The sequence below is a fragment of the Oncorhynchus mykiss genome, chromosome 5, assembly GCF_057628025.1.
Source record: "Oncorhynchus mykiss isolate SJ-2025 chromosome 5, ASM5762802v1, whole genome shotgun sequence".
Classification (NCBI taxonomy): Eukaryota; Metazoa; Chordata; class Actinopteri; order Salmoniformes; family Salmonidae; genus Oncorhynchus; species Oncorhynchus mykiss.
In genome coordinates, this window is record NC_143026.1 from 32774143 (window position 1) to 32885600 (window position 111458).

Here is a 111458-nt window from a genome sequence, read left to right on the forward strand (position 1 = left end):
TGCATGCTGAAACATTGAGACGCCCATTAAATTAGTCCTACGAAACTGAGTCCATGATCCAGACACACCATGCAATTATTTTCAAAGGTATATCAGGCTCTTTGCTATGGTCAGCTCTGAGCCTAGGACAAAGAAAAATATTATATTTGAGTGCATTTCGTCTACCGATGCAAAACCTCCTATTGACCGTTTGCATAAACCCACCCAGCTTACAGAAATTGTAATAACTACAGTAAGGCTTGAGGTATTGTAAGACTGACTACTGTAATGGATGTGCATGTGAACCTATAGACAGACTCGGAAAATAACTGCACTAAGTTTGTTTGTTTGTCTTTGAACATAATGCCAGCACTTTAGAAATAATAAAATCAAAAAATATTTCAAAATGTAAGAGTGAAGGTTGGAGGACAGTCTTAAGTCTCTGGGAGCAACCTTTAAAGCCATGTTCTTAGAGCGCTGACAATCAGAACAGGGAAGACCCACCTGCACTATGGGAGATGTGTCATCAATAGCTGGGCTCCTGCTAATTCCTGCCTTGTTGCTTCCAGCTTTGCTATTGGTCCATGTGAGCTACCTACTCCAGAAAGGAGGCCTGTGGCAGTGCCAACTCTGGCCCTCGGGGTTGCCTAGGCAACTGCATGTTCTCTGTGCACCTCTCTCAGCTACTGTAGATTTGACTGAGAACCTGATTGATCTAGGACCTGCTGTGTTTTTTACTCCTAAATGTCACGGTCAGGATGTGGATAGTTTAAGTTGATTCTAGAGCAGCACTTTGGGGTAACTTAGCTTACTTGACTAATCTATGCCTTTATGACAACCCACAGGGCATACACTGCTTGAATCAACGTTGTTTCCACATCATTTCAATGAAATTGAATTGATGCTTGTCCCCAGTGGGAAGTGACTTTTGACATTTGTCGATGTCTGAGAGATTGAGTTCCATTAAGCTGGAACCTGGCAAAATGGGACAGGAGAATGGGGTTGGTTTTAATGGGGGTGGAACTATGTGACCGCTTTATATTTGAAAAGATAATGATTAAAATGTATATGCGCCTTCTGACTCAAGCATCAATAATATATACAAGAGAAACATAAGATGCTACTTTTGATGTTGCATAAAGAACAAACAAATCTCCATTCCAAATATGTTTTTTTCCTTCCACCGCCAGTTTTAGTTGAGGTTGACATTGTGTAGTTCACGAGTAAATTGATTTCTTTCAAATGCAATACTTTGAAGTCTGCCTTCTAATAAAACTCCTTACTTCAACATATATTCCAGTCTTCTTGTTTTATATTCCCTGTTTGTCGTTATTCTTCTTCTTTAAACTGGCCACTTCAACATGTACCAGTCCTTGTTGAACTGGTATCAACATGAATAGAGCAATTGGCATGGTAGTCCAATACAGTGTTCAGAAAACTCTGGAAACAAATAGAAAAGGTTTCTCAAAATGATTAGTAGTTACTCTAGGTCCCTCAAATTATAATCTTGACCTCGAAGCGGTTTCACTGCTTCTTTTATTATTCTTATTCCTTCCCTCTAATCAAGGTCTGATTTAGACCTGGGACACCAGGAAGGTGCAATTCATTATCAGGTAGAACAGAACCAGCAGTACTCCCCACCTCGATCATAGGGTAAGATAGGAATTCCCCTGCTCAGGTGTATCACTTTTAGTCACACGACAGTATGGAAAATAAAAAGCTATTGGGACAAAGCCAAGGCCAATGGGGGACATGATAGGTTCGATCACCCAAACCAAAAAATAAGATGATAAGATATTGGTAAAATTACAAGAAATTTGCTCTAAAACAGCAAAATTCCCCACTGGGCATACACTTTGTTGATTCAATGTTGTTATGACATTGAAACAACGTGGAATAAATAAAAAATGTAATAAAAATTGTCACATGCTTTGTAGACAACAGGTGTAGACTAACAGTGAAATGTTTACTTAGGTGTCCTTTTCCAATGCAGAGTTAAAGATAAGATACACATTATATATATATATATATATATATATATATATATATACAGTATATATATATATATATATATATATATATATAGGAATAAATACAAAGTGAATAGCAAATAAAAATAACAAGTAAAAATAGCATGGCTATACAGTGCCTTCAGAAAGTATTCACAACCCTTTCTCCACATTTTGTTGTGTTCCAGCCTGAATTTAAAATGGATTCAATTGAGATTTGTTGGTCACTGGCCTACACACAAAGTGTGCCAAAGTGGAATAGTTTTTTTTTTTTTAAACAAATTAATTAAAAATGAAAAGCTGGAATGCCTTGAGTCAATAAGTATTCAACCACTTTATTATGGAAAGCCTAAATAAGTTCAGGAGTAAAAGCATGAGATGAGCTCATCTCTGTACTACACACATACAGATAATTGTAAGGTCCCTTAGTTGAGCAGTGAATTTCAAACTCAGGTTCAACCACAACGTCTCACAAAGAAATGCAACTATTGATAGATGGATATTTTTTTTTAAAGCAGACATCGAATAACCCTCGACTGCGTCTATTGATGGTGTATCAATAGACTCAGTCACTACAAAGATACAGAAGTCCTGGCCTCCCGAGTGGCGCAGCAGTTTAAGGCACTGCATAGCCATGCTAGAAGCGTCACTACAGACACTGGTTCATTCCCAGGCTGTGTCACAACCGGCAGGGTAAATCAACAACATTGTAATTACTCCATAATACTAACCTAATTGATAGAGTGAAAATAAGGAACAGAATAAAAATATTCTAAAACATGCATCCTGTTTGCAACAAGGCCCTAAAGTAATATTACAAAAGACTTGGCAAAGCAATTCACTTTTTGTCCTAATACAAAGTGTTATGTTTTATTGGATTTGCCACAAACATATCTCCATATATTCAAGCATAGTGGTGGCTGCATCATGTTATGAGTATGCTTGTAATCGTTAAGGACTAGGGGAGTTTAAGTATAAAAAAGTAACGGAATGGAGCTAAGCACAGGCAGAACACTAGAGGAAAACTTGATTCAGTCTGCTTTCCACCAGACACTGGGAGATGAATTCACCTTTCAGCAAGACAATAACCTAAAACACAAGGCCATATCTACACTGACGCTGCTTACCAAGAAGACAGTTGTTTAAAAAAAATGGTGTAGTATTGTGTGTAGATGGGGGAGAAAAATATCAATTTAATTCATTTTGATTTCAGGTTGTAACACAACAATATGTGAAATAAGGGGTATGAATACTTTCTGAAGGTACTTTATATAGGGAGAGAAAAACATGGCTATATACAGGGAGTACTAGTACCGAGTCGATGTGCAGTGGTACGAGGTAATTAAGGCAACTATGAACTGTACATATACAGTAGGTAGGGGTAAAGTGACTAGGCAATATGATAGATAATAGACAGTAGCAGCAGCATATGTGGTGAAAGTGGCTCTGGGTGGCTGGAGTCTTTGATAAATGTTGGGCCTTCCTCTGACACCGCCTGGTATAGAGGTCCTGGATGGCACGGAGCTCAGCCCCAGTGATATACTGGGCCGTACGCACTACCCTCTATAGCGCCTTGCGGTCGGATGCCAAGCAGTTGCCATACCAAGCGGTGATGCAGCCAGTCATGGTGCAGTTGAATAACTTTGAGGATCTAAGGGCCCATGACAAATCTTTTCAGCCTTAAATAAAATAAAATGGTATTTCTCACATGCGCCAAATACAACACCTTACCGTGAAATGCTTACTTACAAGCCCTTAACCAACAATGCAAAAATTGTTTTATATTTACTAAATAAACTAAAGTTTTAAAAAAGTTACGCAATAAAATAACTATAGTGAGGCTATACACAGGGGGGACCGGTACCGAGTCAATGTGCGGGGGTACAGGTTATTCAAGGTAATATGTACATGTAGGTAGAGGTAAAGTGACTATGCATAGATAATAAACAGTGAGTAGCAGCAGCATAAAAAAAACGGGGGGGGGGGGGGGGGGGGGTCAATGCCCATAGTCCAGGTAGCCATTTGATTAGCTGTTCAGCAGTCTTATGGCTTGGGGGTAGGAGCTGTTAAGGAGCCTTTTGGACCTAGACTTGGCGCTCCGGTACCGCTTGCCGTGCGATAGCAGGGAAAACAGCCTATGAATAGTGTGGTTGGAGTCTTTGGCAATTTTTATTGCATTCCTCTGAGGGCCTGGATGGCAGGAAGCTTGGCCCCAGTGATGTACTGGGCTGTACGCACTACCCTCTGTAGCGCCTTGCGGTCGGATGCCGAGCAGTTGTCATCCAATTACAGCTCTCAATGGTGCAGCTGTAAAACTTTGAGGACCCATGACAAATCTTTTCAGTCTCCTGAAAATAGGTGTTGTCGTGCTTTCTTCACAAGTGCGTTAATTCATTCAGTTCATTGTGTGATTACTGTAGACTGGCATGACTTAGCTAGCTACAGTAGCCTACTGGGTCTCCAACCATTTTGATGATTCTGTTGTTAAATAAAATGTGTAACTATCAGGGCACAAGGCCAGACCCAGATGCAGAGACAGGAGGCAGATGGTTGGAGTCTTAGATGTTTATTGACACAAAAAGGGGTAGGCAAGAGAATGGTCGTGGACAGGCAAAAGGTCTAAACCAGTTCAGAGTCCAGGAGGTACAGAGTGGCAGGCAGGCTCGAGGTCAAGGCAGGCAGGCAGGTACAGAGTCCAGAAACAGGCAAGGGTAAAAACCGGGAGGACTAGCAAAAAGAGAATAGAAAAGGCAGGAGCACGGGAAAAACATGCTGGTTGACTTGGACATACAAGACGAACTGGCACAGAGAGACAGGAAACACATGGATAAATACACTGGGAAAAACAAACAACACCTGAAGGGGGTGGAGACAGTCACAAGGACAGGTGAAACAGATCAGGGTGTGACAGTACCCCCCTAGAGGCGCCACCTGGCGTCCTACCCGGGCGTATACTTGGCTGACCGGGGTGTCGACGGTGAAAATCAGCAATGAGGGCCGGGTCCAGGATGTCTTTAGCAGGGACCCAGCACCTCTCCTCCGGGCCTTAACCCTCCCAGTCAACCAGGTACTGGAAACCCCTGCCCCGTGGCCGAACACTCAGGAGGCGTCTCACCGTATACGCTGGCTGGCCATCGATGACCCAGTGGGGAGGGAGGGGCCTACAAACAGAAGACAAAGGACTGTGAGACACGGGCTTAATCCTAGACGCATGGAAGGTAGGGTGAATACAGAGGGTACGGGGCAACACAAGACGGACAGCTGTGGAACTAAGGACTCTAGAGATGGGAAAAGGACCAATGAAACAGGGGGACAGTTTGCGTGACTCCACCCGAAGGGGCAGGTCCCGAGTGAAAAGCCCCACCCTCTGCCCAATGCGGTAGCGGGGAGCTGGGGTCCGATGATGGTCCGCTTGTCGACGATACCTGGAGTTGGTCTTGAGAATTGCCGCCCGAGCTCTTCTCCAGGTACGTCGACAGCGGCGGACAAACATCTGGTCCGAGGGTACGCTGACCTCCTGCTCTTGTTCCGGGAAGAGTGGAGGTTGATACCCCAAAAAGCACTCAAAAGGAGAGAGTCCTGTGACCGAACAGGGAAGAGTGTTCCGGCCTTATTCCACCCAGGCCAGTTGTCGGCTCCAGGTAGTGGAGTTGGTTGAGACCAGGCATCTCAGGGTGGTTTCTAGGCCCTGGTTGGCTCGCTCCGACTGGCCGTTGGAGTGGGGATGAAATCCGGAATGCCTTCCAGAACTGAGGACCCCGGTTGGGACCATGTCCATGGATCAGGAAGATGTGCTGCACCATAAGCTGGGCCGTCTCCTTGGTAGAGGGTAGTTTGGGGAGAGGGATGAAGTGAGCGACCTTAGAGAATTGATCCACTACCGTCAGAATGACAGTGTTGTCATCAGACGGAGGGAGCCCAGTGTCAAAGTCCAGAGAAATATGAGACCAGGTAGTGGCTGAAGGAGGACAGAAGGAGCTTGCTGTGGAGTCTTGTTCTGAGCACACACTGTGCACGCGGTGACGAAAGCAGAGACATCAGGAACCATTGTGGTCCACCAGAAACGTTATCGGATGAAGGCTAGGTACGACGGGAACCTGGATGACAGGTCAGCCTTGAGGAATGAGCCCATTCCAGGACCCGGGACCGGACTGAGTTAGGAACAAATAACCGTTTAACCAATCCACTGAAGCAGCAAGGCGTGAGGTAGGAAGAATGGTTTCGGAGACAGAGGGTGTGGCAGAGGAACTGTATATGCTGGAGAGGGCATCCGTTCACATTTTTGGGACCTGGGTGGTAGGAAATGGTGAAGTTGAATCTGGTGAACAACAAAGCCCACCGGGCCTGCCTGGAGTTAAGGCGTTTGGCTGTACGGAGATATTCCAAAGTTTTATGGTCGGTCCAGACCACGAAGGGCTGTTCTGCTCCTTCTGGCCAATGCCTCCACTCCTCCAGTGCCAACTTGACAGCCAGGAGTTCTCTGTTGTCAACGACATAGTTCCTCAATGCCGGACTGAGACGATGAGACAGGAAGGCACAAGGATGGAGCTTCTGGTCCTGTGCATATCACTGGGACAGGATGGCCCCCACTCCAACATCAGAAGCATCAACCTCTACCACAAATTGACGGGATGGATCCGGATGGACAAAGATGGGTGCTGTGGTGAACCGATGTTTCAGGTCCACGAAGGCTTTATCAACCGCTGGAGACCATGTGAACGGAACTTTGGGAGAGGTGAGTGCTGAGAGGTGGGCCGCCAGACTGCTATCGTCCCGAATGAAACGGCGGTAGAAATTAGCGAACCCCAGGAAATGTTGCAACTGCACCCTGGACGTAGGCTGAGGCCACCCCACCACCGCTTTCACTTTTTCCTGATCCATTTGGACATTCCCATCCGCGATGACATATCCCATAAAGGAGATTTTTGAGCGGTGAAACTCACATTTCTCGTCCTTCACAAACAATTGGTTCTCCAGGAGACACTGAAGGACTTCTCTGACATGAAGAATGTGATATTGGGCAGACTGGGAAAAAAACTGGATGTTGTCCAGGTAAACGACCACGAAACAGTTTTGCATGTCCCGGAGCACATTGTTTACCAGAGCCTGAAAAACAGCGGGTGCGTTGGTGAGTCCAAACGGCATGACCTGGTACTCATAATGTCCACTGGCTGTATTAAAGGCTGTCTTCCACTCATCTCCTTTGCGTATCCGAACCAAGTGGTAGGCATTCCGAAGGTCCAGTTTGGAAAAAATGGTGGCTCCCTGGAGATGTTCGAAGGCAGAGGTGTGGTAGGGGATAACGATTCTTGATCTTTATATCATTAAGACCCCTGTAGTCAATGCACAGACGCTTCTCCACAAAGAAAAACCATGCACTGGCAGGAGATGCAGACGGACAGATGCCTCCAGTAGCCAGAGATTCCTCAACATACTCCTCCATGGCCTTGGTCTCTGGGCCGGATAGAGAATATAGACGACAACGAGGTGGTGTGGTGCCTGGGAGGAGATCAATGGCACAATCATAAGGACGGTGCGGAGGAAAAGAAGTAGGCCGTGCCTCCAGGAGGTCATGGCACTGCCTTTGCTCACGTCCTGAGGGGAACGTCTCAAGGACAGCTGTGTGCCGTTTTAAGGCAATGAGAATAACAAAACAGACTCCAAACCTGGATGGAGCTGTATAGTCTCACTATGGTTTCTTGATACCCAAATATGAACGGGCACAGTGCTATGGGTGACTCCTCCAATAGAACGGCCATCCAGTGCCCTTGCATTCATGGGGACAGAGAGAGGTTGAGTGGGAATACCCAATCCAGAAACCATGGTAGCATCCATAAAACGTTCATCAGCCCCAGAGTTAATGAGCACTCGGAAAGACTTAGATTGGTCTCCCCACAGCAAAAGCACAAACAAAGGTGTGTGGGTGATGGGAATGAAGGAATTCCCAGTCTGGCTAACCAGAGTACTTCTACCGACCAGATACAGGGGTTTCCTAATAGGGCAGTTAGCTATATAATGTCTGCCTCACCACAGTACAGACAACAGTTAGAACTCAACCTTCGTGAGCGTTCCCTAACCGATAACCGAGCTCTTCCCAGTTGCATTGGCTCAGGCGTATCCAACTCACCCGTCGATGATGATTCACGAGGGGACTCAGGTGGCGTCGGATCCTCTCAGAAAAACTGCCTTTGGAAACTTCTGGATTCCTTCGAAGGTGAGCCAGCCCTAGCGAATGAACGAGTGTGCCCGAGGCCAGACTTCTTCTCACTCTAGCGTTCTCTTAGACGTCCATCAATTCTAATGGTGAGAGCGATGAGGGAGTCGAGGTCCAGCGGTAATTCCCGAGCAGCTAGCTCATCTTTAACCACCTCAGATAGTCCGTGAAGAAAGGTATCGAAAGAGACTCCGGGTTCCAGGCACTCTTGGCGGCCAACATACAAAAATCAACCATGTAGTCTGCCACACTACGGGAGTTTTGACGTAATTCAAGAAGCTTACTGGCAACCTCCTTTCCGGATACCGGAGAATCGAATACCTTTTATCACCTCTGCCATGAATTCCTCCAGATGACAACAAAGGGTGGATTATTGCTCCCAAACAGCCATGGCCCAGGAGAGCGCCCTTCCCGACATTAGCGTAATAATATACGCTATCTTCAATCGGTTCGAAGGGAATGAAGATAGCTGTAACTCAAAAATAAGAGAGCACTGAGAAAGAAAACCCTGACAGGTACCAACATTCCCAGAATGTCTCCGGAGGAGGTAAGCAGGGTTCTTGGGAAACCGGTGTAGGCTGTACCAACTCACCACTAAAAGGAAGAAAATGTACCGGGAGATTGGGGATTCTCAGGGATGGCAGACAGCCTATGAGTTAACTCCTTAATTAGCTCCATGGTACCCTTAAACCCTTGGTCGTGGCGTTCCGTCAGGGAATTAAGCCCTTCCAACAGGTCCTGTAGTAGCTCCTCATGCCTGCCAATAGTGGCTCCCTGCAGGGAGACAACGTGGCGGAGCTGGTCCAAGTCTGCTGGGTCTGTCATGGCCAGTACGTACTATCAGGGCACAAGGCGAGACCCAGATGCAGACACAGGAGGCAGATGGTTGGAGTCTTAGATGTTTATTGATCCAAAAAGGGGTAGGCAAGAGAATGGTCGTGGATAGACAAAAGGTCAAAACCAGTTCAGAATCCAGGAGGTACAGAGTGGAAGGCAGGCTCGAGGTCAAGGCAGGCAGAATAGTCAGGCAGGTGGGTACAGAGTCCAGAAACAGGCAAGGGTCAAAACTGGGAGGACTAGCAAAAAGAGAATAGAAAAGGCAGGCGCACAGGAAAACCACATTGGTAGAAATACAAGACGAACTGGCACAGTGTCACGGTCGTCCTCCTCTTCGTCTGAAGAGGAGAGGCGAAAAGGATCAGAGGACCAATATGCGGCGTGGTAAGTGTCCATGGTAAATCTTTGATAACGAAAGACTGAACACTATACAAGAGAGTAACAAAAACAATAAACCAAATTTGACCGTGAAGCTACAAAATTAGACCTGTGCTGAAACAAGCCACTAACATAGACAATCACCCACCAACAAACAGTGCAACCCAGGCTACCTAAGTATGATTCTCAATCAGAGACAACTAATGACACCTGCCTCTGATTGAGAACCATACTAGGCCGAAAACATAGAAATGCCCCAAAACATAGAAAAACAAACTTAGACTGCCCACCCAACTCACGCCCTGACCATACTAAATAAATACAAAACAACGGAAATAGAGGTCAGAACGTGACAGTACCCCCCCCAAAGGTGCGGACTCCGGCCGCAAAACCTTGACCTATAGGGGAGGGTCTGGGTGGGCGTCTGTCCGCGGTGGCGGCTCTGGCGCGGGACGCGGACTCCACTTCCTCATTGTCTTAGTCCGCCTTATTGTCCGCCTCCGTGGCTTTCTCACCATGGCCCCCCTACTCAATGACCCCACTGGACAGAGGGGCTGCTTGGGACAGAGGGGCAGCTCGGGACAGAGGTGGGGCAGCTGCTCGGGACAGAGGGACAGCTCGGGACAGAGGTGGGGCAGCTGCTCGGGACAGAGGGACAGCTGCTCGGGACAGAGGTGCGGCAGCGGCGCCGGACAGGCGGGAGGCTCCGACAGAGGCGCCGGACAGGCGGGAGGCTCCGGCAGCGGCGCCGGACAGGCGGGAGGCTCCGGCAGCGGCGCCGGACAGGCGGGAGGCTCCGGCAGCGGCGCCGGACAGGCGGGAGGCTCCGGCAGCGGCGCCGGACAGGCGGGAGACTCCGGCAGCGGCGCCGGACAGGCGGGAGACTCCGGCAGCGGCGCCGGACAGGCGGGAGACTCCGGCAGCGGCGCCGGACAGGCGGGACCACCTGCAGGGAGGAGACAGAGAGACAGCCTGGTGCGTGGGGCTGCCACAGGAACCACCAGGCTGGGGAGACCTTCAGGAGGCTTGGGGTTAGGAGGAGGCACCTGAAGGACCGGGCTGTGGGGGAGCACTGGAGCTCTGGTGCGCAACCTTGGCACCACTTCCCCAGGCTGGATAACCACTCTAGCCCGGACCCTCCAGAGTGCAGGCACAGGTTGAACCGGGCTGTGGGTAAGCACGGGAGATCTAGTGCTCTCCCTTAGGCTCCATTCCCACATTCGCCCGGCACGAGCGGAGCGCAGGCAGAGGACGCACTGCACCCTCCCAGCGCCCCGGAGACACAGCACGCAGAGCCGGCGCAGGATACCCTGGACCAAAACTGCGTACCGGCGACCAGACCCGCTGAGCAGGCACCATACGCCCTGGCTCGATGCCCGCACTCGCATGACACTCTCGGGGGGCTGTCCTATAGCGCACCGGGCTATGGACACGTACTGGCGACACCGTGCGCTTAACCGCATAACACGGTGCCTGCCCAGTATCGCGCTGCTTATAATAAGCACGAGGGGTGAGCGCAGGTCTGCTACCTGGCTTAGCTCCACCCCTCGTGTGCCCCCCCCCCCAAAAAATTTGGGGCTGTCTCTCGTACCTGTCGCACTGCCGTGCTGCCTTCGCCAACCTCATTCTCCTGTAACCTTCCTTGCACTGCTCCATCGAATCCCAGGCGGGCTCCGGCACTCTCCCTGGGTCGATGGCCCATCTGTCTATCTCCTCCCAAGTTGTGTAGTCCTGTGAAGCCGGCCGCTGTTGTTGTTGCTGCCGCTGCTGCTGCTGCTGCTGTCGTCGCTGTTTTCTACCACGCCGCTTGGTCCTTGGTTGGTGGGTGATTCTGTCACGGTCGTCCTCCTCTTCGTCTGAAGAGGAGAGGCGAAAAGGATCAGAGGACCAATATGCGGCGTGGTAAGTGTCCATGGTAAATCTTTAATAACGAAAGACTGAACACTATACAAGAGAGTAACAAAAACAATAAACCAAATTTGACCGTGAAGCTACAAAATGAGACCTGTGCTGAAACAAGCCACTAACATAGACAATCACCCACCAACAAACAGTGCAACCCAGGCTACCTAAGTATGATTCTCAATCAGAGACAACTAATGACACCTGCCTCTGATTGAGAACCATACTAGGCCGAAAACATAGAAATGCCCCAAAACATAGAAAAACAAACCTAGACTGCCCACCCAACTCACGCCCTGACCATACTAAATAAATACAAAACAACGGAAATAGAGGTCAGAACGTGACACACAGAGACAGGAAACACAGGGATAAATACACTGGGGAAAACAAGCGACACCTGGAGGGAATGGAGACAATCACAAGGACAGGTAAAACAGATCAGGGTGTGACACTAACAGGATTTTATCTGTAACTTCCATCATTCTACCAATATTTGTGGATTGTTTTTCTGGCTCTTACAGACTCAAGGTTGGTTTGCTCCATCAGAAGCTCCTGTCTGATTTGGACCACAGATTATTTTTTATTCATTATACAAAATTATCAACAACTTACATCTCTACATCAAACAATATACTAAATACATAATATATAGAAATATATATTAAAACATTTTTTTTTAAATATGATCATTCCAGTGCAATTGTATTCACTCAGAAAAAAATCTCATTATAATGATTCCGGAATATGTTATTATTTTTGTTATTCACTCTGGATAAGTCTTTACAAAATTGTAAAATTCAATAAAAAATATTTGGTATGGAATTCTGTAATCATTGTTTATGTATAAAGTATTTGGCAACAACAATAAAAAAAAAACATGGGTAGTGTTCAGAAAGGTAAATAAGTATTCTGCAAGGTTTTTCCAAAAATCTATCACAGATTTACATTCATAGAACAAGTTAGTCAGATTTGAACAGAAAACGCAGATATCATCAATATCAACAAATTTGGACAAAGAATTACAAGGATATATCTTATGTAGAATCTTAAAGTGAACGTCCTTAAATTTGTTTGGTATACAATATTTGTAAGGGATCAAGAAAGCTTTTTTTCCAGACAATGTCAGGAATAAGCATGTTCCAGAAATGTTTTCCTCCAGGCGTAAATTGATTCTGTGAATGGAAAATGTGTCTTATGTATTTGCTACAAGATTTCTCAAGTACGCCCACGCCTTCCAAACTGAGTTCTGGATAAACTCTGTGATCATCACCAAAGCTAAGATGAGTTTTCATCCGTGTAGTTAGACCACTGGGAATGGCTTTGATCACAGAAATAAACTCTCTGAAAGGTATTGGAAACCCATTCAATGTTATAAATTGTTTATATGAAAGAATATTACCCCTGTTGTTGAAAAACATCAAGAACAAAGTTAATATTATTATCATGCCAGCTAGGGTAGAACAATGATGTATTCCTTACAGTTATGGTATTTCTGAATTATTCCACAAAATGTGGGGACAAATTGTGTCAGAAACACATTTTCCAGGACATTAAAGCTTGTTGGTGAAACCTAGCCAATTTAGCGGGTAATCTTTCGGGAATGTAATTATTTTTCAGTCAAAATTGAAGACCTCCCAATTTATTAAACATTGTTTGGAATGAAATAACAAATTGATTCAAACATCTTTTCAACCAATTGATCTTGAAAGTGGTATTTATGTGAACAAAATCCAACACTTCCAGACTTCCTTCAGATCTTTGATTTGAGAGGACTGACTTTTTTAGTTTGTGAGACTTATTTTTCCAGATGAAGTCAAGAAACGTCTTGTTGATCTCTTTACAGGTAGAGGGATTTACAAATAAAGATCACGAGGGGTATACAAAGCGAAGACAGTCCCTCTGCCTTGGACAGAAGCACTCTACCAAGTATAGAAATATCCCTTTGTAGCCAATTATTAAATATATTCTTGGGTTTGTTCGATTGACATTGGTAAATCGCGACCTGAGTGGAAATCATCCTCAATTACAGGGACATAATTCTGAATGTAGCTTTCATAACCATCTTCCTGAAATTGTGAGTTGTAAAACCTTCATAATTGACCAATGTTGATATTGTAATGGGATCCTTGCATAATACATCATTCATTTTGAGTGCCGTTAGATTTTCTTTTGTAGCTGAAACAAGTTATAGTTCATTTCTTGCTACATTGATTGCCAATATTTGACTGTTAACCACCTAACCCTCAAAGTTGCTTGGACAAGCGAGAAAACAGTCCCTCTCACAGCCACGCCATCTTGGCTTGAGATCCTTTCTTCTTCTTCTTCTTCTTCTTCTTCTGTGAGTTTTATGGCGGACTACAACCCCAAAAGGTGTATTGCCGCCACCAACATTACCAAAACAAACAAAACTCCCACTTCTTCCTTATTTTAATTCTCCATATCTCCCTTCTCAGGCTCTAGGACCCGAGAGGGTGGTATGGCTTGTTCCAATATTCCACGTAACTCCTATGCTGAGAAATCTTTCAGCCCCAGGAACCGCTCCGCCGCATCCACTATGGTTTCTATCTTCCTGGACCTTCTCTCCACCTTGGCAGAGCCATTAATTACCATAGCTATAAAAGGCAACAAAGTCCAAACCTTTAAAATGTCAGGATCCTGCTGATGAAAGGCAATCCCTGCAGCCTGCAGTGTAGGCCTATCCACCACCATGGACTCTTCTGGTGCACCATTCAAACTCCCAACCCAACCCAGCTGCTGCATATGAAATGCTCTGTACAACCCTGACTTTGGCCACCTCATTCTCCTTCACCCTTGTGGGGCATTTGAAAGACGTGGCTTCATGGTTCCCACCGCAATTGCAACATGTCACATTTTTATCACTTTTAAAACACATAATATGATATTTTCCACAACTTGGACATCTCGGCTTATCCCTTCTGCAAACGCTTGATACATGACCAAAAGCTTTACAATGATCACACTGCATTGGTCTTGGGATAAATGCTCTGACTGTGTAGTTAATATACCCTAACTGTACTTGAGTATTTTAGATTTTTTTATAACCTATATTTAACTAGGCAAGTCAGTTAAGAACAAATTCTTATTTACAATGACAGTCTAACCCAGCCAAACCCTAACCCAGACGACGCTGGGCCAATTGTGCCGCCCCCTATGGGACTCCCAATCACAGCTGGTTGTGATACAGCCTGGAATCAAACCAGGGTCTGTAGTGACGCCTCTAGCACTGAGATGCAATGACTTAGACCGCTGCGCCACTCGGGAGAGACTCCATATCAAAAAACAAAAGAACAGATAGATACTTCACTTGTTCACCATTCACCACACAATTCATCCGACATGCTTCAATCACTCCAGAAATATTTTTCATCTCTTCAAAATTGACTTCCCACGAGACGTCAGATATAACCCCCTTGAGGGGTAGCCTGACACACACGACACTTCAAACTTGTCAAATCGGTTAAGACACAATGCACGTTCCCTCTGATCCGCAGAAGCACAAAAAATCTAAACAAGCCCACATCTCGTGATCCTTACAGCCTTCACTTTACCCAGCAATCTCTCCACCAGTTTGAATAACTCAAATGGTTTATTTAAGATTGGTACTCTGCTCAGCTGCTCCTCATTAAGAAACAGTACTCAATACAAAGGATCATTCTCATCAATGTACACTCCTTTGCTTTGTTTTCCATTATTTTGGATAATACTCCAATTCTCCTTGATTCTACAGCCATTGTATTCCCGAATCCACTTCATCATCCGATTCCGCCATCTTTCCATCGGCTCTAGGGTTTATGATCGACAGTAATGTTATGCTGTCCCGCTCTTCTAGTCACCTTTCCCCAGTAATCTGACTGCCAAGGCCTTTTGAGATCATGTAATGTTGGATCATTGATTTACACTTCCAAATTTGAAATCATTGAAGTCACGTCACATGTGAGTCTTAGGCCGATTACTCTTGTCTGAATTGAACAAGCAAACCAATCGCTCTGGGATGAGTTATTCTGCCTTGCAGATTTTGTGCGTCACTTCCTTATTGTATTTCGCAAATTCGAGCGCGGTATGATTTCGTTTCATGTGGAAAGGAAAGGCTAGAACCAGCCCGTGTATATTTCGTAAAGTTCTGTTGTAGCTAAACTAATTATATCTGCTGTTAATTTCAAAATGAGTGAAGACCCTGACTCTCCTCCCGAAAGGGAAATGAAGGTAAGGCAAACTATTGTAGCTACGTAGCTAGCAAGTTAACAAGCTTGTAGCATTAGCTTGCTAGCTAGCCTGTCAACTAGCTAGTGTTTCTGCTAGTTAGTTAGATAGCGATCTGGGGATAACCTTCCAACTGAAGTAACGTTAAGTTATTGTCTGTTTCTTACTGCCCAATTCTCATAATGTTACTAGCTAGTAGTTATCCTATATTTTAGTCAAAGATGGCTAGCTAAGCCAGACTCAACTAGCTAACAACAAAGTCATGAACATGACACAACTAAACGATGTATGGATTAACAAGTGTTTAGCTAGCTAGCTGTATACATTTGGGTGTCTAACACTGACTTTCTTCAACAGTAACTAGCTATGTCAGATCATTAGCTACCTACAAGCTAACTAGTTAGTTACATCCATTTATGAATGCTATTGTGCTCTACCTAAATAATATTGTTTTTGCTATTAGTAGCATTTATTCTAGGAGGCATTCATTCAGCTGCTAGCTATCCCAACGTAATTTATTTCCAAATCCACCTCGTCCTGTCAACAATATTTTGTTGTTAACATAGTCAAAATGGGCTTTACGGATATTAACCCTTGTGTTGTTTAATGGGTAAAAAAAGAAGACCGCCACTATGTTTAACAGCAGAGAAAACCCCCGAAATGATATTTTTTCAACTTTTCCTAGAGTGACCCCAACATTTAGAAAAAGTGAAACATCGCCTTTGTTCATATTTCCATGAAGGCTGTACACCACCATGGTAGGGCTGGGCAATATGGCCAAAATATATCACGGTATTTATACAAATTTAAAAAAAGGTTGGTATGAAGGTATTTTTAGTTTTTGAATAATACAAGTTCTACATTTGCTTTATGGGTAGTGAGTGATCCTAGGGTGGCAACACATACAACACACACAGTGATTTCAATGTGTCTTGCTCCATTCTGATTGTTTTATACTGTTCAATTCAACTTCAACCAAAACAAATTTCAGCATTTCTGCATTTCCTGCACTATATTGCAGTGGTGAAAAAAGTACCGAATTGTCATACTTGAGTAAAAGTAAAGATATTTTAATAGAAAATTACCCAGTAAAAGTCTAAAAGTATTTGGTTTTAAATATACTTAACTATCAAAAGTAAATGTAATTGATAAAATGTACTTAAGTATCAGAAGTAAAAGTTTAAATAATTTCCTTATTTTACCCCCCTTTTTTCTCCCCAATTTTGTGGTATCCAATTGGTAGTAGTATTGTCTCATCGCTGCAACTCCCGTACAGACTAGGGAGAGGCGAAGGTCAAGAGCCATGCGTCCTCTGAAACACAACCTAGCCTCACTGCTTCTTGACACAATGCACATCCAACCCGGAAGCCAGCCGTACCAATGTGTAGGAGGAAACACTGTACACCTGACGACCTGGTCAGCGTGCACTGCGCCCGGCCCACCACAGGAGTCACGAGTGCGTGATGAGACAAGGATATCGCTGCCGGCCAAACCCTCCCTAACCTGGGCGATGCTGGACCAATTGTGCATTGCCCCATGGGCCTCCCGGTTGAGGCCGGCTGCGACAGAACCTGGGCTCAAACCCAGGATCTCTGGTGGCACAGCTAGCACTGCGATGCAGTGTCTTAGACCACTGTACCACCCGGGAGGCCGGCACCATTTTTTAAATTTATGGATAGCCAGGGGCACACTTCAGCACTCAGACATAATTTACAAACAAAGCATTTGTGTTTAGTGAGTCCTCCAGATCAGAGGCAGTAGATTACATGGGATGTTCTCTTGACAAGTGCGTGTATTGGACCATTTTCCTGTCCTGCTAAGCATTCAAAATGTAACGAGTACTTTTAGTTGTCAGTAAAAATGTATGGAGTAAAAGGTACAGTATTTTCTTTGGAATGTAGTGAAGTAAAGTACAGATACCAACAACAACAAATATTAAGTAGTACTTGAAAGTATTTTCACTTAAGCATTGTTTACTAATGGGGAATGCAGTCAGGCCATCAAGGTGCTTCTGATGACAGTCCCCCCAGTACTCTCTTTGCTGAAGAAATTAGTAATTGAGAAAGTGTGAAATTCAGTGCCCAACAAGTCTTAGATCAGATTTTTTTTAGATGTCCAGGAGGAACAAGAGAAGAATGATTTAGATGTGCAGGTGGTATCTGAAGAAGAAGATGGGGAAGAATACAACCCAGAGTGCAATGCATCATCTTCAGAAATCCCCCAAGCTGAAAGAGAGATGTTTCTGTCAAAGAAAAATAAAATAACATGGTCCTTGTCACCATATGACAACCAGGGCAGGATGGCAGCACAACATGGCATGGTCCTTGTCACCATATGACAACCAGGGCAGGATGGCAGCATGGCATGGCATGGCATAAGGATGACTACAGGGCTCACAAGACATGCAGTTGCCCATGCCCAGGACATCACCTCTACATGTTCATCACACAAGCCATCAAAAAAAATCATCCTGGAGATGACAAATTTGGAGGGTTTCCGTAAATATGGAGACAATTGGTAAAGGATGAATGAGATTGGCCTGCATCCCTACATAGGGCTGCTAGTCTTAGTGGGTGTGTATAGGTCCCAAGGTGAGGCTACATGTAGTCTCTGGAATGCAGAGAGTGGAAAGGTGAATGTGCCACGATGCCACTGAAAGTCTTTCACACTTTCTCAAGAGTGCTGCGATTTGATAACCGTGAGTCAAGACCTGCAAGACATGTGAGAGACAAACTGGCGGCGAAAAGAGAGGTCTGGGAGAAGTGGGTGGAGCGTCTGCCATACCTCTACAACCTTGAACATGAAGAAACAGCGGATGAGCAACTGGTTCCATTGAGGTACATTTTTATTTTCATATCTGTAATGTAAGTAATTTTCACAGTTAATTTGATTATATATTGCTGTAATATCATTGATTTATGTGATTGTTTTCTGTGACACTGATACTAAATACTGATAGTAATCTCTTTTGTCAAAAGGTCACTGTCCTTTCCGGCAGTATATGCCCAGCAAGCAAGCAAGCAAAGTATCACATCAAGATGTGGGTGGTCTGTGACACACAATCCATCTACGCTTGGAAGATGCAAGTCTACACAAAGAAGCTGACCAGTGGAGGCCTGGAGAAGAACCAGGGGATGCGGGCTGTGCTTAATGTGACAGATGGACAGAAGGGGCACAATATCACATGACAATTTCTTCAACTCTTATGAACTCAGCCAGCAGCTCCTGAAGAGGAAGATCACCATGGTTGGCACAGTTAAAAAGAACAAGCCTGAGCTCCACCCTACACTCCTCTCAACAAGGGGGAGAGAGGCCATCTCATCAAAGTTTGCCTTCACCCCACCACCACTCTAGTTTCTTACCTCCCAAAGAGGAACAAGAATGTGGTCCTCCTGAGCACACTGCACAAAATGGCTGAGATCAGTGATCGTGAGGACAGGAAGCCAGCCATCATCCTAGACTACAACCACAACCAAGGAGGCGTGGACAACATGGACAAGGTGATTGAACTTACAGCTGCAGCAGGATAACTGCCCGTCGGCCCCTGGTCATCTTCCATAACATAATTAATGTGTCCTCATACAATGCCTTCATGATATGGAGCAAGATCAACCCTACCTGAATGCCTGATAAGCGGAACAAGAGGAGGGTGTTCCTGGAGCAGCTGGGAAAGGCACTTGTAACCCCACACATTCACTGAAGGGAGCACCTCCTCCCCACAGCAGCCTCTGCAGCGCTTGTGAAAGCTCTTCAGGGGGCTGAATCTTGTCCTGATCCACCTGAGGCTGGGGCGGGCAAGAGGAGGAGATGCCAATTCTGCCCCCCAAAGGAGGACTGTAAAACAAATACTATGTGCTGCACATGTGAGAAATACATCTGCAAAGTCCATGCACACACACTTGCTTAATGTCCTACATGTGCTAATTAGTTGATAGATGCAAAACAGAAATGTGAAGAACATAAATCTATCTTATTTATTGTTGTTTATGCACTTTTTGGCTGGGGGCAATGGTTAAAAAATGGGAGAAGACTAGTATTTTGTAGTTGAATTCGTCATTGTACAGTATATAAGAATGTATTACCATTTTGCCAAAAAAGTTCAAGACTATTATTGTTTCCCTTCAATAAAATGCATTCAAAACTACTTTCTGCACATGTCTGTTACTTTCTTAGGCCATACTAGTGCTATCTCTTGTTAAAATTGTAGGTTTACACCTATGCAGTACCTTTAGCAATAACAATTATGATCCTCTACTTTAGTAAAGAAAATAATTATGACAGATGTATTGTAATAAAATCAAGTGGTGTCCACTGATTTGAAATAAATTCTTTCTGCATTGTGAAGAGGGAAAACCCAGATATTCACAACGTTTGAATTGTTTCTTCATGCAAAATAGATTTGGGGTTTAAAATTCAGTTAAAATGCTTTATTTTAGGGGTTTAGTGAAGGCGGGTCATTTTTTTTTTACCCTTAGGACAAGGGGAGAATACAGAATGTTAAGATTAGACAAGGGTTAAATGAGTAGCATACATGAGACTAAATTCAGTGCCATCACAGTCATGAAGTATTCTATTATTTTATGCAGGATTTTCAGTTCCGGCAAATGAAGAAAACCCGTGTCTTTGATTCACCTGATGACCTGCCGAAGGATAGATCAAGTCTGCTCGCCATCTCCAACAAATTTGGACTGACATTTGTCGGACTAGACAGAAAGATCAAGGTGTACCTCACAGGGGACATCCTAGCTTCAGACAAAGTTGATGGAAACTCCAATGAAATAGGTAAGATTTTCTGTACATAGGTCATTCTGTCTCGTACAGTTTTCCTAAGCAATGACAGTTATGACGTGCCTTGGCCAATGTAACTTGACTTGACTTTTTTCTCTCAATCTTACTCTTTCTCAGTTGAGGGGATAGCAGCCTTAGCTGATGTTCATGTGGAGTTGCCTGTGCACAACCTGGGACTCAGCAGTGATGAGCTCACCCTGTCAGTCAGTGGCATGTCAGAAGCATCAGGCCTGTCACTGGCCTTCTATGACGTCCGCACCTTCATCAACAAGGTGATTAACTCTCATAACAACCCCCCCACTGCTAATGGGGTGGTACGGTTTCGTCATGGTGAAACAGAGTTCAGAGTTCTTTGATATCGTTTGAAAGCACATCAAGACTAGTCACCCCAACTTCTTCAGTTCCATATTTTTCCCACACACCTAATCCCCTCACTTCCATGGCTGCCCCCTCTCTCCAGGCCCGACTGCAGAAGTTGCCATTTGCGACTCTGCAACTGAGAGCCGGCCTGGGCATTATTGTGCAGGACCTCAAATGGAACCCTGTGCAGGTGTCCATGCTGGCCACCTGTCTGTCTGACGGCAGCATGATGGTGCTGGAGGTCACAGACAGCGTCACAGTGCAGGCCCAGCTACCCGCCACGGCGGGCATCACCTGTGGTAAGTGTGACATAGTGTGTAATAACTTTGAGGAATACATTTTTCATGTGATTGGAATTTTATACAATTTGCTTTCGCTTTTTGTCATCTTCTCCCTTAATACAGTATGCTGGAGTCCCAAAGGAAAGCAAGTAGCAGCAGGAAAAATGAATGCAACAGTCAGTCAGTATACTCCAGTAAGTCTGTACCAACAACTCTCAGTATAATACATTAACAACGTTAGACACACTTATTATTCCTGTGAAGTCTGGAGTTTATGATGTATTTTGCCCACAGGAGGTTGGTGGCACCTTAATGACTGGAGCTGAAATAGTGGAATGGTATTAAATATATCAAACGTGTGGTTTCCAGGTGTTTGATGCCATTCCATTTGCTCCGTTCCTGTGATTTACAGTGCCTTGCGAAAGTATTCGGCCCCATTGAACTTTGCGACCTTTTGCCACATTTCAGGCTTCAAACATAAAGATATAAAACTATATTTTTTTGTGAAGAATCAACAACAAGTACAATACTCGTACTTCCGGCGCCGACAGAGATGGCCGCCTCGCTTCGCGTTCCTAGGAAACTATGCAGTTTTTTGTTTTTTTACGTGTTATTTCTTACATTAGTACCCCAGGTCATCTTAGGTTTCATTACATACAGTCGAGAAGAACTACTGAATATAAGATCAGCATCAACTCACCATCAGTACGACCAAGAATATGTTTTTCGCGACGCGGATCCTGTGTTCTGCCTTACAAACAGGACAACGGAGTGGATTCCATGCAGCGACCCAAAAAAACGACTCCGAAAGAGAGGGAAACGAGGCGGTCTTCTGGTCAGACTCCGGAGACGGGCACAGCGCGCACCACTCCCTAGCATTCTTCTTGCCAATGTCCAGTCTCTTGACAACAAGGTTGATGAAATCCGAGCAAGGGTAGCATTCCAGAGGGACATCAGAGACTGTAACGTCCTTTGCTTCACTGAAACATGGCTCACTGGAGAGACGCTATCCGAAGCGGTGCAGCCAACGGGTTTCTCCACACATCGCGCTGACAGAAACAAACATCTTTCTGGTAAGAAGAGGGGCGGGGGCGTATGCCTCATGGCCAACGTGACATGGTGTGATGAAAGAAACATACAGGAACTCAAATCCTTCTGTTCACCTGATTTAGAATTCCTCACAATCAAATGTAGACCGCATTATCTACCAAGAGAATTCTCTTCGATTATAATCACAGCCGTATATATCCCCCCCCAAGCAGACACATCGATGGCTCTGAACAAACTTTATTTAACTCTCTGCAAACTGGAAACGATTTATCCGGAGGCTGCATTCATTGTAGCTGGGGATTTTAACAAGGCTAATCTGAAAACAAGACTCCCCAAATTTTATCAGCATATCGATTGCGCAACCAGGGGAGGAAAGACCTTGGATCATTGTTACTCTAACTTCCGCGACGCATATAAGGCCCTGCCCCGCCCCCCTTTCGGAAAAGCTGACCACGACTCCATTTTGTTGATCTCTGCCTACAGACAGAAACTAAAACAAGAGGCTCCCACGCTGAGGTCTGTCCAACGCTGGTCCGACCAAGCTGACTCCACACTCCAAGACTGCTTCCATCACGTGGACTGGGAGATGTTTCGTATTGCGTCAGATAACAACATTGACGAATACGCTGATTCGGTGTGCGAGTTCATTAGAACGTGCGTTGAAGATGTCGTTCCCATAGCAACGATTAAAACATTCCCTAACCAGAAACCGTGGATTGATGGCAGCATTCGTGTGAAACTGAAAGCGCAAACCACTGCTTTTAATCAGGGTAAGGTGTCTGGTAACATGACCGAATACAAACAGTGCAGCTATTCCCTCCGCAAGGCTATCAAACAAGCTAAGCGCCAGTACAGAGACAAAGTAGAATCTCAATTCAACGGCTCAGACACAAGAGGCATGTGGCAGGGTCTACAGTCAATCACGGACTACAGGAAGAAATCCAGCCCAGTCACGGACCAGGATGTCTTGCTCCCAGGCAGACTAAATAACTTTTTTGCCCGCTTTGAGGACAATACAGTGCCACTGACACGGCCTGCAACGAAAACATGCGGTCTCTCCTTCACTGCAGCCGAGGTGAGTAAGACATTTAAACGTGTTAACCCTCGCAAGGCTGCAGGCCCAGACGGCATCCCCAGCCGCGCCCTCAGAGCATGCGCAGACCAGCTGGCCGGTGTGTTTACGGACATATTCAATCAATCCCTATACCAGTCTGCTGTTCCCACATGCTTCAAGAGGGCCACCATTGTTCCTGTTCCCAAGAAAGCTAAGGTAACTGAGCTAAACGACTACCGCCCCGTAGCACTCACATCCGTCATCATGAAGTGCTTTGAGAGACTAGTCAAGGACCATATCACCTCCACCCTACCTGACACCCTAGACCCACTCCAATTTGCTTACCGCCCAAATAGGTCCACAGACGATGCAATCTCAACCACACTGCACACTGCCCTAACCCATCTGGACAAGAGGAATACCTATGTGAGAATGCTGTTCATCGACTACAGCTCGGCATTCAACACCATAGTACCCTCCAAGCTCGTCATCAAGCTCGAGACCCTGGGTCTCGACCCCGCCCTGTGCAACTGGGTACTGGACTTCCTGACGGGCCGCCCCCAGGTGGTGAGGGTAGGCAACAACATCTCCTCCCCGCTGATCCTCAACACTGGGGCCCCACAAGGGTGCGTTCTGAGCCCTCTCCTGTACTCCCTGTTCACCCACGACTGCGTGGCCACGCACGCCTCCAACTCAATCATCAAGTTTGCGGACGACACAACAGTGGTAGGCTTGATTACCAACAACGATGAGACGGCCTACAGGGAGGAGGTGAGGGCCCTCGGAGTGTGGTGTCAGGAAAATAACCTCACACTCAACGTCAACAAAACTAAGGAGATGATTGTGGACTTCAGGAAACAGCAGAGGGAACACCCCCCTATCCACATCGATGGAACAGTAGTGGAGAGGGTAGCAAGTTTTAAGTTCCTCGGCATACACATCACAGACAAACTGAATTGGTCCACTCACACAGACAGCATCGTGAAGAAGGCGCAGCAGCGCCTCTTCAACCTCAGGAGGCTGAAGAAATTTGGCTTGTCACCAAAAGCACTCACAAACTTCTACAGATGCACAATCGAGAGCATCCTGGCGGGCTGTATCACCGCCTGGTATGGCAACTGCACCGCCCTCAACCGTAAGGCTCTCCAGAGGGTAGTGAGGTCTGCACAACGCATCACCGGGGGCAAACTACCTGCCCTCCAGGACACCTACACCACCCGATGTCACAGGAAGGCCATAAAGATCATCAAGGACATCAACCACCCGAGCCACTGCCTGTTCACCCCGCTATCATCCAGAAGGCGAGGTCAGTACAGGTCCATCAAAGCTGGGACCGAGAGACTGAAAAACAGCTTCTATCTCAAGGCCATCAGACTGTTAAACAGCCACCACTAACACTGAGTGGCTGCTGCCAACACACTGACACTGACTCAACTCCAGCCACTTTAATAATGGGAATTGATGGGAAATGATGTAAATATATCACTAGCCACTTTAAACAATGCTACCTTATATAAATGTTACTTACCCTACATTATTCATCTCATATGCATACGTATATACTGTACTCTATATCATCGACGGTATCCTTATGTAATACATGTATCACTAGCCACTTTATACTATACTATGCCACTTTGTTTACATACTCATCTCATTTGTACATACTGTACCCGATACCATCTACTGTATCTTGCCTATGCTGCTCTGTACCATCACTCATTCATATATCCTTATGTACATATTCTTTATCCCCTTACACTGTGTACAAGACAGTAGTTTTGGAATTGTTAGTTAGATTACTTGTTATTACTGCATTGTCGGAACTAGAAGCACAAGCATTTCGCTACACTCGCATTAACATCTGCTAACCATGTGTATGTGACAAATAAAATTTGATTTGATTTGATTTGAAGTGGGACACAATCATGAAGTGGAACGACATTTATTGGATATTTCAAACTTTTTTAACAAATCAAAACTGAAAAATTGGGCGTGCAAAATTATTCAGCCCCTTTACTTTCAGTGCAGCAAACTCTCTCCAGAAGTTCAGTGATGATCTCTGAATGATCCAATGTTGCCCTAAATGACTAATGATGATAAATACAATCCACCTGTGTGTAATCAAGTCTCCGTATAAATGCACCTGCACTGTTCAAGCAATAATATTGAAATGGAAGGAGTATCAGACCACTGCAAATCTACCAAGACCTGGCCGTCCTTCTAAACTTTCAGCTCATACAAGGAGAAGACTGATCAGAGATGCAGCCAAGAGGCCCATGATCACTCTGGATGAACTGCAGAGATCTACAGCTGAGGTGGGAGACTCTGTCCATAGGACAACAATCAGTCGTATATTGCACAAATCTGGCCTTTATGGAAGAGTGGCAAGAAGAAAGCCATTTCTTAAAGATATCCATAAAAAGTGTCATTTAAAGTTTGCCACAAGCCACCTGGGAGACACACCAAACATGTGGAAGAAGGTGCTCTGGTCAGATGAAACCAAAATTGAACTTTTTGGCAACAATGCAAAACGTTATGTTTGGCGTAAAAGCAACACAGCTGAACACACCATCCCCGCTGTCAAACATGGTGGTGGCAGCATCATGGTTTGGGCCTGCTTTTCTTCAGCAGGGACAGGGAAGATGGTTAAAATTGATGGGAAGATGGATGGAGCCAAATACAGGACCATTCTGGAAGAAAACCTGATGGAGTCTGCAAAAGACCTGAGACTGGGACGGAGATTTGTCTTCCAACAAGACAATGATCCAAAACATAAAGCAAAATCTACAATGGAATGGTTCAAAAATAAACATATCCAGGTGTTAGAATGGCCAAGTCAAAGTCCAGACCTGAATCCAATCGAGAATCTGTGGAATGAACTGAAAACTGCTGTTCACAAATGCTCTCCATCCAACCTCACTGAGCTCGAGCTGTTTTGCAAGGAGGAATGGGAAAAAATTTCAGTCTCTCGATGTGCAAAACTGATAGAGACATACCCCAAGTGACTTACAGCTGTAATCGCAGCAAAAGGTGGCTCTACAAAGTATTAACTTAAGGGGGCTGAATAATTTTGCACGCCCAATTTTTCAGTTTTTGATTTGTTAAAAAAGTTTGAAATATCCAATAAATGTCGTTCCACTTCATGATTGTGTCCCACTTGTTGTTATTATTCACAAAAAAATAGTTTTATATCTTTATGTTTGAAGCCTGAAATGTGGCAAAAGGTCGCAAAGTTCAAGGGGGCCGAATACTTTCGCAAGGCACTGTATATTGATTATGCCCTGGTCTAACTCTGCTCTCCTGAACAGGGGCTTCAGGAGAAGAAAGTGATCCCCTGCCCAAGCTTCTACAGCTCTGACAACCCTGTCAAAGGTAAACTTGACACAGTTCAGGCTGGCCTGAAGTAATAAACCTGAAATTGAACATTTCAGTGCCTTTATTTTCCTGCCTGATAACCTTTATCTCAATTATATGTTTTCTTTGTGTTGTCCTTTCTCTGTCAGTGCTGGATGTGCAGTGGCTGAGTACGTTTGTGTTTGCTGTGGCATATGCAGCAGCCGACGGCTGTCCGGAAACACCTCCTGAACTGGTGGTGATCTCCCTCCCTGTGAGTAGTACCAGATGTCATGCATCTGAATGATGATGAGATCATTTTGCAGTGCTAATTGTTCACTGTTCTAATACTAATAAGGTCATTTCACTCAGTGACTGAAATGTTTTCTCTCCTAAATGATAATTTATGGATTTGTCTTTTTCATTATTACTGAAACCATTTTGACAATTAATATTTTGATATGTCAGACAAAGACAGAGAAGAGGGAGGAGAGGTACCTGAACTTCAACGACCCGGTGTACGGCACCTGCACAGAGAGACAGCACCACTACTTCCTCAGCCACATAGAGGACTGGTGAGACGCTCCTCACTCTGTATTCTGCCCTGCCTGTCTGCAGATATTTTTTATTTTCTTGTTTGTAGAAAGTGGCTTTTGTATGCAAACTCAGTTGGTATAAGCTCTGTTCCATTTCCCTCTGGCTCTCAACTTCAGTGTTCGAGGAACAGCTGTGAGGTTGGTGAATCACTTATGCTCATTGTTATTTTTTCTTCGTTCAGGGATGTTGTTCTTGCCGCATCAGCAGCCTCCATTGAAGTCAGTGTCATCGCCAAGCAAGAAGATAAGGTAATATTTGTCAATCAGGCTTGATTCTCACTCTGGGCCTTAGAAACTAAAGCAGTTCAAGGTCGATGTGGATTTCAGATATCTTTGTGCAGAACATAGTCTCATCCATTGGACAAGACATCACCTTAGCATCTTCTGATAAATGATTATGGAATAGTAAAGCCCTAATCAAAGGCCAACTGATATTGATCAATTGAGCCCCTGAGTGTCTATGTTGTCATGTAACCTCTCTGTGCAATGTGCTTTTGTGTTGTTCAGACCAACTGGGAGCTGTGGCTGCTGGAGGATGCCAGCAGGGGAGAGCTGCCTGTCTCTCAGAATAACGACGACACGCTGCCCCTGGGCCTGGCCATCGACTACACCAGCCAGCAGGATATCCACATCAGTGAGTGGTTGCTGCTCTCTCCCCTTCCAGCTTTCCACATTCTTCTGACCCCATTCCAAACCGGTCACTTTCTCCTTGATGGATTTGTAATTCTCCCCTCGCTGAATGAAAGGACTTTGCCATATTGTTACCAGTTCATTCAGATCTAAGAGTGTGGCGTAGGCAGAAAGGGTCAAGCAAAAGAAGCTGGTGAACCATTTGGAATCTGCTGATATGTTTGTCAACAATGTAGGGCTGACCCCATTTCGTCGACTGGTCGATTGTTTGGTCGATAGGCTGATGGTCAACCAAGATTTCTTTACTCGAGCAGTAGCAAAAAAAAAAGCAATACACCTGTCTGAGTGGACTGATCCATTGTGGAAGCCGTGGGGATGGTCCAGTCCATCAGTCTAAGACGTGCTACTGAAATTGTATATTGTTATAATATGTAAGAACAATGGTGCAACACAAATACAAATGATATTATTTTATAACAGATGTGCTTTCTCCTGCGTTGGATAGTGGTCGCTGTCTGCGGTTCTGAAACACATCGGTGCACTTGAATTGGCACCTTTTCCTAGACCATGTTGCAATGTGCATAATAGCACATTTAACCAGCATATTGGCGTGGAGAACAATGCGCCGGAGGCAACAGCAGAGTTAGGAGATGAGAAAATAGCCCTTGTCTTAATTGTTTAAGAAAAGTGAGGAGAGAGGTAACACCAACTTAATTAGGTCTATAATCAAAATCGCCTAACCGTGAAATGTGCCTGGATTTATATCATCATCATCCATATACACTACCGTTCATATCATCATCCATATACACTACCGTTCCTATATCATCATCCATGTTCACTACCGTTCCTATATCATCATCCATGTTCACTACCGTTCCTATATCATCATCCATGTTCACTACCGTTCCTATATCATCATCCATGTTCACTACCGTTCCTATATCATCATCCATGTTCACTACCGTTCCTATATCATCATCCATGTTCACTACCGTTCCTATATCATCATCCATGTTCACTACCGTTCCTATATCATCATCCATGTTCACTACCGTTCCTATATCATCATCCATGTTCACTACCGTTCCTATATCATCATCCATGTACACTACCGTTCATATATCATTGTCATCCATATACACTACTGCTGCTGCGCCTTCTTCACGACGCTGTCTGTGTGGGTGGACCAATTCAGTTTGTCCGTGATGTGTACGCCGAGGAACTTAACTTACTACCCTCTCCACTACTGTCCCGTCAATGTGGATAGGGGGGTGCTCCCTCTGCTGTTTCCTGAAGTCCACAATCATCTCCTTTGTTTTGTTGACATTGAGTGTGAGGTTATTTTCCTGACACCACACTCCGAGGGCCCTCACCTCCTCCCTGTAGGCCGTCTCGTTCTTGTTGGTAATCAAGCCTACCACTGTAGTGTCGTCCTCAAACTTGATGATTGAGTTGGAGGCGTGCATGGCCACGCAGTCGTGGGTGAACAGGGAGTACAGGAGAGGGCTCAGAACGCACCCTTGTGGGGCCCCAGTGTTGAGGATCAGCGGGGTGGAGATGTTGTTACCTACCCTCACCACCTGGGAGCGGCCCGTCAGGAAGTCCAGTACCCAGTTGCACAGGGCGGGGTCGAGACCCAGGGTCTCAAGCTTGATGATGAGTTTGGAGGGTACTATGGCGTTAAATGCTGAGCTGTAGTCGATGAACAGCATTCTCACATAGGTATTCCTCTTGTCCAGATGGGTTAGGGCAGTGTGCTGTGTGGTTGCGATTGTGTCGTCTGTGGACTTATTTGGGCGGTAAACAAATTGGAGTGGGTCTAGGGTGTCAGGTAGGGTGGAGGTGATATGGTCCTTGACTAGTCTCTCAAAGCTCTTCATGATGACGGAAGTGAGTGCTACGGGGCGGTAGTCGTTTAGCTCCGTTACCTTAGCTTTCTTGGGAACAGGGACAATGGTGGCCCTCTTGAAGCATGTGGGAACAGCAGACTGGGATAAGGGATGATTGAATATGTCCGTAAACACACCAGCCAGCTGGTCTGCGCATGCTTTGAGGACGCGGCTGGGGATGCCGTCTGGGCCGGCAGCCTTGCGAGTGTTAACACGTTTAAATGTTTTACTCACGTCGGCTGCAGTGAAGGAGAGTCCGCAGGTTTCGGTGGCACTGTATTGTCCTCAAAGCGGGCAAAAAAGTTATTTAGTCTGTCTGGGAGCAAGACATCCTGGTCTGCGACGGGGCTGGTTTTCTTTTTGTAATCGTGATTGACTATAGACACTGCCACATACCTCTTGTGTCTGAGCCGTTGAATTGCGACTCTACTTTGTCTCTATACTGACGCTTAGCTTGTTTGATTGCCTTGTGGAGGGAATAGCTACACTGTTTGTATTCGGTCATGTTTCCTGTCACCTTGCCCTGATTAAAAGCGGTGGTTCGCGCTTTCAGTTTCACGCGAATGCTGCCATCAATCCACAGTTTCTAGTTTGGGAATGTTTTAATCATTGCTATGGCTACGACATCGTCAATGCAATTTCTAATGAACTCGCTCACCGAATCAGCGCATTCGTCAATGTTGTTGTTGGACGCAATGCGGAACATATCCCAATCCACGTGATCGAAGCAGTCTTGAAGCGTGGAATCAGATTGGTCGGACCAGCGTTGAACAGACCTGAGCGCGGGAGCTTCTTGTTTTAGTTTCTGTCTGTAGGCTGGGAGCAACAAAATGGAGTCGTGGTCAGCTTTTCCGAAAGGGGGGCGGGGGGAGGGCCTTATATGCGTTGCGGAAGTTAGAATAACAATGATCCAGGGTTTTACCAGCCCTGGTTGCGCAATCGATATGCTGATACAATTTAGGAGTCTTGTTTTCAGATTAGCCGTGTTAAAATCCCCAGCTACAATGAATGCAGCCTCAGGATATGTGGTTTCCAGTTTACATAGGGTCAAATAAAGTTCGTTCAGGGCCATCGATGTGTCTGCTTGGGGGGGAATATATACGGCTGTGATTATAATCGAAGAGAATTCCCTTGGTAGATAATACGGTCGACATTTGATTGTGAGGAATTCTAAGTCAGGTGAACAGAAGGACTTGAGTTCCTGTATGTTGTTATGATCACACCACCTCTCATTAATCATAAGGCATAACCCCCCGCCCCTCTTCTTACCAGAAAGATGGTTGTTTCTGTCGGCGCGATGCGTGAAGAAACCAGCTGGCTGCACCGACTCCGATAGAGTCTCTCGAGTGAGCCATGTTTCCGTGAAGCAAAGAACGTTAGTCTCTGATGTCTCTCTGGAACGCTACCCGTGCTCGGATTTCATCAACCTTGTTTTCAAGAGACTGGACATTGGCGAGTAGTATGCTAGGGAGTGCTGCGTGATGTGCCCGTCTCCGGAGCCTGACCAGAAGACCGCTTCGTTTTGCCTCTTTTACGACGTCGTTGTTTTGGGTCGCTGGCTGGGATCCGATCCTTTGTCCTGGGTGGAAGGTAGAACACAGGATCCGCTTTGGGAAAGTCACATTAATGGTCGAAATGATGGTGAGTTGACGTTGCTTTTATATTCAGTAGTTCCTCCCGATTGTATGTAATGAAACCTAAGATTACCTGGGGTACCAATGTAAGAAATAACACGTAAAAAAAACAAAATACCGCATAGTTTCCTAGGAACATGAAGCGAGGCAGCCATCTCTGTCGGTGCTGGATGACGATTTATCATCATCCATATACACTACCGTTCATATATCATCATCCATATACACTACCGTTCATATATCATCATCCATATACACTACCGTTCATATATCATTGTCATCCATATACACTACCATTTATATATCATCCATATACACTACCGTTTATATATCATCCATATACACTACCGTTTATATATCATCCATACACACTACCGTTCATATATCATCATCCATAAGCACTACCGTTCATATATCATCATCCATATGCACTACCGTTCATATATCATTGTCATCCATATACACTACCGTTTATATAGCATTGTCATCCATATACACTACCGTTTATATATCATCCATACACACTACCGTTCATATATCATCATCCATAAGCACTACCGTTCATATATCATTGTCATCCATATACACTACCATTTATATATCATCATCCATATACACTACCGTTTATATAGCATTGTCATCCATATACACTACCGTTTATATATCATCCATACACACTACCGTTCATATATCATCATCCATAAGCACTACCGTTCATATATCATCATCCATATACACTACCGTTCATATATCATTGTCATCCATATACACTACCATTTATATATCATCCATATACACTACTGTTTATATATCATCCATATACACTACTGTTCATATCATCATCCATATACACTACTGTTCATATATCATCATCCATATACACTACCGTTCATATATCATTGTCATCCATATACACTACCATTTATATATCATCATCCATATACACTACCGTTTATATAGCATTGTCATCCATATACACTACCGTTTATATATCATCCATACACACTACCGTTCATATATCATCATCCATAAGCACTACCGTTCATATATCATCATCCATATACACTACCGTTCATATATCATTGTCATCCATATACACTACCATTTATATATCATCCATATACACTACTGTTTATATATCATCCATATACACTACTGTTCATATCATCATCCATATACACTACTGTTCATATATCATCATCCATATACACTACCGTTCATATATCATCATCCATATACACTACCGTTCATATATCATTGTCATCCATATACACTACCATTTATATATCATCCATATACACTACCGTTCATATATCATCATCCATAAGCACTACCGTTCATATATCATCGTCCATATACACTACCGTTCATATATCATTGTCATCCATATACACTACCGTTTATATAGCATTGTCATCCATATACACTACCGTTCATATCATTGTCATCCATATACACTACCGTTCATATATCATCGTCATCCATATACACTACTGTTCATATATCATCATCCATATACACTACTGTTCATATATCATTGTCATCCATATACACTACCGTTCATATATCATTGTCATCCATATGCACTACTGTTCATATATCATCATCCACACACACTACCGTTCATATATCATCGTCATCCATATACACTACCATTCACTACCGTTCATATATCTTTGGCATCCATATACACTACCGTTTATATATCATCCATATTCACTACCGTTCATATATCATCGTCATCCATACACACTACCATTCATATATCATCATCCATATACACTACCGTTCATATATCATCGTCATCCATATAGACTACCTTTCACTACCGTTCATATATCATCATCCATATACACTACTGTTCATATATCATCATCCATATACACTACCGTTCATATCATCATCCATATACACTACCGTTCATATATCATCATCCATATACACTACCGTTCATATATCATCATCCATATACACTACCGTTCATATATCATTGTCATCCATATACACTACCATTTATATATCATCCATATACACTACCGTTCATATCATCATCCATATACACTACCGTTCATATATCATCATCCATGTTCACTACCGTTCCTATATCAGATCTATATATGTTGATCATAAATACGGTGTAGATATTGTTCATGTTGTAAATGACTATTGTAGCTGGAAACGGCAGATAAAAAAAATAAATCTATATAGACATTGAGGCCAATTTGTTTAGCAACCATCACTCCTGTGTTCCAATGGCACGTTGTGTTAGCTAATCCAAGTTTATCATTTTAAAAGGCTAATTGATAATTAGAAAATCCTTTTGCAATTATGTTAGCACAGCTGAAAACTGTTGTCCTGATATAAAGAAGCAATAAAACTGGCCTTTAGACTAGTTGAGTATCTGGAGCATCAGTATTTGTGGGTTTGATTACAAGCTCCAAATGGCCAGAAACGAATACCTTTCTTCTGAAACTTGTCAGTCTATTCTTGTTCAGAGAAATGAAAGCTATTCCATGTGAGAAATTGCCAAGAAACTGAAGATCTTGTACAACTCTGTGTACTACTCCCTTCACAGAACAGCGCAAACTGGCTCTAACCAGAATAGAAAGAGTGGGAGGCTCCGGTGCACAACTGAGCAAGAGTACAAGTACATTAGTGTCTAGTTTGAGAAACAGACGCCTAACAAGTCCTCAACTGGCAGCTTCATTAAATCGTACCTGCAAAAAACACCAGTCTCAACGTCAACAGTGAAGAGGCGACTCCAGGATGCTGACCTTCTAGGCAGACCAAGATCTTTATTTTAGTCTGGGACAGCCCTACAACCATGGCAGGACAAGTTATAGTGGAGTACTCTTGTGATGGTTAGTGTCTATCAATTCCCCATGACATATATCACCAGTAGTAGCCTACATTTACCGTTAATTCCCATAATTTCTAAACCAAACAAACATTGTAGATATGGTAATTTCTCTTCATGCATTCAATATTAAGAGTATACAAAACATTAAGGACACCTGCTCTTTCCATGACAGACTGACCAAGTGAATCCTGGTGAAAGCTATGATCCCTTATTGATGTAACCTGTTCAATTTTCTTCAATCAGTGTAGATGAAGGGGAATAAGGAAGGATTTTTAAGCCTTAAGACAATTGTATTCAGACCCTTTACTCAGTACTTTGTTGAAGCACCTTTGGCAGCGATTACAGCCTCAAGTCTTCTTGGGTATGACGCTACAAGCTTGGCACACCTGTATTTGATGAGTTTCTCCCATTCTTCTCTGCAGAACCTCTCAAGCTCTGTCAAGTTGAATGGGGAGTGTCGCTGCACAGCTAATTTCAGGTCTCCAGAGATGTTTGATCAGGTTCAAGTCTGGGCTCTGGCTGAGCCACTCAAGGACATTCAGAGACTTGTCCCGAAGTTACTCCTGCGTTGTCTTGTCTGTGTGATTAGGGTCGTTGTCCTGTTGGAAGGGAACCTTCGTCCCAGTCTGAGGTCCTGAGCAGGTTTTCATCAAGGATCTCTCTCTACTTTGCTCCATTGATCTTTCCCTTGATCCTGACTAGTCTCCAAGTCTCTGCCGTTGAAAAACATCCCCACAGCATGATGCTGTCACCACCATGCTTCACGGTAGGAATGGTGCCAGGTTTCTTCCAGATGTGATGCTTGGCATTCAGGTCAGAGTTCAAGAGAATCTTGTTTCTCATGGTCAGAGTCCTTTAGGTGCCTTTTGGCAAACTCCAAGCAGGCTGTCATGTGCCTTTTACTTAGGAGTGGCTTCCGTCTGGCCACTCTACCATAAAGGCCTGATTGGTGCAATGCTGCAGTGATGGTTGTCCTTCTGGACAGTTCTCCCATCCCCACAGAGGAACTTTGGAGCTTTGTCAGTGACCATCAGGTTCTTGGTCACTTCCCTGACCAAGGCCCTTCTCCCCCGATTGTTCAGTTTGGCTGGGCGGCCAGCTCTAGGAAGAGTCTTCCATTTTAAGAATGATGGAGGCCACTGTGTTCTTGGGGACCTTCAATGTTGAGGACATTTTTTGGTACCCTTCCCCAAATCTGTACCTCGACACAATCCTGTCTCGGAGCTCTACGGACAATTCCCTCGACCTCATGGCTTGGTTTTTGCTCTGTTTTTGCTCTGACGTGCACTAGCAACTGGGGGACCTTATATAGACTGGTGTGTGCCTTTCCAAATCATTTCTTGTCAATTGAATTTACCACAGGTGGACTCCAATCAAGTTGTAGAAACATCTCAAGGATGATCAGTGGAAACACCTGATCTCAATTTAGAGTCTCATAGCAAAGTGTCTGAATACTTATGTAAATGAGGTATTTCTGTTTTCTTTTCTTAAAACTTGTTTACGCTTTGTCGTAATGGGGTATTGTGTGTAGATTGATGATAAAAAAATGTTTTATACCAATTTTAGAATAAGGCTGTAAATGTAACAAAATGTGGAAAAAGTCAAGGTGTCTGAATGCTTTCCGAAAGCACTGTATAGTTGATTTTATTAAAACACATAGGGTTTGTCTATATATGGAAAAAATATACATTTTAAAATTTCTACCAATCGATTGGTCGAAAGAAAACACTACTCTCGTCTGTGAAGTTTTTTTTTTAATGCAATGTTCTGCTCCTCAGTGTCAGTCAGTAGCATTTGGTATGCGACGCTGGTTTGCACATTTTTTTTGGCAGCTTTTTGGCAGCTGTCAGATGAATAGTGATAAGCTACTGTCTACTGTCTCGGTATCTACTGGTATTTGGTATTTGATGTTGCTGTCTGGGCTCCCTGCTTAAAAGACCAGCAAACCAAACTATCAATTTGAGTAGCATTTTTAAATGATTGTATTCTGATCAAACCCTGTCTCGAGAGACCTAGGCTGTATTGGATAGAAAGAGAGGGGGTGGAGACCCACGTTCATTACAATGACTCGGACGAATGAGAGAACATCAACAAACAACAGAACCAGACAAGCATGTCTGAGAATGCTGATGAGGTTTACCTTGAGCTTTACAAACTGTTGTTCTCTCTCTGGAGAGCAGTCTCACGCAAGCAGACTCATTATTTGTCTCATCACACTGGCTTTAGTGCTGGTTTTTCTCCAAGTGCTCTGGGCTTTGTTTCTTACTAAGAACTCAAGGTCTCTCACGTCTCACAGCAATATAGCAATTCATATGCTCTGTCCTTGTACTTGTCTCAGCTTTTGTTAATGTCCTGGGTACTTGTGTGTGGGTGTGCATCTTCCATGAGCTTCAGTGTGTGTGTGTGTCTGTCTGGCTGTTTGTGTGTTTCTCTCTTACTACCAATAGTTATACTTAGTTAGTTATACTGGGCGGCAGGGTAGCCTAGTGGTTAGAGCGTTGGACTAGTAACTGGAAGGTTGCAAGTTCAAACCCCCGAGCTGACGAGGTACAAATCTGTCGTTCTACCCACTGTTCCTAGGCCATCATTGAAAATAATTATTTGTTCTTAACTGACTTGCCTAGTTAAATAAAGGTAAAATAAAAACATATATATATATATATATATATATATATATATAAACAAAATACTGTACTTGATGTCTCTCTTTCCCGCTATGTCACTACAGCCGATGAGAAGACTTTGCCCCCGGCGCCCACTCTGTTGCTGCTGTCTACAGACGGAGTGCTGTGCCCCTTTTCACTGCTCAACTTCAACCCTGGGGTCAAGCAGCTGGTCGCTGCCCCCACCAGCCTGGCCCTGGACGGAGAGAGACTGCCCCCTGCAGGTCTGGATGACCTCCAGCTTTTTCACATTTAATATTGTGTATTTTTTATCTCACTGAATACATTTGTCTTATGAAACTTGCAATACCTAAAGTATTTATAATAGTGTTTTGATAGGATCCACTAAAAGCAGCTCTCCTCTCTGCATTGCAGGATCTGCAGCTCCCCCACCCCCTTACCCTACCTCCTCTCTCCCATCAGCCCCGGCGGCGTTCCCTCCGCTCCGCCTTCCCTTGGCCACCACACCAAACCCTCCTCCCCCTGTCTCCTCCCCTGCCTCTGTTTCACTGTTCACTGCAGCCCCAGCTCCAGCCTCCTCATCCGGCTTCTCGTTCTCCATGCCCCCCTCTTCCACTGCTCCCCCCGCCTTCTTTCTGGGGGGCTCTACGGCCTTCAGCGCGAGCGCAGCCTTGGGCACCTCGGGTAGCTTCTCCTTCTCCTCCAAGCCCCTGACAGAGACCCCAGCCGCAGCTTCGGCCTTCTCCGTCAGTGCCCCCAAACTTCCAGTGGTCGAAATGGCTCCAGTTCCGGCCCCCACTCCAAAGCCCATCCCCCAGCGCCTGGCCACCGCCTCCCCCATCATGGTGCTCCGAGGCACCCCCGAGCCAACCACTCCCGCTGTGAAGATGAACCTCAATGACAGGTGAGAGGTTGATATAAGTACCTGAATAACTTTGACTGTTTACATTTCACTTAGATCAGGTATGGGCAACTGACGGCCCCCCTTTTGTAGGCTTGCGGACCAATTTCAACTCTATTAAAAACAACTCCGTTAGGGCCTCAACTTACTGTTGAGAGTTCGAGTAATAGAATACACAAGGTGCAGTTTTGAAATTTGTTTGTGCACCAGCAGTAACTTAATTAGCCCATGTCGGCAAATTTGTTTTATTTAATTTGTTATTTACTTATTTATTTACTGTTAAGTTAGTCTAGTGGCCCGCTATCTAAACTTGTAGTAAGCATGGATGAATTACCGACTGGGGTGGGGCCCATTGATCATCACTTATCATCCACCCTATGGCAAAATGTGTAGATTTGCATGAAATTAGTTATCAAATTGCTAAATCTTCTCTCCGCCCCATCGCAAAAAATCTTTCAAATATACTTTTTATCCTCTTTGATGTCATGAGGAGTGTCACAGAAATGTTTTGTTCGCTAGGTGGTGGGGGGGCTGAATTTGGTATTTTATTAGGATCCAAAGGAGCAGCTACTCTTCCTGGGGTCCACACAAAACATGAAGCATGACATAATACAAAACATTAATACACAAGCACAGCTCAAGGACAGAACTACATTAACAAAAGTGTAAAGGCACACAGCCTACATGTCAGTACATACACACAAACTATCTAGGTCAAATAGGGGAGAGGCGTTGTGAGGTGTTGCTTTATCTGTTTTTGAAACAAGGTTTGCTGTTTATTTGGGCAGTATAAGATGGAATGGAGTTCCATGCAATAATGACTCTAATATGTACGCTTTTTGAATTTGTTCTGGATTTGGGGACTGTGAAAAGACTCCTGGTGGCATGTCTGGTGGGGTAAGTGTGTGTGTCAGAGCTGTTTATAAGTAGACTATGCAAACAATTTGGGATTTTCAACACATTTAATGTTTCTTATTAAAAGAAGTGATGCAGTCAGTCTTGTATTTATATCAGCCCTCTGATTACAATGAAGAGCAAGACGTGCCACTCTGTTCTGGGCCAGCTGGAGCTTAACTACGCCAGCATTTGACCACATGACTGGACACTAATCAAGAAAAGACAAAACTACAGTCTGCAGAACTTGCTTTTTGGAGTATGGTGTCAAAAAAGCAGAGCATCTCTTTTTATTACGGACAGACCTCTCCTTTTACAACCATATGTTTTGACCTTGACAGTTTACAATCTAAGATAATGGCAAGTAATTTAGTCTCAACTTGTTCATCAGCCACACTGTTCATTACCATATTCAGCTGAGGTTTAGAACTTAGGGAATTGATTTGTACCAAATACAATGCTCTTAGTTTTAGAGATGTTCAAGACCAGTTCATTACTGGCCACCCATTCCAAAACAGACTGCAGCTCTTTGTTAAGGGTTTCAATTACTTCATTAGCTGTGATTTCAGATGTGTATATGGTTGAACATCAGCATACATGGACACACATGTTGTTTTAATGCCAGTGGCAGGTCATTGGTAAAAATAGAAAAGAGTAGAGGGCCTAGAGAGCTGCCCTGCGGTACACCACACTTTACATGTTTGGTATTAGAGAAGCTTCCATTAAAGAAAACCCTTTGAGTTATATTTTGTAGATTGCCATATCCTGGATTCAGAGCTGAGGTTGAAAAGCCATAAAACACACGTTTTTTTCAACAACAGGTTATGGTCAATAATATCAAAGGCTGCACTGAAATCGAACAGTACAGCTCCCACAATCTTATTATCAATTTCTTTCAACAAAACATCTGCCATTTGTGTCAATGCAGTACATGTTGAGTGCCCTTTATTAGCATACTGAACGTCTGTTCTTCATTTGTTAACCTGTTGATCCTACTTGAGACGCAGGCGTCTCAAGTAGGCACCTGGAAATGCAAATGCGCTACGCTAAATGCTAAATGTACTCGTTAAAACTCAAACGTTCATTAAAACACACACACAGGGTATTGAATTAAAGCTACACTCGTTGTGAATCTAGCCTATTATCTGATAGCATGCAACACCCCAAAATGCCTGAAGGCGACGTAAACAAAATAATTAGCGTAGCCGGCGCTACACAAATAGCAGAAATAAAATATAAAACATTCATTACCTTTGACGAGCTTCTTTCTTGGCACTCCTATATGCCCCATAAACATCACTATTGGGTCTTTTTTTCGATTAAATCGGTCCATATATACCCAAAATAGCCATCTATGGAAACTGTGTAATTCAGAAAAAAACATTGTTTCAAAACGTTGCGTCCTTTTTTTAAATTAAAAAAGGCGACGATAAACTTTCACAAAACACTTCGAAATACTTTTGTAATCCAACTTTAGGTATTAGTAAACGTTTATAATCTATCAAAATGATCACGGGGCGATGTGTATTCAATAGCTCCACGTCTTGAAATCATGGTCGGAAATCTCTCCTCCAAAACATCCTGTTGGAGACCGGAAGAAATGGAATCCCTTTCCTTTGTTTTACCAAGAAATAATTCTCAGGAAAATGACGACAATGGTGACATCGTGTGGAAGCTGTAGGAATTGCATCCTTAGTCCTATTTGGTGTCCTTTAAACAATACATGCAAGTGGCGCATGAATATTATTTTCAGCTTTCAGTGACCAGTTTTTCTTGCGCTTTTCGATGAAACACACGCTCTGTTATAGTCACAGCTGTGATTTAACCAGTTTTAGAAACTTCAGAGTGTTTTCTATCCACACGTACTAATCATATGCATATACTATATTCCTGGCATGAGTAGCAGGACGCTGAAATGTTGCGCATTTTTAACAGAATGTTCGAAAAATGAGAGGGTAGACTTAACAGGTTAACAGAGAAATAGCATTGTATTTGTTAAAAAAAAAAAAAAGAGTTTGCTAAGAGCTGGCAGCAAACTTATAGGTCTGCTGTTAGAACCAGTAAAGGCCCCTTTACCACTCTTGTGTAGCGGCATTACTTTGGCTTCCCTCCAGGCCTGAGGATGAAGACTTTCCTCTAGGCTCAGATTAAAGATATGACAGATAGGAGTGGATATAGAGTCAGCTACCATCCTCAGTAGCTTTCCATCTAAGTTGTCAACGCCAGGAGGTTTGTCATTATTGATCGATAACAATAATTTTTCCACCTCCCACACTAACTTTACAAAATTCAAACTTGCAATGCTTGTTTTTTTTATGCATGAATACGATGGCTCACTGTTTGCCCACTTTGCCAATGAAATAATCATTAAATTAATTGGCAACATCAAATGTTTTTTTGTTTGGGCCTGATTCGATGAAAGAAGGAGTTAAATTTCTCTTTCTGCCCATCATTTCATTTAAAGTGCTCAAGTTTTTTCCCATCATTCTTTATATCATTGATCTTGGCTTCATGATACAGTTTCTTCTTCTTTTTGTTGAGTTTAGTCACATCTTTTCTCAATTTGCAGTAAGTCACCCAGCCAGACTTATTTTATGCTTCTTTTGCCCCATCTCTTTCAACCATACAGTTTTTCATTTCTTGATCAATCCATGGAGCCTTAACCCTTCTAACAGTCAGTTTCTTAACAGGTGCATGTTTATCAATAATTGGAAGAAGCAATTTCATAAATTCATCAAGTGCAGCGTCTGGATGTGGGTACGCAGACCCACGAGCCACTGCCGGCCCCTCATGATGAGTTCTGTGTTTTATGGCCCCTACCCCCATCAAAGTTGCCCATCCCTGACTTAGATGTTTGTTGGCTGGCTTAGCTAGATATGCTTATGTTTCTGTCCCTCAGATTCCTGGCAGTAGACACCCTTGCTGCAGCTCCGGCCTCCCAGCCCTTCTCCTTCAACTCCACACCCAAAGCTGCCTTCTCTGAGCCCAGCAGCCATTCCGCTCCTCTGCCCATAGTCACCAAGTCTGCAGCCATGCCAGGTAAGGAGAATAATAAGCTTTGTTTATACAGCATAATTCGTACAGTGCCTTCAGAAAGTATTCATACCCCTTGACTTATTCCACAGGTTGTTGCAGCCTGAATTCAAAATGGATTAAATATAAACATGTTTTCACCCATATACACACAACACCCCATAATGACAAAGTGAAAACATGTTTTTTTTTTGAAATGTTAGCAAATTTATTGAAAATTAAATGTAATTTACGTAAGTATTCACACCCCTGAGTCAATACTTTGTATGAGTACATTTGGCAGTGATTACAGCTTTGAGTTGTCTTGGATATGTCTATCAGCTTTGCACATCTGGATTTGGGGACTTTCTCCCATTTTTTTCCCTTGCAGATTTCCTCAAGCTCTGTTGAGTTCAATAGGGAGCTGCGGTGAACAGCAATCTTCAATTATTTCCGTAGATTTTCAATGGGATTCAAGTCCGGGCTTTGGCTGGGTCACTCAAGGTCTTTCACATTCTTGTTCTGAAGCCATTCCAGTGTTGCTTCGGCTGTATGCTTGAGGTCATTGTCCAGTTGGAACATAGATCTACGCCCCCGGTCATTTTTACACTGAAGCAGGTTCTCATCAAGGATTTGGCTCTATTCACTGTTCCCTCTATCCTTACCAGTCTCCCAGTGCCTGCCGCTGAAAAGCATCCCATAGCACGATGCTGCCACAACCATGATTCACGATAGGGATGGTGTTAGACAGGTGATGAGCAGTGACAGGTTATCTCCAGAAATAGAGCTTTGCATTCAGGCCAAATAGTTTATAAAAAATCTCATCAGACCACAGAATCTTTGGCCTTATGCTCTTAGTCTTTCACATGCCTTTTTGAAAACTTCAGGTATGCTGTCATGTGCATTTTTCTCAGGAGTGGCTTCTGTCCGGCCATTCTCCCATAAAGCCCAAAATGGTGAAGTGCTGTAGAGACTCTTGTCCTACTGGCAGGTTCTCCCATCTCTGCCAAGGATAGCTGTAGTTCTGTCAGAGTGGTCATTGGGTTCTTGGTCACCTCCATGCCCAAGGTCGTTCTTGCCTGGTTGCTCAGTTTGGTCGGATGGCCATCTCTAGGCAGAGTCTGGGTAGTTCCATATTTTCAATCTCCCAATGCTAAAGAACACTGTGCTCTTGGAAACTTTCAACACTCTAGAAATTGTTTCATAACTGTCCCCAGATATGCCTCATTGCAATTCTACCTTGATGATCTACGCACAATTCCCCTGACCTCATGGCTTGGTTTTTGCCCTGACATGCACTGTCAACTGTGGGACCTTATATAGACAGGTGTGTGCCTTTCCAAATCATGTCCAGTTAATTGAATTGTCAGGTAGACTCCAAATTGTAGAAACATCTCAAGGCTGATCAAATGAAATGGCATGCACCTGGGCTCAGTTTGGAGTGTTATAGTGTTGAAGTCGGAAGTTTACATACACTTAGGTTGGAGTCATTAAAACTTGTTTTTCAACCACTCCACAAATTTCTTGTTAACAAACTATAGTTTTGGCAAGTCTGTTAGGACATCTACTTTGTGCATGACACAAGTCATTTTTCCAACAATTGTTTACAAACATATTTCACTTACAACTCACTGTATCACAATTCCAGTGGGTCAGAAGTTTACATACACTAAGTTGACTGCCATTAAACAGTTTGAAAATTCCAGAAAATGATGCCATGGCTTTAGAAGCTTCTGATAGGCTAATTGACATCATTTGAGTCAATTGGAGGTGTACCTGTGGATGTATTTCAAGGCCTACCTTCAAACTCAGTGCCTCGTTCCTGAAGGTACCACGTTCATCTGTACAAACAATAGTACGCAAGTATAAACACCACGCTGCCATCATACTGCTCAGGAAGGAGACGCGTTCTGTCTCCTAGAGATGAACGTACTTTGGTGCGAAAAGTGCAAATCAATCTCAGAACAACAGCAAAGGACCTTGTGAAGATGCTGGAGGAAATGGGTACAAAAGTATCTATATCCACAGTAAAACGAGTCCTATATCGACATAACGAAAGGCCGCTCAGCAAGGAAGAAGCCACTGCTCCAAAACCGCCATAAAAAAGCCAGACTACGGATTGCAACTGCACATGGGGACAAAGATAGTACTTTTTGGAGAAATGTCCTCTGGTCTGATGAAACAAAAATAGAACTGTTTGGCCATAATGACCATCGTTATGTTTGGAGGAAAAAGGGGGAGGCTTGCAAGCCGAAGAACACCATCTCCGCCTTGAAGCACAGGGGGTGGCACATCATGTTGTGGGGGTGCTTTGCTGCAGGAGGGACTGGTGCACTTCACAAAATAGATGGCATCATGAGGAAGAGAAATTATGTGGATATATTGAGGCAAATGGGTCTTCCAAATGACCCCAAGCATACTTCCAAAGTTGTGGCGAAATGGCTTAAGGACATCAAAGTCAAGGTATTGGAGTGGCCATCATAAAGCCCTGACCTCAATCCCATCGAACATTTGTGGGCAGAACTGATAAAAGCGTGTGCGAGCAAGGAGGCCTACAAACCTTACTCAGTTACACCAGCTCTGTCAGGAATAGGCCAACATTCACCCAACTTATTGTGGGAAGCTTGTGGAAGGCTAACTGAAACGTTTGTTCCAAGTTAAACAATTTAAAGGCAATGCTACCAAATACCTATTGAGTGTATGTAAACTTCTGACCCACTGGGAATGTGATGAAATAAATCATTCTCTCTACTATTATTATTTCGCATTCTTAAAATAAAGTGGTGATCCAAACTGACCTAAGACAGGGAATTTGTACTTACATTAAATGTCAGGAATTGTGAAAAACTGAGTTTAAATGTATTTGGGTATGTAAACTTCCGACTTTAACTGTACATTTGCACCCCAAAAATGTGACAGGTTTTCACTTTGACATTATGGGGTATTGTGTGTGTGTGGTGGGTGAGATTAAATAAATTAATGTTAATCTATTTTGAATTCCGGCTGTAACATAACAGAATGTGGTGAAAAGTCAAGGGGTATGAATAATTTCTGAAGGCACTGTACTTGTTTTTTCAACATTTGCATCTTTATTGTTTTGGTTTGTGATATTGTTGATATCCATTCTGTCTTTCTGTTTCAGGCCCAGTCCAAACCGGTACACCCTCCACGGTTGTACAGAAATGTTCCCCAGCCACCCAGACAAGTGCACCCACACCACAGGTACTAAAAACATAATCTGCCTTTTCAAATAAATAAGATATTAGACCAGCAATCAATTTCTTGTAGTACAGGTCATAATAGTAGAGACAAATGCAGTGTCTCGAGACATCTGTCTGTTTGCCGTCCTCTAGGCAGCGCTGAGTGTGAATGCCCTGGAAAGGCAGCTGCAGCAGAGGAAGGGCTCAGACCCAGTCATGGCTGGAATACTGGAGGAGGTAACAGATTAATCCAGTACTATTTCTCTCAAACTACTGTTCTTAATAACTTTTTTATTTGATTATGAATCCTATTTATTATCATAACCACACACATTCAGTGGAGTTAACCCACAAAGGAATCGAACCCAGCACCATGCTCCAACCAATTTACGAGATATGGGTCTTGCTATAAATAATGGGTCTAATGTGTGACGTTGGTATAAACATTTCAAAATGCTTTGAAACAACAACAAAACTTCTTCTTTTTTTTATGCATTTCCACTTGTGTACTTGGGGGAATATATTTGCAAATTGGCCCATAATTCTACCTTTACAATATGGGCCTAGGACTATACATCCTTTAAGCAGGGTTCATACAGACAAGGACTTATAGTGATTTTTTTTTTTCAAGCTCTTCATTTATATTTTCAAGGACCTCAATGTTATACAATTGTATAATTTTATATAATTGTACATATAGGGCCTAATATAGACCCCCCTTGTGTACTTGGGGGAATATATTTGCAAATTGGCCCATAATTCCACCTTTACAACATGGGCCTAGGACTATACATCCTTTAAGCAGGGTTCATACAGACAAGGACTTTTAGTGATTTTTTTTTTCAAACTCTTCATTTATATTTTCAAGGACCCTAATGTTATACAATTGTATAATTTATATAATTGTACATATAGGGCCTAATATAGATCCCCCCCCCCCCCCCCCCCCCTCGACTTCACTAAATACACTGAAAGAAAATATATAAACGCAACATGCAACAATTTCTAAGATTTTACTGAGTTACAGTTCATATAAGGAAATCAGTAAATAGTCCTAATGTATTTATTTCAATCTATGGACCGGGAATATATAGTGCATTTGGAAAGTATTCAGACCATTTGACTTTTTCCACATTTGTTACATTACAGCCTTATTATAAAATGTATTAAATAGGTTGTTTTCTTTCATCAATCTACACACAATACCCAATAAATATTTTTTATTTATTTTTAATATTAGCAAATTTATATGACATTTACATAAGTATTCAGACCATTTTACTCAGTACTTTGTTGAAGCACTATTGGCAGCAATTACAGCACACCTGTATTTGGGGAGTTATTTTCTGCAGATCCCCTCAAGCTCTGTCAGGTTGGAATGGGAGCGTCTCTGCACAGCTATTTTCAGGTCTCTCCAGAGATGTTAAATCGTGTTCAAGTCCAGGCTCTAGCTGGGCCACTCAAGGACATTCAGAGACTTGTCCCGAAGCCACTACTGCGTTGTCTTGGCTGTTTAGGGTCGTTGTCCTGACCTCCTGTCTGAGGTCCTGAGCGGGTTTTCATCAAGGATCTCTCTGTACTTTGCTCCATTTGTCTTTCCCTCGATCCTGACTAGTCTCCCAGCCCCTGCCACTGAAAAACTTTCCCAGAGCATAATGCTGTCACCCCCATGCTTCACAGTATGGATGGTGCTAGGTTTCAGACAGACGTGATGCTTGGCATTCAGGCCAAAGAGTTCAATGTTGGTTTCATCAGACCAGAGAATCTTGTTTCTTGTGGTCAGAGTCCTTTTGGTTGCCTTTTGGCAAGCTCCAAGCAGGCTGTAATTTGCCTTTTACTGAAGAGTGGCTTCCGTTTGGCCACTCTACCATAAAGGCCTGAATGGTGGAGTGCTCACAGATGGTTGTCCTTCTGGACGGATCTCCCATCTCCACAGAGGAACTCTGGAGCTCTGTCAGAGTGACCATCAGGTTCTTGGTCACCTCCCTGACCAAGGCCCTTCTCCCCTGATTGCTCAGTTTGGCTGGGTGGCCAGCTCTGGGGAGAGTCTTGGTGGATCCAAACTCCTTCCATTTAAGAATGATGGAGGCCACTGTTCACTGTTCTTCAATGCTGCAGAAAGGTTTTGGTACCCTTCCCCAGATATTTGCCTCGGTACAATTCTGTCTTGGAGCTCTACGGACAAGTCCTTTGACCTCATGGCTTGGTTTTTGCTCTGACAACTCTGTCAACTGTGAGTCCTTATATAGACGTGTGTGTCTTTCCAAATCATGTCCAGTCAATTGAATTTACCACAGGTGGACTCCAATAAAGTTATAGAAACATCTCAAGGATGATCAATGGAAACAGGATGCACCTGAGATCAATTTCACATCTCATAGCAAAGGGTCTGAATACTTATTTATATAAGGTATTTCTATAATTTTTCATATGTGCAAACATTTCTAAAAACCTGTTTTAGCTTTCTCATTATGTGCTATTGTATCTAGATTGAGGACATGTTTTATTTAATCCATTTTAGAATAAGGCTGTAATGTAACAAAATGTGGAAAATGGAAAGAGGTCTGAATACTCTAAGGAAATGCACTGTAGATATCCATATGTTGGTCACAGAAACCTTAACTTATGGGTGTGGATCAGAAAACCAGTCAATATCAGGTGTGACCACCATTTGCCTTATGCAGCACGACACATCTTCTTCAAATGTACTTTATTAGGCAGTTAATTGTGCCCTGTGTAATGTTGTCCAACTCCTCTTCAATGGCTGTTCTAAGTTGCTTGATATTGGCAGGAACTAGAACACAATGTCATACACATCGATCCAGAGCATCCCAAACAAACTCAATGGGTGACATGTCTGGTGAGTATGCAGGCCATGAAAGAACTGGGACATTTTCAACATCCAGGAATTGTGTACAGATCTTTGCGACATGGCCGTGCATTATCATGCTGAAACATGAGGTGATGGCGGCTGATGAATGGCACGACAATGGGCCTCAGGATCTCGTCACAGTATCTTTGTGCATTCAAATTGCCATCGATAAAATGCAGTTGTTCGTTGTCCGTGGCTTATGCCAGCCCATACCATAACCACACCACCACCATGGGGCACTCTATTCACAATGTTGACATCAGCAAACCGCTCGCCCACACGACGCCATCTGCCCAGTACACATGAAACTGGGATTCATCCGTGAAGAGCTCACTTCTTCATTGTGCCAGTGGCCATAAAAGGTGAGTATTTGCACATTGAAGTTGAATACGACGCTGAACTGCAGTCAGGTGAGGACGCAGATGAGCTTCCCTTACACTGTTTTTGACAGTTTGTGCAAAAAATCTTGGTTATGCAAACCCACAGTATCATCAGTTGTCTGGGTGGCTGGTCTCAGACTATCCTGCAGGTGAAGAAGCCGGATGTGGAGTTCCTGGTGCGTGGTTACATGGTTACACGTGGTCTGAGATTGTGAGGCCAGTTGAGCGTATTGCCAAATTGCCTAAAATGACGTTGGAGGTGATTTATGATAGAGAAATTAAAATTAAATTCTCTGGCGACAGTACTGGTAGACATTCCTGCAGTCAGCATGCCAATTGCATGCTCCCTCAACTTAAGACATCTGTGTCATTGTGTTGTGACAAAACTGCACATTTTCAGAGTGACCTTTTTATTGGCCCCAGCACAAAGTGTACCTGTGTAATGATCATGCTGTTTAATCAGCTTCTTGATATGCCACACCTGTCAGGTGGATGGATTATCTTGGCAATGGAGAAATGCTCACTAACAGGAATGTAAACAAATTTGTATTCAAAATTTGAGACCTTTTGTGCGTATGGGATATTTTATTTAATCTAATGAAACATGGGAGCAACACTATACTTGTTGCATTTTATATTGTTGTTGAGTGTAAATTGGAGGCGTGCCGATTTTTCTGTAGCCTATGTGGCCAACGCAGGCACACATAATAAAGCCATGACTTGCTGTAGCATTAATCTCACCATTTGAATCTCACCATCACTGTTTTTATAATGAGAAAGTGACCAAAAACCAGGTTCCTTTTTTTAATGGAAGGATTTGTATGTATGGCCAAGTTGAAGCCAACATTAATGTTGTCCTCATAATAACCACATGGTTTTACTGCAACAGAGTAGCACAACACCCTTCATATGAAGCTGCGGGAAACAAATGAATGTGGTCACATCTCTCACAAAAACGGATAAAGAATGAAAGCAAGGACAATTATAAGGGAGCAGGATACCTTTTTAATTGGTTACAGTAATTACAAGGACTTTTCAAACACCTATCTGAGGAAATGTCTGATTTTCAAGGTTAGCCTTTTGGAGTACTTGAATTTCTGAGCTCCAAGTTCAGGTAGGCTACTTCAAGCCCCTTGTATTGTTTCTAAAATGACCGGTGTAACATGGACACCAAAATGTATTTGTCATGTTATTTCATTACCATCATTTTGTGAAGAAGCCCACTAGGGCTAATTAATTATATCCAGAATAATTAAGCGTTGTGTTGTGCAATAGTCTATTCTACACAACTGCGCACAGTAGACTCGGCGTCCAATCCAAGGCACAAGAACGCATGAAAACATGAACTCGTTACCTTGATGTTAAGTGTAACGAGACCTGACTGTAAATAAAGCAAACAACAGATGTTCAAGATCAGTTCATTAGGGATATTCGATCCAACGTGGATCCAGGCAACTGTCCTCACCAGTGTAAAGAATGAGACTGAAAATAGCTCTTCACCAAATGCGCGTCTAACAAATATTGTGCATAATTATTGAAGAACCACGTTCATGACGGTATTGATTTAGGTTTTAAGTATGTAGGTAAGGTTACTCGTTTAGAAGACACTCGTTCAGTGGCTAATTTGACTGATTAATGCCTAATATAAATATAAATGATAAATTTATATATTTATATATATATTTATTTAAATATATTTATATATTTATTTATATAAATATAAATGACAACTTGCACTGCCATAATTGCAAGGACTGAAGAGTAATGTTTTGTCACGTGATTTTAGACACATCCGCCCAGACACCAACCATGACAAAGGGTTAAACAGGTTTTAAATCAACACTTACATTTTATTGAATGTAGCTGGCTCCCCCTTAATGTATTGACATAAAAAAATAAAATGGCAGATTATCAACAGCTGTAAGAAGTTGTCCAGTGTAGGAAATCCTCACATGTACCCGAGTTTATAGAAAGACCCATATGGTTCATCAATGTAGCTTCATGCAGGTTGTGTTCCTCTCAGATCGCCCACTTCCAGAAGGAGTTGGATGACCTGAAGGCACGCAGCCACAAGGCAGACTTCAGAGTGGGCACCACAGAGGAGATGAAGGAGCTGAGGAAGGAGTCTGAGGACTTCCACGTCTTCACCCTGGAGATCAAAGACACCACTGAGGTACAGTACGGATTTAATTTCATTTGATTAGATGTAATTATTTCAGAGATAAGGCCCGCGTGAGTCAGAATATGAAGCTCTCTGTAGTTGCCATTGTTAATTAATGTACCCTGTCGTGTCAAATTCAATCAGCTGCATTCACGTGGCCCATGAACTCACACCCCCTGGTGTTGCCAGGTCTATGACAACAAAAAGAGCCATTTCAACTTAAGTACAGCCACCTAGACCTCGTAGGCTCTTACCATGTGTATGTGTGCTTGTTGTCCCCAGTCTCTCCACGGGGACATCAGCACTCTGAAGACCACCATGCTGGAGGGCTTTGCTGGGGCGGAGGACGCAAAGGCCCAGAGTGAGCTCAACAGACACCGGGGCTACCTGCAGCTGCTGTACAAGAAACCACTGGACCCACGCAGTGAAGACCAACTCAAGGTAAGCCTCTGGATAGATAAGGAATGGATGGTTAGATGTGTATATCGAACGTCTATCATTCCTCAGGGGGGATGTGGTAGAAATGTCAAAAGCAGAACACTATTGAAAATCATTCACCGTGTAGAAGACTTTTTGTTGGGCCGTCATTTATTTTTGGGTTTTCTCCCCATAACCAGGAGATCCGCAGGCTGTACCAGTATGTAAAGTTTGCTGTGGAGGATGTGAACGACGTGTTGGATCTGGAGTGGGAGAAACATCTGGAGAAGAAGAAGAAACAGAAGTGAGTGAGAATTCTTTCACTTCCTATGTCAATTTCCAATTGTCATTGTATGTTTCCTTTCTAACCAGTTTCCTCTGTGGTACTCCTCTGTCTCTCCCAGACACATGATTGTCCCAGAGAGGGAGGCTCTATTCACAGCCCTGGCCAACAACCTGGACATCATCAACCAGCAGAAGCAGAGGCTGGACACACTGGTCAAAGACCTCCACGCCCTGCGGCTCTACAACAAGACTGCAGCCTGGAGCACTCCTGCCCCCAGCCAGCCCTGCCATCCTGCTGCTACCACCCCCACTGAGCAGGGGTATGTACATGGGTATATACCTGAAATACAATGGGAAGATTTATTGTAGCATGAGGATCTGTTTAAAGGCAGTAAGTAAAAAAATGTTTAAAAGATTTATGTCAAATTTTTCACTGGGGTATGTGTGGTACAAAGTCGTGTTTTTATTTATTTATGCATAGTGGCTTAAAAATCAATGGTCACTTATGAATTACCTTTGTGTTTACTAGTTTGGACAACGAGCTGGAGAGTTTGAGGGATGCACTCCTGAAAGCCAGTCTGGAGACCATTCCCAAGACCACCTCGAAATCGCCAGGCAAAATACTTACATTTTCCAACACGTGTCACTGTATTATCTATTGTGCTTGAGTGATGTAAATGTAATTTGACTCCTTCAACTTCTGCAGCCAAAATGTCTCCGATGAAGCAGTCTCAGCTGCGTAACTTTCTCTCCAAGAGGCAGACACCACCAGTCCGCTCCACCGCTCCAGGTACTCCCAACACACAGAACACAGTGAGCAGTGAAGTATAAGTAACGTGTGGCGTTTACCCCTCCTGATTGTCCTATATCTTTCCCCAGTCAACCTGTCCCGCTCGGCCTTCCTCTCTCCCAAATACTACGCAGACCTGGACGATGTGAGCTCCACCTCCTCCCTGTCTCAGGCCCTAGACCCAGAATACTCCCATTATTTTGCAGAGGAAGAACCAGAACCAGAGCCTGAGCCTGCCCCCCTTCCCATGCTCCCCCTCTCTATGCCCCGCCACCCCACGGTGGTACGCACCCCCTCCATAGCCCCGGGGTTTGGGGCCATCCAGTCCACTCCCTTCAGCAAGGTGCGCCAAGGCCTGGGCCTCAGCCCCATCATGAGCCCAGGTAGGAAACTATTGAGCTTATATGACTTTTATTTAACCAGGTTGGTCGGAGAACAACAGGTAATACAACTTTGCTGTTGTGAAGTAGTATGTCATTTATATTGTATGTTTTACCCTCTAGTATCAACCGTCAGGTCACAGAGAGGACAGCCAACCTTATGTCAAAGTGCTGTACTATGTGGTTTTAAGAGAGCTATTCTGTAGTACAGTAAGTCATCAAATTTTTCTCCAGTTCCAACCAATAAGATCAACATGGGAGGTGCCGACAGCACGGCACTAGCCACTAAGACGGTGAAGCACGGAGCCCCGCCTACTGAGAAGGCCACACCCGTCCCCCTTCCTGCCCAACAGGCTGCTGCTAAAGCCGCTTTCCTCAGACAAATGGCCAATCAGAAACCAGGTAGGTGGGTTGCAGTTAATGGGAAGTACATTGCATTTGTGATCGTTTTTCTGTCACTGTAACAACATACAACGTTGCCTTGAGACCTATTATGACATTTATTTACATGTTTTATTTTCTGCTCTGCAAAGGACATGGGCTGAGGGACCTGTTTCTGTGTTGTGTGACCATGTTAGGCTCTGTTACCTTAACAGTATAATGTTCTAGTTTGAAAAAAGAACAAGCTAGGAAGAAACTTTCATTGTTAATCTCGCTACAATAAAACAGTTTGAAGACCGGTAGAGCGTCTTCTGCTCACTGTCGGTTCACTTTGAACAGTAAAACTCAATGCTATGTTCATACTCAGACACCAGGGGGAGACAAAGACCTCAGGATCAGAGGTGAACTGACAGCCTCATGACTTTACTATGCAGAATAATGGTTGACAATAGTTTAATCAATAAATTCAATTATTACATTAAATTATTTAAACAGTACGTTTAAAGTTTTAATCAATTGAGACTATTCGTCTGAATATAGTGTACATCAGTCTGTTGCTAACCCAAAATAACATGACTGGTATGATTTTGAATTGATTGAATGAAAAGGTGACAAAATATGTGCGTCTGGTTGTCCCAATGTCAGTTGTAATGACAAATTGTCATTGACGTTTCTTCTTTGTGGTCAACCAGCAGTCAGTGGCTCTCTGACAGAGTCCACCCTGAAGACTGTTCCCCAGGTGGTCAACGTACAGGAGCTCAATGACAAAGGATTGCCACCGCCTGTCTCCACTGTGATCAGGTAATCCATCATCATCAATATTACTTTCCCTCTTCATCAGGGCGTCGTCACCTTGGGTCTCGGCTCAAGAATGCTTGGCACCTTTTCTGATTACAATTCCCAAAAGTTAGAAAGGACATTAAATGAAACAAAATATTATGTAGATAAGAAATGTGTAGACAGTGAATACATTTCATTAGGATCCACTCAGCCCGTTCCTATCTAATATCGTTACAATAGTTGGCTGATTCCAATCTAACCATTACTGTAAAAAATAACCTACGGTCCACATAACTACTGTACACTGCAGCTTTCTTGTTTGTTTTTTTTTGTCTAATTTTAAAACTTCCGTGTGCTGCAGTGTTAGGGTCTGCTGACAGTGATGTGACCCTCAGGGTCTGCCACAATGACTGTCTCTTTAAAAAACAAACCTGTTTTTAAAGTCACGGAAATACAAAGTCTCTCTTTGTAGTCTAATAAACGTAAGGTGTACAGTATATACTGTATTTTAGTTTGAACCATGCAGGGTCTTCTGATAGGCAAGGCATTAAAATGAGGTTCTGCTGAGGGCCAGATTACTCTATGGTGGATGGAGAGAGGGGTTATCGCTATTTTAGCTTGGCGAGGCAAATTTACAATGACTCGCTGATGCAGAAAGAGACAGCTACACACACAAATAAGGGCAATAGAAAGAACAGGGTGAGCGGGTGTGCTGTACAGACAGTGACGGGACTAGACTGGTGCTGCATGAAGGGTCCATGTGTGTGGGGGATGGGCACACACATGGGCAATGGACCGTGTTATAAAGTGTGTGTGTGGGTGAGTTTACGTCCTGAGGGACGAGGGCCCACTTCAGCACGAGCCTATGCTGGTTGTGTGTGTGGGGCTGCATACTGTACTTCAGTGTACAGTGTGAGTGGTTCCCAACGATGCAGAGAAATATTTTACAAATGATATAACACAAGGGGAAAAAAATACACAATGAGTAACGATAACTTGGTTATATACACGAGGTACCAGTGCTGAGTCGATGTGCAGGGGTACGAGGAAATTGAGGTAGATATGTACCTACTGTAGATAGGAATAAAGTGACTAGGCAACAGGATAGATAATAAACAGAAACGGCAGCGTAGGTGATGAGTCAAGAGTTAGTGGAAAAACAGTCAATGCAGACAGTCCAGGTAGCCATTTAGTTAACTATTTAACTATGTAGCACTAAATAGTTAAATAGTCCCTGCCATTGGTGATAAAAGGGCTGTTGATGACATCTGTGCATGTCATGTCAATACCAGAGTGACTAAGGTGCGCCAGGATGGACAGATGTTGGCACAGCCCTGTATAACTGTTCCCATAAAGTGACAGAGGGAGAATGTCAACGTCCCCAATGTCACAGTCAGACTGGAGGGAGAGGGGCCCTTTAATTGGCACCGTCAGCAGTTTGTTTTTATAATAAATGTTGTTGGGGGAAGGGGAAAAGGAAAGTTCATTTTATGCTTAAGTGCCGATAAGAAATAAATGCACACGTTCTGCTCTTTCTAGATAATATCTGGTATTTCGGAATGAAATTGTTTGACTGCACCAAATGTCAGTTTATTCAGAAGACCTTCCTTGCTTACAAATAGAGTTTTGAATAGTTGTTAGTCTTACGTTTGAGTGTGAAATGCACTTTACCCATCATCCTTATCTAGGGAGATCCTCTTTCTCTCTTAGTCTCACCCTGGTCCCTTATTTTTCCCCATGACATCACATTAAATCACCCATAGCTAAGAGTCACCCATAACAACCGGTCTGATTACTTCTCAGACGTGTTATATGCAGGAACAGCCATTTACTAATCCCATATCCCCAGGCTGTCCTGTCTTCACTGCAGTAGTGTTGTCCTGCCCCAGCCACAGTGTGGAACTGGGGTGGACAGTATAGATTATTAGAGGCGCTGCTGCCAGCCAGATGCCAACACGGACAGAGAATGGGATTTGGTGTATGGGGGAAAACACAGCCGCAGCAGTATAGGGTTTTCTCTCACACAACTTCTCTCTCTAACTCCTCTGTCTTTTCTGTCCTCCGCTCTCCCTTTCTTTCCCTGTCTCTCTCTTTCGTGTCACATCTGTCATCTAATGGCCTTTTACACACACACAACATGACTTAAACAGAGCAGAACACCTCAGAGCATATAGCCAGCTGTAGCATCCTTCCTATTAAGATTTACTTCAATTAATTAATTTAATTTTATCTGTGGGGTGGTCTTTCCATTTCTAGGCTTCAGTGGCTGTGTGATAGAGTTATAGTGTGTTAGCAGCAGGAACATTGCACTGGAGAGGGTGGTCACTGGTGCCTGGCCTAGCCTGCCTGGCAGTGATGAAGCCGGCCAAGTTGTAAACCTAGGCTGATATATGGCAGTGCTTCTAAATGTCTGTTGGTGCCAGGTTACAGTGCGTACTTATGTTTGTGCTTGACCTCTAGTACCAAGGAAACAGCAGACAACGGCAGAGCGCTCTTCCATCTCTCTGAGTTAATGCATGGGTAAGGCCTGCCCATGCAACTTTGATGGAGAGATACTGAATAATTGACAGTGTGTGTTGCTGACCCAAGGTGATAGGTCCACACTGCACAGGGGGAGTGGTCAACACACAGACGCCGCTCACCAAACGGACATGTTTGTAACTATGGAAATGTTGTAGCAAAGAGAACTTGGCCCTGTTCCTAAACAACTCCTAGCCCCCACTTTTGCAGATCTGAAAGAATAAGATGGGTATAAGCAAAATGATGGAGGTTCCAATTGAAGACCATTTCGATTACACCTTTCCAATTCCTGCAGTGTGTGGAGCTCTGTTGTGTCTGGTGTTTGAGTAGTTCTAAAATGTATAGCTTGCTTCACTGTTTGCTGACTACTACTGTTATGTAGGCTACTCCGGTTCCTGCACAGTACTGGCTAATGGGGAGAGCCTGCACTACCTCTTTCTCCCTGGAGGGGGCCCTGTTGTCAATGAGATTTCAGTGGCCATTCCTGGCCTGACTTGGGCATGCTTGAGTAAGTGGGGGCTCAAGATGACAGCATTGGTACCTCACAGTTCAAACTCATCAACGTTTGATTGAACCTGTCACAGGTTCAGCTGTTACTTTACACTACACATCCTCCTCTCTGCTAACTCACTGGCCTTAGCGGCTTACATCTGTAGTGGAAGATCTAGGATCTGTAGAGCTTCCCATTAGCTTTTTGATCACCTCTTATCTGTCAGGCCTGTTCAGTGTGCCTGTTTCTTCTTTTGTTTAGTGCTTAGGCCATTTCTTCAACACACACATTCCTTTTGTGTGTGTGCCTGTGCGTATTGATCGATGCGGGCTGCCCAAGGCCCTGTGGTGATGCGGTGCTCATACTGATGCAGCACTGAGACGGCCGTGAGTAGAGTTGCTGATGAGCGGAGTAATCATCCCCAGCTCTGCCACCTGCTCTGTGCCCCCTCATCCAGAACTACAAGAACCACCAGACAGACACCCACATTGAAAGAACCACTAAACACACACTTAACCCAAATATTATGCATCTTTACACATACATACATACATACTCATCACCACTACCTACCTCATAGGAAACACAGTCACTTTACCAAATACACACACCTCCACCAGAGAGAAGATCTACTATGTCCCTAGTCAGGTTGATGTCCCCTGTACAGTAGTTCTCTGATGTGGAGTCCTAGCTTATTGGAGGTGAGTCCATCACATGAGATGAGCCATCATCCCTAGTTTGTATGTGGGCCTCAGCCGAGAGAAACAGACTCCAGCTAGGCGGCTTTATTAGGTCACTGCCTCTATCACATCTGATTCACTGCCGGCAGAGGCTACCAATCTGAGTGCATCTTTGTCTCGCCATCCCCCACGGCACTCACTGCCCCAATCTCCCTCTCTTTTATCACCTCTCTCACAAACAGCTCCCTCTCTGTCCTCTATCTCCATCCCTCTTCATCTTTAGTTCTCCCATGCCTCTCTCCCAATCGGTCACTGTCTGCCATGCTCTCTTTCCTTCTCTGCCCTCTCCCAATGTCTTTGCCTCCCTATCTCACCCTTGCTCGTTCTCTAACCCTCTGCCCCTGTTTCTCTGAGAGGATGTAATTGATGGTCCTCACTCTCTACTAGGCCTTGCTGCTCTATTGTGATGCGGTTGAATATTTTGGCAGGATTCTCCCTGGGGCCATTTTCCAAATTAGCTCTGCTCACAATAACAAGTCCACCACAGCCAGACAGTCTGATAGGCAGCTTATTTTAGAGATGCATTCCCCTGCCAGTCGGTCCCTCAGACACAACACTGGGCCTGTATTGTGTCCATCCACGCCAGTATGGTTTTGGTTCAGTTGTCTATAGTCTGTCCGTGGCAGTGGTTGATGTTGAAGAATATTTAGTAAGGCAGTGCAGGCCTATTGTTCTATGGCTTTTGTCTTCTGTATTCTATCCACTACTGTAGGTATCGTACATGGCCTTGGCTTTTGTCTGGGATGAGACTATCCTTGGGTTATGCAGCGTGTTTGCAGGTGGGGTAGTAAATTATAGGCTGATGCAAAGCGCTGATGCACACACTCAAACACCCCAATTAATCACTTGTGGCGTGAATAGCAATCACACCTCAGTTGTAAGTATGTGCGTGTCTCCTCATCGCTGACTTGTATTCGTTAACTTTCGGAAAGCAATTCCTGATGAAATGGAGTAGATGAGGAGATGAGAAATTAGGCTGTATTTGAAATGTGATGTATGCTTTGAATCCAACTCGTTGCGCACGGTTCTTTTTATTTCCTCTTTCTCCCTCTCTCAGCTCCTCAGTCCCAGCCCCGGTCGGTCAGGTTGTTCAGCAGGTTTTGGCTACAGTGGCCAACACCAACCAGGCCAAACGAGTGAGTATCAGCAGCCCGTATGGCATCCTCCCAACAGTCAAATCCTGTGAACTACATCACACTCCCACACCTTTAAGCCAGCTGTCTGGGTATTACTAGCTAGAGGCCTCATTTCTCCCTGCTCTAAGAAAGTCAAGTCAAGGTAAAACGTCACCAACTTGCAGACGGAACCAACTGAATACACGTGCAAGAGATATTCAGCTACAACCGGAGGCAAATGGAAGGTCAATAGAAAGTTATTGTTTATTTATAAATACCAAGGAGTTTCATCTGTGTGCTATCAGTGGCCGAATATCTCTCCTACACCCCGACTCTGTGTAGTTCCTGGAGTTCCAGTGTAGTTGGCTGACTGCTGGGCTGCGTTGTTATGGGTTAGAGGGCACAGGGCTGTGAAATGCCCCAGGTTCCTCCCATGTCCCAGCGGTGGATCGATAGAAGTGGCAACTGGGTGGGAACTGAATCATACAGGGGAACTCTCACACACACATTACACCCCATTCCGAACCAGGTTCAAGTTTACGGGAAGACCCAAGCACTCATGACGCATAGCCTACACACCGATACACTCACAGAAAAAACACAGACCATGTTAACACTAAAACACTGTTTTGTGATAAACAGTTTCCAAAGTCTGAGTACTGAGATGAACTAAATGACATTTTGCTTTGACTTATGATAAACATGAAAGTATATTTTGGCTTTTTCATTTTTGGGGGGTGTTTTTCACCGCCTTATTTTCACCCTCTTTGTTAGTAGTTATTTTTGAAGCCTTGGCAAAGAGAGGCGTTTAAACTGTCCTTCTGTTGTTTTTCTTGTCAGAATTCTACTCAAGGCATACTGAAGGTGTCCGCTGAGAGTGTCTGCTCAGCTTCCCCCCAGGGTTTTGTGTTTGGTAAGTACACACTGTAAAGATGAGATGTTTTAGATGCTCATCAAAACATGCTGGAAAACACCTTCCACCTAGAGTTGATATATTTTTCCCAGGGTTTTTATATACTTGAAATTTACTAAATATCTGAGTGAACCATTCATACATTACATCCATTTGATTACATTCCGTACGTTACATATTTGATAAGCTCTTAGTATAAAAAGGTGTACTGAACCTAATTATCATGCTTCATTTAATGCCATCTCCTCTCCCCCAGGCGGACCCCCTAAAGCTGATGCCCTAGTCTCCCTGCCCCCCTCCAGCTCAGCCCCGTCACTGGGGGAGCAGAGCAGCAAAGCCTTCTCCTTCATCGCAGCGTGAGTCTCTGGGGTCAGGGGTCAAAGAGGGACACTTCATTTCAGACCTTGATTGGAAAACAGGAAAGTTAATAAAATAAATAGACCACTGGCTGACTGTGTTTTCTCATACTATATGATGCTTTTGGACAGGTCTGCCGGGGGCTTCAGTTTCTCCTCTGCGCCCCAAGGAGCTCCACCAGGTACCTTTCTCGCTCATGCACAGCCATGTATGCCACACATCAGTTTTAGTAGACAGTAAAGTCAGTGTTATAGTGTGTTGAATGCCATATCAATGAAGTAATAATCTATGAAATCCATTACTCGAAAGAGTTGGGCGTAGTTTGTAAATTTGCTGTTCATTTCTCTCTTCCCAGTAAAGGATGTGAGTAAATTCTCCTTCAGCAGCGCTGGCGGCAGCACAGGCAAGATGATGTTTGGCTCCTCTACCGGGGAGGAACCCTTCTCCTTCACCCCCAAATCCACCTCCCCCGCCCTGGGGGCCAACGGCTCCCCCACCCCTCTTCCCAGCATGTCAGGCGAGCCTGTGAAGCCCACCTCCATCACCCCCACCCTCAGAGTGGAGCCCCAGGCCCCCAAGGTGGTAGGAGGAGAGACCCTGGGGAGTTTCTCAGGTCTACGTGTTGGCCAGGGGGATGAAGAGAAGCCCTCAGCGGCCGCGTTTAGCTTTGGTCAGCCGGACAACGGAGCGGCGCTAGGGTTAGGTACGGGGGCAGCCCAGTTTAGTTTTGGGTTGGCCCTCCAGCAAGGGAAGCTAGCCGAGGCTGCATTTGGTGAGGCAGATTCTACCCTGACAGACTTATCCAAGGCTGCATTTAAGCCTCCCGAACCAGCCGCCCTGTCTGTCACTAAACCTGTGTTCTCAACATCAGCAGCCACCTCCTTCAGCAGCCTCCTAGCGGCACCCCTCTCTTCCCCCTCAACCACCCTGGAGAATGAGCACCACAAAACCCCCACCACCCCGGCAGACTCCACTCCACCCCTAGAGCCTTCTTCCTCACAGCCCAGCCCCTCCGTCAGCCCCCCTATCGCTGAGCCTGAGGTTACTACCTCCCCAGAGTCCTCTGTCACCCCCACCCCTACCATCCCTGAAAAAGCCCCAACGCCCCCAGCTCCCCCCGCCACCTCTACCACCTCTTTCCCCCCTGCCTCCATCACCCCACCAGCCCAGGCAGCCCCAAGCACCACCCCAGAGCCTGTCCATGAGTCCATGCCTGCCCCTGAGGCCTCACCACCCGCAATCACCCCCACCCCGGAGGCCCCACCACTAGCCTACCCGGCCCCCAGCTCAGACAAACCTGGCTCCATCTTCACCCAGCCACCGGCCGTCATCGCAGTTAGCACAACTGTAGCCGTCACCAGTCTCACCCCGGTCATCAACACTGCAGCCCCCGCCTCCACCACCCCTACCAACTCCAACTCTGTATTTGGGCAGCCTGCTCCAGCCTCAGCGGCTGCCGGAGGCTTTGGTTCCACCGGCTTCGGTGCTCCCCTTGCTACAGGCGCAGCAGCTGGCTTCGGGAAACCTGTATTCGGACAGACAGTAGGCGGGTTTGGCCAGCCTGCTGCTAATGTAGCCGGTGGCTTCGGTTTTGGCCAGTCTGCATTTGGGGCCAACCCCGGATTTGGACAGCCCGCAGTGGCCTCCCCTGCTGCAGTTGCCAGTACCGCTGCTAGTGGAGGTGGTTTGTTTGGAGCCCTCAGTGTCAGCAATGCAAGTGGCTTTTCCTTTGGCTCCCCCAGCGCCAGTACGGCCAGCAGTACGGGCACAGGCCTGTTTGGGCAGCCGAGCGCCACCCCGGCCTTCGGGCAGCAGAGTGCTGGGTTTGGACAAGGCTCTGCATTTGGAAGCAACACCACCACTACATCCTCCACTGGTTTCAGCTTTGGACAGACTGCAGGTGAGTGTGTTTGTGTTTGTGAAAAGGCACTAATACTGGTTCCATCCTTGAATTCATCACCAATGTATTGTATTTTCTAAGTGTCAGACAGCTCAGGTCAGCGTCTTATTGGAACTTGGTCCGTCCCTTGGACGTCACCACGAAACTGTATGAGGTTGTTTTAAGCCAGTCTAGTATTTACACAGATGGCATCTCAAGCTGCCATTCTATCTCTTCTAGACTTCTATGATTTACAATCTGTTTAGGGATCAGACAATACCTTCAATGCTTCAGGATTGGATTACCAGATTCTAGTTGATTTTGACAAATACTCTCCAAATTCCGTATTTAGGACTACTATAATTTTAGCAATACTATGTTCACCTATACAAACATAGCATAGGTAGGGAAATAGGCAATGGGGCATCCTTGACAGTCAGAGCTGCGGGCAAAGTGTTTAAATGGATGTTTTCCGTCTGAGACTGAACAGCATCATTAGGTGTTTATCACGGCCATTAGGATAATGCAGCTAGGAGAGGAGCCCTCTACTCTCTGATACAGCCTCATCCAGTCCATCCATCTGGGCCTGTTAGGATCTGCTGGTACTGGCAGGCCATACTGCTCCGTATGTTCATGGGTCATAGGTACAGACACACATGATAACAGGTACAAGACACACACGTGATAACACATGGACACACACGTACACATGGATTTTGTGTTGTGGATATGTGGTAGTGTAGTAGTGGCACACACTTAATGTGTTGAGAAATGTAATGGTGTTTTATTGTATATAACTGCCCCAACTGCCTTTTGCTGGATCCCAGGAAGAGGGGATCCAATATAAATACAAATAGGGACTCTGTAAACTACTATGTTGGAGGAAGTTGGCACTAAACACAGGTCTAGGGTCAGTTTTGTGTTTCACCTGGTACAGATATGGTTAGGGTTGGAATGGTGGTTAGCTGATTACCGATCTGTACATATAGGGGCAAGTTTGTTCGACCTTGACACTGTAACCCCCAGTATGATAAGGTGCACACTTTAGGCTACATGCAAATTACACTACCACCAGTGATTTTCAATGTACACATTCCATGGCACATGGTTTATGAACTGATGTGCAAAACAAAGCCGGATTCATAACTTCGAATTTTTCAATTTAAATTACAATACAAAATTATTGCAACCAAAGCATGTTATATAAATGGGGATACAATATTCCCAGCTCTGCAGATTTTGCTGTGATGAGGCAGAGTCATTAGATCATTTATTTTGGTACTGTCCATATGTAGCTTGTTTTTGGTCACAGGTCCAGGAATGGCTGAAGAATTGCAACGTTTGCCTAGAACTAATGCTGCAGATGGCAATACTGGGTGATTTGAAAAGCCATAGTCAATCAATCAATAATAAAATAATTATTTTAGCAACAATGTTTATTTTTAATTAACAATCTGTAGAAGCTATGAGAATAGAAAGGTTCTGTACTTTTGTGATGCATCACAGCATAGTTGAAAAATATATGGCAAATAGAAATCCAAAATGGATGGTGTTGAGAGATAGATGGGAGGGGTTGAATGGAGCTGAAGGGTGGGACTAATAACAAGATAACCAATGTAAAACATATGGGGTCTGTAAAATGTATATAGGTTCAAACATTTTGTAAAATAGCACAGTTACAAATAGAAATGAAACTGGATGGACGTCAGAAATAGAGGAAGGCCAGGACTAAAAACAAACAAAATATAATTATTGTAAAATAGATTGTGTCTGTAAAATGTGTAATAAGATGTATAAACTGAAGGTAGAAGCCTAAGTGTTATTGTTTATTTGTTTACTCCAATTGGGGGTAGGGTTTGCGGAGAATAATAAATGTATATTAAAAAAATAATAATCTATATAGGTATGCATATGTGTATGTACATGGATATACAGTGGGGCAAAAAAGTATTTAGTCAGCCACCAATTGTGCAAGTTCTCCCACTTAAAAAGATGAGAGGCCTGTAATTTTCATCATAAGTACACTTCAACTATGACAGACAAAATGAGAAAAAAAATTCCACAAAAAATCACATTTATTTGCAAATTATGGTGGAAAATAAGTATTTGGTCACCTACAAACAAGCAAGATTTCTGGCTCTCACAGACCTGTAACTTCTTCTTTAAGAGGCTCCTCTGTCCTCCACTCGTTACCTGTATTAATGGCACCTGTTTGAACTTGTTATCAGTATAAAAGACACATGTCCACAACCTCAAACAGTCACACTCCAAACTCCACTATGGCCAAGACCAAAGAGCTGTCAAAGGACACCAGAAACAAAATTGTAGACCTGCACCAGGCTGGGGCGACTTAATCTGCAATAGGTAAGCAGCTTGGTTTGAAGAAATCAACTGTGGGAGCAATTATTAGGAAATGGAAGACATACAAGACCACTGATAATCTCCCTCGATCTGGGGCTCCACTCAAGATCTCACCCCGTGGGGTCAAAATGATCACAAGAGCAGTGAGCAAAAATCTCAGAACCACACGGGGGGACCTAGTGAATGACCTGCAGAGAGCTGGGACCAAAGTAACAAAGCCTACCATCAGTAACACACTACGCCGCCAGGGACTGGGAGAACTTGCACAATTGGTGTCTGACTAAATACTTTTTTGCCCCACTGTATATACACTGCTCAAAAAAATAAAGGGAACACTAAAATAACACATCCTAGATCTGAATGAATGAAATATTCTTATTAAATCATTTTTTCTTTACATAGTTGAATGTGCTGACAACAAAATCACACAAAAATTATCAATGGAAATCAAATTTATCAACCCATGGAGGTCTGGATTTGGAGTCACACTCAAAATTAAAGTGGAAAACCACACTACAGGCTGATCCAACTTTGATGTAATGTCCTTAAAACAAGTCAAAATGAGGCTCAGTAGTGTGTGTGGCCTCCACGTGCCTGTATGACCTCCCTACAACGTCTGGGCATGCTCCTGATGAGGTGGCGGATGGTCTCCTGGGGGATCTCCTCCCAGACCTGGACTAAAGCATCCGCCAACTTCTGGACAGTCTGTGGTGCAACGTGGCGTTGGTGGATGGAACGAGACATGATGTCCCAGATGTGCTCAATTGGATTCAGGTCTGGGGAACGGGCGGTCCATAGCATCAATGCCTTCCTCTTTGGAGGAACTGCTGACACACTCCAGCCACATGAGGTCTAGCATTGTCTTGCATTAGGAGGAATCCAGGGCCAACCGCACCAGCATATGGTCTCACAAGGAGTCTGAGGATCTCATCTCGGTACCTAATGGCAGTCAGGCTACCTCTGGCGAGCACATAGAGGGCTGTGCGCCCCCCCCAAAGAAATGCCACCCCCACCATGACTGACCCACCGCCAAACCCGTCATGCTGGAGGATGTTGCAGGCAGCAGAACGTTCTCCACGGCGTCTCCAGACTGTCACGTCTGTCACATGTGCTCAGTGTGAACCTGCTTTCATCTGTGAAGAGCACAGGGCGCCAGTGGCGAATTTGCCAATCTTGGTGTTCTCTGGCAAATGCCAAACGTCCTGCACGGTGTAAGCACAGCCCTCACCTGTGGACGTCGGGCCCTCATACCACCCTTATGGAGTCTGTTTCTGACCGTTTGAGCAGACACATGCACATTTGTGGCCTGCTGGAGGTCATTTTGCAGGGCTCTGGCAGTGCTCCTCCTGCTCCTCCTTGCACAAAGGTAGAGGTAGCGGTCCTGCTGCTGGGTTGTTGCCCTCCTACGGCCTCCTCCACGTCTCCTGATGTACTGGCCTGTCTCCTGGTAGCGCCTCCATGCTCTGGACACTACGCTGACAGACACAGCAAACCTTCTTGCCACATCTCGCATTGATGTGCCATCCTGGATGAGCTACACTACCTGAGCCACTTGTGTGGGTTGTAGACTCCGTCTCATGCTACCACTAGAGTGAAAGCACCGCCAGCATTCAAAAGTGACCAAAACATCAGCCAGGAAGCATAGGAACTGAGAAGTGGTCTGGTTATCACCTGCAGAACCACTCCTTTATTGGGGGTGTCTTGCTAATTGCATATAATTTCCACCTGTTGTCTATTCCATTTGCACAACAGCATGTGAAATTTATTGTCAATCAGTGTTGCTTCCTAAGTGGACAGTTTGATTTCACAGAAGTGTGATTGACTTGGAGTTACATTGCGTTGTTTAAGTGTTCCCTTTACTTTTTTTGAGCAGTGTATTTACCAAAAATGAAATGAAATGATGCAGACAATTACATTGATGGAAGCAACAATCTTTCTGCAATATTACACTACCACTAACCAAGTGCCATAATGATGATGAAATAAACTAAGCCCTTGTAATGTGTTTTGAAGAGATTATATACTGAACCTTTTTAATTAAGCAGAAGTGGGCTGTCAAAGTGTGGGTTTGACTGCTAGGGAAAGTAACCCAGGTCAGAGGTTAGTGTGTCCCAGACAGCCCAGCAGCTGGCTGGCCTCTCTGGGTTACTGGAGTCAGTCAGATGGAGGGGGTGGGAGTGATGGGATATGTGGGGTGGCTTTGGGTTGGAGACAGTTGGGTGGGTAAAAGGAGAGGGTGTGAACTGTGAATGTTGTCGGCAGTGTAGGCTAAGGCGTGGCAGTGGGTGAGAAAATTGGGGTGTTGGGCTGAGAGAGTTTCCCCATTCCCAGGGATTCTCTGAATTCTCCCGCGTGCCAACAGGATGGGTTGGCCGCAGGGAGAGACAGCTGATCTCTATGTGGTACAACTCCGCAGTTACAGGACCAAGTTCACTGTGTCTGTCCTAGGGTTAAGTGTTAAGTGATTTTTATGAATTCATTATGTAGAGAGACGCTGAGTGATATCTAAGGGAGTGTTAATAGCCAGGGTCATAGTCTGTCTGTTTCTAAATGTCTTTGTGTGGGCCTGAGGTGACAGCAGGCTGTGTTCGATCTACAATAGCCAACTAGCCACGCCAGTACAGCAACATGTCACACTGTAAATGTCCCTAGAATTCCTATTGAGTCTGGATGCGTGTTCTTCATTCCCATGTATTATGTCTGTCCCCTTCATGGCTGGGGAGTTATTACACTCAGCAAATTGTCAGCGTAAATACAGTATGTGAACTTGCCAATGGACTGTTACGTTTTTATTTTGGAGCACGTTTTCAAACTGTGCCTATGAACGCTCATTCATAAAAAACTGTTAATGCCCCATTGACAAATAGTGTTACTTTTTAGAAAATGTGTATACAGAGTCATACGCATTTATTTTACGGCTCTGCCTGTTTAAAAAAAAAAAACACCACACATGGACTAATTTGAGCCCCACACAATGTTGTGGGTGGGTGTCTTGAATTAGTTTTGTAATTTCAGAGATGGGTGAGTTCCATTGCCAAGTTCCTGGGCCCAGACTAAAGGCAGTCACAGCATTCATTTGAAGGGCAGTCCCCATACGCTGAAAAGACAACATTTTCCGATGGATTATTATGGGGAAATTGACTCTGGGCATGAGGGATTTTATGGACAGTCGTACAGCCAGCTTTCTAAAAGATGCCAATTTTAAACAGGGAATGAGCAGAGGCCCAGGGATATGGGGAGTTGGGAGATATCCTGGGATCCGCTGGCTTTCTCACACACAGCACACGCTTTGCCGCACACACAAAAGTTCCATCCATCTAGAATTTGTCAGAAGGCTGATCACACTTCATACATTTCCAGTGTTCCCAGGGGCATTGTGTCAGAAATATAAGTAGAGAGTAGGGTTACAAAGGGTCGTAAACTTTCCGGTAAGTTTCTGGAATTTTTACTTAAATTCATTAAAAAGTTAGCTTATAACAGTGAACCTTTTTTTGTGAGATACACAAGGCAATTCTAGGTCTTGTGGCATATTTTGGTTAAAGTATCCTGAATTCAATGGAATCGCAAACCTCTGCATGCACAGTGCATTCTTCCATCACATGTACACCTGATTCTCAAGATCTTGCACACTAATGAGATGCTTTTGAACCCACACTACTACACTGTCTGAGCCAAGGACTACATGCTTTCTGGTAAGGTTTGATTACAATACTGGGTGGGGTGAATATATTTTAGTTGACATACAGGATTTTTTTGTTAACTAGTAAATAGTAGCCTGCAACAAAGTGTTTAAATCATTTCTAACTTTTTAACAATTTCTATATTAGCTGCAGTGAAATGTCTCCACACATCAGATGGTGCCAGTGGCATTTTCCTGTAAAGATTAGTTGAAAAAAACAATTTCATATAAATAGTTAAGCAGTTAAATTGAACAACTCCTTAGTAAAGATAAATGTTTTAAAATGAAACATGTATGGAAACAGGTGAATTAACACTCCTCAGTTAGCAGGCTCAAACAAGCTAAAACCCACATGGTAGCAAAAACAAACTGCTGCTTGGTCTAAAGTGGAGGATTCCTACCCTCACATCACACCCATTGGCTGTGCTGCTCATGCATTGAATCTGCTCCTCAAGGACATCATGGAACGTGAAGTGAGAAGAATAAGAGCACCACATTGAAGCTGCCCAGCAATACCCGTTGGGGTGGTGTTGTCATTTATGACAGTCTCCTGGAGGGAAAGGAGTCTCTCCAAGAAATGGCCATATCACAGTCTGCCGATATGGACAGCCCCATCTAGAGGATCCTCCTGGATTATATATTTTGGGAGAGAGTGGTAAGCAGCCTGAAACCTATAGCATTAGCCATTGCACCGATTGAGGGAGACAATGCCATCCTGTCTGATGTTCAGATTCTGCTTGCAGATGTAAGAGAATAAATCCGTACTGCCCTTCCCACTTCACTGTTGCTCCAAGAAGAGGAAACTGCAGTTCTGAAATGCATCAAAAGTCTTGAAGACTTCTGCCTGAGGCCCATACACGCCGTAGCGTACATGTTGGACCCCAAGTATGCTGGCAAGAGCATCCTGTCTGGTGCAGAGATCGACAAGGCCTATAGTGTAATCACTGCCTTGTCTCGCCTCCTTGGCCTGGATGAGGACAAGGTTCTTGGCAGTCTGGCGAAGTACACTTCCAAGCAAGGGCTTTGGGATGGAGATGCAATATGGCAGTTGTGCCAACATATCTCATCAGCCACCTGGTGGAAGGGACTTTGCATCTGAGGCTCTTTCCCCTGTTGCCTCCATCCTCCAAATCCCACCAACATCAGTCGCCTCAGAGCGCAACTGGTCCTTATTTGGGAACACACACACCAAAGCACGCAGTAGGCTGACCTGGCCATCCGGGCAAATTTGAGGCTTTTTGAGCCCGACAACGAGCCATCCTCAAGGTTGGAAAGTGACAGTGAAGATGAGGCTTCAGAGTCTGATGTTCAAAAGGTGGACATTGAGGAGGTCCAGGGAGAAGACATGAAAGCCTGAGAGGAAGACAACCAAAGCTTTAGTTTCTAGACTATCATTTTACAGATGTATGTTGAAAATGTTTTTGGGAGATGCAATGGATCATTGGGGATCATTCAATATTCCCTTTTGTTGTTCAGTGAAATCATCCAATGTGGAGAGTCGACTCATTGAATTAAAGTTCAATTCGTAACTAAATATTTTTATTTTATTTCTATTGGAATGATTTAATCATTTGCAATTGTCTGCTTATGATAAGGTAAAATGTTTGTTTCTGTCTCCATATGATATGGTAAATATATCCAATGCAAAAAACATCTACATTTAAATGGTATTAATATTAGTTTGCATATATTTCTGTTCATTCCCATATATTCCCTTTAATTCCCACGGAATTAATTCCCCCCCCCCCCCCCAGTCATCAATAACCTGTGAGGAAAAGGGTTCTCTGTCGCCTTAGTCTAATGCTACTGGAACGAGACCAGCCATCAAATGACTGCACTAGCAGTGTACACACACCCACATTTCTTACTTCCTACCACTGTCATCATCGCTAACCTTAAGACTGCACATCCCAAGCGTAATTTGTGATGTTGTGCATGGATTTATTGGAGAAGTGCATAGCCTGCAAAATACACTGAGAGTACAAGACATTTGGAACACTTTCCATGACGGACTGATCACGTGAAAGCTATGATCCCTTATTGATGTCACATGTTAAATCCACTTCAAATCAGTGTAGATGAAGAGAAATAGACCGGTTAAAGAAGGATTTTTAAACCTTGAGACATGGATTGTGTATGTGTGCCATTGAGGGTGAATGGGCAAGACAAAATGTTTAAATGTCTTTGAACGGTACTAGGTGCCAGGCACACCAGTTTGAGTGTGTCAAGAACTGCAAAGCTTCTGGGTTTTTCACAATCAACAGTTTCCCGTGTTTATCAAGAATAGTCCAACACCCAAAGGACATCCAGCAAACTTGACACAACTTGGAGTCAACATGGGCCAGCATCCCTGTGGAGCTATTTCAACACCTTGGAGATTCCATTCCCCGACTAATTGAGGCTGTTCTGAGGGCAGAAGAGGATGAAACTCAATATTAGGAAGGTGTTCCTAATTTTTGTTCACTCAGTATATATCTAATTTGTTTTCTGTCTTCTTTGCTCCCAGCTTTCGGAAGCTCCTCCACTAACTCAGTGTTTGGTCAACAGCCCAGTGGTGGGAGTGTCTTTGGACAGGTAACATTCACATTTTACTATGTGTGTAAAATATAAAACCTTCCTACCATTTGATATGTAACACTTCAGTAGAAGACCCCCAAATATCCCTCTTCAAATGCGACCACACCACTCACATACACGGTAGATGTGTTATTGCATTTGGTTAAGAACTCAGCCGAGAGCCCATACACTAACTACTGCATAACCAATTATGATCATTATGACCTTGTTGTGACTGTGCCCCCCTCCCTTTTCCCCTGCAGCAACCATCCAGTGGTGTGGGTCTGTTTGGGTCTAGCTCTGCCACGGTAGCAGGCTCCCAGCAGGCAGGGGGAGGCTTCTTCAGTGGCCTGGGGGGGAAACCCAGTGAGGACGCCGCCAACAAGAACCCCTTCGGCACGACCGCCGCCACCGGGGGCTTCAGTCAGCCCAACCAGACAGGTGAGAAGACCCATAGGGGTGGAGAAGTTGTAGCAGAAAGGATGACTCATCTTATAATTAAACTTCCTGTGCAATTTTAGGACAGTTATCATTAGCAAGATACCCTTTGATTGACAGGATGATAAAGTTGACTGATATACTCACTTCGTTTCATACCAGCAAGCAATACAATGAGAATCACCAGAGCTTTGATAAGAGCACAAATATTATCAAGGTAAATATGTTCATGTAAATGTAGGGAAGTAGCCAATATAATCAATTTAGGTAATGAACACAGTGTCACATAGCGGTGTGATTTAACCTGTTGATGCCGGAGGCACTGACAGCGTATGTGTTGTCCTATCTGTGACAACACGAGTCTGCACCATCCTCTATAGCTCCTGGTCATGTTACTGCTCAACAGACTGACTGGCATGGTTTTACATAGCAAATAGGCTACTATCTGCACGTTTTCTTATTCTAATGCACACAAACAGCATCTAATCATCCATGTTTGTTCTGTAGATTAATGCAAATCTGTTCATATTTTCCCAACCTTGTGGTGGTACGTGATTCATTTATGTTAAACATGTAGGCTAGATGAGTAGAAATATCCACCTTGATATGCATTTGAGCCGCCCCCGTACCATTCTACTGTACCCTCTTTTGTTTCAAATTGAAATGGGGCAGAATTCTGATTATGGCTATCTGAATATGTATGACCCATTTCAAGGGGACTATTTGATAGGATAGCATTCCCTTGCATGCCCAAAGCTTTGATTCTTATGAGAAATGTCATTCTCTGCCACTCACGTATTGCCTTCTAGGACATTTTCCCTGAACATATATCCCAACCCACATTGTTTCACCCATGTCTTCACCCATGTTTATTTTCTCAATGCGCTGCATGACATGCATGTAGACTATTTTAGCTTTTAGTCAAATTCCTAAATTCCATTACTTCTTTGACACTCACCTTTGGGAAGAGCACTGCAAATTAGTATTTTCCTTGAGTAGCTCTTAACGGACAGTAGGCATTGTGCCATGCTGCGTAATACATCAAGTGTCCGTCCCAATGTCTTCCACACACACCTAATACCATTCAGCCACTGTGGCAGTCACATATCCATTTCTTCCTTCTGCCTGTTACTGATGAAAAGTGAAACCCTTTATCTGATATTGCTGATCAAGCTCCTTAATACCCAAAGATGTCTTCTTCTTCTGCCCCCAGTTATTGATTGGCATCATAGTCAGTCAGTCAGTCAGTCAGTCAGTCATGTAACTTGTCCATGTAATCACCCAACTCTTTGAGAATCCATTTGATTTGAAAGGTGTTTATTTTCTTTTCTCTCACATTGGTTGCCTTCAAGTTACTGTCTTGTAAATTGTTGGAGCGTGAAAGTGCTAAATTGCTGAAAGTGGATGTGATGTTTGGAAATGTTCCACCTGTGCAGAATCTCCAATGAGATTGCAGTGTTCTGTGTCATTTACACCTTAAATGTAGTGAAGTACTTGCAGTGAGCAGTATTACCATATGGCCAATGCATTGTGCAAAAACACTCAGCCTTGGAAAAGTATGAAAATGGCCCCTAGAAAATAGCCTCCTCTATGAACGCGAAAGGCCATTTCCAGTCTGTCACCAGCGGACTCTCACTAGCACCTTGCTAAAAGCCCAGAGAGGATTTAACGATAGAATCCTTATACATCTCTCCAGTGGTATAAAAAGAGAGACTGGACTGTCGTTTCTCTTGCCTTATTTGAGCTGTTCTTGCCATAATATGGACATCTTCTGGATACTTACCCCTACCTTGTCAGAACACAACTGATTGGCACAAACGCATTAAGAAGGAAAGACATTTCCACAAATGAACTTTTAACAAGGCACACCTGTTAATTGAAATCCATTCCAGGTGACTACCTCATGAAGTTGGTTGAGAGAATGCCAAGAGTGTGCAAAGCTGTCATCAAGGCAAAATCGGTCGAATTACCGACCCATTGATTTTGTTAGTTAGTCTCACTCAGATATCAAATTAAGAACTGCAAACATTTCTTTCCACCCTATGGAAAAATGAGTAGAATTGCATAAAGTGTGTTATAAAGCTGCTAATTATTCTCTGCCCAATCGCAAAGTCTTTAGAATTGCAGGAAATGAATGTTTCAAGACCCATTTAATCTTTCCTCTCTTTTTTTATACCACTGGAGAGAGACCGACATTCCCAGCCAATTAAAAGTGAAACACGCTGTAAAGATAAAAAGACTGAGGGAGACCTGGGTTAACTGTAAAGTGTGTTGCTGTCATGACACCCCTGAAACGATATTCCACCACATCGTTCTGGAGATGAATATCTAATGAACGTGGAGGGAGAGAAGTTTACATTTTCCTTGCATGATTGAATTTTGAAATGGTGTTCAGTGAGTGATGACTCATGGCTGGAAATTCTGTAAAATGTCGTCCTCTTCATGCTCAGTAAACTGTAGAGCAGGGATTGGCAACAGGAGGCCTGCGGGCCAAAACCGGCCCACCAATATCAATTTTTTTGGAACACAGTTTTTTTTATTTGTTTTTTTATTTTGGTAAAAAAAAATAAACGTATTTAAATCAGCTAAAATGTGTTTAACTTAGGAAATCTGTTCCCAAGTATTCACACACAAAAAGACACTTGATCATGTCTGAATGTAATCAAAGTATGAAATGATTGTATTTGAAAATAATCTATTTTGGGGCTTAGTGGAATGGCGCCGGAGAGGATGGCTGACATTTTACGTGCTCCTAACCAGCTGTTATTTTGTTCGTTTTTTTTTGCATAGTTTATAACTTATTTGTTTACTTATTTTGTACATAATGTTGCTGCTGCCAAAAATCACTTCAGAACAGAGATTACTCACCAAGAACTGGTAGAAGCTTTTTCCTTTTACGAGTCCGACGTGAAGGATATACTGCTTTGCCGGGAACAGGCCCAAATCTCCGTCATTTGCGTGAAGAGAAGACTGAGAAAAATGGGGCGGAGGTCGGGCTGCCTTCTGAGAATTCAAGGGCGAGCGAGTAAATCCTCACTGCCATCCGTTCTATTGGCTAACGTGAAATCAATGAAAAATAAAATCGATGACCTACGAACAAGATTAAACTACCAACGGGACATTAAAAACTATCACCGAGTCATAGCTGAACGACGACATGAATAACATACAGCTGGCGGTTTTTACATTGTATCGGCAGGATAGAACAGGATAGTATGTCTTCCATTTCCTAATAATTGCTCCCACAGTTGATTTATTCAAACCAAGCTGCTTACCTATTGCAGATTCAGTCTTCCCAGCCTGGTGCAGGTCTACAATTTTATTTCTGGTGTCCTTTGACAGCTCTTTGGTCTTGGCCATAGTGGAGTTTGGAGTGTGACTGTTTGAGGTTGTGGACAGGTGTCTTTTATACTGATAACAAGTTCAAACAGGTAACGAGTGGAGGACAGAGGAGCCTCTTAAAGAAGAAGTTGCAGGTCTGTGAAAGCCAGAAATCTTGCTTGTTTGTAGGTGACCAAATACTTATTTTCCACCATAATTTGCTAATAAATTCATAAAAAATCCTACAAAGTGATTTTCTGGATTTATTTTTCTTCTCATTTTGCCTGTCATAGTTGAAGTGTACCTATGATGAAAATTACAGGCCTCATCTTTTTAAGTGGGAGAACTTGCACAATTGGTGGCTGACTAAAAACTTTTTTGCCCCACTGTATGTGAGAATGCTATTAATTTACAACAGCTCAGCGTTCAACACCATAGTGCCTTCAAAGCTCATCACTAAGCTAAGGACCCTGGGACATAACACTTCCCTCTGCAACAGGATCCTGGACTTCCTTCCGGGCCGCCCCCAGGTAGTAAGGGTAGGTAACAACACATCTGCCACGCTGATCCTCAACACGAGGGCCCTTCAGGGGTGTGTGCTCAGTCCCCTCCTATACTCCCTGTTCACTCATGACTGCATGGCCAAGCACGACTCCAACATCACCATCAAGTTTGCCGATGACATGACAGTGGTAGGCCTGATCACCGGCAACAACAAGACAGCCTATAGGGAGGAGGTCAGTGACCTGGCCAAGACAGTCGTGAAGAGGGCACGACAAAACCTATTCTCCCTCAGGAGACTGAAAAGCTTTGGCATGGGTTCTCAGGTCCTCAAAAGGTTCTACAGCTCCACCATCGAGAGCGTCCTGACTGGTTGCATCATTGCCTAGTATGGCAACTGCTCGGCATCCGACCGCAAGGCACTACGGAGGGTAGTGCATAAGGCCTAGTACATCCAGGTCCTTTATCCTAGGCGGTGTCAGACTGTTCTCTCTAATACTGCACGGCAAGCGGTACCGGAGCACCAAATCTAGGTCCAAGAAGCTTCTACCCCCAAGCCATAAGACTCCTGAACATCTAATCAAATGGCTACCCAGACTATTTGCCTTACCCCCCCACCACTCTCTTACGCTGCTGCTGCTCTCTGTTATTATCTATGCATAGTCACTAATAACTCTAACGACATGTACATATTACCTCGACTAACCTGTGCCCCTGTATATAGCCTCGCTGTTGCTATTTTACTGCTGCTCTTTAATTATTTGTTACTTTCTTATTAAAAAAATAATATTATACTGCATTGTTGGTTAAGGGCTTGTAAGTAAGCATTTCACTGTAATGTCTACTACACCTGTTGTATTTGGTGTATTGCGAAAAAAAAAAATTTGATTAGTTGATTTGATTTATTTGTTCCGATAAAAATGTCTGTATTTAGGTGCCCTACCCATGCAATAGAGGATTATTCAGGTTTGCTACATCTCTCTTGTCCTCGCACTCATCCTCTTGGAGGGGACCAATAGCCAATTTGATAACTTGTTTAGGGTTTCCCATTCCATTACTTAGGTGAGAAGCTTAGCTCAGTGGCGCCCTGTCTAGAAATCTTTTGGGATCCTTTTACGTCGATTTTAAAGGCCCAGTTGCGTCAAAATTCTGTTTTTTCTTTGTTTTATATCATATTGTACAACAGAGGATGAAGCGAACTGTGAAAACATTTGATAATTTGAAAATACAATCTACACAGGACCTTCTAATCAGCAGGTTTGCATGTGCGGTAGTTTCGACTTTCCATGGCAACATCGTGGTATGTGCGGTAAATTAGTTAATAGACCAATAACAAAGAGTTCCAGACCTCTCTGAGGTCCTGCATTTGTTATAGAATGTTAGTTCAACAATTGCAGAGTTCCTGTACCTGAAGATCATTTGGGAAGTATTCAGACTTTTCCCACATTTTTTTAACATTTCAGCCTTATTCTACAATTGATTCAATTGTTTTTTTTCCCTCATCAATCTACACACACTACCCCCATAATGACGAACAGCTTTTTAGACCTTTCTTTCTGCAAGTACTTTTTTTTAATGTATGAAATATCACATTTACATAAGTATTCAGACCCTTTACTCAGTACTTTGTTGTAGCACTTTTGGCAGCGATTACAGCTTCTTGGGTACGACACTACAAGCTCGGTACACCTGTATTTGGGGAATTTCTCCCATTCTTCTCTGCAGATCCTTTCAAGCTCTGTCAGGTTGGATGAGGAGCGTGGCTGCACAGCTATTTTCAGAGGTTCAAGTCCGGGCTCTGGCTGGACCCCTAATGACATTCAAAGACTTGTCCCGAAGCCACTCCTGTGTTGTCTTGGCTGTGTACTTAGGGTTGTTATCCTGTTGGAAGGTGAACCTTCGCCCCAGTCTGAGGTACTGAGTGCTCTTGAGTAGGTTTTACTCAAGTGTATCTCTGTACTTTGATCCGTTCATCTTTCCCTCAATCTTTTTTCCCCTTCACTAGTCTCCCAGTCCCTGCCACTGAATAAAATCTCCACAGCATGATGCTGCCGCCACCATGCTTCACCGTAGGGATGTTGCCAGGTTTCTTTGATGTGACGCTTTGCATTCAGGCCAAAGTTCAAACTTGGTTTCATCAGATCAGAGAATATTGTTTCTCATGGTCTGAGTTCTTTAGGTCCCTTTTGGCAAACTCCAAGAGGGCTATCATGTACCTTTTTACTGAGGAGTCGCTTCTGTCTGGCCACTCTACCATAAAGGAGTAATGCAGAGATGCTTGTCCTTCTGAAAGTTTCTCCCATCTCCACAGAGGAACTCTGGAGCTCTGTCAGAGTGACCATCAGTCTCTTGGTCCCTTCCCTGACCAAGGCCCTTCTTCCCTGATTGCTCAGTTTGGCCGGGCCACTGTGTTCTGCAGAAATCTTTTGGTACCATTCCCCAGATCTGTGCCTCGACACAATCCTGTCTCGGAACTCTACGGACAATTCCTTTGACCTCATGGCATGGTTGTTGCTCTGACATGCACGGTCAACTGTGAGATATTTCCAAATCATGTCCAATCAATTGAATTTACCACAGGTGCACTCCAATGAAGTTGTAGAAACATCTCAAGGATGATCAACGGAAACATGATGCACCTGAGCTCAATTTCGAGTCTCAAAGCAAAGGGTCTGAATACTTACATAAGGTATTTCTGTATTTTATTTGTAATATATTTTCTACCTTTTAACTGTTTTCACTTTGTCGTTATGGGGTGTTGTGTGTGGATTGCTGAGGAAAACAAATATCTAATCAATTTTCGAATAAGGCTGTAACGTAACAAAATGTAGACAAAGTCAAGGGGTCTGAATACTTTCCGAATGCACTGTAAATATGAACCGGACCGGCACAAAACATTTGCACGGCACCTATTTCTGTCTACATACTATAGTGCTATAAATCCACTGCTATAACTCCACTTTTAACCTCTGTCTGTCCTACAGGAGGACCCACCCTGTTTGGGAACAGCGGGGCCAAAACCTTTGGCTTTGGCTCTCCAGCATCAGCATTCGGAGGGGGGGAGCAGACGGCCAGTGGGACCTTTAGCACGGGAGGCGGGAGCGTGGCCGCTCAGGGGTTCGGCTCCTTCTCCACCCCTGCCAAACAGACAGGTAGGCTACACCTTCAACCCAAAATCAGTGACAAAAGTCACACAGCTCTGTCAACTACAGACTTGTGTCCATGGTTATTTTAGAAAGTGTTGTCCAACGATGTCACAAATAACCCATCTGTTATTAAACATTGGGTCTCAATAGCCTATCTTACAAAATATATCACTTTCAAGAGTATGTCAATTCTAACTTTTTCAAGCAAATATCTTTCAATTGCTAAATTTCTTCAAGGTAATATCACACCTGCTGACCTAACTTACACAATACAAGGTGGTACAATAGGGTAGTTGTACTTTATTCTGCAATACCTACCCTCTTTAAACACATTCCCCATCACTAGCCCCTCTAGTCTTTTTGACAGTGATAGTAACGACCCTTTACATTCTTGGCTCTGTCTCTGATGTCGTCCTGTCTTCCTCTGTCTGTTGGTGCGGTGGTTGGCTCAGTGTCGTGTGAGGGTCAGAGAGTGGGGCAGGTGCTGATGGATGAACACTCCACACACGCATCACTTCCTCCCCAGCGATGCGGTGGGGGTGGCTCCACTCCCTGCAACCTCAGCTGCCCCCAGCTCTAGCTCCCCAAGGAGAGACTCACTCTGTCCTCCTTTATCATCTGAGCTACAGTGAGAGTCACCTTATCTCTTTCTGCCAGTACAGCACTAGTGGAACATGGTCAGGCTACATTCCACAATGCTGCGTCTTTCATAGCTAGTGAACAGTCTTGGTGTCTATTTGGCCAGAGCAGTCATAGCATACATTTTGTCAACGCAGTTCTAATATTTCCTCAAGCTTGCTAAAATTATAGCATGTCTTAGCAAATAGAAAGTCATAGCGTTCCCCAAAAGTTATTACCACTGCAGTTTTGCCTTGTCCTTTTGCAGTGCCAGCTGAGTAAAATGTCATCACCTCTCCTAGCTTTATCATAGGCATCTACCCCTAAACTCTTGGGCCCATATTCACAAAGCCTCTCAGAGTAGGAGTAACTGATCCTAGATCAGCACTCCTACTCTGAAAGGCTTTGTGAATACGGGACCTGGGGGTTTTCAGTGCTGCTCCAAGGAATGTAATCCTATTACATTAGCTCAATCAATTATTCACTGGGCCGTGCTCGTCTCGTAGCCAGGCTGTAATTTCAGTGCTCCCCTCTCTTTAACTCCTCCTCCTTTCTCAGCCCCAAAGAGTGTGTGGTTGGCAATCAATTCCCGTCAAGCCCTCCTAGCCCTTATGCTATGTGTGTGTGAGAGCAATTGTCCCTGACCGGAAATGGAGTGTTGTAGAGCAGATGATAATACAACATTATTAATCATGTTGGGATGTTAGTTTTAGGGCATCACCAGCTGTGACATATACACATGGCTCAAAATGTAGGAATAAGGTAAACGGTGTCTCTATTTTTTAAGCTTTTGCTGTTATGTATGGTTAGTGTCCCCTGAGACGTTCTTCCATCCCCCGTCTCAACCAATACAACAATATTGCTCATACACATGTCAAGTGTATTCATATAACCATCCCTCTCACACGTATTTTATCAAATGCAAAGTCAACCACCTGACCGTTCCTCACACACCCCTCTCTCTATACCCCTACAGGTGGTTTTGGGAGCGCCCCTGTGTTCGGTAGCCCCCCTGCTTTTGGGGGCTCCCCGGCTTTTGGGGGGGCAGCAGCGTTTGGCTCGGCACCCTCTTTTAGCAGTCCCATGGGCTCCTCAGCCAGCAAGGTGTTTGGAGAGGGAACGGCAGCCGCCAACGTGGGAGGATTCGGGTAAGAGAGACACCCCTGTTAGACTTTTATTGGATATGAAGAGTGAAGACTTTTAGAATTGTTCTGAAGTTACAGCTGAATATTCTTGATAATACTGACCATACATGCTTCAGAATGTCTTTAAATGGTTTTATGCATTTATTGCTGTGTATGTGATATTGTCTGGGTTGGTTGTCATGTATATTAAAAAGGTTGACTAATAAAAGGAAAGCATTATGGGCAAGGGTTTCAGCCACCTGAGGGGCTAGTTATGCAACACCTCACGTTCCAGCTGACAGCACGATGACACGTCCCTGACAGTGTTTTCATATTCACACATGGTAAATAAGCAATTGCAGGCTAACCCCCGACCTCATTTCTCAACTTGGGCATACCGCCTTAAGCCCTGCTCAGCTACACTAGCCAGGTTTCCATCCAATTGGTGACAGATTTTCATGCAAATATTAAAACATTAGCATAAAGAATATATGTGTATTTTCCTACCAGTGGTGTTTCCACCAAACTGACTTGTTGTGGATAAAAATCAGTGTGTGATGATGTAGTGCACACAAGGTACTTTTTTGCTTAAGTTTTCATGTACAGTGCCTTCAGAAAGTATTTACCACTAAATGACAGTGAAAAGGAAGCCTGTCCAGAGTAAAAAATATTCCAAAACATGCATCCTGTTTGCAATAAATCACTAAAGTAAAACGGCAAAAAAACATCTTTTTTTTTTACTTCATGTTCTGAATACAATGTGTTATGTTTGGGTAAATCCAACACATCACGGAGTACCACTCTTCATATTTTCAAGCATGGTGGTGGCTGCATCATGTTATGGGTATGCTTGTCATCGGCAAGGATTAGGATGTTTTTTGGGATAAAAATAAATGGAATAGAGCTAAGCACAAGCAAAATCCTACAGGAAAACCAACAGACACTGGAAGATGAATTAATCTTTCAGCAGGACAATAACCTTAAACACCAGGCCAAATATAGACTGGAGTTGCTTACCAAGACGACATTGAATGTTAATGAGTGGCCTAGTTACAGTTTTGACTTAAATCTGCTTGAATATCTATGGCAAGACTTGAAAATGGCTATCTAGCAATGATCAAGAACTCATTTAACAGAGATTGAAGAATATTTTAAAGAATAATGTGCAAATATCGTACAATCCAGTTGTGCAAAGCTCTTAGAGACATACCCAGAAAGACTCTGTTGTAATCTCTGCAAAAGGTGATTCTAACATGTATTTTTGACTCTGGGGATTGAATACTTACTTACTCACTTTGACATTAGTATTTTGTGTAGATTGTTGACACAAAAAGACGATTCAAACAATTTTAATGCCACTTTGTAAAACAATTTTGAAAAAGTCAAGTGGTTAGTATTGTGGAGTTGATACACCATCCAAAGTATAATTAATAACTTCACTATGCTCAAATGGGTAGTCCATGTTCGCTGCTGCTTTTTTTTTTTTACCCATCTACCAATAGGTGCCCTTTGTCAAGGCATTGGAAAAACTCCCTGGTCTTTGTGGTTGAATCTGTGTTGGGAATTCACTGCTTGACTGAGGGACCTTACAGATAATTGCAATGTGTGAGGTACAGAGATGAGGTTGTCATTCTAAATTCATGTTAATTAAGAAATAAGGCACAAAAGGCAGTGATGTAGCATCAATATAGTCACAGGTATATGGCGTTGTTAAACGCGATAAGTAACCCATTTACTTATTGCTTTTATAAAACCGACATTTACTTGGATATGTCCATGATAATGACGTTGATGCGTGATTTCGACTGGCTCAGAAAAAGTTCTCATCTGGGCACAGTTCACGCAACACGGAGTGTACAAAACATTAGGAAAACCTTCCTAATATTGAGTTGCACCCCCTTTTGCCCTCAGAACAGCCTCAATTTGTCGGGGCATTGACTCTAAAAGGTGTCAAGTGTTCCACAGGGATGCTGGCCCGTGTTGACTCCAATGCTTCCTTCCCACAGTTGTCTGCATGTCCTTTGGGTGGTGGATCATTCATGATACACACAGAAAACTGTTGAGCGTGAAAAACCCAGCAGCGTTGCAGTTCTTGACACTCATACTAGTACTCCTGGCACCTATTACCATACTCCATTCAAAGGCACAAATATTTTGTCTTGCCCATTCACCCTCTGAAAGGCACATTTACACAATCCATATCCCAATTGTCTCGAGGCTTAAAAATCCTTCTTTTAACCTGTCTCCTCCCCTTCATCTACACGGACATCAACAAGGGATCATAGCTTTCACCTGGATTCACTTGGTCAGTCTATGCCATGGAAAGAGCAGGTGTTCCTAATGTTCTATACACTCAGTGTATGTACGGCACTACAGAGATCAAAATTAAAAAGTGAAACATTGTTTCCAGGTTGGACAGACAGACAGCAAGGCGTATATTAACCCCCGCTGTACCAAACTAAATGCTAAGCTGGAAGCGAGGGGAAATTATGTGCGAGTTGAGATGAATACAAGAGATGATTCAGATGGCAACATTAACATGACATTCGTATGGCGGTGCAGTGGTAATGTTTAGATGGTACTGTTAGCAGGCATAGGTGTGTCTGTGATGGCCAATACAGCACAGCTTGGAATTCTGCTCATCCAATCAGCATCCAGGATCCAAACAACCAGTTTTATTAACATTGTCTTGAACACAAAGTGAGTCTATGCAATGTATTATGTGACTTGTTAAGCGAAGTCTTACCATAACAATGGGGTTGAATACTTATTGACTCAAGACATTTCGGATTTTGATTTATAATTAATTTGTAAAAATATCTCCAAAAATAATTCCTCTGACATTATTTGTAGGCCATTGACACAATCTCAATTTAGCCATTTTTAAAATTCAGGCTGTAACACAATAGCGTTTGGAAAAAGTCAAAGGGTATGAATACTTTCTGAAGGCACTGTACTGTATAAAAATCTGAAGTTCAATGTGTTTCCGTTTCATTTTCAACCGATAGTTTTGTCACAGCTGTTGCGTTAAATAACAAATGTGCCCAGTCTGGTCTTGGTATGTGCGCTTTACCCAACAGCTCACAGATGCAGTGCGGGTAGTCTACATGATGACATTATTATGGATCATTTAATGACATTCAAGCATCAATCATGTCACCAGAATAAGACCCTGAGTCTGTCTATTGGAGAGGAGCATAAAGCTCATCAATTTACACTTTCACCACTCTGTAACATTCATCATAACTTATTTCATCTGTAGGGTAATAAACTGCATGGTTTCCAGATTTGTAGTGGGAGGATGACACACCATGTCATCGGGTGACTCCAAGTTGACTTCAATATGATGGTTATTATATCAATATTTTCACATTAAGGCCTTTCCACTACCGTTTCTCTCATAACACATTTTTCAGACGCAAAAAGTTCCCACCATGTCGATTGAACAAATGATCTGTCAGCATTTATAAAATTGTACTGAAATGTCCGGTTTTTCAATACGGTATGACTTGAGAATATGGTTACTGGCACATATTGTGTGCTTCGTCTTGCCCTCAATGAGTTTGAAATTTAGTTTAGAAAAGTCCACAATAGTTGAGGGCAAGCATTGCTGGTATGTTTTAAACACAATTCATCAGGGGATGGGATTCAGTCAGCTCTAACCACCCAGACCCCTGCTGAGTCAACCTCTATTCCGAGTTTAACTGCAACCCTCATTGTAAGATTATGGGAGAAAATGGGATTATTCCTCCATCCCCTACCATTCAGCCCCCCCCCCCCCACGTGCAGGCCTGCTGAGGCGCTGTGCACTTCTGCCAAGACCCAAACCACGGAGCCATGCAGAGAGAGATTATTCCACCCAGATAATCCCACTCTGGGGTCATACTGCCAGATGATTTTAAGATGGGCTGGTTCCTTCTTTCTATCTATCTTCTATCTACCCCTGGGGGTCGTGTATTGGGCACAAATTGTCAGGAGGGGATTACCGGCTAAATCCCCACCCCTCAATCCTCTACCACCCCCTACTCTCACTCGCGCGCACACACACACACACGTTACACCCTCTGCCTTAGGTCCTGTTGGTTTCAGGAAGACGAGCTAGCCTTGCCCTGAAGTCATTTCTCAGTTCTGTCTTGTCAGGGTTTAATCCCATGGGACTGTCAAATGGCAGCAGGCTTAGTGTTTTCAGTCATTCCTTTCCTCGGTTCAGTCAGTTTTTTTTCAGTCTAGTTCTTTTCATAATGTCAGGACTCGTGAGGTAATATTTTACCGCTCTGTATTTCCCTTGTCATCACCCGTCGTCCTGTTCACAAAGATAAATATTGAAGTTGTTTACGAATGCCGGTCCTAGTTTAGTTGTTTTCCAAACCTCTGCAGAGATTTATTACAAGATAGTTCAAAGATAAAACGCCTCAGGACTCCCTACAGCCAGTAAATGTCACCCTCCCTATCTTTAGAAGTGGTTCCTCAATTTAGCAGTGGGCTTGGGCGATGTCCAGATTTTCATACCGTTTCTGTACCCTACTAAGCTATTACCGGAAGTACACACAAGGGGTGCTATTTCCAAAAATATATATTTTTTGTGGGGATGCACAAGACAATTTAGGCGACAGGGATCTTGATCCAGGGGGGGTATTAAATGTCCCTGCTGTAACCAAGAAGCTTGATTTTGACATCTAGGCAGTAGACAAGTTAGCTAACCTAATGCTTAGCTGGAACCCTGAGTTGGATATCATTTATTTGACACCTCTTAGATTTATTATAGTTATAATCAACCTAGCAGTGGCTTTGCACGAAGCCCCCGCGAGGTATTGGAAATCATACCGGTGATATTTGTAAATAACCCTGTATACGGTATAAACAGTATATCTCCCAAGCCTTGTAGTTAAAGATGAACCTGGTCCCGGATTGACCCAAGAGCGGTTAAAGACAGCCGGCAGGCCGGCCGGCAAGTGATTGGCTCCCGTATTAAGGTCAGAGGTCAGCCTATATTTCGGTGCAGGGGTCTGCTTCCCAGATTAGAACCAGCAGAGCAGCTGAGCTGGCTGTGGCCTGGACTATTCTCTACCCCTCTCTCTTCATTACTCTGTCTCACTCTCTTCTGTAATGTCACTATCTTTTTGCCCTTGTTTCTGTTATCTTCCCCTCTTTCCTTCTCTCTCCTCTCTGAACGGCCTCACACACACACATGCTATATTCTACGTCAATTCCCCTTCCTCCTCCCCTCGTCTCTGCTGATGTTTGACTCTCGAAAACTAATCCTGGAGGTACAGCTGTGTGACTGGTGCTGCTCTTGTATCTCACTCAGGGCAAATTAAGCCTCCATGTCAAAATATAATAATTTAAGATATGCCATTTATCAGACGCTTTTATCCGAAACGACTTAGTCATGCGTGCATACATTCTACATATGGGCGGCCCCGGGAATCAAACCAGCTATCCTGCCATTGCAAGAGCCATGCTCTACCAACTGAGCTACAGAAGACATCTAGCTTTCATTTAGACTGTTCTACTACACATTTAAACTGAATAAAACATTAAAACACACTCCTCTCCCTGACAGTGACCCAGCCTCCACATACAGATCCCAGATCAGTAACGGAAGTGCCGTGGGAGCGTCAGCGACTTATTCCATTGTAATTCAAATAAACTATTATTGCAATATGCTTTGATGTAATGGGCTCTGATATTTTTCCAGGCAAGGCTGTTTCTCTGCATATTTTAGGAACCTGTCCTCTGGGTTAGAATGGTAATGTGAGCAGAGTAGAGGGACTGGGGCAGTGTGCTACAGTGACTATACTAGACAGTCTGTAACCTGGAGGAGAGAGGAGCTCAGGTCATAGTAATTCGACCTCCCTCTGTATGGCGTCAGGGGGTTCAGGACTGATGTAGTATTTAGGGTGGATGGAAACTGACCAGTATATTTCCCAGTTTGTGTGTCAATAATGTAATAAATCAATTGTACCAATGGTTTTTCTAAGCAACACATCTTCCTGAATTTTGATTAGGTTACTGTTAGATCTATTAAATCTGAATCTATTTTTAGTCGTTTGTTTCTCTCTCCCCTCACAGCTTTGCCTCCACTCAACAAAGCACACCGTCGTTTGGTGCACTGGCCAACCAGAGTGCCCCGTCCTTTGGTAACCTGGCCCAGCAGCAGCAGGGGTCAGGGTTCGGAGCTCCTCAGCTCAGCGGCTTCTCTGCGTTCGGACAGCAGGGAGGAGGAGGTGTGTACTACTATCTCACCCATTCAGTTCTTTCAGATCAGTGCAGAGGATGCCACTCTAGAGGATGCACTCCAAGTCTTCATTGACATGTTCCCTTCCCTCCCTCTTCTAGTGACTAAAACTGTACAAAGCATATGAAATGATTCCAACACCCGGCTTAGTCTTATCTGCCCTTGCGGTCTCCTCCCCACTCTCCCAGCCATGCTAACAAGGAACAAACAAAAGAGCTCAAGTCTTCGTTTGAAGTCCTGCCAATGAGTCTCTTCCAATATTCCCCTGAAGTAGAGCCACTGGTTAGCTCAACTCATTAGTGGCTGGATAAATAGCAGTCAGTTAGCCTAGTGGCTAATGCTATCCCCCAGCACTCTGTCTGCTGTGCAGTACAACATGGCCACAAGATGCAGTGCTAGGCTAATGCTAGGATAGCCGTGGGGATGGTGGAATCCCACCAGCGGCTTCCTATTAACCCAAATACCTGCTATGGCCGCATGCCGCCACGCAAGCTACTTTCTGTCAGAATAATGTTTGTATATGGCCCAGTTTTCTCAAAACGGGAAGAGGAGGGTGGGAAGACCACTTTTAACATCTTAGTTTCACTCTCTCGTTCTCTCTTTTTCTTCTTGTTCTCTCACTGTATTTCTCTCTCATTCCTCTACTCCCTCACATGCTTGCCCTCTCTCCCTCTTGCTTTGTGTCTTGCTCTCAAAATGTCACTCTCTCACACACACACACTTACACACACACACACACTTACACACACACACACACTTTTTACTATTCAAATCGTCCAGCCTCCCTCTTATTTTTCCCTCTGTCTCCCTCCACTCCTGCTCTGGAGCCCTGGATGGTACTGTTTGCGTATGTCCGATCGTTAGGTCTAGAACAAGTCATATTATTGTGGTTTGTGTTTTGTCTTATGTGGTTGACTGGCTCTGTACCAGAGGTAATACGGTGGAAATAGTAGTAGTTTTCTCTCTGATTCAGTCTACATTATACGGAGGTGTTTTAATTTTTTCCACTGATACGTCTTCATCTACATGGTTAATTGTGTTTGTTGGTTTTCTTGCAGGCTTTGGGTCTGCTGGTGGATTTGGGTCCAATCAGTAAGTATCACTCATCGTTGGGCTCTTCTGTGTGGGGGTACGTGTTTCGGTAGTGTGCGCTCATTTGTTGTGTTCACATAAGAGTGTGTCTATCTTTGTGCTTGAGTGTATACATTTGTCTAAGTGTTTGAACCCTCCCTACACACACACACTCGCATGTGTGTCTCTGTCAGTAGTGTGTGGAGGAAAAGTGTGTGACCACAGCACACTTCTGAGAATCTGAAGGGCAGCATGAAGTCACAGCTGGCTTTCCTACTCCCTCCTTCCCCACCATCCCCCCTCCACTCTTTTCTCCCCATCTAGTCTTCCTCACTCCTTTCTCTTCTCCCTCCTGTACCTTTTTCAACCCTCGCCCTTCTCCTCCCTCAAACCACTGATCTCTGTACCCTTACCCCAGACACTCGCCCCCACTACCCCCTAATTGCTCTCCTTTTCCCCCTACCTCATCTACCACTATCTACACTCTACCTCCTCCCTCTCTCCCGCTCCCCTATTTTTCTCTGCCCTCCTTTTCCTCCTCTTCCTCCCCTTCCTCCTCTCCCTGTGCTGCTGTGTCACATAGCCTCTTCCCCCAAGGTGCATTTTAGTGGAATGCGATCTGAAGTGCTCAGGAGAGTGGCGACGCAGCCCGGGCTTTGTTAGATAAGCTCCTCTCTCTCCCTATGTTCTGCTTCACCCTCTCCCCCTCCTGCTCTTCTTCCTGTTCTCGTCTTCTTCTATTCCTTTCTCTCCCCTCTTTATTCCTCCCCATTTTGCTCCCTCCATCTCCCCCATCTTCCTCTTCCTTCTCCACTCTCCTCACTCACTCTCCTCTTTGTCCCTTTCTTCCTCGTCCTCTTTCTCTCATCATACCCATTTATTATTATTGATGAAAGCAAAATGCTGTGCCAACATGCTCTGAGAAGGGATATCTGTTTATGTTTTATACTGAACAAAAAAATAAACGCAACATGCAACACTTTCAATGATTTCAGTGCATATAAGGAAATCAGTCAATTAAATTAAATTCATTTAGCCCTAATCTATGGATTTCACATGACTGGGCAGGGGCGCAGCCAATCAGAATTTGTTTTTCTCTCACAAAAGAGCTTTATTACAGACAGAAATACTCCTTAGTTTCATTAGCTGTCCGGATGGCTGGTCTCAGATGATCCCGCAGTTGAAGAAGCCGGGTGTGGAGGTTCTGGGCTGGTGTGGTTATACGTGGTTTGCGGTTGTGAGACCAGTTGGACGTACTGCCTAATTCTCTAAAATGATGGAGGCGGCTTATGGTAGAGAAATTAACATTTAATTATCTGGCAACAGCTCTGGTGAATATTCCTGTAGTCTCCATGCTAATTGCACGCTCCCTAGAGACTATTTTATTTATTTTTATTTCACCTTTATTTAACCAGGTAGGCAAGTTGAGAACAAGTTCTCATTTACAATTGCGACCTGGCCAAGATGAAGCAAAGCAGTTCGACACATACAACAACACAGAGTTACACATGGAGTAAAACAAACATACAGTCAATAATACAGTAGAAACAAGTCTATATAGGATGTTAGCAAATGAGGTGACATAAGGGAGGTAAAGGCAAAAAAAGGCCATGGTGGCAAAGTAAATACAATATAGCAAGTAAAACACTGGAATGGTAGATTTGCAGTGGTAGAATGTGCAAAGTAGAAATAAAAAATAATGGGGTGCAAAGGAGCTAAATAAATAAATAAAATTAAATAAATACAGTAGGGAAAGAGGTAGTTGTTTGGGCTAAATTATAGATGGGCTATGTACATCTATGGTGACAACTGCACATTTTAGTGGCCTTTTATTGTCCCCAGCACAAGGTACACTTGTGTAAGGATCATGCTGTTTAATCAGCTTCTTGAAATGCCACACCTGTCAGGGGTATCTTGGAAAAAGAGAAATGCTCACTATAAGGGATGTAAACAAATGTGTGCACAAAATAAGCTTTTTGTGCATATGGAAAATGTCTGGGATCTTTTAGTTCAGCTCATGGGACCAACACTTTGTATGTTGCGTTTATATTTCGTTCAGTATAGTTTAATTTGTTCAAAATAGAATGTATGTTTAAAGAAACAAGGTTTATATTAATACACTTCAACACAAGTAAACATGACCTTTCGAGTCACTTGACTTTGGTGCATATTATTTAGTAAGTTCTTAAATATCATTCTGAATACATTTTTATGAGCGGCAAAGCATTTTCATGTAGACAGAACGTATAGTACATAACAACTACAGCGAAATGTACTTCTTAATTTTAGTGCATTTCATTCTCTCCTCCGTTTCCATAGAAACTGATACCAATCTTCATGTATCTGCTTAACGGTGTTGACTTTATCTGGACAGATCTCATGTCTGAAGTCCATCTCATCATTCCTGCTTTCCTCTCTTCCCTCTCGTTCTCTTTTCTTCTAGTCCCATTCCTATTTTTCTTCTCTCCACTTCCCTCAGTTCTAAACTCCCTCTCTACTCAGTTCTACCTCCCTCTCTACTCAGTTCTACCTCCCTCTCTACTCAGTTCTACCTCCCTCTCTACTCAGTTCTACACCCCTCTCTACTCAGTTCTACACCCCTCTCTACTCAGTTCTACACCCCTCTCTACTCAGTTCTACACCCCTCTCTACTCAGTTCTACACCCCTCTCTACTCAGTTCTACACCCCTCTCTACTCAGTTCTACACCCCTCTCTACTCAGTTCTACACCCCTCTCTACTCAGTTCTACACCCCTCTACTCAGTTCTACACCCCTCTCTACTCAGGTCTATTCCCCTCTCTACTCAGGTCTATACCCCTCTCTACTCAGGTCTATACCCCTCTCTACTCAGGTCTATACCCCTCTCTACTCAGGTCTATACCCCTCTCTACTCGGGTCTATACCCCTCTCTACTCAGTTCTACACCCCTCTCTACTCAGGTCTACACCCCTCTCTACTCAGGTCTATACCCCTCTCTACTCAGGTCTATACCCCTCTCTACTCAGGTCTATACCCCTCTCTACTCAGGTCTATACCCCTCTCTACTCAGGTCTACACCCCTCTCTACTCAGGTCTACACCCCTCTCTACTCAGGTCTACACCCCTCTCTACTCAGGTCTATACCCCTCTCTACTCAGGTCTATACCCGTCTCCTCTCAGGTCTATACCCCTCTCTACTCAGGTCTACACCCCTCTCTACTCAGGTCTACACCCCTCTCTACTCAGGTCTACACCCCTCTCTACTCAGGTCTACACCCCTCTCTACTCAGGTCTACACCCCTCTCTACTCAGGTCTATACCCCTCTCTACTCAGGTCTATACCCCTCTCTAAACCCCCTCTATTATTTTCTGTTCCACCCCTATATTTACGCCTACGTCTTCCCTCTACTGTAGTAGGTGTGGATATGTGTTCCGTCCAGGACTCCCTCCTTATATTTTGTGTGTATACACACAAAATAGCAAGGTTATTATAGTAAATGAAAACTGAAACAAATATTAAAACAAACATTGGAAAAACAATTTAGTGATGAACTATCCTGAGACTTACCTTTGACTGCAATAAAATTATAATCCATTTTTTAAAAGTTTTATCTGGCAGTTAAATGCTGCCAGTAGATGGCATTGTTTCAAATAGGCCTAACTTGTGTATCAGGAGCTAACGGAAGAAATCCAAGGGCGAGTGCGGAGCATGAACATAAACGATAGGCTTGTACATTGGCGGCAGCAAAAGGTAAAGCCCCGTATAGGATTGTTTGGAGTATATTGCTGGAAAGGACAAAAGCAACTGGATTGTTGTGTCAGAAGATGGCAGCCTGTGTGGAACAGAGATCAAAGGGAAAAACCCAACGAACCTCAAAGTTCATCTGAACAGCACCAACAGAATTTCAGGCTAAAGACAAGGTTAGAATGCCAACAGCTGTTAGTAGCTGCAAGTCAGGACAACCAACTTGAGCAGTTTGCGTGAAAAGAACAGAAACAGACACCGACGATTATCCTTTTAAATCCAAGTCACATTAAGATTGATTTAAACCTAACCAAACCCATGACCAGACCATCCACCCCCAGTGGCAAACAGTGACATCCCAAAAAAAGCTGACTATTGGCCTATAACACATAAATGGCTCTTAGCCTGCCGCACATAGGCTAGTTTCTGTCCCTAAAACTAAAATAATATAAAAACTAATATAAATAATTGTATTAAACTCTAATTAAATAAAAACTAGTAAATCAAGTCTGATATCTACCTGAATTTCAAATACACAACTAAAAACTAATACGAACAAAAAAATATATTGGGTGTGTCTAATGCTGGTTGGTTAAAACCACATTCCAGCCAGTGTCTATTCTACAAGTTACCACCGGCTAAATCTATGACGTTAAAATGCCTATTTACTCTGTTCCATTTGACTGCGCAATCCACTGTCTCATCAGCCCATCCAGACCATTTATAAACTTGATCTCCACTATAAAAAGCATCTAGACATTATCTCACATTTCTTTTAGACTAACATTTCGGTTTCAACAGCGGAGATTTGTATAAACCTTGTGTCTCCGACATTTGCGACATTGTTTTCCATATTCAAATTCAATCTCCAGCTTTCCCATAGTAATGAATGGGTCGGGACAAGACAGGCAGGCAGCGTTTCTCAGTCACTCGAAATCATGAATCAGCTGGCATCATTTATTTTTGCAGTCTTTACAGCTTCAATATTTGAAGTGATTGTGTTAGCTGTGTTGTTGGCTAGCTCCTCTGAACAATTTGTGTCGGGACTAACGTTTTTAATGAAAATATGTCAATCATTATTTGAATATGTTGGTAACCGTTGTATAAAAGTGATAATGCCCTCGAAGCCGGTGTTTAGAGCCTAACACCCATGCTAATATATCCTCCAAACACCGGCTTTGAGGGCGTTATCACTTAAATAAAAAATCTCAAAACTACAATAACCTTGGTATACAATACTTACGTACATCCCTCACAGTATTGTCAGAAAGCACTAGTACTCCTCATATTGATCAGTCGGGGCCAGGCAGGGGCTAAGGGGAAAGTCCAAACCTTCACAAAGGTAGCTAGCTTCCCAACCAGCCTCCCATTTTCATCAACCTCTTTTTATATATATGTTGGTTTGTCTTCATTTTTATCCCCCAGATCTTCTCAAATGTTTGGAGCCAGTTCGGGTTGGAGAAGCTAGTTTTTGTAGACCCCCCCCCCCCCCCCATTGGCAAGTGCACCCATGCTGTGTGTGGCCAGTCAACACTGCTCTCTGCAATCAAGCTCTCTGAGTAGACGTCTCTTAAAGGGGGAAGGGTGGATGGAGAGGGTGGGTGGGATGGTTGAGATGACAGGTCAAAACTAGTTGTATAGTATGGAACTGACCTTACAGACCATCGCATAAGCTTACGTGAAGTACGTTAGTGGCCAACTAAAATGTGGAATGTGTAGTTGGATTAATTAATTGGCATTTTGTGTATCAATTTTTTTTAAATCAGTACAGTAATTATTTATTAAGTTTATCATCGACTAGGAAACATCTCTAAGGGCACCTAATGTAGCAAAATCAAATAAAAGGTTTTGGTCATAATTCAATAATAAATGTATCATGAACTTTCTTGGAATAACACCTGTATTCATATGACATAGAATACTGTTTGTATATATCTGTTATCCACTGTGGACTGTAACTCTAGTGTAGATTTATGTTCATCCATCTGGACTTTGCTTTGCTCTATAAAATAGTAATGAAGCCTTGTTGTTTGCACTTTGAATCAGGGAAAAGTTCTATGCTTTCATTTGAAGTTTTAAGATATCATATTTTCCAAGCTTTAGCAATTATGATAAGAAACATGTCCTCTGTTTCTCAAAACTCGTGTATTTTCTTAGTAAAGAAAGTTTTTTTTTTAAATACTGTAATCAGTAGCTGACTCTAGGCAAGACTTGGACAGGTCGTTGATAAAAGTATCCTCTCTTGATTGCATACAATGAACTGAAATATTAGGAAAAAATGTATGCTGCTTTTTAAAATCCATACTGCTGGAACCCCCTATTCCTATAAATGTGTATATTTTATACATGGAAAATGGGAAATAAACTTGGCAATTCTAAAATCTGTATCTAATGTAGTCCCTTTCTTTTTTTTGGCATCCTACTGATGATGAGCACTAATTGATCGCCTGTGTTGTTTTAATGATGACAGCCTCTGGCTATTTTCCTCTTGCCTTTGTGTCTGGCTGTGTGCTTATTAAACAGAGATTTCATTTACGATTAGCCTACTGTTTAAAAGGCCCAACAATTAGACCTCTGGACTAAATGTTGATGTATTTAATGAGTCAACCTTTGATTAAAAGTATTTGAGTCATTAGTCCAGAGAAAAGAGGTGCTGAGGGGTTTTGTCTATGGCGTTAGCAGGCCTGTTAATGTAATAAATGTAATCATTTTAACGCAGCATGGAGAAAGGTAAGGAAGCTCTGGGCTATGTTTAGACAGTGATGGGGGCTTTGCTAGCTGCTAATTAGCATACCATCTTTGACGTGGAGCAGCCTTCGTTTTGGTTTTGTAGCCCTCTCCTTCATCAAGGAATTCACTGGCCATTATTAATTAATAGACATTTGGATGTAAGCCTAAGACATTGCAGGAATGAGGGTATATTGAATAGAGGGGTGCTGGTCTTGTGTAGTGGCATCTTTTCTTTGGCATGTGGCTGTCATCAGATTACCATCAATGGTCACCGCCATGGAGAATGTCACTGTCACCCTGTCCCCTCTGGTGTGCCCGGCGATGGATGGAAATGTTGCAGGCCCGCTGGCCCTGCCAATCAGACACTGAAGTGGTTGGGGAATGTTGGGTTCACAACATGTGACCAAGAGTCCTCGCTTCCCACTGTAACAGTGAAATTCTCCTCCCAGGCCCGCTATGATATGATTGGTCACACACACTGTGTTCAGGGCAGCTAATATTAGAGATGGATAACAGTGTTATTAGAGGTGGGCAAGACTAGAGAGAGGGAGTTACATTTGTATTGGGCTTCTGGATGTTTTTCTACCGCTTGTCCTTCATACTGATGTATGTTTTCCCGGTTCAGGGAGGCACAGTGCGTGTGTGAAATGTAAATCATAGGTATACATATGTGGAATAGCTGATACGTTTTGATGACTCACTTGGCAATGCATTATAGATTTTGCGACGCAGCCTGTCATGGAGCTAAAACTCTGCACTGATGTGATTTGTAGCTAAAGAGGTTAAGCTGAAGAGGTTTTCAGCACAGTACCCTCTCTCCTTCCCACAATTGACTCATTTGAACATGTCAAGGACCGTCTACTTGGTGTTGTAGCTGTGCAGCACTGACTCATACTCCCGTGTCACGTTGTGCTCAACAATGACAACTCCGAGTGCAGCACTGTCTTCGCTCTCTTTTCTCGCCGTCAGTGCATCGCCCTGGCAGAGGGAGCAGGCCAGTCACACAGACACTCGCGGGGATGGCAGCTGTTTGAGGAATCCAGATAAAAAGAACCATTCTGTTTCTCTCTACCTCTCTTTTTACGGAGGGATGATTGGCATTGTTCTCGCTGCTTTTGTCGGTCCGGCCTTTACAACTCACTGGCTCGTCTACAAGCCGTCTGAGACTGTAATGCAGTCAACGTGCTGAAGTGATGTGTGGGGGGGTCAACCTATGTTAATTTACCCAAAGACATTCTATGTAGTATTTAGAGCTATAAGCCCTGAAAGGACTTGCTTGCTTTACAACCCGTTCATCCCTGGAGAATTGGAATTGATTGTCTTCACACAAAAAAACTATTTTTGAGGGGGGTGACAGAGGCATGGGTGCCAGGTGAGGGTAGAGTGGTGGAGTGACAGGTAAAAACGACCCACCACACAGATTAGACCGGGAGAGCGGTAAACAGACATTTTAGAGGCTGATTTGGAAAGTGTAATCACCATAGTCTCGCTGTGGCTGGCAGCTTATTTATTGTGCAATGAGATGCAAGTAAACAGGAGCACATCAGAGGCTTCATATGTAAAATTATTGAGAGGTTTGCAAATTTGCGCTGTAAACTTCTGTCATTGTTTTCCTATTGCCTAATATACAGTGGCATTAGAGGTGTAGTTAGATGATGAGTGTGTTTACCATACAGTAGAGTAATTCTGACCATGGAGGCTGTTTGACCTGGTTGACCTCCAATCTCCCAGCTGCCCAGTGCTATCTATCCCAACAGCATCATGTCAAGTGCATGTAGCCAATGTTCCTGGTCAAAGTTCCCTTCACGTGGTCAGAGGTTTTGAAGTACTGCTCTGTGTGTGTATGCATCTGTGTGCGTATATTGTTTAGTGTGTGTGCTAGATACTTGTCTGAATGGCCTTGTCTGATTGGACGGTAAGTGCAGGCATCAGTCTCTGTGCCCTCTAGGGCTTTTACAGTAATTACATGCGAACATTTCATATTTGATCGGCGTCTGTGCGAGTGTGCGCCAGTGAAATCAGCCAATGCTGTCCGACACGAACATCACAGCAGCCAGCCAGTTATCTGACAGATACATAATCCACTGACTGAGGACAGAGAAATCATTTTCCGTATCTCAATCTGTACTGTTTGTGTTTCTCTATGGATGTATCGATTTTACCTCAGTCGAGAGAGGAGTGTGGCGGACATCGTAAATGAATATGAATCAACATTAGTGTCCACTGAAGGCTGCAGTAATCTTGTTTAAGAGGCTCTCAGCCTTAGCTCTATTAGTGGAGACTAGTTATTTATGCACTGAGTGGAAACTCTCGCTACTATGAAAACATCTTCTCTTTTTTCTCCCCTCTGATAATACAGTACTGTGTGTGTGTGTGTATGTTTATATATTCCCTGGTTGTAGACGGCTTACTGTGAATTCAGCCTCTGATTGAATCCCATGTGATCATAAAGTATTAGCTTAGTGATGAGTGAATTTCCTCTTATGTCAGCCAATGATTTAACTCCCCCTTTTCGGTTGGTGTTAGTTAATGGTGTCCCCCACGTTCATTGTTTGGACATTAACCTATCAAGTAGGAAATTGTGTTTAAACATGAATACCCTAAAAAGTTGTTTCTTTCAGATGATCCAGTGGGGTCCCCTAATCCAGGAGGAAACAAAATGGTGTGTTTTCAAGTTGAGAACAAACCTGCTACAGTTGATAATGGATGCCAGTACGGCCATGCCATGTCTAACACCGATGTTTCTGTGCTTTCACAGACCAAGATGGCCTGGACAACAATAAAGAATATACTATTTTTGTCATTTTTTGGAGACGGTTTTCTGTTTTAGTTTTTTTGCCTACAAAAATGTTTGATATGAAAGTCTGTTTTAAACATGTATTGTTTGTTTAATCACAGTAAAAGAGCTTAATAAAACTCTAATTTGATCTTTGTAGCCATCATGTTTTACTGTACCTTCATCGTATTGCTGAAATACATTGGAGCCTTGCCAATTCCAGAAAAGGTAGCACATTATTGACCTTTCCATGACACCAGAGTAAAAACAGGCTTTTGAAGTATGTAATTTCCATTTACACTTTTATTTCTAGCAATCGCTACAAAAATTACCATTAATTGGGGCCTCCCGGTTGGCGCAGTGGTCTAGAGCACTGCAGAGCTAGCTGTGCCATTAGAGACTCTGGGTTCGCACCCAGACGCACAATTGGCCTAGAGTCGTCCGGGTTAGTGAGGGTTTGGCTGGTAGGGATATCCTTGTCTCATCGCGCACCAGCGACTCCTATGGCGGGCAGTGCACGCTAACCAAGGTTGGCGGGAGCATTGGTGCGGCTGGCTTCCGGGTTGGATGCGCTCTGTGTTAAGAAACAGTGCTGGCCTGGACAACAGGGGAAGTACCCCAAAAATGGCAGTGAACGGGTTGGGGCTAACAGTTGTATGACACATATGTGAGAGTGCCTCAAAAATGGGGCTTTCGACCTTCGTACGGACATTAACCTATACCTGTAGCGATGAGACAAAATTCACATTTCCATAGCAGGATTAATTTCCTGCCAAAATAAAGAAAACACTTCAGTAAATGGGGTATACGGTGCATTCAGAAAGTATTCAGACCCCTTGACTTTTTCCACATTTTGTTACGTTACAGCCTTATTCTAAAATTGATGAAAATAATGTTTTCCCTCAGCAGTCTAAACATAATACCCCATAATGACAAAGCAAAAACAGTTTTTTTGAATATTTTTGCAAATTTATGAAGAAGAAAAAAACGAACTAAGTGTTAAAGTACCTTTGGCAGCGATTACAGCATCGAGTCTTCTGGGTATGACGATACAAGCTTGGCACACCTGTATCTGGGGAGTTTCTCCCATTCTTCTCTGCGGATCCTCTCAAGCTCTATCAGGTTGGATGGAGAGCGTCACTGCACAGCTATTTTCAGGTCTCCAGCGATGTTCGATCAGGTTCAAGTCCAGGATCTGGCTGGGCCACTCAAGGACATTCAGAGACTTGTCCCAAAGCCACTCCTGCGTTGTCTTGGCTTCGTGCTTAGGGTCGTTGTCCTATTGGAAGGTGAACCTTCGCCCCAGTCTTTAAAAGCACGCTCTTTACTTTATTTAGAGATTTTCAAATATGAGAACAAAAACGGTACAACCCCAAACTCTCATTCTCCCACCCATCCTTCCCTCCCTCCAGTCCACCCTACCTCCCTTCAATCCACCAAGGCATCTTACAAGTATATAGTATTCAAGTCAATTAAATAGGACAAAAACAAACAGAAAAACAGTAATAGAAACAAAAACAATGGAAAAAGTCCAGTAAAAATTCTTACCAGCACAAATGGCCACTAGAGCAGATATGACTTGTTACCAAAATATGCAAGTTACACTAAGTAAAAGACAGGCTCTCCACGTATTGTATTAATGGAGACCAGGTTAAGTTGAACTTTTGTCGGGACCCAGGCACAGTGTACCTAACCTTCTGCAGAGGCATAGATGACATCACCTCCTTAGCCCACTGCATAAAGGAGGGCGGCTTTGCAGACTTCCAGTGAATGAGGACAAGGCGGCGGAAAATGCTCTCGCATTCGCCTGATGCATTGTAGCATTCTGGTCTAGGGGAAGTACCCCAAAAATGGCAGTGAACGGGTTGGGGCTACCAGTTGTATTACACATATGTGAGAGTGCCTCAAAAATGGGGTCACAGAAGCCACTCAAAGATTGTCATGACCAAAACATGTATCTCACAGTCACTGGACTCTGGTGGCATCTCAAACACTTGGGGTCCACATTTGGATATTTATTTTTGCCAGTCTGGCCCTGAGTGCTCGAGCAGGTTTTCATCAAGGATCTCTCTGTACTTTGCTCTGTTCATCTTTCCCTCAATCCTTATTCTCCCTGCCGCTGAAAAACATCCCTACAGCATGTTGCTGCCACCACCGTGCTTCACCGTAGGGATGGTACCAGGTTTCCACCAGAAGTTAAGCTTATTCAGGCCGAAAAGTTCAATCTAGGATTTATAAGACCAGAGAATCTTGTTTATTATGGTCAATTAGGTACCTGTTGGCAAATTCCAAGCAGGCTGTTGTGCCTTTTACAGAGGAGTAGCTTCTATCTGGCCACTCTACCATAAAGACCTGATTGGTGGAGTGCTGCAGAGTAATCTCCACAGAGGAACTCTGGAGCTCTGTTAGTGACCATCAGGTTCTTGGTTACCTCCCTGACCAAGGTCCTTCTCCCCTGATTGCTCAGTTTGGTCGGGCGTCCAGCTCTAGGAAGAGTCTTGGTGGTTCCAAACTTCTTCCATTTAAGAATGATGGAGGCCACTGTGTTCGTGGGACCTTGAATGCTGCAGACATTTTTTGGTACCCTTCCTCAGATCTGTGCCTCGACACAATCCTGTCTCGGAGCTCTAAGGACAATTCCTTCAACCTTTGTATGTCAGAGCATAAACCATCAACTGTGGGACCTTATATAGACTAATGTGTGCCTTTCCAAATCATGTCCCATCAATTGAATTTACCACAGGTGGAATCCAATCAAATTGTAGAAACATCTCAAGGATGATCAATGGAAACAGGATGCACTTGAGCTAAATTTCTAGTCTCAGAGCAAAGGGTCTGAACACCTATGAAACTAAGTTATTTCTGTTTTTTTATTTCTACAAACCGGTTTTTGCTTTGTCATAATGGGGTATTGTGTGTAGATTGAGGAAAATGGCTGGGGTAGCCCAACGCCCTATTAAGAAACTTTGTTGGTGTTGCCTTTATTTTGGCCGTTACCTATATTTCCAGTCAAAAGTTTGGACACACCTACTTATTGAACGGTTTTTCTATTATTATTACTATTTTCTACATTGTAGAATAATAGTGAAGACATCAAAACTTTAAAATAACACAAATGGAATCATGTACTAGCCAAAAAAGGGTTTCAACATTTTTTTATGTTTTAGATTGTTCAAAGTAGTCACACTTTGCCTTGATGACAGCTTTGTACACTCTTGGCATTCTCTCAACCAGCTTCATGAGGAATGATTTTCCAACAGACTTGAAAGAGTTCCCACATATGCTTTTCCGACACTCAGCGGTCCAACTCATCCCAAACCATCTCAATTTGGTTGAGGTTGGGTGATTGTAGAGGATGCAGCACTCCATCACTCTCCTTCTTGGTCAAATAGCCCTTAAACAGCCTGGAGATGTGTTTTGGGTCATTGTCCTGTTAAAAAACATGATAGTCCCACTAAGTGCAAACCAGATGGGTTGGCATATCGCTGCAGAATGCTGTGGTAGCCATGCTAATTAAGTGTGCCTTGAATTCTAAATAAATCACAGACAGTGTCACCAGCAAAGCACCATCACACCACCTCCGCCATGCTTCACGGTGGGAACCACACATCCGTTCACCTACTCTGCGTCTCACAAAGACAGATTTCACAAAGGACAGAATTCCACCGGTCTAATGTCCATTGCTCTGGTTTCTTGGCCCAAGCAAGTCTTTTCTTATTGGTGTCCTTTTAGTAGTGGTTTCTTTGCAGCAATTCGAACATGAAGGCCTGATTCACGATGTTGAGATGCTTGATTGTTTTCGCGACTGCACTTGAAGAAACTTTCAAAGTTCTTTAAATTTTCCGGATTGACTGACCTTCATGTCTTAAAGTAATGATGGACTGTCGTTTCTCTTTGCTTATTTGAGCTGTTCTTGCCATGATATGGACTTTTTATATGATATGGTATTTTATCAAATAAGCCTATCTTCTGTATAACACCCCTACCTCACACCACAAATGATTTGCTCAATCGCATTAAGAAGGAAAGACATTTCACAAATGAACTTTTAACAAGGCACACCTGTTAATTGAAATGCATTCCAGGTGACCACGTCATGAACTGGTTGAGAGAATGCCAAGAGTGTGCAAAGCTGTCATCACTGCAAAGGGTGGCTACTTTGAAGAATATCAAATATAAAATATATTTAGATTTGTTTAACACTTTTTTTGGTTACTACATGATTATGTGTTATTTCATCATTTTCATGTCCACTTTTATTCTACAATGTAGAAAATATTCAAAATAAAAACCCTTGAAGGAGTAGGTGTGTCCAAACTTTTGACTGGTACTGTATATACAGTGCATTCGGAAAGTATTCAGACCCCTTGACTTTTTCCACATTTAGTTACATAACAGCCTTATTCTTAAATCATTTATTTCATCAATTTAATACGTCTACACACAATACTCCATAATGACAAAGCGTAAAAACAGTTTTTTTTTTTTTTTTAGAAATTGTTACAAATTTATACAAATAAAATAAAAAACAGAAATACCTTATTTACATAAGCGTTCACACCCTTGGCTATGAGACTCGAAATTGAGCTCAGGTGCTTTCTGCTTCTGTTGAGCATCCTTGAGATGTTTGTACAACTTGACTGGAGTCCACCTGTGGTAAATTCAATTGACAAGACATGATTTGGAAAGACACACACATGTCTATATAAGGACCCACAGTTGAGAGTACATGTCAGAGCAAAAACCAAGCCATGAGGTCAAAGGAATTGTCTGTAGAGCTTTGAGACAGGATTGTGTCGAGGCACAGATCTGGGCAAGGGTACCAAAACATTTTTGCAGCATTAAAAGTCCCCAAGAACACAGTGGCCTCCATCATTCTTAAATGCAAGTTTGGAACCAACAAGACTCCTTGAGCAGGCCGGTCGCCCATCCAAACTAAGCAATCGGGGGAGAAGGTCCTAACAGGGAAGCAGTGAAAACACTCGGGGGTCAGTAGAGATGCAGTGAGATGGAGCTATAAGCCCCATAGGGCCAGAGAGGCTGAACGATAGAGATCCATGGCTCAGTGTCTTGCTACACACAGCATTGTTTGGGGGATCAGGGTACTAGCACACTGCTATTGCTAGCGTAATATTAGCACAGGCTGGTATTAATAGTTTGCGGCTGGTGCCAAAGCTACAGTACAGGGAAGTCGCAATGTGATTACTTTGTATTACAGAGAAGGACAGGTGTGCAGCCTGGTGTAATAGAGAGTATATGGTGAGTGTGTGTGTTTGTATGTGCGTGTGTGTATGGGGCTGTGACATCAAGGACACACATGCTACACACAGTTTACAGTATATAAAGCGCTGACCCTTATAAATATAGCTGTGAATGTGAAAGCGAGGAATGCTGGCAGGGCCAGATAGAGTATACGGCAGCCATACTCAACTGGATCTGGCCCCAGAACAAGGTCAGTACAGACTTTTAACTTACCGCTTTTGAGAGACGTAATAGTAAAATGCACAAGGTTCAATTTCTAAATTTGGTAGTGCATCGGCAGTTTTCCACATGATATGTCATTCACTGACAGACCTTAGAGAGCTATTTTTTAGAAATGGCCAGTTGATCAACTACTGGCCATATTAGCTAAATGGGTAAATTAGACGTACCAGCTTTCTAAATATTGTTTGTAGTTTTCAAGGCCAGATTACATGCCCCGAGGGGGCCCCCATTTTGATTTTGTTGAGTCACTCAGGTATCATAACACACACAAGACATGGAAAAATGTATAGAATTGCAGGAAATTTGCTTTAAAACGTCAAAATGTTCTCTCCGCTCTATGGCAAAATGGTTAGAATTGCAGCGATTGAGCTTTAAAATGGCAGTATTTCCTCTCCGCCAACAAGTGGGTTGGGAACAGTTTCAACAGTTTGGGGTCACATGGGGTGCGAGTTGGGGGTTTGTTGCTACGCAGGTAAATTAAAAATAATAATCCGGACCTCTGCAATCTAGGAAATACAGTGCATTGCGAAAGTATTCGGCCCCCTTGAACTTTGCAACCTTTTGCCACATTTCAGGCTTCAAACATAAAGATATAAAACTGTATTTTTTTGTGAAGAATCAACAACAAGTGGGACACAATCATGAAGTGGAACGACATTTATTGAATATTTCAAACTTTTTTAACAAATCAAAAACTGAAAAATTGGGCGTGCAAAATTATTCAGCCCCCTTAAGTTAATACTTTGTAGCGCCACCTTTTGCTGCGATTACAGCTGTAAGTCGCTTGGGGTATGTCTCTATCAGTTTTGCACATCGAGAGACTAAAATTTTTTCCCATTCCTCCTTGCAAAACAGCTTGAGCTCAGTGAGGTTGGATGGAGAGCATTTGTGAACAGCAGTTTTCAGTTCTTTCCACAGATTCTCGATTGGATTCAGGTCTGGACTTTGACTTGGCCATTCTAACACCTGGATATGTTTATTTTTGAACCATTCCATTGTAGATTTTGCTTTATGTTTTGGATCATTGTCTTGTTGGAAGACAAATCTCCATCCCAGTCTCAGGTCTTTTGCAGACTCCATCAGGTTCTTCCAGAATGGTCCTGTATTTGGCTCCATCCATCTTCCCATCAATTTTAACCATCTTCCCTGTCCCTGCTGAAGAAAAGCAGGCCCAAACCATGATGCTGCCAACCACCATGTTTGACAGTGGGGATGGTGTGTTCAGGGTGATGAGCTGTGTTGCTTTTACGCCAAACATAACGTCTGGCATTGTTGCCAAAAAGTTCAATTTTGGTTTCATCTGACCAGAGCACCTTCTTCCACATGTTTGGTGTGTCTCCCAGGTGGCTTGTGGCAAACTGTAAACAACACTTTTTATGGATATCTTTAAGAAATGGCTTTCTTCTTGCCACTCTTCCATAAAGGCCAGATTTGTGCAATATACGACTGATTGTTGTCCTATGGACAGAGTCTCCCACCTCAGCTGTAGATCTCTGCAGTTCATCCAGAGTGATCATGGGCCTCTTGGCTGCATCTCTGATCAGTCTTCTCCTTGTATCAGCTGAAAGTTTAGAGGGACGGCCAGGTCTTGGTAGATTTGCAGTGGTCTGATACTCCTTCCATTTCAATATTATCGCTTGCACAGTGCTCCTTGGGATGTTTAAAGCTTGGGAAATCTTTTTGTATCCAAATCCGGCTTTAAACTTCTTCACAACAGTATCTCGGACCTGCCTGGTGTGTTCCTTGTTCTTCATGATGCTCTCTGCGCTTTTAACGGACCTCTGAGACTATCACAGTGCAGGTGCATTTATACGGAGACTTGATTACACACAGGTGGATTGTATTTATCATCATTAGTCATTTAGGTCAGCATTGGATCATTCAGAGATCCTCACTGAACTTCTGGAGAGAGTTTGCTGCACTGAAAGTAAAGGGGCTGAATAATTTTGCACGCCCAATTTTTCAGTTTTTGAATTGTTAAAAAAGTTTGAAATATCCAATAAATGTCGTTCCACTTCATGATTGTGTCCCACTTGTTGTTGATTCTTCACAAAAAAAATACAGTTTTATATCTTTATGTTTGAAGCCTGAAATGTGGCAAAAGGTCGCAATGTTCAAGGCGGCCGAATACTTTCGCAATGCACTGTATGTGTGACTGGACCTTCTCAAATTGTAGTTGAATACCTCTGGTATACGGGGTTGAGGAGGGCATTTTACTGAACTATCCAGACGGGGCAATCTGCAGTTGGGGTCAAATCTAGATCCCCTCAAAGAAAAGACACATTCAGTACTAAGATGCACTACAAATTCAAACAAGAAATATGCTATGACATTCTTAAGGGGATGACTTTATATGTAAATATAGTTAAATCTTTACATTAACAGTGCATTTGGAAAGTACTCATACCCCTTGGCTTTTTCCACATTTTGTTACTTTACAGCCTTATTCTAAAGTTGATTGAATAAATTTTTTCTACATTAATCTCCACACAATACCGCATAATAGAAACTAAAATTAAAAACAAATACCTTATTGACATAAGTATTCAGACCCTTTGCTATGAGACTCGAAATCGAGCTCAGGTGCATCCTGTTTCCATTGATCATTCTTGAGATGTTTTTTCAACTTGATTGGAATCCACCTGTGGTAAATTAAATTGAATGGACATGATTAGGAAAGGCACATACCTGTCTATATAAGCTCCCACAGTTGACAGTGCATGTCAGAGCAAAAACCAAGCCATGAGGTCGAAGGAATTGTCCTTAGAGCTCCGAGCCAGGATTGTGTCTAGGAACAGATCTGGGGCATTGAAGGTCCCCAAGAACATAGTGGCCTACATCATTCTTAAATAGCTGGGTGACTCTTCCTAGAGCTGGCCGCCCGGCCAAACTGAGCAATATGGGGAGGGCCTTGGTCAGGGAGATGACCAAGAACCCGATGGTCACTCTGACAGAGCTGCAGAGTTTCTCTATGGAGATTGGAGAACCTTCCAGAAGGACAACCATCTCTGCAGCACTCCACCAATCAGGCCTTTCTGGTAGAGTGGCCAAAATCGAACGCACAGCCTTGCTGACAAACATTGGTAGTAGATGGGCTCAGTGACTTTGAACGTGGCACCATCATTGGGCTCTCAAGTGGCACAGCGGTTTAAGGTACTGCATCTCAGTGCTAGAGGCGTCATTACAGATCCTTGTTCGATTCCAGGCTGTGTCACAACCAGCCGTGATTGGGAGTCCCATAGGGCGGCGCACAATTTGCCCAGCGTCGTCCGGGTTAGGCTTGGCCGGGGTAGGCCGTCATTGTCAATAAGATTTTGTTCATAACAGACTTGCCTAGTTAAATAAAGGTAAAATATCAAATAAATATTAAGCCACCTTTCCAGCAAGACAGTTTGCTAAAGCTACCCCGGTCAACTGTAAGTGCTGTTATTGTGAAGGGGAAACGTCTAGGAGCAACAACGGCTCAGCCGCAAAGTGGCTCACAGAACGGGACCGCTGAAGAGTATAGCGCGTAAAAATCATCTGTCCTCACTACCGAGTGCCAAACTGACTCTGGAAGCAACAATAACTGTTCGTCGGAGCTTCATGAAATGGGCTTCCATGGCCAAGCACACAAGCCTAATGCGCAATGCCAAGCGTCGGCTGGAGTGGTGTAAAGCTTGGACTCTGGAGCAGTGGAAACGCATGTTCTTTTTTTTTTTTTTTACCCCTTTTTCTCCCCAATTTCGTGGTATCCAATTGTTTTAGTAGCTACTATCTTGTCTCATCGCTACAGCTCCCGAACGGGCTCGGGAGAGACATGAAAGTAATGAGTCCTCCGATACTGTACACAACCCAACCAAGCCGCACTGCTTCTGAACACAGCGCACATCCAACCCGGAAGCCAGCCGCACCAATGTGTCAGAGGAAACACTGTGCATCTTGGTTAGCGCACACTGCGCCCGGCCCGCAACAGGAGTCACTGGTGCGCGATGAGACAAGGGCATCCCTACCGGCCAATCCCTCCCTAACCTCCCTAGGCCCCTGGAAACGCATTTTCTGGAGTGATGAATCACGCTTCATCATCTGGCAGTCCGACAGACAAATCTGGGTTTGACGGATGCCAGGAGAATGCTACGTGCCCGACTGCATAGTGCCAACTGTAAAGTTTGTTGGAGGAGGAATAATGGTCTGGGGCTGTTTTCATGGTTTGGGTTAGGCCCCTTAGTTCCAGTGAAGGGAAATCTTAACACTACAGCATTGTAGACGATTCTGAGGTTCCAACTTTGTGGTAACAGTTTGGGGAAGGCCCTTTCCTGTTTCAGCATGACAATGCCCCTGTGCACGAAGCGAGGTCCGCACAGAAAAGTTTTTTTTTTTTAGATCGGCATGGAAGAATTTGACTGGCCTGCACAGAGCCCTGACCCCACCCCATCGAACACCTTTGGGATGAATTGGAACCCCTACTGCGAGTCAGGCCTAAACAGCCAACATCAGTATCTGACCTCACTAATGTTCTTGTGGCTGAATGGAAGCAAGTCCCCGCAGCAATGTTCCAACATCTAGTGGAAAGCCTTCCCAGAAGAGTGGAGGCTTTTGTAGCAGCAAAGGGGGACCAACTCAATATTAATGCCCATGGTTTTGGAATGAGATGTTCGACAAGAAGGTGTCCACATACTTTTCTGGAGGGGCAGGAGGGGGACAGGTAGCTAGCTGACTAGGGGTGGTTATTCAGCAGCCTGATGGTCTGGGGTAGACGCTATTGGCCAGTCTGTTCGTTTTAGCCATGATACTGCTATACTGCGTCTGAGTGATGGAAGTAGGGAGAACAGGCAGGGGCTTGGGTGGCTGGGGTCCCTGATGATCTTCTTGGCCTTCCTGCGACACCTGATGTTGTAGGTGTCCTGTAAGACAGGCAGTGTGCACCCAATATACCACCCCCTGTAGAGCCTTGAGGTTCACGGCAGTGGAGTTGCTGTACCAGGCTGTGATGCAGCCCAACAGTATGCTCTCGATGGTGCTCCTGTAGAACACTGTGTGCTCTCGAGGACAGGCCGAGGTTGAAGAGTCCCTGTCATATCTTCCTGTTGTATCTCCAAGGTTTGTCTGTCTGGCTAGCTATATATATTCCTCTCTGTCAGTCTCTACTCGTCTGTCATGTGACATGCATCCTCACCCCACTCCCAGTGGAATGGCCTAAGCCAGTATCAGCCGTCTGATTGGTGACCCACGGAGCGGACCGTTCCATCCCAACGCTCCTCTCTCTCCATGGGTGACACACGGTGGGCTTTGATTGACACACATAGAAGTCCATGTTCCGTGCCACTTCTCATTCCCCACACCACACTGGCAGCGCTGTGACAGACAGAAAGCAGAGGGCCCAGTGTTACAAGTCCAAGGGGAGAGGGACTTTCAGACAACAGACAGGTGGGGGGGAACAGCTATTTCTCTTGCCTTGTGTCTGTCTGCCTTTACTTCCACTTTACTGTGATACTGTAACCTTTGAGAATCAATATTCTCTACCCATTTATATACTTTTTTTTGTTAAATGGTGGGAACAAGTTGTTTGTACATTTATTTTGTGTTGCTTTATGTTCATTATTGTACAAAGATTGTCTATTCCCTTAGGAAAGAGACCAACGGGGCCAGTGGAGGAGTTGATATTCTGCTCACAGCAGCGGACAATACCACACACACCCCTGGTCCCACCCCTGCATCAAAAGCACCAGCCAGTCAGTCAGTCACATAGACTCGGCATCAGTCAAAGAACATCCATCATTACTATTTCAGTTATTTACTTCATCACCCAGAGATGAAAGGCTGGATTCTCACAACCTGGGCTGTCAATGAATTACCACTGATGGCTAAAAGAAGGTAGTTGATGAAGAGAGCTGCATTTGGATGAAATTACTGATCATCCCTCCCAGATCAGATCATCCCTCCCACACACCATACATGCCTTTATATCACTCATGCTGTGTAGTTATATTGAAGCAGGGTAGAAAATATGCACATGTCAATTAAACATGTACAACATATAAGTAAGTTATGAAGCTGGTGAAAGGAGCTATTCCATACAAATGTAATTCATAATTCATGAACATGTGGCTTCAGCAAAACTATATAACATTGAATATTCAGAAGTCATACTTTAGGGAAAACTTGCTGACGGTGCAGTGGCTGTGATTCTATTTGCCTGCCCTTTCATATAATTTGTTGAGATGTCGCAGAGGAACAGCCTTGGGATCCAATCTAAATGTCACCTCTCCCTCTAATACCATAAGCCCCAAGGCTGGTCTGCTTGATGTCATATTTCAATCAGTCTGGACTGCTGATTGCTCCTTGAAGGAGGCCTGCCAGAGATACTCTCTCACACATACACACACACACACACACACAAATACACACACACACAAGGAAAGTCGAAATCAATCAAGTAAGATTTTTTATGTTGCTTGCTGATCTCATTCTAGGTAATTCTAATTGAAGAATTGGTCTTGAAGTCTCTTCACAAAATCAGCACTGTCAATAAAAATATGGGTGAAGTCTGAGATTTCTCTTCCTCAGACTGATGCATATAGTTTCCAAATGACCCAGGACAATTATTTAGAGTAATGGAATTATACAATGAATGGGGGCTCATTTGAAGAACTTAAATTTCAACTTGACTTACCGTAGAGGCATTCCTTCAAATACTTACAATTGAGAAGCTTGATTTTTTCCCAGTCTAAAACGGTCTGCCCCACAACCACCTACATGTGGCATGTTGCCTAGGGGTTAGACCGTTGGACCAGTAACTGAAAGGTTATTAGTTTGAATCCCAGAGCTGACAGGGTTAAAAAATGTCAGTTGAGTAAGGCACTTAACTCTAATTGCTCCAGGGTCGCAATTGATAATGGCGGACCCTGGCCGTGACCCCACTCTCTGAGGGTGTCTCAGGGGGAGTTGGGATATGCAAAAAAACATATTTTTTTCCCTCCAAAAACAGGACAAATATTAGCACCCACCAAATTATCTATTTTGACCACTTTAGAAACACTTTTATGTGTTTTAGGAGAGGTCAATTACCTTCCTACAGTTGAAGTCGGAAGTTTACATACACTTAGGTTGGAGTCATTAAAGCGTGTTTTTCAAACACTCCACAAATGTATTATTAACAAACTATAGTTTTGGCAATGACAAGTAATTTTTCCCCCCAAAATGTACATACAGATTATTTCACATATAATTCATTGTATCACAATGAAAGTGACTGTGCCTTTAAACAGCTTGGAAAATTCCAGAAAATTATGTCATGGCTTTAGAAGCTTCTGATAGGCTAATTGACATCATTTGAGTCAATTGGCGGTGTACCTGTGGATGTATTTCAAGGCCTACCTTCAAACTCAGTGCCTCTTTGCTTGACATCATAGGAAAATCAAGAGAAATCAGCCAAGTGTAGACCTCCACAAGTGTAGACCTCCACAAGTGTAGACCTCCACAAGTCTGGTTCATCCTTGGGAGTAATTTCGAAACGCCTGAAGGTACCACGTTCATCTGTACAAACAATAGTATGCAAGTATAAACACCATGGGACCATGCAGCCGTCATACTGTTCAGGAAGGAGACGTGTTCTGTCTCCTAGAGATGAACGTACTTTGGTGCGAAAAGTGCTAATCAATCCCAGAACAACAGCAAAGGACCTTGTGAAGATGCTGGAGGAAACAGGTACAAAAGTATCTATATCCACAGTAAAATTAGTCCTATTTCGACATAGCCTGAAAGGCCGCTCAGCAAGGAAGAAGCCATTGCTCCAAACTGCACATGGGGACAAAGATTGTACTATTTGGAAAAATGTCCTCTGGTCTGTTGAAACAAAAATAGAACTGTTTGGCCATAATGACCATCATTATGTTTGGAGGAAAAAGGGGGAGGCTTGCAAGCTGAAGAACATCATCCCAACCATGAAGCACGGGGGTGGCAGCATCATATTGTGGGGGTGCTTTGCTGCAGGAGGGACTGGTGCACTTCACAAAAGATGGCATCACGAGGAAGGAAAATTTACTTTGTCGCAAATGGGTCTTCCAAATGAACAACGACCCCAAGCATACTTCCAAAGTTTTTCCAAAATGGCTTAAGGACAACAAAGTCAAGGTATTGGAGTTGCCATCACAAAGCCCTGAGCTCAATCCTATAGAAAATGTGTGGGCAGAACTGAAAAAGCATGTGCGAGCACGGAGGCCTACAAACCTGACTCAGTTACACCAGCTCTGTCAGGAGGAATGGGCCAAAATTCACCCAACTTATTGCAGGAAGCTTGTGGAAGGATACCCGAAACGTTTGACACAAGTTAAACAATTAAGGCAATGCTACCAAATACGGAGGACGCATGACTTTCAACCTTCGTCTCTCCCGAGCCCGTACGGGAGTTGTAGCGATGAGACAAGACAGTAGCTACTAAACAATTGGATACCACAAAATTGGGGAGAAAAAGGGGTAAAATTCAACAACAACAAAAATGCTACCAAATACTGATTGAGTGTATGTAAACTTCTGACCCACTGGGAATGTGATGAAAGAAATATAAGCTGAAATAAATCATTCTCTCTACTATTATTCTGACAATTCACATTCTTAAAATGAAGTGGTGATCCTAACTGACCTAAAACAGGGACTTTTTACTAGGATTAAATGTCAGGAATTGTGAAATGTTTAAATGTATTTGGCTAAGGTGTATGTAAACTTCCAACTTCAACTGTATATGAAAAAATGGTAGCTACTCATACAGAGAATTCCAATAGTAAGATATTTGGGCTGCAATCTGAGGTGCAGTTTACTCTAATGAACTTATCCTCTGCAGCAGAGGTAACTCTTGGCCTTCCTTTCCTGTGGCGATCCTCATGAGAGCCAGTTTCATCAAAGAGCTTGATGGTATTTGCGACTGCACTTGAAGAAACTTTAAAAGTTCTTGAAATATTCCGGATTGACTGACCTTTATGTCTTAAAGTAATGATGGACTTTCGCTTCTCTTTGCTTATTTGAGCTCTCCTTGCCACAATATGGACTTGGTCTTTTACCAAATAGCCCTATCTTCTGTATACCACCACTACCTTGTCACAACACAACTGATTGGCTCCAACTCATTTAGAAGGAAAGAATTTAAACAAATTCACTTTTAACAAGGCACACTTGGTAATTGAAATGCATTCCAGGTGACTACCTCATGAAGCAGGTTGAGAGAATGCCCAGAGTGTGCAAAGCTGTCATCAAGGCAAAGGGTGGCTGGCTACTTTGAAGAATCTCAAATATAAAATATATTTTGATTTGAAACTCTTTTGGTTATGACATGATTCCATATGTGTTATTTTGTAGTGTTGATATCTTCACTATTATCCTACAATGTAGGACCATTGAAAAAATATAGAAAAACCCTTGAATGAGTAGGTGTGTCCAAACTTTTGACTGGTACTGTAACTCCTAAACTTACCCCTAACCCCTGGTCTAGCTAACATTAGACAGCTAGCTAATATCAGCCACCTAGTCACCTAGCTAGAATCCGTAACATGTCATATATTTAGCAAATTTGTTACATATAGCACATTTAGCAAATTCATATAATAATATAATCTGAATTGTAATTCATAACATATTGTACAAAATGGGTTATGGAGATCCACAAATGAATACGTACCATACGAAACATAACATACAGTGTCATAGCAAATGTAGTGCCTCGGATTTACGTACAGAATAATCCTCTGATGCCAGGTTGGCCAATAACCTCCTCTCCTTTCTCTCTCTCTCTTGCTCTCTCTCTCTCTCTCTCTCTTTATTTCTCTCTTTGTCCATCTCTCTCTCTTTGACCATCTCTCTCTCTTTGACCATCTCTTTCTTTCTCTTCGACCATCTCTCTCTCTAATCCTCCCCTATACTTTCACTCTCTTTCCACCCCTCTAGTTTGTATACGACTTACATAATCAAAACTGATACGATCAATATAAGTAATGTTCAGCAATGTGTTTGCTGTGCACAGCAAGTTGTCCAACTCCTGTCCCTAGGAGGTGCATACAGGGTTCTTTCCCTTGACACTATAGGTAAATGAATGAAAGCCAAGGATTGACTGAAGTCATGGAGGTGTCTACTCACCTGGTTTTGCTCTGAATCAGCAGTTCAGCAGTAAGAGGAGGCAAAAACCGGCAGACACGTGACATGGTCCTTGTGACTTTGAATAGACTGATTCCCCCACTTATTCAGGGTGGCGCAACGTTACACAGATAGAAATGTATTGTGTAGAACAGAAATTACTCTCCACCTTGTAGATTAGGGAATTGTGTCAGCTCTATACATTGCATTTCTATCTGCAACATTTGAAACTTTGTACTCCAGTGTTGTGAGTAAAGCTAGCATATATGGTAACAAATTACATCATGGACTTGTTTGAGTCTACTTTTCCTAGGCTTGAGTCATGGGGCACAAATGAGAACAACTTCCTTAAACAAGTGTAACACTAGATTGAGGTTGAATTAGTTAAATACTTACAGTGGTAAAATGGCCCATTTATGACTCTGGCTTTCTGATCAAACGCCTTGGAAGTCCATCTTAGCAGGGCCAGAGCAG

The 111458-nt window shown here is 43.6% G+C and overlaps 1 protein-coding gene and 1 long non-coding RNA gene across 8 annotated transcripts; both read left to right on the forward strand.

Annotated features, from left to right (window-relative positions):
* The first annotated feature begins 15305 nt into the window (after window positions 1-15305).
* On the forward strand, window positions 15306-95550 carry nup214 (nucleoporin 214). Of its 7 annotated transcripts, none has more exons than XM_021602473.3 (37): window positions 15306-15546; window positions 20130-20325; window positions 20449-20603; window positions 20792-20990; window positions 21096-21166; window positions 26388-26451; window positions 26583-26686; window positions 26881-26987; window positions 27191-27257; window positions 27516-27642; window positions 36753-36911; window positions 37063-37552; window positions 41343-41482; window positions 44598-44677; window positions 44809-44892; window positions 49931-50080; window positions 50351-50509; window positions 50686-50789; window positions 50890-51090; window positions 51300-51385; window positions 51477-51560; window positions 51650-51943; window positions 52175-52342; window positions 53014-53122; window positions 57909-57987; window positions 58807-58879; window positions 59136-59235; window positions 59368-59417; window positions 59592-61136; window positions 69662-69729; window positions 69975-70152; window positions 76956-77123; window positions 78712-78883; window positions 84932-85086; window positions 86156-86189; window positions 95245-95285; window positions 95382-95550. In XM_021602473.3, the coding sequence occupies exons 1-36, from the start codon at window positions 15505-15507 to the stop codon at window positions 95246-95248; spliced, it is 6066 nt and encodes a 2021-aa protein (XP_021458148.2). In that variant the 5' UTR covers window positions 15306-15504; the 3' UTR covers window positions 95249-95285; window positions 95382-95550. The 7 variants fall into 7 exon arrangements, with proteins under 7 accessions (XP_021458148.2, XP_090090639.1, XP_021458147.2 ...); XM_090234513.1 differs by having other exon boundaries at window positions 84932-85081; window positions 86154-86189; XM_021602472.3 differs by lacking the exon at window positions 95245-95285.
* Window positions 18222-19687, forward strand: LOC149983249 (uncharacterized). Its single transcript, XR_016495992.1, has 2 exons — window positions 18222-18380; window positions 18522-19687. It is a non-coding gene; the product is annotated as an uncharacterized LOC149983249 (long non-coding RNA).
* Window positions 95551-111458: the final 15908 nt, after the last annotated feature.

Bases quoted from the DNA above. Each gene is read 5' to 3' on its own strand.
- nup214 (XM_090234510.1), top strand. From the start codon at position 15,505: ATGAGTGAAGACCCTGACTCTCCTCCCGAAAGGGAAATGAAG. The intron at 57,988-58,806 runs GTGAGTATCAGC...TTTTCTTGTCAG, and splicing joins ACACCAACCAGGCCAAACGA to AATTCTACTCAAGGCATACT. The intron at 58,880-59,135 runs GTAAGTACACAC...CCTCTCCCCCAG, and splicing joins CCCCCAGGGTTTTGTGTTTG to GCGGACCCCCTAAAGCTGAT.